General features: G+C 41.1%; 11 protein-coding genes and 2 long non-coding RNA genes across 17 annotated transcripts; 6 read left to right on the plus strand and 7 right to left on the minus strand.

Annotated features, from left to right (window-relative positions):
- Positions 1-11738: 11738 nt before the first annotated feature.
- On the minus strand, positions 11739-21570 carry LOC113142854 (up-regulator of cell proliferation-like). Its single transcript, XM_026328179.1, has 3 exons — positions 21474-21570; positions 21194-21379; positions 11739-16440 (listed from the first exon to the last, which is right to left on the minus strand). The coding sequence occupies exons 1-3, from the start codon at positions 21490-21492 to the stop codon at positions 11765-11767; spliced, it is 4881 nt and encodes a 1626-aa protein (XP_026183964.1). The 5' UTR covers positions 21493-21570; the 3' UTR covers positions 11739-11764.
- A 6746-nt stretch (positions 21571-28316) lies between these two features.
- Positions 28317-38995, minus strand: LOC113142864 (up-regulator of cell proliferation-like). Its single transcript, XM_026328191.2, has 3 exons — positions 38927-38995; positions 36240-36425; positions 28317-32989 (listed from the first exon to the last, which is right to left on the minus strand). The coding sequence occupies exons 2-3, from the start codon at positions 36256-36258 to the stop codon at positions 28317-28319; spliced, it is 4692 nt and encodes a 1563-aa protein (XP_026183976.1). The 5' UTR covers positions 36259-36425; positions 38927-38995.
- A 7807-nt stretch (positions 38996-46802) lies between these two features.
- pop7 (POP7 homolog, ribonuclease P/MRP subunit) lies at positions 46803-48623 on the plus strand. The gene is made up of 2 exons (XM_026292371.2): positions 46803-46938; positions 47395-48623. Exon 2 carries the CDS (start codon positions 47457-47459, stop codon positions 47910-47912), a length of 456 nt encoding a protein of 151 aa, XP_026148156.1. The 5' UTR covers positions 46803-46938; positions 47395-47456; the 3' UTR covers positions 47913-48623.
- Positions 48624-48726: 103 nt separating this feature from the next.
- On the minus strand, positions 48727-55614 carry epoa (erythropoietin a). 2 transcript variants are annotated; one of them, XM_026292351.2, is made up of 5 exons: positions 55536-55614; positions 51394-51524; positions 51177-51263; positions 50809-50973; positions 48727-50343 (listed from the first exon to the last, which is right to left on the minus strand). In XM_026292351.2, exons 1-5 carry the CDS (start codon positions 55612-55614, stop codon positions 50191-50193), a joined length of 615 nt encoding a protein of 204 aa, XP_026148136.1. In that variant the 3' UTR covers positions 48727-50190. The 2 variants fall into 2 exon arrangements, with proteins under 2 accessions (XP_026148136.1, XP_026148142.1); XM_026292357.2 differs by having other exon boundaries at positions 55086-55578.
- LOC113121682 (uncharacterized) lies at positions 55356-61316 on the plus strand. 2 transcript variants are annotated; one of them, XR_003294778.2, is made up of 5 exons: positions 55356-55658; positions 58593-58911; positions 59069-59116; positions 59324-59512; positions 61021-61316. It is a non-coding gene; the product is annotated as an uncharacterized LOC113121682 (long non-coding RNA). The 2 variants fall into 2 exon arrangements; XR_003294777.2 differs by having other exon boundaries at positions 58593-59116.
- A 294-nt stretch (positions 61317-61610) lies between these two features.
- LOC113124342 (zona pellucida sperm-binding protein 3-like) lies at positions 61611-63800 on the minus strand. The gene is made up of 8 exons (XM_026297040.1): positions 63492-63800; positions 63214-63341; positions 62960-63063; positions 62653-62830; positions 62268-62396; positions 62080-62160; positions 61819-61937; positions 61611-61721 (listed from the first exon to the last, which is right to left on the minus strand). Exons 1-8 carry the CDS (start codon positions 63798-63800, stop codon positions 61636-61638), a joined length of 1134 nt encoding a protein of 377 aa, XP_026152825.1. The 3' UTR covers positions 61611-61635.
- A 444-nt stretch (positions 63801-64244) lies between these two features.
- On the plus strand, positions 64245-65219 carry ufsp1 (UFM1-specific peptidase 1). The gene has a single exon (XM_026292340.1). The coding sequence runs from the start codon at positions 64282-64284 to the stop codon at positions 65026-65028; it is 747 nt and encodes a 248-aa protein (XP_026148125.1). The 5' UTR covers positions 64245-64281; the 3' UTR covers positions 65029-65219.
- Positions 65220-67267: 2048 nt separating this feature from the next.
- LOC113121641 (endonuclease domain-containing 1 protein) lies at positions 67268-68630 on the minus strand. The gene is made up of 2 exons (XM_026292320.2): positions 68304-68630; positions 67268-67855 (listed from the first exon to the last, which is right to left on the minus strand). The coding sequence occupies exons 1-2, from the start codon at positions 68628-68630 to the stop codon at positions 67274-67276; spliced, it is 909 nt and encodes a 302-aa protein (XP_026148105.1). The 3' UTR covers positions 67268-67273.
- An 898-nt stretch (positions 68631-69528) lies between these two features.
- On the minus strand, positions 69529-70828 carry LOC113121646 (endonuclease domain-containing 1 protein-like). The gene is made up of 2 exons (XM_026292330.2): positions 70387-70828; positions 69529-70185 (listed from the first exon to the last, which is right to left on the minus strand). The coding sequence occupies exons 1-2, from the start codon at positions 70678-70680 to the stop codon at positions 69595-69597; spliced, it is 885 nt and encodes a 294-aa protein (XP_026148115.1). The 5' UTR covers positions 70681-70828; the 3' UTR covers positions 69529-69594.
- A 1402-nt stretch (positions 70829-72230) lies between these two features.
- LOC113124372 (endonuclease domain-containing 1 protein-like) lies at positions 72231-73639 on the minus strand. Its single transcript, XM_026297106.1, has 2 exons — positions 73358-73639; positions 72231-72854 (listed from the first exon to the last, which is right to left on the minus strand). Exons 1-2 carry the CDS (start codon positions 73637-73639, stop codon positions 72231-72233), a joined length of 906 nt encoding a protein of 301 aa, XP_026152891.1.
- Positions 73640-75180: 1541 nt separating this feature from the next.
- gigyf1a (GRB10 interacting GYF protein 1a) lies at positions 75181-94355 on the plus strand. Of its 3 annotated transcripts, none has more exons than XM_026298651.1 (25): positions 75181-75403; positions 79118-79747; positions 79852-79915; positions 82280-82409; positions 82681-82776; positions 82916-83033; positions 83710-83818; positions 84194-84393; positions 85084-85337; positions 85418-85538; positions 85699-85881; positions 86922-87076; positions 87220-87388; positions 87541-87764; positions 88186-88286; positions 88433-88533; positions 88651-88724; positions 88856-88993; positions 89078-89293; positions 89419-89639; positions 89774-89931; positions 90124-90287; positions 90948-90992; positions 91543-91687; positions 92465-94355. In XM_026298651.1, the coding sequence occupies exons 3-25, from the start codon at positions 79881-79883 to the stop codon at positions 92530-92532; spliced, it is 3225 nt and encodes a 1074-aa protein (XP_026154436.1). In that variant the 5' UTR covers positions 75181-75403; positions 79118-79747; positions 79852-79880; the 3' UTR covers positions 92533-94355. The 3 variants fall into 3 exon arrangements, with proteins under 3 accessions (XP_026154436.1, XP_026154438.1, XP_026154437.1); XM_026298653.1 differs by having other exon boundaries at positions 87541-87707; XM_026298652.1 differs by having other exon boundaries at positions 85108-85337.
- Positions 94356-94531: 176 nt separating this feature from the next.
- On the plus strand, positions 94532-97904 carry LOC113125470 (uncharacterized). Its single transcript, XR_003295159.1, has 2 exons — positions 94532-95680; positions 95859-97904. It is a non-coding gene; the product is annotated as an uncharacterized LOC113125470 (long non-coding RNA).
- A 654-nt stretch (positions 97905-98558) lies between these two features.
- wrap53 (WD repeat containing, antisense to TP53) lies at positions 98559-108842 on the plus strand. The gene is made up of 11 exons (XM_026298647.1): positions 98559-98758; positions 99148-99587; positions 99759-99924; positions 100746-100841; positions 101129-101237; positions 102574-102662; positions 104810-105033; positions 106125-106336; positions 106464-106567; positions 106666-106809; positions 107180-108842. The coding sequence occupies exons 2-11, from the start codon at positions 99323-99325 to the stop codon at positions 107391-107393; spliced, it is 1623 nt and encodes a 540-aa protein (XP_026154432.1). The 5' UTR covers positions 98559-98758; positions 99148-99322; the 3' UTR covers positions 107394-108842.
- The last annotated feature ends 4202 nt before the right edge of the window (positions 108843-113044 follow it).

Raw genomic sequence — 113044 nt, forward strand, 5'->3', positions numbered from 1 at the left:
ACATTTTACAGTCTTTTCTTATCCATAAGTCTTTTTCATTTTGAGGTGCACCATCTTGCATGTCTTTAAGTATCTGCTCATCAAGATGTTCAACTGTGACAGTGGCTTGCAGAGGCAGTGATTTATGGGCTGCCTGTTTCGCTGCCTTATCAGCTCTGTGATTTCCAATGGAAATAGTGTCTGTCCCTCCTGTGTGGGCAGCACACTTACAAATTGCTACCTTCTTAGGCAGCTGTACAGCATCAAGAAGTTGTAAAATAAAGTCTTTGTGTGTGATGGGCTTGCCAGATGATGTAATCATTCCTCTGTTCTTCCACTGCTGAGCAAACACATGTACGGTTGAAAATCCATAATTGCTGTCAGTGTAGATATTAACTACTTTTCCTTTTCCTAATTTACATGCTTCAGTTAGAGCAATCAGTTCTGCAGCTTGAGCTGATAAGTGTGATGGTAGAGGTTCAGCTTTAAGTACTGCTTTAAGTGTGACAACGGCATAACCTGTAGAATTAGAACCGTCCGGATTTTTCTTACTAGATCCGTCTACAAACATTGTCATTTCAGCATCTTTATAAGGTGTGTCAGTTAAATCAGCCCTGGGCAACACTCTGTTCTCAGTTTCAGCAACACAGTCGTGTGGGTCCCCATCCTCGGCTGTAGGCATTAGTGTAGCAGGATTGAGGGTTGTACATCGTTCAATAGTGAGATGTGGTTGCGAAAGCAATGTAGTCATGCAGGACAGATGTCTGGCTGGTGACATGTATGCTAATCTTGTTTTGCAACAACAGGACAGAGACTGCATGTGGAACCTTTAGTGTCAGAGGATGGAACAACACAATACTTGCTGAAGCCTGGACTGTCATGGAGGCTGCAATAACAGCTTGAATACATACAGGCTTTGCTCTTGCTATTGGGTCCAATTGGGTGGAATAATAAGCAATAGGCCTGTTTTTGTCCCCATAAGGCTGAGTCAACACTGAAGTCATGTGACCGTTTTTACAATCAACAGTTTGCATAAAACATTTTTCATAGTTAGGCAGTCCTAAAACAGAGGTGCTGGTCAGGGTCTTTTTAAGACCATCAAAGGCTTTTTCTGCAATTTCAGTCATTTTAAGTAGCCATAGGTGTGTCAAATCAATTTCAATAATGGACAAAACAACTCTGAATAGTTTGGTATCCATGCTCTGCAGAGGTTTGTCATACCTAGGAAAAACATCATCTGTCTTTTAGGTTGTAGTTTTGGTGCTTTAAGTATAGCTTCTTTTCTGTCTGAGTCTAGAGCTCTCCCTTGCTGTGAAAGGTCGTGACCTAGGTATCTAACTTTTTTTTTTTACAACTAGTTTGCTCTTACTCACTCTGTGTCTCTGTTTTGCTAGAAACTTAAGCAGAGCTATGGTGTTTGTTTTGCATTGTTCTTGTGTTTCAGAGCATATCAAAATTTAATTTACATACAAATATGTATTTGACTTGTGGCAGGGGGTGAAAACTTAGCTAAGTTAGCAGACATTACTTGGGAAAAGATGGTAGGAGACTCACAATAACCCTGTGGAATCCGCGTCCAAGTTCATCTTTTTCCCGAAAACTCAAATGCAAATCAGAATTGTCATTGTTTGTCAACTTCAAAAGAGAAAAATGCATTTGCCACATCAATGACAGTGAACCACTTTGAGCTGGACTTGACGTCATTCAGCAGGGTGTGTGAGTCTGGTACCAGTGGAGCTCTAGGTATCACTGCTCTATTTACAGCTTGTAAATCCTGCACCATCCTCCAGCCGGTGGATGGGGCAGACTTTTTAACAGGAAACAGAGGTGTATTGCATGGTGAATCTGGACACTCTCTGATAATGCCTGCTTTGAGTAATGAGTCAAATACTGGTTTAATACCTTCTACAGCCTCAGGTTTTAGTGGATATTGTCTTTGAAAAGGCCTGAAGGTTCCTTTTGGTGTTATTTTAACTGGTTCTACTCCTTTGATCTTCCCTACATCTGCTGCTCCTGTAGACCATAAATATGAAGGAATTTCCTTTAATTGATCTTCTTCCTCTGTTGTTAGAGTGAACACTTCTACTCATTCTTTACACTTAGATGTTTAGCTTTTGTTGTGATTGTACACCAGTTCAACTTTTTGCTATATGTGTCTACAGTGCGGTTGTAGAAAACATGAGGGTCACCTGGAACTGGCTCCCAGGCGGTCCCCACCTCTTCAGCCCTGGTTACAAATGCTCCTAAATCTTTCCACTCAGAAGTTGAAAGTTTAGCAAGTGAAATGTGTGGGCTCACCCACAATTTGAACAGTTTCTCTTCCTCAGGTTGTAGTCTGCATGCTGCTGCTACATGTTTTACTAAAATGTGTTCTTTTGTAGTCAGTCTGAGTTTGTCTGGTGGATTACTAAGAACTGACCTACAAGCTCCTGTGTCACACAGGAATTTTATTTTAACTCCTTGCACCAACAATGTCACTTTAGGTTTTTCTTCATACAGCATGAGTTCAGTTACTCCTTCTAAGCTCAAAATCTTAGCTTCAGTCAGATGTGTGTCTCGTATCTCTTTATTCTGTTCAGTGTGTGTATTTTGCATCTGACCTTTTTTGCTGTCTAGTCATGCAGAGTATCCTGCTCCTCCCTCCTGGTGTTCAGGGTGTGTCTTTCTCTGTGGTCAGCTCTTAGCCCAGTGTCTTGCTTTTCCACAGACGTAGCAGTAGTCATGATTAACTATCTGCTGTCTGCCAGGTCTCCGGCCACGACCTCGTCCCCACCCCCTGCCCCGGCCATCAAGCCATAGCTTCTCTCCCTGAAAATAACACTCAGAAACCATTTCATTATCATAGTTAGTGAAAAACATTTCAGCTGTTTTTCTAACTTTCTTTTGTGATTTTTCTCTTTGTTGGAGAACAGTGGCCATATGCACAGCATAATTCTTCATCTCTGTTAGGACACAATGTTGCCAACCAATCTGATGCTTTCGAATAAATCCTGAAATGTCAGGTTGGAACCCATTAAAGAAGGCATTTCTTAACTGCGGTGCATAAGGCCCATCCCCCTTTTCTGCAGCACTTTCACGTACCAATACTCCACTGTGTGTTAAACATCTTTTAGTCTGTTAAAATAAGCCAGCAGTCCCTCACTATCTTCAGCATAAGGAGGTTGAGGCTGAGGCACGGGATCAGAAGGAGCTGTGGGAGGAAATATTGCTCCACCGACAGCACCCTCTTCTCCCTGGGCGTACGGAGGAAGCTGAGCCGGTGGTGGATTATTAGGATGAGGAGGTGGTCTACAGCATGATATTGTTTGTTCATCTGTAAATTCAACAGTTTGCCCTAAATACAATGTTGGTGAAGAGGCTTTTACCTGTTTTTCTATTTGCTTCTGTCTCTTTTCTCCTTCCTTTCTCTCTCTCCCTCTCTGTCCACTCTAACTTTCTTTAACCACTTTAAACTTTAACCATATCTTCTGCTGCAAACAGCCCTTCTTTTCTCTGATCCTTCTGATTTCCCTTAGTCTTACTTTCTATGTCCTTCACTCACTTTCTACAGCCTTCACAGTTTAACTTCCCCAAAAACCATATTTATTTTTCCATTTTTCTAATTTTTCTATATTTTTTAGGATCCTTTTGATGCATCAATTTTGAGTGTCACCGGTGACTAGTTCTTCTAATTTAGTGTTCTTATTACCCATTTTATTATTTTATTTTATTTTCTTATATATTCAGTTACTATTTGTTTTTACTCACTGCTATTTATTATTATAATTATTGTAGGCCTACACTTATTATTTTAACAGGCTCCTTACTCCCCCCTTTTTTGCTTTTTAAATTATTTTAATTACTGTTATTGCTTAGTTACTGATCTGATTGGAGGAGATGGAGCAGCTGTTTAACTCTCTTAATGTCACATTAATTATCTCTATGGTTTTTATTTTCTTTCCATGGTACCAATATTCTGTTTTGTTATGCTCAAAAGCACTATCGACGCGCACCGGGGCTCCTTTTTGTTCCGGGTCCCCCAGAGACCACGGGGTAGTTTACTTTGGGTCTCCCACAGAACACGGGTTCATCCCGAGTTTCTGATTTCCTGAAAGCCCTGCTCGGTTTTACCCGAACATGTTTGACCCAGTGTCCCGTAGGCCGCACAAGTTTCAGTTTTGTTTGAATTTCAGCACTCAAGTCAAGTCAATGATATTTTTAGTCAGTGATCCGTTTTGTAATCACCAACCCCTCAGCCCGATATGAGACCGCAATTCCCTGAGACTCTACTCAGCTTGCGTGACCCGAAGGACCCAGGACCACCCGGGGCTCCCAGAGAGCCAGAAACTTCCAGGGACACCGCACCGGTTTTGTTCGGGCTCTAATTCCCTGAGACTCCACTCAGGGGACGGTTTTGTTCGAATTAGACCCACTGAGGCTCCACTCAGTTTAACCAAATTAAATTTTTCTTACCTTACAGGAGTCCGTCTCTGGTCTCTCCTTTAAAGTTCAATTGCGTCACTCCTCTCCCCTCACAGCAGATCCTAGCCTCTCAATGCTCCAAACCGTTCCCTTATGGGACCGGGGCGGAGGGCTTTCAGTCAGGAGTCTTAAGACTCCCCCGTGCACGGTTTTTAGGTCAAAACCTGGAAGGAAGAGGAGATATTGCAATCCCGGACGAGCCCCCAAGTTGTTAGGTAAATTCTTTTAACAAATAGACTCAGAGGACGAACTTCTGTAAGATTATATAGAAGTTTTACTTGCAAGGAGTAACAGTCACACAGCACCTTGGTACAGCATGAGGATCACTGGCCCTTAGCTGGGCAGCACATCATTTTAATACTATGATACAAACAGTCATGTGATAGAAGAAGAAAGAGGAGGCAGTTTCCCATGAAACTGCAAAACATTTGGGTTTCGATACTAAGTGTCTTATCAGAAAGTGAAGGTCAGAACAGACTGACCTTAGGAAGAGACAAGAGGTAACAGGCCCTACTCAAAAGTGTTTTTGACTTACATTAAAGTAAAGCAGATTAATAAACTTGAGGGTAACATTTTAATTTCTCTAACAATGTTGAATATGGAAAATCCCTTAGGGAAACATATACAACTGATGTGTTGAGTGTCAAACAGGAGGGAATGTTAGGATCAAAAGTCTAAATTGTTTATCATAGAATTTACTCACTGCTATAAGTAAATGTACATGTGATCTTGTTGAGTAATTGAACTTTTGACTGCTTTGAATGTTAACAGCTCAACACATGTCAGTTGTGCATATGTTGAAAGAATGTATGCGTTTAGGAAGTGAAACAGACCCGCTCTGGGGGCAAGGAACTTGTGACACCAAGTGCCCCCTGGTTGAACTTCATGAATCTATAGGGACAAAAGCCAGTTTCCTTGTTTCTAAAGCGAACGTGATATATGTTAAAGGTCTTCTGTGCAACTATTGTGTAACCTTGTTTGCTATAAATAAAGAAGTCTGTGTGAAGCTCGGGGCTGCAGCCACAAACCCAAGAAGAGACGTCTTCTTGCAGCCACGAGCTGATCCCAGCCTGAAAAGATGCAACGTGTCTCTTGTTAAATGTTTGAGTAGAACCAACATCATATACAGCAGGTCAGACAGTTTTTCTCGAGACAGGTTATCAAGGTTCATTCGCATCCATTTCAGGAAATAACATCTCTCTGTTCCTGGCCTTGATATAGCACTGATGAAGCATGACATTGCCTTTGACATGTCATAAGAGTTCTGTTGTTTCCGAAGTTCTTTTTTCTTTTCCTGAAGATCACTTTTGTACATTTCTATGTTTTGAGACCCAACTTTTCGAAGACGAAACTCCTCCTTCTCTAAACTTGTCAGTTCCTTCCATATTTGGCCTTGCAGGGGAAGCTGTGCTTCTTTGTAATTTGGGATGTCTTGAATTTCTGCAGTGATGGTATCTGCATTTTTTTTGGCAGCCTGGCACTGTGGACAATCCTCATCAACTGAGATTCCCAGTTCATGGGCAATGTCAACCATCAGCTCTATTTTCATCTTCATCTTTGTGTTCTTGACTACATTATTGACTGTTTCCCTCAATTTTTTGACAAACTCTGCATCATTTATCCCCTTGTTTTTCAAAATAATGTTGCTGTTAGTCAAGCCCAACTTGGTTGCTACTTTTCTGAATGCATCTCTTCTGAAGCTCTTACTCTCAGGGTTGCTCACCAAGAAGATCTGTGCCTTGTGGTGCTGGTTAATAAGCAGTTCACTCTGAGTCCAAATTGTCAAAGAACACAAAAACTGTTGCAGATGTCAGACACAAAAAATAAAATTGTGTTTCAAATGAAGCAACATCCCCACGAAGGTTAGCTACAGCTACTGGCTCACTAAAAATATCAATGTTTTTGTTTCCACAAGGAAGATACCAAGTAATTTCAACCAGTCCATTGGAAATTCTTCTTGGACTGTCACCACCCTGCATGTTACAGTGAACAAAGGTGTCATGGTACTGCTGAGAACTGCTCAGAAGCTTATTGAGGATCTCTGACTTGGACAGGGAGCACTCACCCAGTCTCACAAAAGATATCATTGGAAGATCAGAGAGAACAATTCTGTCTTCAATGAAGCCTTTGGATTCTGAGAGTGACTGAGGTCTGTACTTCTTAACAATGTCTCTCATGGCCCACAGCATGTACAATGTTGTACTAATAATAAAGCAACTATATTTTTTCACTCCCATGTTAATAAGAGTATTAAAACCTGTACCTTTCAGAATGCATTAAAAAGAAATAGTAATTTAGAATTTCAAATTTGCCCCATTTGAAAACTATTTTATTTAACACAAAATAACTGTGGCATTAATAAAGTAATGTCATTAATAATGGCAAGTAATGAAGTCATGGAGGTGCAGTGTGAAAAAAATGCTTAAAATCGGGATCTGATCAGCTAATATTCAAAAACCTTAGCTACAAACAAAATAGCTAGCAGTAGTATTTTTTCTTCATATCATTAAATAGACAAGTCTTTGATAAACCTGCTGAGGTAGAACAAAGTGTGAAGCGTTGGATCTCAGAATTTTTCCCGACTTGAATAATTTCATGTTCCAAATTATTTTAATCACTATTTTATCAATTCGGTCATATGATGTGGAAGTAGCACAAATCTCAGTTTCCTGTTGTTTTCAAAAATAATGTGGCCTTGCAGGGGAAGCTGTGCTTCTTTGTAATTTGGGATGTCTTGAATTTCTGCAGTGATGGTATCTGCATTTTCCTTGGCAGCCTGGCACTGTGGACAGTCCTCATCAACTGAGATTCCCAGTTCATCGGCAATGTCAGCCATCAGCTCTAGATTTGTTTCAATCAGTTTTGATCGTACAAATTAGAGCAATATATCATTCGAATCTGTAAAGGGTCTAGTTTTATTTGTATACATTCATAACAACAAAACGTTGTGCTTTTGTCTCTGTCATCTCTCTTCACAGACACGTAAATTAAACAACCTGAATCTCAGCGAATACTTGCCTCATAAATATGAGAATTATACGCCCCTGAGAAATGACATAAAATGTCAAGCTTATTATACAATTTACTCACTTTTTCTGTGTGTTTTGATGATGGCACGTTATGTAGGTGAAGAAGCGCTTCGTAAGGTTCCGTACAGCGATGAAGAGTTAACTTTGTCCTCAGAGGAAAAACGCGACTCAGATGATGAGCGTTTGGATCTGCATTGTATTGCAGTAATTCCCTCTCAGCCACATTCCTGACTGAAAGGCTCATTGTGCAGGTCTTTGTTTTTGTCTCAGGTAAATCACATGATTATTCGTGATCAGACACACCTTCCTGCATATGTCTTTTCAACTCAAAAAAAAGTGTCTTAGAAAATTTAAGGCAGTGTATTCTTTTGAGTGAACAAAATGACTTTCACATCATTTTGAAGCAAACACTAGGCTACAAGATGCATTTCCTGAAAGTCTTTGTTACAGAAAGGTAAGATGAATTAATAATGGCCATTTTTAAATATGACTGTGTGACGGTCCGAGCAGGAAGATACAGGATGCAGATTGTACTTTCGAAAACGAAGGGGATATATTCAGCCTTTAAAAAAATTATACAAATACAAAAAATGATCAATTACCAACTAAAGAACTCTAAAAGAGGTCAACAAAGGCTAACCCAACTCAAGAAAGATATTAACTAAACATCTTAACAGAGAGCAAACTAACAAACCAAAAATGACCCAACCCAAACTGACACACAGGGGAACATATATACTGGCTAGCCAAACCAATACACAACACACAGGGGGATAATACAAGACAACTACTAAATAATTTACAAATAAACTCTAAACAAACAATTTCCCAACTAACTTAATTCCTATAAATAAAGAAACAAAATTGACATAACAAATAATATTCCAAAGTAACTATATAAGTCAAATTAAACATCTCCCTTATTGACCTCCCCCTGCTCCTGGGGCAGGCGTTGGTATAGTCCAATTGAGGCAGAAAGTATTTCAATCTCCCCGAGGCTTCAGTCCAATCTTTTTCTCCAAATGGCCGACACCCCAGGATACACATAACGATAAGTAATTAATTCATGGGATGGCCAAAGCTGGGGCCATCACAGACTGATTTTGTCGTCATGTCCACGACCCTTTTATTCTCAACAGACATCTCTCTTTTTTTTTCATAATCCTTTTCAGGAAAGTGCTTGTTGTATGATGATGAGCAGATCCTTGAGATTGTCCATGGAGGTGAGATTGACTGTATATGGTCCCATTTCTTGTTCACAACTTGCCAGGGTTGCATTACCTTTGGAACGTCCATTCTAATCAGAATTTCAATGTCGGCATCAATGTTGTGGATTTTGATTCCACTGAGATAAGGCCATTTTTCTAGGTCATGGTGAGTACGTAGATTTTCTTTGGAAATAGGAATTTTGCTTTGGGTGTACACTCAGGATCAAGGTAAGTATAAAGTTAAGCATATATTCCTCCATAAGTTAACATAAATATCTTAGTAAGATAAACAGCTTCAAGTTTCTTGGAGGTAACTATTTTCAGGTTCTCTTTATTCAATTTAAAATATCCATAAATGGCTCCTACGATTAGTGTGGACTGTTGTGTGTCAGAGTTGGGAAGCAGCAGAGGTACAGAAAACTGACACATAGACATTTTGAGCGCCATTTCCTGTTGGACAAAACCATCAGAAACCATAAACAGAGCAGTGATTATGTCGAGGGGGTTCAGCATATCACCTGAGTTTGGACTGTCAAGCAGGTCTGCAAAATCTAACTCTTTAATCCCACACACAGCATCACTGGTTGATTCACCTTGCGATGTACATTTCACATCCCTGGCTGTCACATTAACCATCATCAGTTTCTTCAGAAAATACCATGGAAGATCTGAATTAGACTTGGCAGGTTCATCAGTAATGGTCTTCTCATCAATCTGAAGTATTCTGCTCAGTGACAGCTTCTCCTGTAGTGCTGCTCCAACCCCAGGGTCTGCAGTTGTCTCTGTGGGCATGAAGATGATTGTGTCAATCCAATCAGTGGAGTTTTTATTCTAAAACATGGATGTAAAATTAATGAAGACATATGAATTCATGCATCCTTTATATGGTAGAATGTCTGGTATTGTGGTATAAAGATCACACCATGTCTGTACATGGTTCTGGGTTTCAGTCTAAGGTAGAAACGGCTGTTTAGAATGAAGGTAAATAAACTAGTGTGAAAGTTTAAAGGAAGTAGGAAGTTGGTTGTTGGCAAAGGCTTCAAATAGAAGTAGGTAGGAAATTTGGGCCTTTCACCCCATTCACTCCACTCCATGAGACCAGAGAGCAACTGAAGCCTGGAGATCTTAAAATCAGGCCTTTTTCCGGTTGAGAAAAAGGTGGCTTTGAATGTTTTGGTCTGAGTCACGGGGACCTGAAATGTGCAGCAAATCTTGATTCTCCTTGTTGTCAGAGCTCTTAATCTGTCTGCTGCTTTGTCTGGTAGAGCTACTTCTTATCTTTATTATTGAAGTTCCAAAATTCATAGTAAGATTAAAGTTTGTGCAAACTAGACTGGAAGTTATGGTTCCTCCTTATTTAGAGATCCTGTGTCTTTTTTACTTGTACATGTCCAAGTCATGAGAAATGTAATGAAGAAAAAATAAATATTAACATTCCCAAAACAGATTATTTTATAATAAATAATGTAAATAGATAAGGTTTCAGTTTACCATAGAGTTTATGCTACAGTAGATCTGATCTGGGAAACATTACAAGATATTACCACTACCCGGTCGGCCTACTCCCATCTCCGTAACATAAACCGCATCCGTTCTTCACTCACCATCGATAGCACGGCCATACTCGTTAATGCCTTTGTCACCTCTCGTTTGGATTACTGTAACTCACTCCTCACTGGTCTACCTCTCAAATCACTTCATAAACTTCAACTTGTCCAGAACTCTGCTGCCCGAATCATCACCAGAACTCCATTCTCACATCATATTACCCCTGTCCTTAAACAACTTCACTGGCTCCCTGTGTCCTTCTGTATAAACTATAAAATCCTCCTTCTCACCTACAAAGCCCTCCACTCTATTGCCCCACCATACATCACTGATCTACTTCATATCTATTCTCCGCCTCGTACTCTCCGCTCCTCCAGTTCCACTCTCCTCTGCACCCCTACAGTGCGCCTGGCCACCATGGGCACTAGATCCTTCAGCCACACTGCGGCCCGCCTTTGGAACATTCTCCCTCATCGCATCCGGTCGTCTCCGGACTTATCAACTTTTAAATCATCACTCAAAACGTATCTGTTCCGTATAGCATTTTCCACCTAACTCTCTTAACTTCTCAAAGCAGCCCGTGATGTTCTACCACCCTCCGCCTATTTCATATTGTCTCATATTGTTTCATATTTGTTGTTCTGTCATCTGGGTTTCTGTGTTTCAATTTGCTATTGCTGTACATCGCCCACTTCCTGGATTCTCTGCACTTTTGCCTTTACATTCTGGCCCTCTGTTTATGCATTGTTGTTATTGTTGTTTTAATGCACTCTATGTATTTCCTGCTGTATGCTTCCTTTTTCTCTCTGTAAGGTGACCTTGAGAGTTTGAAAGGCGCCATGAAATAAAATGTATTATTATTATTATTATTAATAACCAGTCTGCAGGTTGTTTTCTCTTTATTAGGTCAGTTAACAGTACAGACAACACCACATACAGTGAATGATCTTCATTTACATAAATATTGAAAATAAACACCAGCATTATTGAACTGAATAAGAACAGATATAATTTAATTTAGAGCTAAGACCATCTCATATTATAGTCAGTGAGAAAAACTGTCTGTCATGCATTTGACATGATACATATTTCACAAACATTGTAAATTCAGAGCAAGCAATCATGTTGAACTAGACTTTTAATGACCATCTATATCTTCTAAGTTATATATCATCTTATAAAACTAAATAAAATCAAAATATCCACATGGAAAGAATGTACATGCTGAAAGAATATTATTCTCACTGGATGAAAAATGAAATGACACTTTGAGACATTTTTTCTGCCTATGTTGTGTACATCTATACTGTATATATATTTATTTATTTTTGGCAAAGTCTTTGTTCAACCTTGTTATCACATATTTTCAGTTGTAGTAATAGTAGATATCTAGAGTAATTTACATAGTTACTGTGATTCTCTTGTATTTCCCTATATGCCATAGTGGTAAAAAAAAAAAAACAGTATGTTCCTATATGCTATATGCTAGAGGAGAGTGTTCCTCCGTCCACGTTAAAAGCAAAGGGAGGAGGAATATTGTCACTTCATGAAAAATGACACTTTGAGACTCTCTTCTGCCTGCTTAGGTTGGATACTCTTCCAAGTGTGAGGAATCTCAGCAGGCTTTGCAGTGTATTCTTTGGCAAATTGATCATTGAACTTTGTCATCACATATTTCCAGTAGTCTGATGCTTCTAGACTTACATCTGAAACAATTTTCCAGTCTGGGAAAATTTCTCTGTAACGCTTGTAAGGATGCCATTTATCATTTGTTGCTTCGCAACGAAAACGTGCATCACTGTTCACAGAGGATGAGCATATGTCAGTGACAAGTTTTTCTGTCTTGTCCCATCGGTATCTACCCAGACCCTCAGGTCGGTGTAGCGAAGCCTGATGTTCTTCATGGTTTGTTCCTCCTGCATCACAAGGTGCTTTGCAGAATGGACACTGTTTACCACATCCAATCAGTCTGTTAAACAGCTCAGTCTGAGGCTTCAGGTGAAGTTTATTTAGTTTTGTCCAGATGCCTGATTCTTTAAACTGCTCTTTCAGAGCTTGTCCCATCTCACTGAGAGACACTGTGAGCCAGTGAGCAAACTGTTCTGGGTCAGCAGTGTTCAGGATCATGAAGGCACCAAGAGCATCCTGGGAAATGACCAGTTTATCACCAAGTTCCTTGCAGATATTTTCAACAAATGTCTTCAGACTGCTGCTATTTTTCATTTTGGCCTTTTTGATGGCATCATTTATGCTGCTGATACTTGACTGAAGATGTTGATCCTCAAATTCAGACATTTTAGATCCATCTGAGAAGTGATTCACTATTTGGTCAAGAATCCACTTTTTCACATACTCCTCATATGAGGAAATATAGCTCACATACTTTCCAAAGTCTTCCTGTAAAAGCAAATCCTGTAAAATTGAAAACTGCAAGGACATTCGTGTGCTGAACTGTTCTTGTTTGGTCAACATTTCATCAGTGACACTAGGACCCAGGAGATGGTTGACAAAGTCTTCAACTGCAGGTTTCAGACATTGGTTGGTGAACTCTTCTGCCTTCTTTTGGCACTGGTCTCGTTCATGGAACACATCTTTAAAATCAGCACGAAACTTCTCCTTGTTTTTCATCAGACATCTGTAAGGATCATTCACCTGGAGGAAATCTTCATGCATCTTCTGGAAGTGTCTGGCTGCCGCTCCACAGATGTGCTGTTTTAGAGAAACTTCAAACTGTGTGCCTGTGTTAAGATCCTGGTTGTTTTGCAGCCTCTCATCAATCATGTGTAGGATCTCCTGGATGTAGGTTTCATGGTAATTGGTTTTTCTTTCCTGTTTTTCAGTCACAGACTGTGTGCAAGCATCTATGATGCTGTCAGCCAAATTTTGCACAGCCATTGTGTAATCTTGAAGGTTAAAGAACTTCCTTATCGTACGTTTAAAGTTTCCTTCAGCTGTATATCTGAAAGGCTCCAGTCCACAATCACGCAGGTTTTTATCATTTAACAATTCAGATGCATGACTTCCCTTATGTGACAGGTTCATTCTCAGGTAATAGGACACACTGGCGAAAACGTCTGTTGCCTTCTGTGCAGAAAAAGAAAGTTTCTTCAGTGTTTCATTCCACATCTTTTCAAATTCTTTGTCCAGTTCGTCGTCTGTCATCTGGACATTTCTCTTCCGACATTCATCAATCAGTGCACACACTGCCTTCTCAATTTCTTTTGTGTGATTCTGCTTGATTCTATCAACTTCTGTCTGTCCCCGTCTGATGTCAGCTGCTGCTTCCAGCTGCTGAAACACTGAGCTCTTCATTTCTTTTCCAAGGCTTTTTGCACTGTTTTCAAAGTCGGCTTTGTATCTTTCTACCAGACAGACATGACCTTCTGTTTGTGTGAAGTACTGTGTCAGATTATCAAGAAGCTTTGTCTCCCCATTAGACAGGACTTTACAGGCCTCAGTTTTCAAATCCATGAGAAGTTTTCTGATGTCAGATGTTTGAGATGTTGCAGCAGCTGTACCGAAATTTGAAATCCTTGTTTCAGCATTTGTAACCCATGTGTACATGTTTTTCTTGAATTCCCATTCCCATTTGTTGAACTCTGTGCACAGCCTCATGTATGCATCAGCCACTAGGCTGTTTCTGAAGCTGAAGATGAAGTTTTCATGTTTTACTGCCCTCCACAGGCTGGTCATCCACTCTGTAAAGTCCAAGATTTTATTAGCAGATGATTTACAGCTTCCCAGTAGTTGGATGATGTTTTTCTTGAACTCATATACAGCCTCACTGTAACCTGCATTGACTGGTGCCATTGGTGGGTTTCCATTCCAGAGTCCAGGAACGTACCAGTTGCCGGTGTCTGGACCATACTCCATTACATCAGTGAAGCTCTTGTACTCGTCTTTCTTTTCCATTTTGGCTGCAGCCTGGGTCATCTCATTTAGATGCTGAAACAGTATTTTCCTGTCTCTTGAGTTCTTCTCATGGGCTGAAACATCAGACACATTCTGGTGGACAAACTGACATTTGGGTTTCTTGCCCACCTCTTTCATCCTGAGAAAAGCATGCACAACTATTTGGAGAATGTCCTTCATTTCTGTTGAGTTCTCCATTGCAATGTTGATAATGGTGATATCACTCAGCCCCACAACAAGTGTTGCTAGCTCATTGTCGTGCTCATAACTGTCATCCAGCTGTGCCAGTTCTGGTGACTTTAAGCCCTCAGTGTCAATGATCACCATGAAGTCACAGTTGAGAACTTTTTTAACATCTTCATTGATTCTGAGCAGCAACATAAAAGCACCTCGAGTACATCGACCACTGCTGACTGCAAACTGCACTCCAAACATGGTGTTAAGGAGTGTGGACTTTCCTGTGCTCTGAACTCCAAGAACTGTGACTACCAGGATCTTGTTCTGTGGAGACACCAAGTCACTGAGCTGAGCGAGGACGTCACTGGCCCATCTGAGAGGTATGTTGGATGCATCTCCATCTACCAGCTCAAGAGGAAATCCATCACGCAGTAACTCTGCACACAGTTTGGGCAGATGCTTCAGTTGTTGACGTGATTGGGATTTTTCTGGAAGGGAAAGCGAAGCTTCATAGATTTGACCCATTTCACGGAAGAAGTGTTCAGTCCCCAGTGAGCTGTTGGAAAGTTGTTTGTCAATGTCTTTAATCTCCTCTTTCTTCTCAGAGTCCTTGCATTTCTTTTTGTACTGCTCTCTGAGGTCAGACAGTTTTTCTCGAGACAGGTTATCAAGGTTCATTCGCATCCATTTCAGGAAATAACATCTCTCTGTTCCTGGCCTTGATATAGCACTGATGAAACATGACATTGCTGTTGAAATGTCATAAGAGTTCTGTTGTTTCCGAAGTTCTTTTTTCTTTTCCTGAAGATCACTTTTGTACATTTCTATGTTTTGAGACCCAACTTTTCGAAGACGAAACTCCTCCTTCTCTAAACTTGTCAGTTCCTTCCATATTTGGCCTTGCAGGGGAAGCTGTGCTTCTTTGTAATTTGGGATGTCTTGAATTTCTGCAGTGATGGCATCTGCATTTTTCTTGGCATCCTGGCACTGTGGACAATCCTCATCAACCGAGATTCCCAGTTCATGAGCAATGTCAGCCATCTGCTCTATTTTCATCTTCATCTTTGAGTTCTTGACTACGTTACTGACTGTTTCCCTCAATTTTTTGACAAACTCTGCATCATTTATCCCCTTGTTTTTCAAAATAATGTTGCTGTTAGTCAAGCCCAACTTGGTTGCTACTTTTCTGAATGCATCTCGTCTGAAGCTCTTACTCTCAGGGTTGCTCACCAAGAAGATCTGTGCCTTGTGCTGCTGGTTAATAAGCAGTTCACTGTCAGAGTCCAAATTGTCAGAGAACACAAAAACTGCTGCAGATGTCAGACACAAAAAAGAAAATTGTGTTTCGAATGAAGCAACATCCCCACGAAGGTTAGCTACAGCTACTGGCTCACTAAAAATATCAATGTTTTTGTTTCCACAAGGAAGATACCAAGTAATTTCAACCAGTCCACTGGAAATTCTTCTTGGACTGTCACCACCCTGCATGTTACAGTGAACAAAGGTGTCATGGTACTGCTGAGAACTGCTCAGAAGCTTATTGAGGATCTCTGACTTGGACAGGGTGCACTCACCCAGTCTCACAAAAGATATCATTGGAAGATCAGAGAGAACAATTCTGTCTTCAATGAAGCCTTTGGATTCTGAGAGTGACTGAGGTCTGTACTTCTTAACAATGTCTCTCATGGCCCACAGCATGAGTGTGGACTGTTGTGTGTCAGAGTTGGGAAGCAGCAGAGGTACAGAAAACTGACACATAGACATTTTGAGCGCCATTTCCTGTCGGACAAAACCATCAGAAACCAGAAACAGAGCAGTGATTATGTCGAGGGGGTTCAGCACATCACCTGAGTTTGGACTGTCAAACAGGTTATCAAAATCTAACTTGTCAACACCATGTGCAGAGTCGCTGGTTGATTCACCTTGTGATGTACATTTCACATCCCTGGTTGTCACATTAACCATCATCAGTTTCTTCAGAAAATACCATGGAAGATCTGAATTAGACTTGGCAGGTTCATCAGTAATGGTCTTCTCATCAATCTGAAGTATTCTGCTCAGTGACAGCTTCTCTCTGTAGTGCTGCTCCAACCCCAGATCCTCCAACAGGCTCTGCAGTTGTGTCTCTGTGGGCATGAAGATGATTGTTACTTCAAATGGACAACATAAATTCACACACATATATACATACAGTGGGTACGGAAAGTATTCAGACCCCTTTAAATTTTTCACTCTTTGTGTCATTGCAGCCATTTGCCCAAATCAAAAAAGTTCATTTTATTTCTCATTAATGTACACTCAGCACCCCATCTTGACAGAAGAAAAAATTTTTGCAAATTTATTAAAAAGAAAAACTGAAATATCACATGGTCATAAGTATTCAGACCCTTTGCAGTGACACTCATATTTAACTCACATGCTGTCCATTTCTTCTGATCCTCCTTGAGATGGTTCTGCTCCTTCATTGGAGTCCAGCTGTGTTTAATTAAACTGATTGGACTTGATTAGGAAAGGCACACACCTGTCTATATAAGACCTTACAGCTCACAGTGCATGTCAGAGCAAATGAGAATCATGAGGTCGAAGGAACTGCCCAAGGAGCTCAGAGACAGAATTGTGGCAAGGCACAGATCTGGCCAAGGTTACAAAAGAATTTCTGCAGCACTCAAGGTTCCTAAGAGCACAGTGGCCTCCATAATCCTCAAATGGAAAAAGTTTGGGACGACCAGAACTCTTCCTAGACCTGGCCGTCCAGCCAACCTGAGCAATGGTGGGAGAAGAGTCTTGGTGAGAGAGGTAAAGAAGAACCCAAAGATCACTGTGGCTGAACTCCAGAGATGCAGTAGGGAGATGGGAGAAAGTTCCACAAAGTCAACTATCACTGCAGCCCTCCACCAGTCGGGGCTCTTCCAGAGATATCCTGGAAGAAAACCTCTTCCAGAGTGCTCAGGACCTCAGACTGGGCCGAAGGTTCACCTTTCAACAGGACAGTGAACCTAAGCACACAGCTAAAATAACAAAGGAGTGGCTTCGGAACAACTCTGTGACCGTTCTTGACTGGCCCAGCCAGAGTCCTGACCTAAACCCAATTGAGCATCTCTGGAGAGACCTGAAAATGGCTGTCCACCAACGTTCACCATCCAACCTGACAGAACTGGAGAGGATCTGCAAGGAAGAATGGCAGAGGATCCCCAAATCCAGGTGTGAAAAACTTGTTGCATCATTCCCAAGAAGACTCATGGTTGTACTAGCTCAAAAGGGTGCTTCTACTCAATACTGAGCACAGGGTCTGAATACTTATGACCATGTGATATTTCAGTTTTTCTTTTTTAATAAATTTGCAAAAATTTCTACATTTCTGTTTTTTTCTGTCAAGATGGGGTGCTGAGTGTACATTAATGAGAAATAAAATGAACTTTTTTGATTTTGGCAAATGGCTGCAATGACACAAAGAGTGAAAAATTTAAAGGGGGTCTGAATACTTTCCGTACCCACTGTATATATATATATATATATATATTATCCCCACTGTGACCCTCACCGAGACCAACAAGCTGATATACACCACGGCAACAGTGATCCTTGAGATGCTTGGCCACAAAATACATTCCACCACCAAGGAGCAGTACCCTGCATGGAGAAGGAGGTTAGAGGCAAAAATAAGGGCAACACGAAGAGAAGTTAGCCAACTGTCAGAACTGCAGAGAAGGGGGATGAAGTTGGGTAAGAAATACAGCAGGCTGTCCATACCTGAGGCCCTGGAGACTGCCAAACAATGACTCACAGCCCTGGCCACACACCTGAAGAGGTACACCAGAGAAATAGAAGCGCGGAGAATAAACAGGATGTTCTCCACCGAACCATCCAAGGTGTACTCTCAGTGGGAGGGCAGTAACACGAGGGCCGACCCACCAAGGCTGGAGACTGAACGATACTGGAAAAACATATGGGAGAGGGAGGCATCGCATAACACCAATGCCCAGTGGTTGGCAGACCTGAGAGCAGACCACAGCAACCTCCCTGAACAGGAACCAGTAACCATCGCAACGGCAGATATCCGAGAAAGGGTCTCAAACATGAAGAGCTGGACAGCATCGGGGCCTGACATGATCCACACCTACTGGCTAAAGAAGCTAACTGCCCTCCATGAGCGCCTGGCAGCTCAAATGAACCAGCTGCTAATGGATGGGACCCACCCAGAGTGGCTAACTGAAGGCAGGCAGTCCTGATCCTGAAGGACCCCCAAAAGGGAGCAGTCCCATCCAACTACCGTCCGATAACCTGCCTCTGCACAACATGGAAGCTCCTGTCGGGCATCATAGCGGCTAAGATGAGTAGGCACATGGCTCAATACATGAGCGGGGCCCAGAAAGGAATGGGTAAGGACACCAGGGGAGCAAAACACCAACTACTGGTGGATAAAGCAGTCGCTCGAGACTGTAAGACCAGGCAGACCAACCTGTGCACCGCCTGGATTGACTACAAGAAAGCCTACGACTCAATGCCTCACACATGGATCCTGGAATTCCTGGAACTGTACAACATGAATAGGACCCTAAGAACCTTCATAAGGAACTCGATGGGACTGTGGAAAACAACCCTAGTAGCCAACCTCAAGCCGATAGCACAAGTCTCCATCAAGTGCGGCATCTACCAAGGAGATGCTCTGTCCCCGCTGCTGTTCTGCATAGGCCTGAACCCCCTCAGCCGGATCATCACTAAGACTGGCTTCGGATACCGACTGCGAAATGGGGCAACCATCAGCCACCTCCTGTACATGGATGACATCAAGCTGTATGCCAGGACTGAGCGAGACATCGACTCACTGATTCACACCACCGGGATATACAGCAACGACATTGGAATGTCATTCGGACTGGACAAGTGTGGTCGAATGATAACAAAGAGAGGGAAGGTTGTCAGGACCGAAGGAGTTGAACTCCCAGAAGGCAGCATAACGGATGTTGAGGGCAACTACAAGTACCTTGGAATCCCACAGGCAAATGGGAACCAGGAAGAAGCCGCAAGGAAAGCAGCCACAGCCAAATACCTACAGAGAGTAAGGCAAGTCCTAAGAAGTCAGCTAAATGGGAAGAACAAGGTCCAAGCCATCAACACCTACGCCCTGCCGGTCATCAGATACCACGCTGGCATAATAAGCTGGCCAAAAGAGGACATAGAAGCCACTGATGTCAAGACAAGGAAGCTCTTCACAATGCATGGAGGACTTCACCCCATATCCAGCATCCTGAGACTGTACGCTAAGAGGAAGGAAGGAGGCCGGGGACTGGTGAGCGTCAGAGCCACCATCCAAGATGAAACAACCAAGATCCATGAGTACATCAGGAAGATGGCCCCAAGCGATGGAATACTTAGTGAATACCTCAGGCAACAGAAGCCCGATGCAGAGGAAGAAGAGCAAGAACCATCATGGCAGGACAAACCCCTGCACGGCATGTACCACCGACAGATACAAGAAGTGGCTGATATCGAAAAGTCCTACTGGTGGCTGGAAAAAGCTGGACTGAAAGACAGCACAGAGGCACTGATCGTAGCAGCACAAGAACAGGCCCTGAGCACAAGATCGATAGAGGCCGGGATCTACCACACCAGGCAGGACCCCAGGTGCAGGCTGTGCAAAGATGCCCTGAGACAATCCAGCACATAACAGCAGGTTGTAAGATGCTAGCAGGCAGAGCATACATGGAACGCCATAAGCAAGTGGCCGGCATAGTGTACAGGAACATCTGTGCCGAGTATGGGCTGGAGGTCCCAAGGTCAAAATGGGACACACCTCCAAAGGTGAGGGAGAATGACCGAGCTAAGATCCTGTGGGACTTCCAGATACAGACCGACAAACAGGTGATGGCTAACCAACCGGACATAGTAGTGGTGGACAAACAACAGAAGAAAGCCGTAGTGGTAGATGTAGCAATCCCAAGTGACAGCAACATCAGAAAGAAGGAACACGAGAAGCTGGAGAAATACCAAGGGCTTAAAGAAGAGCTAGAAAAGATGTGGAAGGTGAAGGCAACAGTGGTCCCCGTGGTAATCGGCACCCTCGGGGCCGTGACCCCCAAACTGGGAGAGTGGCTCCAACAGATCCCAGGAACAACATCAGAGATCTCAGTCCAGAAGAGCGCAAGTGCTAGGAACAGCTAAGATACTGCGAAGAACCCTCAAACTCCCAGGCCTCTGGTAGAGGACCCGAGATTGAGGAAGACACACACCACCCATAGGGGTGAGACAGGAAATTTTTTTTTATTTATATGTCTAATGTGAATAAAATGATCTTGTCCTTATCAAATTCAAAAGCAAATAGTTGGGGGCTTCACCAGCAGGTTCAGCATTGGACTCAAATACAGTTTTCAGCAAACAGCATGTAGAAATGTGTCAGCACTTTGAGTGGAGACTGCTGCGCTAAAATGTTTATTCACCTTACCTAAATACATTAATTATATCTGCCCCTTTAATGCCTATTTTGAATTGTCATTAACATTAATGAATTAATTGAATTGGCTAACATAACATTATAGTACAGTCAGGACGGTTGACAAGGGTACATTTGATGATATGATATATTTTCATTGATAATTTTTTATAGTTTTTATTTTTGCAGTGGTATCACTTTAAAATGTACATCAGTGCTAACTCTATAGTACTGAAAAGACTTTATCAAGAAAAATATCTCTATTCACCTCTGTCTGCAGATTCAGGGGTCTAAACATCCTCTTAATCAAGTTTTTTGTATTTTAAATTGAAGTTTGTGTTTGCATTAGTACATTGTATTTCGATTATGTATTCTTATTCTTCCCTACCACTTTACAGACTTAGTTCAGCTGACTGTTGTGATTTATTGCTTCATTTTCTATAACTTACTTGAATGTGTAGCTGCCATGTCAGGTGTGTTTGTACTTTGATTCTTCAGTTCATCAGAAACTTTCTGCCCCTCCCTGGAAATGGTCACAGTGTAGTTCTCCACTTCACCAGCAGGAGTGTCCAAATGCAGAGACACTGACTCACTGCTGACATTAGAGACTTTGATCCTCCCAGGACAGCAGGGAACTGTGGAAATAATAATAATATGCTGATGATCATAGTGCTTTAATTAAAGTTACCTACATACACACTGTACATCAATTAGTGTCTTTCTGCTGACCTCTGTCAAGTTCATCCATCACTGCTGTTGGAGGGTCTGTTGTTTCCTCACAGTAAAGATCAATGCATATATCTTCATCACCAATTTCCTTGATAAATGATAAACATATGATGCAATGTAATGAATTAACTTATATAGGAGAGTGTTTCCATTTTATTTTTCTGCCTCTTTAGCAGATGGACAAAATATTTACCTCCACTGTGGTTAGTCAGTCATCCCACACTTCTCCTGATTATTGAAACAGCTTCTCACTGAAGGTAAAGAGACACGACTCTTCATTCCACCAAATAATTAAATATCCTGTATTATATTATTATTATTGTTATTATTATAGCTATATTTCTAACTTAGAGAGCCAAAGCACATTTTGTAAAAAACATGTCTGCTATTTCACTATAACACATAATATGCAGTACTGATCTTATTGTATTATTTCCTAAACAGCTGAATGAATGTAGCTTACTGAAGTGATATTCACCACAATAGTGAGTGAATATATTAGTGTCCCCAACTAAATTCAAGAATATATCATAAATGATCTGTTGCAATATAAAAAATACATTAAAGGAAAAAAGACAAAAACAGTGGAAAGACTAAAACAATTCCTGGGCCTGGTCCAGACACTGTATTAGGTTTAAATAAGAGTTTACAGTCGGATTTCTAAAAGCTCTGCAGCATCACATTAATCTTCACATAACAGTCAATCAATCACATACTAGATGAAATGACAGACAAAACAACGGTATATATAACTCACCTCTGTAGATGAGATTTGCTCTGCTCAGATGTGAAGTGCTGCTGCAGATGAAGCCCAGTGCAGCCCCTTTTATTCTGCTGGATGATGCTTTCTTTTTTTTTAAGGATCATGTGATTTCTCAGAAACCTGCTGCTTCCAGTACAGACATAATAAAACCCACCTCAGATTATTCAGCACCAGAAGCTGTTTCTCTGCAGTGCAGCAGAATTAAAACAGTGTGATCTTAACACTGATGCCATGAGAATCACACACTGTTGATGAAACATTTCCCCACAAAATTAAACACTGACATTTGATTCAAATTAAATCCATTTGCTCATTATCTGAGATACTCAAATCCAACATTTACCAAAGGTCTTAGTGAACAAAAGGTAAATATGTGCTGCACAGTTATATTTTCATACCTTGTCTGCAACAATAAATTGACAGGAAATATCACCTGGATTTATTTATGATTGGATGTTTTAGGACTCATTTAAAAACCAAAACAAAGATAAAAATAAAATTCTCCAATTAGTTGTGAAAGATTGTATTACTTTTGAAGTAACTGCATCATAATTGATGCTTAATGATCAGTGACACAAACCTTTGCAGGTAATGTGCACTCTATTTATGTATATAAAGTTGTATGTAAAAGTTTGGGGACCCCAGGTGAACTTTTCTTGTAATATTTGTTCTAATGGAAAAATTATATATATTATTAAATATAGATATTCAGTAATTGTGGCCTGTACAAAAAATGTGCACAGCTGACCAAGTCAGTACTTTAACCATTATGTACTGATCAGGATGTTTTCATCCAACAAGGCTCATTTTTCACTTGTAATTTGACCAAAACTTTCACTGTATTTCACAAAATGAAATAAGTTTTGGTGACAAACCTTAATTTGACATAAATTTTGGAAATATGATTTAGAAATTTTCAATAACACACCGTGGGCAAATTCACTACCCTTTCGTTATGTTCAGGATGAATTTTAAAAAATCCCAGGATTTTAAAATCATGGAATAATTTTTTTTAACATTTAGTAGTTTTAATCAGAACTGAAGTTGATTAACATCCATTGCTGTCAGGCAACAGATTTATGCAAAAAAAAGTTGAACAAAAATATTTATCTGATATATTTTTCCAGCAGTTTATTTTAGTGGATGTTTTCATCCACATAAGCATAACGACAGGCTAGTGAATTGAACAGTGCACAAGGGTTAAACTTCAACTAAATTCTCATTCCAAGTTTCTGAGACTCCTTTATTACATGCACATGGGAAGCTGTACATGAGTACAACCTTTAAAGAATAAATCAATGAACAGGTACCCACTGTATATGGGTATGTTGTAGCCTCCCACATCCCACTATCAAAGTCCCTGAAAGTGGAGGAGTAACCAACAGGCATTCATTCACATAATGAAACACTTCAGTGTAATCTTTTGAGTTTTGTCAGCAGTTTGCAAACATTTTTGTAGCCATCTAAATATGGATTTTTTTTTTTCACCCACCCTTACTTCCAGATCATCTGGGATTTTTTTAGATTGCCTCCTTTAAGATCTACCCACACTTTCAGTTCCATGTTCCAGTTCAAGTCAGACTGTGAGGGGCTCTGAAGTCAACCCTGAACTCTGAGTTGATTAATCCTGAGATGAGTTTTCGGTTGCAGAACAGGCGATCACTTAATTCAACTGATGATTAATTCAGATGATTAACCGTGTGCATGGGTGCTATAAAAAAATCAAACAATGACAGATACAATTCATCATGGCGGAGAATAACACTCTTCACACAAGTGGAATTCGAAATTCTTTGGCATTTCTATGCACAACTGCATTTTCCAAAAAAAAAGCAACACAGCTGCAGTGGTTTGATATCATAGCCATAGATATCTGCTGAAATACATTGCCCTCTGCTGGTCACACAGTGTAGTCAGGCAGAAACATATTCTCCACTCAGTGCTATGAACGATGGAGCAGCACTCGATGTGGACATGTGCTATTAATGTCTTCACTGTGCATGAGAGTAAATCAGAGAGAGTAAATACTGAACAGTGATTCTGACAGCGCCAACAGCTATGTCCCAATTAAGGGCCTGCATCCCACAAAGATCTACAAAGATGCAGCCTTCATAGTCTACATAGGCCGATGGTTGGGCTGAGCCGAAATGAGACAGTCTAGTCGGCGTTGCCAGATCTCATGAGAGAAACAACCAGGCCTATGAAAACAAGCCCAAAATAAGTGACTGCAGCCTCACACGAGCCTAAGCCCAAAACAAGCGTCATTCATCACAAACAAGCTTCAGTACAAATTACTAGAAGAGGAAGTGCTAGACTTAACTCAAATCAAATTACAGACTGTTGTTCAAAGTACAAGTACAAACCTCTGAAACAAAAATATACTGAATCCACATATTTATTACTGCTTTTTAGTGAAAGTGACTTATATGGCCAAGTATGGTGACCCATACTCGGAATTTGTGCTCTGCATTTAACCCACCCAAGTGCACACACACACAGCAGTGAACATACACTCACGTCGGGCACACACACTCGGAGCAGTGGGCAGCCAATGCTGCGGCGCCCGGGAAGCGGTTGGGGGTGTGGTGCCTTGCTCAAGGGTCTCACCTCAGTCGTGGTATTGAGGGTGGACAGGGTAATGGCTATTCACTCTGCCACCAACAATTCCTACCAGACCTGAGACTTGCAATTTTCAGTTTACAAGTCCGACTCCCTAGCCATTAGGCCACGACTGCCCCCAAGTGATCTTTGAACAAATCCTTCTTTTTTCTCTGCATTTCCCCGCATATCTTCATTTCAGTATTTGTCTGCCTCACTTTAGCCAAGTAACCAGAAGACAACAGACCGACCTACTCTTCCTCTGATTGGCTGGTGCAGGAGCGGGCGGGAAATGTGTGGGCATTAGTTTAGTAAATTAATAGTGTTAAGTTACGTAAGCTAATTGTATTTTCACGTTGACCGACTCACCGCTAGTACCCACCAGATTCAGCACTTGTGTTCGGCATATTCGCTTTTTGTCACCGGCGCACAAAGAAAGTTCGGCTGTATTGAGGCGCAAAGCCTAAAGCAGATGAAACCTTTGTTTCCTGGGTAAAGAGTGCACCAACTCGGTGGAACGTTGACGACCCTGAAAGAACAAACTGGTTACGAGCTGAAGTGTGCCTTTCTGTGGATCAACTGCTTACCTCACTTGGACTCCTGGTTGCAACTGAAGTCACAGGCTAAACACATATTTTAGCGTGAAGTGCAGTAACCAGTAAGAAAAACGAGCCTCCAGCTATTAGGCCAAAGGAGAAGACTTGTACAGTATGTTCTTCTGCAGTGTTGGTGATGAGCCACATAGCTCAAGCCAAACTAAGGTCACCTTCAAACTGAAAACTTTCTCCTGCTTTGTGATAAGACCGTTTTGTGGAATGCCTGTAAGGAATTCAAGTTGTCTTGAGAAGCAGGTGTTACAGTGAATCCAGGACAAATAGCCTTGTTGGAGGTGTGGGTAAGTCTAAGCAGCGAAGGAGAAGGAAATGGCTCCAGTCAGTGTGTAAGTTTATATACATTTAGTATGCATCAGAATATAGTTAGTTACATGGTGCATAGTCTCTTATCGCACTTTTAACAGTAGTCTACAGATGGAAAGTGATGAGTGTTAAATTCATTCAGGTGCAGTCCAATGGACTAAAAGCATCTGGCAGCAGCTCAAAGTGAAATATACAAACAGTTAAGACCTACTGTATAGGCTGAATATTTGAACCTCATTTGTTTTAAGCATATTTAAAATGTTAAGGAAATAAACATTTTTCCCTGCTTTTATTTCAACATGCAGTGGCTTTCATTCCAAGCACAAAATCAGATGATTCGACTACTGCACCTTGGTAAATGATACCACTTGCACATCACAAGGTGCTGTAGACAGGTAGTATGCATATTGTAAAAAGACAAAGTGTCTCTAGATACTTTTAAGCGTTTCCTTATAGATTAAAACAGTGAAACCAGCAAATTGCAATATCTGTCTCAAACTATTTCTAACTTTCATTGTTCCAAAACACTTTACACTGTTAACTCCGTTATCCATCCATGTGTTAAGGACTCGTTGGTTTCCTCATCAGTTACCTGTGAGAAATGTCTCCAGTTCTTCAGCTAGAAGACGAACTGCCAGCTTTGATAGTCCCAGTAAGTCTGCTTGTAGAAAAGTAAACAAAAAGTGTGCACACTCACTTGGCAATAAAGCTCATTCTGATTCTGATTCTGAAAAAGGCTTGGCTTCTGAAACTGGCTGTGTGATGGCACATTGACTGCTTGCTTACATACTTACCTACATTGCAAATGTTTCATTCATAACTGAGTAAAACAGTACATCAGAAAGAGTTAAGACATCTGTCACAGGCAAGTATTGAATATAATCACCCCAGTACAGACTGTCCTGTTTGTAATCTACCTTCAGGAGCTATGACTGAAGAATGCACACTAACCAGACTTTCCTATGGCTGCAATTATTATTCCATTACAATATCCTCAAATTAGTCAAAGACAAAAAGACATACTTTCGTACTACCAAAGAGACTCACTTGGTCTGTTTTATCACTGCTGGATCCCAACAAAATCAGCTGCATAAGAAAGATTGGGCCAGTTATGTTCAACAGGCTGTGTGCAGTCCCATGGATCCTAATCATTTTCTGACAGTCACAGCAGCATGAATGGTGTTCTCCTGTTACACTGGTCTTCAAATTGTTGATAAAGGAGTAGAAAGATTTGGTGTACATTTAGATCGGACCACTTTTTCTTAAGCCGCCAGTGTTGGGCAAGTTATTAACAAAATGTAATATGTTTTATATTATTAGTTACTTTGATTTGAAAGTATCTAATGTAGTCACATTACAATATTATTGTCTCTGAATTGTAATTTGTGTTAGTTTTGAGTTACTTTCACTAAAATACCTACAGAAGTATGACTAGGCAGTAGCTTATTCATCTATTATATATCCAGTGGATGTTGTGCCATTTCTCCATGTAGAGTTCACTTGGTGTTGCCAAGTGAAATAGACTATTTTACCTGCAGAATTTTTTCTCTGATGTTGTGTGTCTTGCAATGTTGGTGACTCCTTCTTGTTAGGATTGCATTACTGAGATTGTAACAGGTATAACATTGCCTAAATGGTATCAGTAATGTGATATGTTACAGCAATAAAATAATGTATCGCTGTAATGGCATTACTTTTGTAATGCGTTACTCCCAACACTGTAAGCCACAGACATAATGTGTCCTATCTTTTAAAATTCATTTTAAGATTTTACAGTTTTTTAACTCTTAAAATGACCTGGCTCCTTCCTACCTCCGAGATCTTTTACATTATTGTAGCCATGAGAGACACCTCAGATCATCTGGCCAATCACTGTTCAAGGCTCCACAATCTGGATGCAAGCGCTGGGGCTATTGTGCCTTTACCATTATTGTTCCTAGACTGTGGAACTAAATTCCTCTAGACAATCGAGTTATCTCCAGTCTTACACTTAAGTCAACTTTTTTTTTTTTTTTAATTTCCTAATAGGCTTCTTTTTATTTTACGTGTTTTTTTTTTTTTTTGTTGTTGTTGTTTTGTTTTTTTACTTGAGCTAAATGTTATTTTATTCTGCTGCAGCTCTGTTTTTGATTTAATTCTCTTTATTCAAACAGAGATCAGAAGGGTATACATACTGACGCCACATATGCAAGGAGTAGACTGTAATTCCTTTGAATGTGTAAAAATGATAATCATCAGAACAATTCATTGAAATAAAAACAAATATAATAAAATGCTGAGCTCCGAACATCACATATTATAGTAAATGAGATGAAAAACAGCTTTCTGTCATGTTTCTTATACATTGATATATATGCTGAAAAATCTTTTAAAACATCAAAAATGTAAATATTTTCTCATTTAACAGAAACAGACATTCAAACATAAGAGTAAATAATCATGTTGATTTAGATGTTTTACTGACTATCTGTTCCTATTTGTGATTTTCCTCTATATCATAAAAATTAATATAAAATCAAGGAGGAGGATGTCCACACTGGAAACGAAAGATGAATATTGTTATTTTCACTTCATGGAAAATGACACTTTGAGACTCTCTTCTGCCTGCTTGCATTGAATATTTTTCCACTCTTTAGGAATCTCAGCAGGTTTTGCATTGTATTCTTTGGCAAAGCGATTGTTGAACTTTGTCATCACATATTTCCAGTAGCTTGATGCCCGAACACTTACATCTGAAACAATTTTCCAGTCTGGGAAAATTTCCCTGTAACGCTTGTAAGGGTAACTTTTATATTCTGTAGCTTCACAGCTAAAATTTACGTCACTGTTTACAGAGGATGAGCATATGTCAGTGGCAAGTTTTCCTGTTGTGGTCCATTGGTATCCACCCAAACCATTTGGCCGGTGTAGTGAAACATGATGTTCTTCATGGTTTGTTCCTCCTGCATCACAAGGTGCTTTGCAGAATGGACACTGTTTACCACATCCAATCAGTCTGTTAAACAGCTCAGTCTGAGGCTTCAGGTGAAGTTTATTTAGTTTTGTCCAGATGCCTGATTTTTTAAACTGCTCTTTCAGAGCTTGTCCCATCTCACTGAGAGACACTGTGAGCCAGTGAGCAAACTGTTCTGGGTCAGCAGTGTTCAGGATCATGAAGGCACCAAGTGCATCCTGGGAAATGACCAGTTTATCACCAAGTTCCTTGCAGATATTTTCAACAAATGTCTTCAGACTGCTGCTATTTTTCATTTTGGCCTTTTTGATGGCATCATTTATGCTGCTGATACTTGACTGAAGATGTTGATCCTCAAATTCAGACATTTTAGATCCATCTGAGAAGTGTTTCTCTATTTGCTGATGAATCCACTTTTTCACATATTCCTCATATGAGGAAATGTAGCTCACATACTTTTCAAATTTACCCTGTGAAAGCAAATCCTGTAAAATTGAATATTCTAAGTCCATCCGTGTGCTGAACTGCTGTGTTGTCAGCATTTCACCAATGACGTCATGACCCAGGAAACGATTGACAAAGTTTTCAACTGCAGGTTTCAGACATTGGTTGGTGAACTCTTCTGCCTTCTTTTGGCACTGGTCTCGTTCATGGAACACATCTTTAAAATCAGCACGAAACTTCTCCTTGTTTTTCATCAGACATCTGTAAGGATCATTCACCTGGAGGAAATCTTCATGCATCTTCTGGAAGTGTCTGGCTGCAGCTCCACAGATGTGCTGTTTTAGAGAAACTTCAAACTCTGTGGCTGTCTTAAGGTCCCGGTTGTTTTGCAGCCTCTCATCAATCATGTGTAGGATCTCCTGGATGTAGGTTTCATGGTAATTGGTTTTTCTTAAAGGTTTTTCAGTCACAAACTGTGTGCAGGCATCTATGATGCTGTCAGACAGTTTTTCTACTGCCTTTAAGTGATCTGGACGGTTAAGCCATTTAATTATTTTGGCTTTAAATTTTTTTTCAGCTGTAAATTTAAAAGGCTCCAGACCACAATCACGCAGGTTTTTATCATTTAACAATTCAGATGCATGACTTCCCTTATGTGACAGGTTAATTCTCAGGTAATAGGACACACTGGCGAAAACATCTGTTGCCTTCTGTTCAGAAAAAGAAAGTTTCTTCAGTGTTTCATTCCACATCTTTTCAAATTCTTTGTCCAGTTCGTCGTCTGTCATCTGGACATTTCTCTTCCGACATTCATCAATCAGTGCACACACTGCCTTCTCTATTTCTTTTGTGTGATCTTGCTTGATTCTATCAACTTCTGTCTGTCCCCGTCTGATGTCAGCTGCTGCTTCCAGCTGATGAGACACTGAGCTCTTCATTTCTTTTCCAAGGCTTTTTGCACTGTTTTCAAAGTCGGCTTTGTATCTTTCTACCAGACAGACATGACCTTCTGTTTGTGTGAAGTACTGTGTCAGATTATCAAGAAGCTTTGTCTCCCCATTAGACAGAACTAAACAGGCCTCAGTTTTCAAATCCATGAGAAGTTCTTTGATGTCAGATGTTTCAGATGTTGCAGCAGCTGTACCGAAATTTGAAATCCTTGTTTCAGCATTTGTAACCCATGTGTACATGTCTTTCTTGAATTCCCATTCCCATTTGTTGAACTCTGTGCACAGCCTCATGTATGCATCAGCCACTAGGCTGTTTCTGAAGCTGAAGATGAAGTTTTCATGTTTTACTGCCCTCCACAGGCTGGTCATCCACTCTGTAAAGTCCAAGATTTTATTAGCAGATGATTCACAGCTTCCCAGTAGTTGGATGATGTTTTTCTTGAACTCATATACAGCCTCACTGTAACCTGCATTCACTGGTGCCATTGGTGGGTTTCCATTCCAGAGTCCAGGAACGTACCAGTTCCCTGTGTCTGGACTATACTCCATTACATCAGTGAAGCTCTTGTACTCGTCTTTCTTTTCCATTTTGGCTGCAGCCTGGGTCATCTCATTTAGCTGCTGAAACAGTATTTTCCTGTCTCTTAAGTTCTTCTCATGGGCTGAAACATCAGACACATTCTGGTGGACAAACTGACATTTGGGCTTCTTGCCCACCTCTTTCATCCTGAGAAAAGCATGTACAACTATTTGGAGAATGTCCTTCATTTCTGTGGAGTTCTCCATTGCAATGTTGATAATGGTGATATCACTCAGCCCCACAACAAGTGTTGCTAGCTCATTGTCGTGCTCATGACTGTCATCCAGCTGTGCCAGTTCTGGTGACTTTAAGCCCTCAGTGTCAATGATCACCATGAAGTCACAGTTGAGAACTTTTTTAACATCTTCATTGATTCTGAGCAGCAACATAAAAGCACCTCGAGTACATCGACCACTGCTGACTGCAAACTGCACTCCAAACATGGTGTTAAGGAGAGTGGACTTTCCTGTGCTCTGAACTCCAAGAACTGTGACTACCAGGATCTTGTTCTGTGGAGACACCAAGTCACTGAGCTGAGCGAGGACGTCACTGGCCCATCTGAGAGGTATGTTGGATGCATCTCCATCTACCAGCTCAAGAGGAAATCCATCACGCAGTAACTCTGCACACAGTTTGGGCAGATGCTTCAGTTGTTGACGTGATTGGGATGTTTCTGGAAGGGAAAGCGAAGCTTCATAGATTTGACCCATTTCACGGAAGAAGTGTTCAGTCCCCAGTGAGCTGTTGGAAAGTTGTTTGTCAATGTCTTTAATCTCCTCTTTCTTCTCAGAGTCCTTGCATTTCCTTTTGTACTGCTCTCTGAGGTCAGACAGTTTTTCTCGAGACAGGTTATCAAGGTTCATTCGCATCCATTTCAGGAAATAACATCTCTCTGTTCCTGGCCTTGATATAGCACTGATGAAGCATGACATTGCCTTTGACATGTCATAAGAGTTCTGTTGTTTCCGAAGTTCTTTTTTCTTTTCCTGAAGATCACTTTTGTACATTTCTATGTTTTGAGACCCAACTTTTCGAAGACGAAACTCCTCCTTCTCTAAACTTGTCAGTTCCTTCCATATTTGGCCTTGCAGGGGAAGCTGTGCTTCTTTGTAATTTGGGATGTCTTGAATTTCTGCAGTGATGGTATCTGCATTTTTCTTAGCAGCCTTGCACTGTGGACAATCCTCATCAACTGAGATTCCCAGTTCATGGGCAATTTCAGCCATCTGCTCTATTTTCATCTTCATCTTTGAGTTCTCAACTATGTTACTGACTGTTTCCCTCAATTTTTTGACAAACTCTGCATCATTTATCCCCTTGTTTTTCAAAACAATGTTGCTCTTAGTCAAGCCCAACTTGGTTGCTACATTTCTGAATGCATCTCGTCTGAAGCTCTTACTCTCAGGGTTGCTCACCAAGAAGATCTGTGCCTTGTGGTGCTGGTTGATAAGCAGTTCACTCTCAGAGTCCAAATTGTCAAAGAACACAAAAACTGCTGCAGATGTCAGACACAAAAAAGAAAATTGTGTTTCAAATGAAGCAACATCCCCACGAAGGTTAGCTACAGCTACTGGCTCACTGAAAATATCAATGTTTTTGTTTCCACAAGGAGGATACCAAGTAATTTCAACCAGTCCACTGGAAATTCTTCTTGGACTGTCACCACCCTGCATGTTACAGTGAACAAAGGTGTCATGGTACTGCTGAGAACTGCTCAGAAGCTTATTGAGGATCTCTGACTTGGACAGGGAGCACTCACCCAGTCTCACAAAAGATATCATTGGAAGATCAGAGAGAACAATTCTGTCTTCAATGAAGCCTTTGGATTCTGAGAGTGACTGAGGTCTGTACTTCTTAACAATGTCTCTCATGGCCCACAGCATGAGTGTGGACTGTTGTGTGTCAGAGTTGGGAAGCAGCAGAGGTACAGAAAACTGACACATAGACATTTTGAGTGCCATTTCCTGTCGGACAAAACCATCAGAAACCAGAAACAGAGCAGTGATTATGTCGAGGGGGTTCAGCACATCACCTGAGTTTGGACTGTCAAACAGGTCTGCAAAATCTAACTTGTCAACACCATGTGCAGAGTCGCTGGTTGATTCACCTTGTGATGTACATTTCACATCCCTGGCTGTCACATTAACCATCATCAGTTTCTTCAGAAAATACCATGGAAGATCTGAATTAGACTTGGCAGGTTCATCAGTAATGGTCTTCTCATCAATCTGAAGTATTCTGCTCAGTGACAGCTTCTCTCTGTAGTGCTGCTCCAACCCCAGATCCTCCAGCAGGCTCTGCAGTTGTGTCTCTGTGGGCATGAAGATGATTGTTACTTCAAATAGACAAACATAAATTTATGCATATACAGTGGGTACGGAAAGTATTCAGACCCCTTTAAATTTTTCACTCTTTGTGTCATTGCAGCCATTTGCCAAAATCAAAAAAGTTCATTTTATTTCTCATGAATGTACATTCAGCACCCCATCTTGACAGAAAAAAACAGAAATGTAGAAATTTTTGCAAATTTATTACAAAAGAAAAACTGAAATATCACATGGTCATAAGTATTCAGACCCTGTGCTCAGTATTGAGTAGAAGCACCCTTTTGAGCTAGTACAGCCATGAGTCTTCTTGGGAATGATGCAACAAGTTTTTCACACCTGGATTTGGGGATCCTCTGCCATTCTTCCTTGCAGATCCTCTCCAGTTCTGTCAGGTTGGATGGTGAACGTTGGTGGACAGCCATTTTCAGGTCTCTCCAGAGATGCTCAATTGGGGTTAGGTCAGGACTCTGGCTGGGCCAGTCAAGAACGGTCACAGAGTTGTTCCGAAGCCACTCCTTTGTTATTTTAGCTGTGTGCTTAGGGTCATTGTCCTGTTGAAAGGTGAACCTTCGGCCCAGTCTGAGGTCCTGAGCATTCTGGAAGAGGTTTTCTTCCAGGATATCGCTGTACTTGGCCACATTCATCTTTCCTTCAGTTGCAACCAGTCGTCCTGTCCCTGCAGCTGAAAAACACCCCCACAACATGATGCTCCCACCACCATGTTTCACTGTAGGGATTGTATTGGGCAGGTGATGAGCAGTGCCTGGTTTTCTCCACACATACCGCTTAGAATTAACGCCAAAAAGTTCAATCTTGGTCTCATCAGACCAGAGAATCTTATTTCTCATAGTCTGGGAGTCCTTCATGTGTTTTTTGGCAAACTCTATGTGGGCTTTCATGTGTCTTGCACTGAGGAAAGGCTTCCGTCAGGCCACTCTGCCATAAAGCCCCGACGGGTGGAGGCTGCAGTGATAGTTGACTTTGTGGAACTTTCTCCCATCTCCCTACTGCATCTCTGGAGCTCAGCCACAGTGATCTTTGGGTTCTTCTTTACCTCTCTCACCAAGGCTCTTCTCCCACGATTGCTCAGTTTGGCTGGACAGCCAGGTCTAGGAAGAGTTCTGGTCGTCCCAAACTTTTTCCATTTGAGGATTATGGAGGCCACTGTGCTCTTAGGAACCTTGAGTGCTGCAGAAATTCTTTTGTAACCTTGGCCAGATCTGTGCCTTGCCACAGTTCTGTCTCTGAGCTCCTTGGGCAGTTCCTTCGACCTCATGATTCTCATTTGCTCTGACATGCACTGTGAGCTGTAAGGTCTTATATAGACAGGTGTGTGCTTTTCCTAATCAAGTCCAATCAGTTTAATTAAACACAGCTGGACTCCAATGAAGGAGCAGAACCATCTCAAGAAGGATCAGAAGAAATGGACAACATGTGAGTTAAATATGAGTGTCACTGCAAAGGGTCTGAATACTTATGACCATGTGATATTTCAGTTTTTCTTTTGTAATAAATTTGCAAAAATTTCTACATTTCTGTTTTTTTCTGTCAAGATGGGGTGCTGAGTGTACATTAATGAGAAATAAAATGAACTTTTTTGATTTTGGCAAATGGCTGCAATGACACAAAGAGTGAAAAATTTAAAGGGGTCTGAATACTTTCCGTACCCACTGTATGTTGAAAAGTCTGAGAATGTGGCACAAAGCAGTGATGGACTGGTGACCTGTCCAGGGTGTACCCCTGCCTTTCACCAAAAGAGATCCAGTAGATCCACATGACCCTATAAGCGGGTATAGATAATGGATGGATGGATGTTATTGATGGCAAGTATTCTTACTAAAGTTCTACTGTTCTGTTGTGTTGTAATTTAAAATATATATGATCAACATTTTTGTCAATTATGTAATGTATGTAAATTGTGTAAATGTAGTTTAGTAAGGAACAAAAGGTTTGCATTAGTTAAACATTGATTGATAACAGTCATTTTCATTGGTTAGAGCATGTTCATTGTTATTTTGCCTCAGTATGTATTGCATGGTGTTTTTGGATTTGTCAGTTATCAACATTACAACAATAAAACAGAGCTAAACTAGTTCATACTGTAAACGGTGCCACTGTGTTGTGGGACCCAAGAGTAAAACCTAAAAAGATGGTAGATGTTTAAATATCTGAAGCAATGTGTCAAAGAGAAGTTAGAGAATAATTCTTATCTTCATTATCTCCATGTTTGTTCACTCCAGCAGACTTTATCAAGTGTCTTTTGTATATCATACTACTGTGTTTATAAATGAGATAGAACATATGTTAAGGACATTTTTCAGTGTAAATAAATTGATATTCCTGTTGGAGTTAGCATTACACTTCCTCAATTGTCTTTTGTTGTTTGTTTTCTTTGACAGGTTAATTTCTCAGACAAACCCTGTAGCAAACAGTAGATTTCAGGTGGCCTAAATGTTTAAAATTGCAACTACCTAATCACAAATCAGTAGGCTGCATGTAAAAACATCCTGCATAATTTAATACTTATCATTTAATAACAACGTTAATTTAGTTTTAACATAACTCAAATACTATTGCATAAAATTTTAATAAAATAGAAAGAATAAAAAGAAGGTAAGAAGACAAATCTTTTACAGTAATATAACTTATAGAAAAAAAAAACTTGCTACCTTGATTGGTCAAGCTCACAGTTAGAGTTAACCAATCAGACACAGGGTCAGGGGCGAGTCATAGTAGATGCAGGTGTGGGACCCACCTTGATGATAGGACTGAAGGTTTGCATTTCAATTTAAAACAAAAGGGTGTGGTGACAGATTGAGACTGAGATTAATTTTGGGTTGCAAATTGTTTTAATCACTATTTTATCAATTTTGTAATGCAACTGAACAAACCCCAGTTGCTTTTGATTTTCAAAATGTATGTTACTACTACAATGTAACTACTTTGAATTTTAAGGGAAATCCCTGAGTCTAATATGAACAAAATGATCTTGTCCTTTTCAAGCCAGATGGGGCCTTCATCAGCAGGTTCAGCATTAGACTCAAGTTCAAATATAATTTTCAGCAAACAGCAGCATGTAGAAATGTGTTATCACTTTGAGCTGAGACTGCCGTGCTAAAATGTTCATTCGGGTTACCTAAATACATTTATTATCTCTGCCCTTTAATGCCCATTTGCAAAGTCCATTAATGTGGAAAACCCCTGTGATTTATTGCTTCATTTTCTATAACTTACTTAAATGTGTAGCTGCCATGTCAGGTGTGTCTATACTTTGATTCTTCAGTTCATCAGAAACTTTCTCCCCCTCCCTGGAAATGGTCACAGTGTAGTTCTCCACTTCACCAGCAGGAGTGTCCAAATGCAAAGACACTGACTCACTGCTGACATTAGAGACTTTGATCCTCCCAGGACAGCAGGGAACTGTGGAAATAATAATAATATGCTGATGATCATAATGCTTTAATTAAAGTTACCTACATACACACTGTACATCAATTAGTGTCTTTCTGCTGACCTCTGTCAAGTTCATCCATCACTGCTGTTGGAGGGTCTGTTGTTTCCTCACAGTAAAGATCAATACATATATCTTCATCACCAATTTTCTTTATAAATGATAAAAAATATGATGCAATATAATGAATTAACTTATATAGGAGAGTGTTTCCATTTTATTTTTCTGCCTTTTTAGCAGATGGACAAAATATTTACCTCCATTGTGGTTAGTCAGTCATCCCACACTTCTCCTGATTATTGAAACAGCTTCTCACTGAAGGTTCATTCAACTCCTTATTTAAATATCCTACCAATCAACGCCATGTTCTGAACGAAATGTTCTGTAGGGCTGCAAAGAATCATTGATGAATTCGATTACAAAAAAATGCTCGAAACTTGTTTAATTACTATCAGTTGCGTTATTGCACCTGCTACGCATAGGGATCATTGTTCCACACGGACCGTAATCACTGTCGCACAATGCATTTCCGTATCAAATGTTGGCACTTACGGCAGAGAGCGAAACCGTCCGTAAAAGGCAGAAAATGTCCCAATTTTTTGGGATCGTTTCAAACTTTAAAAAGATGACAACACGGTGTAGTGCGTGTATTGTACAGTAGAACTGGCAAACTACAACAGCACTTCATCAATGCTTCAGCATCTGAACAGAAAGCATCCGGCTGTGAACCAGACCGGTGTCCTGTCGAGCCGACACAAGGTAACGTCATTTTAAGGTAACATGTTGTTTCCACAATAGTATTATTGTTTAAAAATGCAGAAGTCAGTTTTATCCGATTACTCGAGTAATCACTGAAATACTCGGTAGAATACTCGATTCCAAAAATGATCGATATGTGCAGCCCTAATATTTTGCTAATCAATGTGCTGAAATGACAAACCTGCAGTTACATCCTCCCACCCCCGAAACTGCTGCAATGTTCTCACACCATAACAATAACACTTGTTAGATCATCTACTTAATCATTCAGTAAAACTTTCTTACAAAGACAAGGTTCTTAACAAGGTAATGGGTAATAAGACAGGACCACTAGAACTACCAAATTATTTTATAACAGATAATAATGTAATAAAAAATTTGGATATAGTGGTTAATGAATTTAATTCATTTTTTTAGAAATATAGGACCTCACTTAGCAAATAAAATTACAAGTAAACAGGGATATTTGAATGAAGGTTGGAAAGGGGAGAATAAGGTAATGCAATCAATGTTTCTATCGGAGGTGGATGAAAAAGAGATACTGTCTGTGGTGCAAAAATTAAAAAGCAAGACATCAACTGATAGTGATGTATTGATATGAAAATTATAAAAATGACTATAGATTTTATAATTAGACCCCTATGTTATGTTTTCAATCTTTCATTTAAAACAGGTACTTTCCTAGATGGTATGAAAACTGCTAAAGTTATTCCATTTCTCAAAACAGGTGATAAACATTGTTTTAATAACTACAGGCCAGTATCATTGCTTTCTCAATTCTCTAAAATCTTAGAAAAGTTGTTTGTTAAAAAATTTAATTGTTTTGTTGAAAAAAATGTATTATTAAATGACAGTCAATATGGTTTTCAGTCAAATTGATCTTCAGCCTTGCCAGTAATGAAAATAATAGAAGATATTTCAACGGCGATTGATGAAAAGAAATATGCAATAGGAGTCTTTATTGATTTAAAGAAGGCATTTGATACTGTGGATCATTCTATTTTAATTTCAAAGTTATATTCATTTGGTATAAGAGGAGTGGCCCTAAATTGGTTGACCAGTTACTTACATAAAAGACAACAATATGTACAGTTTGCGGGCCATACCTCAAAATGCATGGGTATTGAATGTGGAGTCCCACAAGGATCAATCTTGGGTCCGATTCTTTTCATCTTATATATAAATGATATCTGTGAAGTTTCAAATCTATTGAAACTTGTTTTATTTGCAGATGATACAACTTTTTTTTTGTTCAGGAAATAATTTAACACATTTAACAGAAGATGTTGAAAATGAAATGGTTAAACTTAAATACTGGTTTCACAAAAATAAGCTTTCATTGAATTTATTTATTATGAAACTATGGTTATAGAAGCTGAATGAACGCTAACTACAGAAAAAGTAAAAATCACCACAGTAATGTCTGTTGTTTTCTTTACTGTCTCCAACTAAATTCAAGAATACATCATAAATGATCCTTTGCACCTGGTGATATGTTATAGAGAATTTCAAATCAGCCGAAACAGCTGAAAAATTGACCATTTGTGAAATAATTTTTGTTGATTATTTGCATAAGAATGAAGTTGATTGGTCAATAAAATGCATTAAAGAAATACATATACTGTTGTTCATCCAGTTTTTCAGGACATGCCCATCAGTATAAGTCACATAACAGAACAAATGACAGACAAAACAACAGTATATAACTCACCTCTGTAGATGAGATTTGCCCATGGAACTACTGCTCTGCTCAGATGTGAAGTGCTGCTGCAGATGAAGCCCAGTGCAGCCCCTTTTATTCTGCTGGGTTATGATACTTTCACTTATGGTTTAACCTCTTAAGCCATAGGGTGCTGAAAGGTGTGGGTTGACTAAACAGACAACCCACACTAGACCCTTAACAGGTCTGTCAGGTTTACCAGGTTAAGGTGTGTTACTCAGTAAAGTGCTGCTTCCAAAAACCCACCTCAGATTATTTAGCACCAGAAGTTGTTTCTCTGCAGTGCAGCAGAATTAAAACAGTGTGATCTTAACACTGATGCCATGAGAATCACACACTGTTGATGAAACATTTCCCCACAAAATTAAACACTGACATTTGATTCAAATTAAATCCTTTTGCTCATTATCTGAGATACTCAAATCCAACATTTACCAAAGATCTTAGTGAACAAAAGGTAAATATGTGCTGCACAGTTATATTTTCATACCTTGTCTGCAACAATAATATAATATCACCTGGATTTATTTATGTTTGGATGTTTTAGGACTCATTTAAAAACCAAACTTAGACTGGGGGCAGCAAATTAGCGTCACTGTAAATGCTAAATCTGATGTACTGCCTGGAAATACAGTCTTTCTGTATTTTCTTTCTGCTAATTAAAAACATATTAAAAATAAAATTAGTGCTACAAAAAATCATTACTTTTCTAGAAAGTTAATCAAAATTAATAATTAATTATTAAAATTAAACCTGCAAAATACATACTTTGTATATGCACCTGTATGCAAAAGTTTGTGAACCCCAGGTGAACTTTTATTTAAATGTTAATACATTGTTTGTTCTAATGCAAAAAAAAAAAATTGTGGCAAGTACAAAAATGTGCACAGCTCACCAAGTTGGTACTTTAATCTTCAACTAAAGTCTCATTCCAAGTTTCTGACACTCCTTCAACCAGTCTTTGTGTTGTAGCCATGTTAATCATGTTAGACTTTGAAAAAGGTCAGTTAGTGGGATGTAGGGGAACACCCCACCACCACCACCACGCTCTGGCAGTTCCAAGAGGTTTTACAGACACATACAGTGGGTACGGAAAGTATTCAGACCCCTTTAAATTTTTCACTCTTTGTGTCATTGCAGCCATTTGCCAAAATCAAAAAAGTTCATTTTATTTCTCATTAATGTACACTCAGCACCCCATCTTGACAGAAAAAAACAGAAATGTAGAAATTTTTGCAAATTTATTAAAAAAGAAAAACTGAAATATCACATGGTCATAAGTATTCAGACCCTGTGCTCAGTATTGAGTAGAAGCACCCTTTTGAGCTAGTACAGCCATGAGACTTCCTGGGAATGATGCAACAAGTGTTTCACACCTGGATTTGGGGATCCTCTGCCGTTCTTCCTTGCAGATCCTCTCCAGTTCTGTCAGGTTGGATGGTGAACGTTGGTGGACAGCCATTTTCAGGTCTCTCCAGAGATGCTCAATTGGGTTTAGGTCAGGGCTCAGGCTGGGCCAGTCAAGAACGGTCACAGAGTTGTTCCGAAGCCACTCCTTTGTTATTTTAGCTGTGTGCTTAGGGTCATTGTCCTGTTGAAAGGTGAACCTTCGGCCCAGTCTGAGGTCCTGAGCACTCTGGAAGACGTTTTCTTCCAGGATATCTCTGTACTTGGCCGCATTCATCTTTCCTTCAATTGCAACCAGTTGTCCTGTCCCTGCAGCTGAAAAACACCCCCTCAACATGATGCTCCCACCACCATGTTTCACTGTAGGGATTGTATTGGGCAGGTGATGAGCAGTGCCTGGTTTTCTCCACACATACCGCTTAGAATTAACGCCAAAAAGTTCAATCTTGGTCTCATCAGACCAGAGAATCTTATTTCTCATAGTCTGGGAGTCCTTCATGTGTTTTTTGGCAAACTCTATGCAGGCTTTCATGTATCTTGCACTGAGGAGAGGCTTCCGTCGGGCCACTCTGCCATAAAGCCCCGACTGGTGGAGGGCTGCAGTGATAGTTGACTTTGTGGAACTTTCTCCCATCTCCCTACTGCATCTCTGGAGCTCAGCCACAGTGATCTTAGGGTTCTTCTTTACCTCTCTCACCAAGGCTCTTCTCCCACGATTGCTCAGTTTGGCTGGACGGCCAGGTCTAGGAAGAGTTCTGGTTGTCCCAAACTTTTTCCATTTGAGGATTATGGAGGCCACTGTGCTCTTAGGAACCTTGAGTGATGCAGAAATTCTTTTGTAACCTTGGCCAGATCTGTGCCTTGCCACAATTCTGTCTCTGAGCTCCTTGGGCAGTTCCTTCGACCTCATGATTCTCATTTGCTCTGACATGCACTGTGAGCTGTAAGATCTTATATAGACAGGTGTGTGCCTTTCCTAATCAAGTCCAATCAGTTTAATTAAACACAGCTGGACTCCAATGAAGGAGCAGAACCATCTCAAGGAGGATCAGAAGAAATGGACAGCATGTGAGTTAAATATGAGTGTCACTGCAAAGGGTCTGAATACTTATGACCATGTGATATTTCAGTTTTTCTTTTTTAATAAATTTGCAAAAATTTCTACATTTCTGTTTTTTTCTGTCAAGATGGGGTGCTGAGTGTACATTAATGAGAAATAAAATGAACTTTTTTGATTTTGGCAAATGGCTGCAATGACACAAAGAGTGAAAAATTTAAAGGGGTCTGAATACTTTCCGTACCCACTGTATATCTACATCTTTTTGCTGCCAAACTGTCAGGTATTCAATCGCATGACAGCTTCTGAATGAGTTCTGCATTAATGCTGATGACAGCAAAGCCGTTTAGATATGTAGTAGTGGTGTAGTCTAAGGGTATGTGTGTACTGAATACACTGGAGACCTCATGCTTTGAATGTTTTGGTCTGGGTCACTGGGACCTGAACTGTGCAAAGTCTTGATTCCCCTTGTTGTCAGAACTGCTAATCTGTCTGCTGCTTTGTGCTGGTTTGTTTGGTGAGCTACTTCATTTCTTTTGTCTGTTATTGAAGTTCCACAGTTCATAGTAAGATTAAAGTTAGTGCAAACTAGACTGAGAGTTACATCATCATTTGGCTGTGGCGCTACAGTGTCTTCAGGTGAGCAGTGTACAGAGGAGAACAAGCTTTAAAGAGTCTAGTTTTGACATAAGATGAGCACATGCTAAACTTGTGAGCCAGCATATTCGCTTGTCCATATAATTTGCACTGTTGCCTGTACATGTCCCTGTCATCTGAGAGGTCACTGGTAACATAATGACCAAGGTATTTAATCTCATGTGGGTCATTAAGAGCACTTCTTTTAAGCACCTTAGATAAGGAGCTGGCCAGGGCTATGGGCTGATAGTTGTCCATACTGTTAAGTTTACCTGCTTTATCTTTAATCGCTGGTATCAATAAAGTTGCTAAGAGAGACTCTGGTAAAATACCATGTACCATTGACCTAAAGCTCATGACCATAGATGAGAGTAGGAACGTAGATTGACCGGTAAATAGAGAGCTTCGACATTCAGCTCAGCTTCCTTGTCCCTAGAGCCAGTTTCAGCCTCCAGGGATCCGGTCATCGAAGTCCTCACCCTTGACACTGCCCAATTCACAAAGCACCGGCCGCTCATGGATCCTGCTGCGAGTGGTGGGCCCACAGAAGGGCGGCCCCACCTTGCCTTTTCGGGCCCCAGCTTCACCATATCAGGCAATGTCACAGTTCTCGTTTTCTTCTTCCTCATAAGGTACTATTGAACCGCCCTTAGCCTGGTCCGTCACCTAGGACCTGTTTGCCTTGGGAGACCCTACTAGGAGCATATAGCCCCTGACAACATAGCTCCTAAGATCATTCGGACACTCAAACCCCTCCACCACGATAAGGTGGCGGTTCAGGGAGGGGGGGATTTCTTTGTAATACATGTAAAGGTGACTTTTATATTTCATAGCTTCGAAGCGAATTTCTACATCACTTTTCACAGAGGATGAGCATATAGTGTTATGTTTTCCTGTCATGGGCCGCTGGCATCTACCCACACACCATTTGGTCGATGTAGTGAAACAAGATGATGCTTGTGGGGCATTCATTAAACCTGTATACAGTGTAACCTCAACATATAAATGAGATGAGTTCCAAGTTAGTACAAGTATCTACCTTAGTACTGTATGTTATTCAGCAGTAGATATGCGTTTGTGTATAACTTGTAGTTGAAGCAAATGTAAACTGCGTGATTTGATAGTAATCTCCGTGGTAGTACATGTAATAAATCACAGTTTTAAAAAAATAGCCTCAGGGGGTCCTGTAAATATTGGGGGCACACAGGCTGCTTGTGTGATGAGCAGGATTGATGAGGAAAGAGAGAGTCTTGGATTCAGTCACAGTGGTTTCACTTGGTGACAGCAAGAAAAGACAATGGAGTTCAGATTTTAATCACGGCTCCAATTATGTTAAACATAACCGGGTCTACCACATTCAAGTTAACAGATCAGATGAAAGGTCAGGCTGTGATGACTTGACTTGTTCCACAAAGGTAACTATTCACTGAGTGTTTTCACATCACAGATGAAAATCATGATCAGAAAGAGAAACAAAGGTGAATATGTGAGAAATGGTACAGTACAGTATATGTTGTTTTTGGGGGGGCAGGCTATGAAACCACTTGTCTGGATTGTCCATCTTGATTCGAAACATTGTTTGTCATGTTACAAGTTTCTGTTAGACGGGCCTTAGATGCAAATCATGTTCAGAAAGAGAAACAAAGGAAAACAATACCATCAATTATTGTGAATTTTGCTTTTTGAAGCACATCTGATTAGGGTTGTGCATTTTTAATTTTAAAATTATGACAAACAGTTTTTTACTTAGGTTTCTATCTTTCATATTTTGTATATTTATTGGCATTGAGAGTTTTTATGTTAGACATTTTTTCATATCCCACTTTAGGAACAGACCTGTCCCACATTAAGAAATGCAAATTGCCTCAGACAACTTGGCACTAAGAGTACTAATATGTCAACCAACCTGAGTCTGACCAGGACACATCTTCGGGGATTTTGGAACAGTACTTGTTGTGGGTTCAGTGCCTTGGCTTTGTATTGTAATATATTGTAGAAGCCTGAAATGCAAAATATGTCCCACATTAGGGTTTTTTAATTTGTTCTATTCCATGCTGCCAAAAAAACTCGTAACTTTTTGTTGCTTCATTGCATGTAAATTTTGAAACGCCTCCAACACAGCTTTGAATGGAACAAGCACAGGGCAGGCTGCATCTGATGCACTGATACATTTTGAAATGAATGCATTACTTTTCAAGGAACTACATCAGAATTAATAATTAAACTAAAATACTGTGTACTGTATACTACTGTGTACTAGATAGATAGATAGATAGATAGATAGATAGATAGATAGATAGATAGATGTATATTCAACAGTATGCAAAGGAGAGGGGAGTATGTATTCATACACATAATGAAAATCAAGATGTCATTGAATGTCCTTATGTTTTATCATCCACACTTCCAAGAGGTTTTACAGACACATATATCTACATCTTTTTGCTGCCAAACTGTCAGGTATTCAATCGCATGACAGCTTCTGAATGAGTTCTGCATTAATGCTGATGACAGCAAAGCCATTTAGATATGTAGTAGTGGTGTAGTCTAAGGGTATGTGTGTACTGAATACACTGGAGACCTCATGCTTTGAATGTTTTGGTCTGGGTCACTGGGACCTGAACTGTGCAAAGTCTTGATTCCCCTTGTTGTCAGAACTGCTAATCTGTCTGCTGCTTTGTGCTGGTTTGTTTGGTGAGCTACTTCATTTCTTTTGTCTGTTATTGAAGTTCCACAGTTCATAGTAAGATTAAAGTTAGTGCAAACTAGACTGAGAGTTACAGTTCCTTAGTATAGGGAGAAGAAGGTCGTGGGTCGTGGGTTCGCATCCCGGCCTTTCTGTGTGGAGTTTGCATGTTCTCCCTGTGCTTGCGTGGGTTTACTCCAGGTACTCTGGTTTCCCCCCACAGTCCAAAAACATGCATGTCAGGTTGATTGGTGACTCTAAAATTGCCCGTAGGAGTGAGTGTGAGTGTGTGAGGTTGTCTGTCTTTGTGTGTCTATATGTGGCCCTGTGATGGACTGGTGACCTGTCCAGGGTGTACCCCTGCCTTCCACCCGAGAGAGAGCTGGGATAGGCTCCAGCAGATCCCCGTGACCCTGAGCCAGGAAAAGCGGGTATAGAAGATGGATGGATGGATGGATGTTTCTTTTTTGTGTAGAATTTCAAGACTTGAGAAATAAGATAAGAAAAATTAAACTTACATTTTCAACATGTAAATCCCAAATAGATGAGGTGATTATATTTCTGTTTACTATAGAATTTATGACAGATTTTACGCTACAATTCTGATCTGGGAAACATTATGTTACAAGACATTCATAACCAGTCTGCTGATTGTTTTCCCTTTAGTGAGTCAGCTGTGAGTATGACTGTATTCATTACACATATGTAGGCTGAATAATCTTTATTATACATTAAAAATAGAAATATCACATATTTTACAGAAGCAAACTTTGAATCTTCAGAGTAAACAGTCTTTTCAAGTTAAACTGTTTACATTGACTATCTGTTCATATTTGTGATTTTCTTCTATATCATAAAAATCATTCCCATCAGCCACATAGCGGAACAAATCACATCCCAGTCAACAGCATGTAATTTACCTCTGTGGAAGAGACTTGGCCTTATGCTCTCTGACTAAACCCTGCTCTCTGCCCTTGTCTCCATCACTGTCCTCCTCTCTCCTTCTCTGTGCTGTCAACGAAATAGCAAACGTAACATCCAGTCACAGAATCTATAACCTACTGAGCCTTATGAATTGATCCAAATCAATTTCTAACATTATTCTAATGGAATATTAGGTTGACCTCACTTTCTCATCTGAACCTGCTTGTTTTCTTTGAAAAAACAATAGACAGATATTGTGTAACACAGTTACACCTTTATGTCTATTGTGAACATATAACTGAGTTTTCCTTCATTTGTGAATGAAGAAGAATAATTGCAGTGCTGTATAATACTGCACACTGCTCCATAGCACGGACACTAAAATAATAAAGTGCATCAGTTACCTGGGGAGTGCACAGCTAAGTCAGCTAACGTTGGTTGGAGCTGTAACACACACTTTCTAAGGCACAGTAATAACAACCCAGTGTTCACACACAGAACAGGCAGCAGCTGAATTTAAAATCCACAGTAACCTTCATCATCTACACTGTTTCTACCTCCTTGTCAGATTATAAAACATGTTCACAAAATGAACATGTTCACAAAATCTGACATTAGTTAACAATAGGCCTAATGATTGATCAATGCTGTAATTTTTAGGGGTGCTGAGATGAAAGTTAGGTGGTGCCTGAGCACCCATTTAAAGGGTCTTCCTAAAGTATCCCACTGCAGACCGCACCATTTATTTCTCTGGGTGAATCCACTCTGGGATCGTCCCATGAAAGACACACGTGCTGCAGGAAACCAGGGGTGACGTCTTAACAACATGGTTAATTACACGATTTCCCCAAGAAATCAAACATCAATGTGAACGACAAGGTTACACTTTCAATATGTGCTCATCATTTCACATGCAAGTACAAACATATCGAATGAATAGTTATTTGTTTGTTTTTGGTCATGAAACACAAAATAGCAGAGCGGTGACATTTAAGATATAACAACGATTCATTACAGCTAAACTCATCCGACTAAATAGTTGTACTGGAAAAGCTGATACAACAACAGCGGATGTTATATTTAGCTGTAATTAAAGCGTGGACAAACAGCGGAGGAGATTGTTGCTGACAGACACGTGACCCGGCGGGCTGGAGAAACGTTAGTACTTCCGGGGCGCACAGAGGCAACATCCTGTTTGGATGAGACAAGTGTCGCTGCTCCGGGACAACATGCATCCCACTCGGTAAAACCGTAAAATAAGGCGAAGGGGTCAGTGAAACCTGTCCTGTGACGGTAAGTCTGCTCACCGTAGATTACACGGCTAACTAGCTTAGCTGACCTAGTGCTAGCACGTTAGCCAGGGTTGACATTATTAGCCTGAATATTGATGTAGCGAGCAGTGTTTCTCAGCTAGTTCCTCCTCCTCTGTCACTGAGCAGCAGGATGATGCTAACTACCGTCAGCTAGGGTCTAGTTTATGGTGCATCATCACATGAAGTGTTGTCCCAGTGGTATTAGTTTGCTCTGTTAGTTAGTTAGCTAATATTAGCCTGTGTTTATTTATAAAGTCATATAATAACATACTTTTTCCATCTAGCTAATAACAGTAAGTTAGTGTCGTTTTCTTCATGTGATAATATAATATTATACATGTCAGTGTCTTGTGAAAATCATTACTGGAAGGTACATTGATCTTATGTCATTTTACCACATTTCTATAGATTCTGATATTTAACTTTGTTTCCTCAGTGTCATCAGTTGGGCCCAGCTGCAGACTAAACATATATATCCACGAACAGACCGAGAGAAACATGACCGAGCCACGCAATCCAGGGATATCCTCCATCCCTCAGGCAGCCCCAGTGCACACTGACTCCACCCCTCCTGCTGTAGAAATGGACCCAGTAGAGTACACCCTGAGGAAACGCCTCCCCCGGAAACTCCCAAAGAGACGGAACGACGTCTACGTCAACATGAAGACTGATTTCCGGGCTCAGCTGGCACGCTGTCAGAAGCTTCTGGAAGGTGGGGGTCACAGGGAGATCTGTGTCCATGGCCTCGGCCTGGCCATCAACAGGGCCATCAACATTGCCCTTCAGCTGCAGGCCAGCAGCCAGGGGGCACTACAGCTGGCAGCAAACACCTCCACAGTGGAGCTTGTGGACGACCTGGAACCTGAAGATCCTGATGAGGCCGGGGAGCCCATGACACGTACACGCAACAACTCAGCTATTCACATTAAGGTCTTCTACCCAGACCCACAGTAATCTCACTAATAGTCTTCTAGTCCTATTTGTTCCCTCGTAGACGACAAATGACTTTGTTGTCTGCTGGGACAGTGTGTGTGGAGACAGCAGCAGGGGACTGCAGAACAGAGCACAGAACATGCAGTGTGTTTATCAGTAAATGTGACTACATTTATCATGCTCCTTTGTTATGTAGTTTGTCATTTGCAGATTATTAGTCATTCTTTTTTCATTATGCTTGTCCTGAAGCAGCTGCTGTGTTAAACCTCAAATGTAATTCAACTCTTGTTGACAAGTTTGTGCCAAATGTAAATGTACAGATGTATTTTTTATTTAAAGAGTCTGTGCAAGTGTTTATAATTTCATTGTTTGAAGATACTAATAAATAGAAAAACTTTTAAACAAGGCCAGAAATCCTAAGTTTATTTTTAAGCGGACGTTGTTATAGTGAATGCCCATTAGATGTCAGTAGTGAGCCACTCAGCATGTCAGGATGTTATCCCTCAGCTACCTAACTTCTATGGCACCATGTCACAACAGTGTATTCTCAAAAAATGTTTATAGTGTGGGTTCAGCACAAGGTCAGAGAGACTGTTGGAGTCTATTTAAAATTGGTTTAATATTGTTGAACTCCTGGTTGTGTTTGTTTTGTTCAAAATGGATGTGGTGGCCAGTTTTCTTGAAGACTTGTATTTTGATTTCTGTCCAAAAATAAAATTTGCTGGAACGTCAGTATCCCGACTGAATCGAGGACAAGAAAGTTTGACCAGGATGTATTAAGTAATGCGTGTGATGCAGTTTGTGTTCAGCAACTGCACTGGAGAAACATGCTTGTTAAGTTTACTGACCTGAGCGAGGCAGATAATGAATGAAATGTACAAACTTCTGCTTGTTGTGTTTCCATGTGTCCTTTCTTTATCCAAGAATAATATTTTTGTATTTAAATAGCAAATTATACGGTGATGGGACAAAACAACACAACAGGAAAGAAAACATGTACAAACATCCTTAAAAAACATCTTGCACTTGCACAACAAGATATAAAAATACGGAAAAAAACAAGGAAGAACACTTAACTGGTTTAAAATAATTGAACTTCCATTTTGGAGAAAGCCTCCAGTTCCCAGGACTAACTGATTGTCCGCCGGGCTGACTGATGACGAACAATAGAGGGAGGGAGCAGACTCTTAGCATCAGATTCTGGAAAACTATTTTGCAATTACAGCCTCACGGGATGTTAATTGTGAAAGCCAAACAGCAATTTTCCGCACAGTCTGGACATCAGTGTGTTGAGATGGGTTGAGTGTTAGAAAGAAACAAACAAAAAAAAAAACATAGATAATGACAAAACAACTTCACAGTTCTCATGTAACTCCCCCCAAAATCCTTTTCCTCGCTGACCCTCATGCTCCTTTGTTCGCTGTAACTGACCAACTTTATAGTCCTTGGAAGGTACATGCAGTGTGAAAACTAACAGTCAGATACATACAATCTTTATAAAAAGGAACGTGTCATTGCAAATGGCACGGCTTTGCAAATGTGCTCACTGTTACGAATGAGAACTTGGCAAAAAGGGCCCAACTACATTTTTACAGTAAAAAAATACAAAGACTGGAAATTAAAGGTAGAAAATCTATATAAATAGTAGTGACACAGCTTTTAAAAATATATTAAAATATTCATTGAAAAAAAGAGACTAATGTTTCTGTGAGGCATAGCTGAAAAATGTTCAAGGCATGTAGGGTGAGGCCTCATACATTTTTTTTTACTGGAAATAGCCGCCCTGTCACAACCTCACAGTCCTTCGATTTCCAGGGGCAATCAATATTTTCTAGGTGTTACACTCCACGATACACTCTAAAGAGGTGAGTGTAGGGGTCAAACGTACTGAAAACCCACGCACATGCACACTAATACGTGCAGTTTGAAACTTGTAGTCTGAACTCACTCACACACACACACACACACACACACACACACACACAGACGTTCATCCACACAAAAAGTGCTAGAGAGTGCCAGTAGAACAGCTATTGGTGCAGGGCTTCCCAAAGGCCTCCTTTGGTCAGAGTGTGCCTCACCATGTCCATGTGTCACATCTGCAGTCATCTCCTATGCATTCAAAGCCTAGCTGGGACTGTGTTTTCTTATCTGCCTCCTCTCCTTAAGTGAGGATGGCTGTGTCTTTCGCTTTTCCACACCGCTTCCAGCAGCCAACGTGCAGCTCAACAGTGTCAGGTCCCTCTTCTCGCCTTTGGAAACACAAATTAGCTTTGCCTGGAGTAGGGAGATCAGTTCATCAGCTGACATCTTGCTGACAAGCTTGTGCATCCAAAAGAAGAAGGCGAACTTTGCCTCGAAGGAAGTTGACATGAACTTGAAGCAAGTCTGTTGCTGATGACACCCTCCATGTTCCCTCAAGTCCTGCTGCATTTCCTGGTGGAATATAGTCCTAAAGGCAAACACAAAGAAATGGTGGAATTTTTTCAATTCCTAGTACTACATCCTCTCCTGCTGGAGTATGTCAACCCACAGAAATGTGCTTTTAGTTAGTAAGTGTCATGCATTTCCAGTCATCTGCACAACCCCACTATAGAAATCTTATCTTTTCATGGAAAGTCTTAAAATACCCGTACAGCAGCCATGTCTCGGTTTTGACCAAATCAACAGTCTTTCATAAGTCTTTCTTTGTTTTGGGGTTTTATGGGTCTAAGCACTGTTAACTCTTCTGTTTACAATGATGGCACTTTCAGTGACCCTTGAACCTGGACACAAACTTTTGTGCACTGAATCATTTCAAAGACTGTTGTCTAAGAACAAGCTTGTACAGTGGCTTTACTGCATCTGTTAGCATTATGTCACTGTGATACTACACGTCTGCCGTTTTTTTTTCTGCATTTGAACTTTTGTTTCTCACCTGGATGTTGAGGCTCCGGAGCACAGCATTGATGCTGAGCAGGTTTCTGATGGTGTTGTCTATGTGGCCGTGCAGCGCTGTGTTGGTGACCGATGTTCGTAACAAACCGAGGGCCTGCTGTAAAAGCCATAAGCCAGACTGCACTTCCTGGGCTTGTTCCAATGCCTTCCCAAAAAAGGAGGAAGAGGGCAAGAACGTTATGAAAGAATTAAGGATCAGTAATAATTCTGATCTACAGCTACTAAATAACAAACGTTATAGGTCCACCAAAAACCTAAGTTGTAGCACATAAAATGTCATCATATATTGGACACCGCTTAAACCTGTTGCTAGGTGTGTAAACAATTTCTCGCTGTTCAGTTACTTACATTTTTCTTCTCCCAGACATCAAAGTCGACTCTGGTTTGTGGGACATTGACGGACTCTGACAGGCTGCATCCTTCTCTACATGACTTCTAAGAAAACAAGAGATCATTTTTGTAAATGTTGAGTATGGCTAAATCCAGGACCAGGAATTCAGGTGTATCTCTTCCACAAGCGTCTCCTGTTCTTAGGTCTCCCTGCCTGCATACATTTTTCTCTCACCATAGCAACTTCTGCGTCTCGTGCTTCCTTAATGAAATGGTTCAGGACCCTCAGGTCACAGATTGGCCTAAGTGGGGATGGTAGGCCTGGCCGGGTCCACTCCAAGACTATCAACAGTAAGGCAAGCAGTCCTGTCATGACAGATACAACAGATACACAAATACAGTCACTCCAAGATTACTGAGCATTAAAACACAATGAGAATGAGAGAAGTGGAAGTGAAATTTAAAGGAAGCAACAACAAATTTGTGACATAGGGCTGATATTTAAACTTTGGTCTCATTAGTTCAGTGGATGCTACTGTAACATCTAGGGTGTTTTTTTGGTTTTTTTTTCCCTTGAGGAACATGGGTCTGGCACCCTGTCCTACAAACTCTTGTTCAGTGACTTTTTATTGTGGTTTTGCAGATGATTAAATGTGTAAGAGATGCCTTCAGAGTTTAAAGTATTGTATTTTTTTAAGCATCCTCTCACATTGAGCAAAGCAAACACTCCACCAGGAGGTAATATTTGGGCTTTTCTATGGCCTGTCATTCTTGATACAGTCTCCAATGGGCCCTGGATTTTCCCTCCAGCTCTGCCCTGCACACCTGACTCCTGTTTCCTTGATGCCCAGTGGCTGCCACACCCACAACACCTGTCTCCATTTTCCTGATTTTCTGATAGACTGTGTGTTGTGTTCATCACAGCATGTGTGCTTCGAAGCCTCCGCTTCTGTGTTCTTGCTGTCTTCCTTAAGTTAACATGTTTGGTTTTGGATTCAAATTTGTTTGGACTCTACTTTTTTGGACTCTTGCCTACGCCCTCAGACTTATTGCTCGATTCAGACTGTCTGTGATGTCCACCTGAACTCTGACTGCTCCTGCTTGATTTTTGTCACCACTAATCACAGTAAGTCTCTTTTATTCCTATTTCAGTGTAAATATGCTGAGAGACTTTACCTGCCGGCCTTCCTCAGACCCTTTCTGCCTGATGTTGATAAACTACTAATGACAGATAGATGGATACAGTGGATGGATGAATAGGGAGCCATTGGGACACGGGGGAATTCTTTTGATTCTTTTTTTTTTCTAGTATAAAAATGTTGAGTGTGAACAAAGAAACTAATCAATTTATTAAGTGCTAAGCTATATTTTTTCACATCAAAAGTTTGAGGCCTTTAAGATTATACGAACAACTGTTTTTTGTATGTCACTTACTCTATACTCACCACAAAATATCTATAACAGCAAATATAAATGTTGCAGACCTTCCTAATCATGCAATTTTGTTTTGATTTCAGAACAGTGCCTTTTCAAGTTGCTAGGTATACACTTACTGATTGCATTTGTTAATCATCATTTGTTGCTGTTGTCTGCATACATAGCTTTTCAAGGCTTGGTTTTTCAATTTGACAGTACAATAAAACATACAGTAAACTTTTGACAAATGTGCTAATGCATAAATTTTGCAGGGGAACTGATGCACTTAAAGTTGCGTCATGTAAAATAAACATGATTCAGCAACTTTAAGTCTCATTCTTTGAGTTTCATTCTTGTCTACAAAACCTAAAAAACCATGTGATTGCATATGATCAGGAACCTGCAGATATCATGACAATGCAGAAATGACTATGCCTGTTTAACCCTTATTACGTCTAACATCCCTTGAATGCACAGCACTCTTTGAACTCCAGGGATAAATTCGGCTTCTCCTGTTGTGGATCATGTGGGCATCTAGCCTCATTTCTCTTTGGCACATGCTGAATGTGCTCTTTCACAGCAGCCTTTATGGGTGACGCAAAACAATGATAAAAATATACTGATGTTGAAAACAGGGCAGATACAGGCTGGGCTGAGCAATCTCCTAGATAGCACAAATTGAACTGACCTGCCAAAAGTTCCACGTTTCTTACCACTGAGTAATAATAAGAAAATATTAGTAGTAGTCATTAGTAGTGCTCCTTTAAGAGGTCAAGAATATCACCAGCCTCCATGCCCCGATAACACTGTCATTGACAGTCTGACTGTCATTGACATGTACGATCAGTGTGTGTCTTTTAAACAGCACATCTGACTCACACCACCCCCATGTTTCACAGAAACCTCCAGTAAACTTTGTACGTACATAGTGGTAGTGGTGCACATTGTCCCACAGCTTCACGAGTTACCAATTGCTCCATGCACATTACTAACAGCACTGTAGCCTTCTTGTTCCTCTGAGCAAGCACTAATATTCTCTGCAGCCCACTAAGTATGAACACACACCAGTACACACATGGCATCATCAGGTGCGTGATATTCACTAGTACTTATGGATGTGCATTTTTAGAGTTATGGTTCCTATCACTGAAAATTATTATTTACTTATGATGAATACTAGATTGGAAAAATGAAATAACTCTACTACTGCTGGAGTTCTGGAGTTCTGGAGTCCTGGAGTCCTGGAGATCTTTCTGTGCTGCTGCTAAAGAGCACGAAGAGCAGACACTTTGTTAAATGTGAATGTGTGACTCAAGTTGAGGATTATTGGTGACCTTTTCACCTCCGCCATTGCCTACGTGAGAATGCATCAAGCTAAACTACGCATGCACACGCGCCCTCTCTACATTCTCACCATGGTGGTGGAATGTGCAGTTCAGGTCTGTGGCCAGACTAAAAGTTAACAGCTTTGTCTGCCAACATTAGCTGCCAAAACCGGGGTGCTATCTTAAAGTGGAAGCAGTGGTCCACAAGTGGCAGTGCTATGGATAAATACCAGGCTCCACTCCAGATATGTGACAAATGCTTTGCAAAGGTAGCCAGATGCTCACGTGAGAAGATGCAATTGACATGTGCCATTTTAATCAACTAATCTGGTGCACAGGAAGAATTCAGCTAGTGAAGCCATAGTCTGTGTGGCACTAATGGTTAAATGGCAAAGAGGATAAAGATGAGCTATTTAAAGTACATCTCAGTAATGACGTGGTTGCTTTTAAATGCTTTTTGTGACCTCTCTATTTTGAATGGGTCTTCCCCATGACAAAGTGCAGAGTTGTAAATAAGCAGCTATCAGATGACACAGGTGTGACATAATTTCCTGTTCGGCTCCAGTGGAATTCTTTAAAGTTGTCGGCCTTTGATAACCTTTTGCTCTTTTCTGCTGACTTAAGTATGTGACGACTGTGCCAAAAAACTGCAGTTTCAGCTTTTGAATATGATCCCCTCTACTTTTCAGCCTGCTGTGTCATGCTAGAGAAGAATGACTGGAGACTATTTTCCCATTGAACAAGACAGAAATACATGCATATCATCAATACTCAGCAATTTCCCAGAAGACCACTTTATCAACAGTGTCTTACAGTAAAGGGTAAAACTAGACTTTTAACAAGACTGAGCGCCAAAGCTGCAGCTACAGATTTAGGTTCATTTATTAAGCTAAATTAAGCTGAATAACAACAACCCAGTAGCATCCAGAAATATGTTTCAGAAACATGCAGAACAAAGAGTTTGGAACAAATCAGGGGACCTTCAAATGGGCAGTAGTCCTGAGTAGACCTCCAGAGAGTCCTTAATAATCTCAAAATTCAACATTCAGCCATAAACCGTCTAAATACTGAATGATACATGCAAAGTGATGAATGTGGTCTAAAATCCTGAGCATACAGACCGCTGCAGCAGGATAACGCACGCAAAGCAACGCGGCGGACTGCATAATGTAACATGCGCTCTTACCTCTACTCGTTTTCTGCAACATTCGCAAACAGGTGCGGCATCTTTTAAAAACATCGTGAAAGCATTAAACACACGCACAGACTTCACGGCTCAAGTTAAAGGCACCAGTCAAACCCAATAAGTCCAGCACAGAACCAAGTGCGCTGGCCCCGGCGCTAGTCCGACTGGCATGTGGGTCCGCGTCTAAAAGACCTGTGCTGCTGCTGAGAGTAGTCACCTACCACACTTTCTCACCGCCGTGCTTTGGCAAAACCTTTTATTTACCTCCCCAAAGGATATAGCGATAACGTGATAGTCCGCAAGGACAAGGACGCGCCTTTTACGCACCGCGGTGAGCGATTAAACATCAACCCATGCATGCAGATCCTCTTTGCGTAAAGCTTGAAAATAGGCTAACTACTAAAGCCGGCGTACAGAGGAAAAAATCACGAAGGCATGTCCGTAACTCACTGGGAAACTCCATCGCGGCGTCCGCATAGCCCCTCACAGGGTCCTCGTGGCTTGGCACATGGGTCCGTCTATTGCCCATTAATTGGAAACGAAGCTCTTTTGTGGATCTCCTGCACTTATCCGGTAGGTGTTTCTAAAAACTGATGCTGTTTGATTTTTTTATTGATGACTTTGAAAATAAAGTTGCATTGTTTCTATGATGACAATCTAAACTACCTCCTCCCTTAAGGCAAAAATGTTTTCTTTCATTGTTATCCAAATAATAGGCTATCCCTGTTTATAAAACATTTGGCCTAAAAAGTAAATAATGCCTCAAAAAAGCTGTGCGGAGACTTCCCATTCATTGTTTCGATGATTTGCAGAAACAGTCATTAAAGTAGTATATTGTAAAAAAAAAAAAAACGACAGTGTAAACGTTGATCCATCTAAAACGAGTAATTGTTTTTAAAAAGGTTGCGTTTTTTTCGTTTTTGATTTTTCAAAAATAATTTTATTTTAAGCCCAAGCTTAAACAACACATGCCAGGGCGCGTTCAGTGACCACAGTGGACAAACCGAAGTTCGTGTGTTTTTCTAAATATTTGAAACACGGCTTTGAGATCGAAATAGTTTATTTACTGAATCTGTGGCAAATACAAGAAAATATAGGTTTCGTGAGTGTGCACACCCGTGAGATGCCACCCGGCCACTCCAGTGAGTTTGACGTGACGCGTGGGTATAACTTTAAACACACCAATCCCTCCTCTCCCACAGTGACACATACACTCAAATGTTTACAGTAGGTGATCATTCAAAACGTCCACCTGCACGTCCCCGACAGGCATGCGTGCCAAAGCCGTTGGAAGCTATTCATTTTAGGGTAAAACAAGAGTTAAGAGCACTGGCCCTCATACAGAAAGTGGCTGTAGGCTGTACATTTAATGCTAATCTGATCTGGTCAATCCACCACTCTTATGATACAGACATTTCAAATGGTTCTATATTGGTGTGCTGCTCCAAAAAGATAAATCCGCTCAGGCAGATGAGGGCAGCAGAAAGACAAAACTAAAGGTGAGACAACACAGTGACACAGAGGAGTAAAGAGGAGTGAAACAGGAGAGTATAGGAAGTGAAGTCAGAGCAGTTGGACACTGGGGTGTTGGAGGTCTCCCAAATGCCTGGAATAGTCTCTACAGGCATCATCAGGGCAATAAACAGCTGGTTTGAATGGTTGACAGTGAGACAAGACGTATGTAGGGCAAAAGTTATCAGGTATGTTAACAAAGGGATGAGGGCAATAATGGGACATTTTATACCATGAATACTTCCTAAAGTGCATGTGGTACCCTCTGATTATTATCTGTTTAAGTTCAGAGACTCATTGAAGCATTGAAGCAGGAAGCAGGAGGCTCACCACCTGACTAATGACACTATGTTGGCTTTTACTTTAATCTGTCACCTTTCTTTATATATTTAACCTTGAAGATAAACGTGTCCTGTGTACTTTCCGAGGCCTCTTCTCTGTATTTATTCTGTCCCTGGGCCTGCATGCGGTATGAATAATTATAGTACGCAAAGTTTATCAAAAGAAAAACAAACTAGTAGATAAAGATTCCCTAAATTTACTGTTTTCCAGTTGGTATTTCCTGCTGTGTTAAACACCAGCTGTGCAGACTTTAATTGGGAAGGTGTGAAACAAATGTAGGTAAAGAGAAAACAGTTAGGTTTTATTACCACAGCTCCTCAGTGTGTGAAAGGTCCCCGTCGTAAAGGAGTAATTAGTTAAGCATTTGAAGAGCCCTTTGAAGACACTTGAGTACACCTGGACAATTATTGAGGACTGTTAGAACAGATTCAGAAGGCCAGTTCTGTAAAGTTAAACCTTTGAGAAGCATTTGCCTGTTTTAACCTTTGGAAGATATTCCAACCTTTCCACATATATATATACATATATATATATATACATAATGTAATGTAATATCATGTGAGATACCTTGGGTATCATGTTCCAGGTATGGCAATAGCAATGGTTTATTTGTCATCAATAAAATGAATTATCTGCAAGAGGAACAGTCTTTCCAGGTAATGTGATATCCAAACAGGAATACTAGTCACACATGTTGAAAATTTTTATATAGCAGTTCTATTCTCTGTACTTTAAGAGGGCGTATTTATGTCCCATGTCCTCACCCTGATCCTTGATGGCCCCTCTGGAGCCAGAGTAAAGGAAATATACTGAAATTTCCTGGAAGTACCTTCTGTGTGTCATAGAGGAGGGGGGATCTTCCAGAGGCTAAAGGAGGCTTTTCCATCAGACAGGAAGTAAAAGGATGTTTGCATATGCATTATCAGGAACCAGCATGCAATTCCAGGTGTCTCACTGAAAAACTAAGAGTATTTTAGATGGTAAAATACAGACAATTACTGAAAATATTTGAATTGAAAAGAAAATTGATCAATAACAGTATAATGGCTCGTGTATGTATTTGTAATGTTTATTTACATTACTCTATAAGCAGGAGTCAGGAAGGAATCTCTATCTATCTATCTTAAATAAATGAAAATATTTAATGAGTGAGGATAATCCTGCGCATTTTTATCTCTGCTTCTGATATGAGTCAGCTTTAATACTACATGGTTACCGCAGCACTAAGCGACAAACAATGTTGATAGATTGTTACACTGTTTGCTCAAAGGGCTGTTTGCTTATGTCTGAGCCAACATGAGAGAGAAAGGGGAGAGGGAGACAAGGTACGTGCTGCAAGCCATGCTTCATGACCAGGGCAGGGGATTGGGGTGGGAGGTGAGGGATGTGTGGGGAGTGCGGGGGCAGGGGAGTCCAGTCACACTGACTCCTGGGTTGGAATGGGACACGGTTGTTGAATTTAGGCTCATTTAAAAGAGGAGCGGTGGCGTAAACCTGTGTCTCACTTACACTTGTTAATAAACAAAGACCACCGGGGGATGATGCACACAACAAGCAGCAAGGGAGAGGCAATACTGTATTATATAGAAGACAGTGAAAGTGCACAGCTGTTACGTTGGAGTGTGTATTTTTGTCTATTGCTTTCTCATCCAGGGTTTGGGCTCAGAGCCAGCTAGGTCTACTCCTCTGGCGCGACACAAGACAGGAAGCTGACATAAAAGAATGGGGGGACCGACTGTGAGGGACACAGGAGCCAAGGCAGGAGCCAAGACGGTATCCACTGACGAGGTCGGAAGTTATTGTTTCAACTTACAGGCATCGATGGTGACAGGAATCCTATCACCCTATTGACGTTATCCCCCTTATATTGTGATCCCCTGGTGATGGCCAGATGTGTGGAGAGCATTCCAGGACAGGAACCACATCACTGGAGTCTCCCTCTGATCAAATGTTCTCATTGCTGATCCTGAATGTACATGAAGTACTTCAGTGTGTGCATGCTTATGAAATGTACAGCCATAGGAAGCAGAGTTGAAACATGAATTCAACCTGTGTCTTATTTTGCAGCCAACAAAATACCATTTGTTTTTTTATTTTCAAACCCACCTTTGTTTCTCTTGCTGCATCAGGTCCAGCAACTGCTTGGCTGCACTGTGAAGGAAGAAACTACCAATAAGGTACATTATTTCTCACCATACTAATCTCTTACTGTACTAATCATTCTGACAGCAGAAATGATCCTAATAGAACGGAGAGTCCTGGTTTCTGTTTGCTTATGTCTGAGCCATCATAGATGTTTCAATTGGAACCACACACTGATCTGATCGAAGTGTTGATGCTTTATGTTCCTTTCATTTGATCACTTTAAATTGTGTTTTGTGTAGGAATTGCTAAGCAACCTGGTATCAGACATGTATCAGTTGCTCAACAAAACTGCTGGGACCTCTGCCCAGAAAAGGGGACATGGTGGACTGCTTTTGAAGCAAGACCTCAGCCTAGTGGAGCCAAGTAAACACCTGAGAGTCGAGTGACCCCAGTACCAGCAACGCACTATGTTGGAGCCAGGATGTCATGTGAGTTGTTTGTGTCATATTAGGCAAAGTTTGAATAGGACTGGACTGTCTAGGAAGAGATTTCCAGATCCCTTTTCAAAATGCACAGGCAAACTATCAGTCCACCCACCACGTGACATCAACCACTCTTAAAGTGTGAGCATCACTACTGTTAAGTTACACCTGACAGACACTTTTTAATGAAATGGGTAGCATCTTAAAATCTTCAAAAATCGCCTTAGACTTTTTGCTTCTAGATGTGCCATAATCCAAATGACAGATATTTCATGGACCTCACTGACAGGTGTGAGGAGGTGAATGGATCATGACTACCTGTTCAGTCACAGTCATTCCTGGGTGAAGGATTTATTACGTCTGTACAATGTGCAGGTTACTGGTAGATGGTTAGGCTCACGTCCTTAGTGCCATTTTAGCTAAGATGAGGCACATATTTCACCAAGAACCTGATCTTTCCCAAAACCTGCTCATTTGCTGTGAGCATCCAAGCAAACAGCAGACCATAAAAAGTTCATCCAGCTCCACTCTGTACATGCAACTACTCTATTGAAGCAGAGGATACTTTAGGAATGAAACGTGTTGCCCTGCGACAAACAGATAATGTCTGTATGGGCCTTTAATAATAGAGGTGGACCATAGTGTTGGACTGGTTCCCCCCCTGTGTTCAGAGGCACCAAAATAAGGCCAGACAACAAACAGAACATTATGTGAGGGGCCATGTCACAACCAACACTTGCATCACACACTCCAGTGTTAACATATAAGTCAGAATATTTGCTATAATAGGCCATGAAAACACAACCCACATCACTGAGGGAGAAGATAAACTTGGCCAGTGCTTTAAATCTGATTGACCATTAACCAACCACTCACAGGAAGCACAGTTACTATACTACTGAATCTGAAAGGCTAAAATTAAAATAGATGTAGCTGTATATCCAATAATTCAAAAGCAATACACACTATCCCAGTGTCAAATTCAAAGGACAACATTATACAACAAAGTCTAACAGCACAGACGTTAAAGTACCTTGGCAGTTTCAGCTTTTCCTTCCACAAATTTTTATCCCTGAGTGTTTCTATTGCAGGCAGGGAATGTATAGCACATGGCTACTTAGCTGCCCCATTATTACCTCAGCATCTGTTTATTCTAGTATGATTGTTGCCTCAGAGATATTTTAGGTTCCATTGTAGTTCAACATCATCAATTTTCATAGCTGAATGAAAAACTACCCATTCTTCATTCATAATGAGGCTATTATTGGTCTATTTCAGATGAGACACATTTGTAAACAGGATTTCTGTCAGAGAGACGTTTAGAAATACTACCAGTAACCAAGACAACGAAAGCTTGTGCTGTAATCGATGTACCTTCACAACATGTTTATAAATCAATACTTTGTAGCAGAAATGACCATATCACTAAAAACCTTGTTATGTATGTTTCTTCTTGGGGGGGGAAGTATAACATCCTGAAAATACGCATGACTGACTGATCTGTTTTGGTTTAGGAGCATCCTCAGCCATAACAGGAACAACAACTGGCTCACTGCGCTGACATACAGCATGGAAGTGTGTAACTACATGCAGATACAGGTCAGCCAGTTTGCAGAGTGATACTGAGGTTTTCAGAAAACATTGTGGAGTATCTTTATACTGGTGTTGTGGGATGACAAACCTGTATTTTCAGGAGGAACTAACCCTTCTCCATTCATAACTTTATTTACTTCCATTACTCGGTTTAGACTGTGTTAGTTTCATCTCTCCCGCCAATATATTTCCTGTCTGAAGTCAGCCGCGGTGCATAGTGGAGGTTTTCTGATGGATATAGTAAAATATAAAATATTGCTGCAAAGACCTCCTTGGTTCAAAGTAATAAAAAATAAATCCCACATGCCACATGTATGGTCTTTAATTGGGTTATGTATTTGCCTCAAAGTAATAACTGCAGTCAGTGATTACTATTGATGGCTTCCAACTATACATTTCTCCAATGGGTTTGAGTCCACGTTTTGTGCTGAGTCATGAAAAACAGTAAGTGGTGAATGCTTTATCATGAACTTTTCCTGTTTTTGGTCTTGACAGTTCCTGTATACGCCGACTTGTAAAGCTGGAAACATTTGTCTTTAGTGATGGACTGGATGGCCTGTCCAGTCGGAGTGTGGCAGGGTATGAATTGGCCCGACCGCTGAGTTCACCTCGAGCTTCTCTTCTGTGAAAAGACCATTCACAAATCAGTCAGTGATGCTAGTCATTTAAGTTCATGTCATCATTCGCACTGAGCACAACAGATAAAAATGACCTCTAACCTCTATCTAGTTGAGTTGCATATCCACTCTGTCCTTTTTTCTCCTCTTCAGACTGATGAGAGCAGTCGTCAGTGTCGCAGCATTCACACAGAGCATCGTGTCCCTCTGTGGCACGCCAGCTGAATAACACAGAAACCTACACCTCAGCTGTGATGCCCCAGCTAATAAAATACACTTTACATCAGTCCATGCCACAGTCTGAAAAGCCAAAAACATGAAGTGATTTACAACTGAAGGTCTCCGAAGGTTTGACAGCCTAACCTGGATGTGGGTTGGTGGAAGAAGCAGGCTTTGTTGAGATAACTGTTTGCATTTTGTTTCAGAGTAGCTCTAAGGTGGCAGCTGATGAACATCTAGAAGAAAACCAAAGTAAAATCACAAGAAATGACAAAAACAGCACCACCCTTTGTATTAAAAAGATGACTCCAATGTCAATGATCATCCAGAACGTAATCAACCAGCTAGTGGCTGTTGTTACCGGAGTCCAGAAGGCTTTAACACTGAAGCACAGTCTGTTATCTTGCTCCCTTGAGAGGAACTTAGACGACGACCATGACAACACACTGTCCATATGGCATCTGTAATGGAGAAGCAACACATGCTGGAATGCTTCCATGAGCTGCATCAAAATTTAGACACAATGAGGCCAAATCAGCTTCCCTTCCAGTGTTGTCGGATAAATGTTAAAAGACTGAACTTGGCTCTGAGGAAGTTACATGTGAATTTTTTGCTGCATTTTACAATAATCTGCTGTTGTGATGTGGGTTTTATGTACTGACCTACCCACAAATGAGTATTAGTTTGAGTGACTATCAGACAGAAGGAAGGGCTGACCCATGCTTAGTGATGAACTTGTAGCTGGGCTCGGAGAGAGGGTCAGGATTCAGTGTAGCAACGCAGTAATCGACATATAAAATGAGAGGAGGTTCTAGTGGGCCCTCCACACGAGCCTCCAGAAACACTGCTTCCCCCCGCTGGTACACCGAGGAACTACGCAGAGAGCTGCAGCCATCTGCTCAACAGCAAACACATATTTTTATCTTCTCAGTTCCATATGAATTCCAGATAGCAATAAATATTGCGACATGTCAAAGAAATGTTCCAAGGACATAGTTTCGATTAAATGAGATAATGCTTTCACCAGCCATGGTACGAAGGGAGAAGTGCAGGAGGCCAAAGACGCTGATAGTGGATGTCATGGGAAGCCAGGTTGGGGTTAATGGTTCTCCATTCACTGTCTGCTTTCTGTGTGCACACAGAGATAAGGCACATGTTCTACACTTACAGTCATCTACAACTCTTTGTGTCTAGAAATTATGATGATGACATTCCAATCAAGAAAAAAAAAATGGTTTGATTTTGTAGCTACACACTCAAATAGTGATGTGGCCTCACCTCTTGTAATAACATTCAACAGGTATGACGGTGGTTGACCCTCTATCTGTCACACTGCCAGTAGAAGTAGGAGCCACAGGAGAAGACAGTAGCAGCTGGTTGAAATACACAAGCCACTCACCATGAACCTGGACAGCAGCAAACACAGCAAACACTTCGTGGGTAACTCGAGGTGCTGTTTTACATTATCAGACTGCATGAGGGCAGTAATGATTGTGTGATCAGTGTCATTTGAGGATGAAGCTTCATGTCTGGCGTGTTGCTGTTATTTGCCTTACTCTAGACTCAGTGCCACATTCCCGTAGACCTGCGGAGACGCGCATTTTGGCTCCAGACACGGGTCCTCTTGGTTTACAGGAGCTCTGCTGGTCTGCTCCGAGCTGCAGATACTCGGATCTGAACGGGATGTGTCTGTCCTCGAAAAACCTTCGCTTTGCGGTCACGCTCATTTCCACTTCTCCGCATTTAAGTTCGAGTCCGGTGCTTTCCTCGAATCCTACATGGCTGTCATCAGCAGAACAAGCACACACAGAAAGCAAAAAGATGAAAACAGAGAGGGATTCTGTATATTTTACCAGGTTGGCCATTGTTTCTCTCTCACACGGAAACCTGGGAATGGATGAATTAGCGCAATTATAGCAGGTGTGTGCAGGTTTCCTGAGGCCTACTTGTTCGCGCTGGTCCTGTGTTCAGTCTGGAAACACTGCAGCGTTATAATATCATGTTGACCCCATGACATAAACAAAACATTATATATACCCTACTACAAAATCCCTAAAACTGTTTCTTAAAGCGAAATTTCCCACAGCTTTAGTCCAATAAATGACTCTAATTCAATTTGCGTTTTTCCAAGATAAAAATGATTGTTTTTAAATTAATGTTTTAAAGTCGTGATTTTATTTGCAAACTAAAATCGACAAGTTATATTTGTAGGAATGAAAAGTCATCGACGGCGGAACGATGATAAGGTGGAACTGAAATATTATCGCAAGTGCACCGAGGGTCTGTTATTGCAGTTACACTAAGCGACGGTGTGACTGCGGATGTTTAGTGTGAGGCAAACTGAAAATGGATGAGAGAGCTGCAGCAGCAGGGTGTGAGCAGGTCGACTGGGGAGGAAGTGAACCTGGAGAACGGATAATTATGAAGAAGACCAAAGCTTTGTCAAACAACGTCCATGTTGGTCTTCCTAGTCCACTTCCAGATCCAGTCAACTGTTCGCTGATAAAAGGAGACTATCGCTACTTCCATTATGGCTGTGATGGACAGGATGACAGAGGCTGGGGATGTGGGTACCGTACCGTTCAGACCATGGCTTCTTGGCTTTGCTGTAACTGGACTCCACAGCAGAACAAAACCAGGTCCCCACCGAGCCTCCAGGAAATCCAGCAAGCCCTGGTCACAATGGGCGACAAGCCAGCCTCGTTTTCAGGCTCCAGGGAGTGGATAGGAACATTTGAGGCCTCCCTGGTCCTTGATTATTTCTATGATGTCCCCTGTAAGTTGGTACATATTAGAGGAGGAGGGGCAGAGCTGGAGCATGTGGCAGTGCAAGAACTCCATCAGCACTTTGAGAAGCAGGGATCTCCGGTCATGATGGGAGGGGACAGGGACAACTCCTCTAAGGGGATATTAGGAGTGTGCACTGGGGACAAGGGGAGCTACTTACTAGTCGTTGACCCTCACTACTGTGGGTGTCAGCTGGAGAACACAGAGCTGCAGAGGCGAGGGTGGGTGGCTTGGAAAAGGGTTTCGTCTCTGGACCAGTCTTCATTTTATAATCTGTGTATGCCTCAGACTGCCAAACAGGAATGACAGCAGTGTCTAGTGCTGTGTGATTATTTGGGTGGATGGTCTACATGTAGATTCTCATGTAGATGCTTATCTGGTGGCATGTTGGGACAGACAGCCACTGTTGGGTGTTGTGTATGTTTTAAAGGGAGCTGTTCTATGCTGTGGATGAAATCAATAATAACAAAGTATTTAAAGTAATGTGGTAAAACAAACTGAACTGATTTGTTCTTTATTCAAACATTGTTTTATTGAGAGTTACAGTGGATATAAAAAGTCTACACACCCCTGTTCAAATGCCAGGTTTTCGTGATGTAAAAAAATTACATCAAGATAAATAATTTCACAACTTTTTCCACCTTTCATGTGACCTATAACCTGTACAATGTAATTGAAAAACAAACAGAAATCTTTTAGGAAGGTGAAATAAAAATAAACAACTGAGATAATGTGGTTGCATAAGTGTGCACACCCTTTTATAACTGGGGATGTGGCTGTGTCCAGATTTAACCAATTACATTCAAACTCATGTTAAACTGGAGTCAGCACACACCTGTCACCAATTAAAGTGCCTCTGATCAACCCCAAATAAAGTTCAGCTGTTCTAGTAGGCTTTTTCTGACATTTTTGTAGCCACATCTTCCAGCACAAGCCATGGTCCGCAGAGAGCTTCCAAAGCATCAGAGGGGATCTCATTATTCAAAGATATCGGTCAGGTGAAGGCCACAAAAGAATTTCCAAGCAATTAAATATACCATGGAACACAGAGAAGCCGTCATCATCAAGTGGAGAAAATATGGCACAACAGTGACATTACCAAGAACAGGACGTCCGTCCAAAGTTGATGATAAGACGAGAAGAAAACTAGTCAGGGAGGCTGCCAAGAGGCCAACAGCAACACTGAAGGAGCTGCAGGAATTTCTGGCAAGTACTGGCTGTGTAGTACATGTGACAACAATCTCCCGTCTTCTTCATATGTCTGGGCTATGGGGTAGGGTGGCAAGACGGAAGCCTTATCTTACAAAGAAAAACATCCAAGCCCGGCTTAATTTTGCAAAAAGACATCTGAACTCTCCCAAACGCATGTGGGAAAATGTGTTATGGTCTGATGAGACCAAGGTTGAACTTTTTGGACATAATTCCAAAAGGTATATTTGGCGCAAAAACAGCACTGCACATCACCAAAATAACACCATACCTACAGTGAAGCATGGTGGTGGCAGCATCATGCTTTGGGGCTGTTTTTCTTCAGCTGGAACTGGGGCCTTGGTCAGGGTGGAGGGAATTATGAACAGTTCCAAATACCAGTCAGTGTTGGCACAAAACCTTCGACCTTCTGTTAGAAAGCTTAAGATGAAGAGGAACTTCATCTTTCAGCATGACAACGATCCAAAGCACACGTCTAAATCAACAAAAGAATGGCTTCACTGGAATAAGATTGAGGCTTTGGAATGGTCCAGCCAGAGTCCAGACCTGAATCCCATCGAACATCTGTGGGGTGATCTGAAGAGGGCTGTGCACAGGAGATGCCCTCGCAATCTGTCAGATTTGGAGCGGTTTTGCAAAGAAGAGTGGGCAAATATTGCCACATCAAGATGTGCCACGCTGATAGGCTCCTACCCAAAAAGACTGAGTGCTGTAATAAAATCCAAAGGTGCTGCAACAAAGTATTAGTTTAAGGGTGTGCATATTTATGCAACCAGGTTATTTTAGGTTTTTTATTTTATATTTTTCCCCTTTTAAAGGTTTGTTTGTTTTTCAATTACATTGTACAGGTTATAGGTCACATTAAAGGTGGAAAAAGTTTTGGAATTATTTATCTTGCTGTCATTTTTTTACATCACGAAAATCTGGCATTTGAACAGGGGTGTGTAGACTTTTTATATCCACTGTATGTGGAAATTATGGTTATTCTTTTTTTTTTTTCAAGAATATATTGACCATTTTTTTTGTTTTTGACTGCTTGTTTTGAGAAAAACAGTTTTTTAGATGGACATGATTTGGATTTTTGACTTTTTTAAAAAACATTTTCCAGAGAGAATAATGTGAAGTAATCAGTACTGAAAATAATCCCTAGACATTTGGGCTAATGAGACAGACTTCAATCAATTCCCTGTTTTATTGTTTACAATATATATTTTGAGAACACATCTTGGTTTCATTTATATTTTGAGATGCATGAAGCCCAAATCTTTCTACAGTGTGAAATACTTTTCTGACATCCTTTAAACTTGGAATATTCACAGCGGAAACACCAAGTTTATCGATCTTAGCTATCTGGCACACAGTCGTTATAGAAAATTTGAAAGTTCTTGTCGACGTCCATCCTCCCTTTGAGGAACTTCTCCAGGTTCTTGAGAGGAACCTCCAGCATATTGTTGCTGACACGATCATTCAGCCCATAAGCTCCAAACACTGGGAATTTATAGCGCACAAAGTACGGTGCATTTTGGTCAAACTCCGTGCAGCAGTAGGCTGACCACATATACTCAGGTACAGCCACCCGGTCCAGGTTGTTGCGACGGATCATCTGGCCAGAGGTTATGACTCCAGTGACCACAAAGCCTTTACCACGACAGTAGTTGTTAAGGCGTTTGCGGATGAGTTCCTGGTATTCCGCCCAGGGACCCAAGCTAAACTCCCTTATCTGGGGTACCACGTTTGTTAATGTGTAGGTGGAGGCTTTGTCTAGAGGGTCAGCCTGGTGCTCGTCAGGATTTAGTTGGCCACGTTCGTACTTGACCACATCGGCATAATCCTCCAGGACTGCCTGGGTGTCCTCAAAGTTCATATGCATATTTACAGATTGGGGAAAGGGCTCCATGTTGCTGCTGCTCTTTTCTGAGGCCAACTGTAGAGGGAGAGAGAATAGTGCTGAAAATTTAGATGATAGATTTGTAACTTCTGAAAACCTAAGACAGACAAAATATACGTCACATTCAAACAATTTACCGCATTTGGAAAAAAACATTTGCAAGTGATACATTTGCATAACTACGTGCTAAAGCATAAATGGTAAAGGCAACAATTCTATACCACTGAAAGCTAATAAAATATCTTAATCTTTGTGGCCTAAAATAACAATACATTTGCCCTAGCTCTCTAAACTGGTTTATATTTATTTGTATTCAGTGTCTAAAGACCTAATGAATGCTTGAAGGCATACAAATGTAAAAGTACAGAACAATTTCAACTAGAAATTTTCCTCTATCTGTATACACAGGCAAAGCACACTGAAAACAGGTGCAATAAATCTAAATGAACATTTGGACTTAGATGAAGTTGGACAAGACACTCACCTGGGGTTCAAACATCCAAGGGAAATCCACTTTCTTCTCCCCATCAGACTTCTTGAACACATAGGCAGAATAGATGGGGATGTGTTTGTCAGAGTCGTACAGGGTAATATAGCGCGGTTTATTCTCATAGTGCTGACAGATCTTCTTAAAGGAGTTGGTGAGGTACCCTCGAGGTGGAGTTCCCATGTACAGAGAGTCCTTACAGCGTTCCACATGGTTAAAGTCCCCGACCACTCTGGCCTGGGCCCCCTGTAGCAGCACACAGCTCAGCAGAGTGAACACAGCAGCCAGGGGAAAGGCACAGTTTGTAGATGTCAATGTCATCATGGTAGCTCTGTAGTCCTTTTAGATCTCTTCAGTCTTTCTCACACAGCAGTGCAACTCCACTATTGTCTAACAAGTTCAGCCTCTGTTCCAGCTCTATCAGGCTCATCATTTCCTATACTTCAAGAAAACTGTTCTCCCATTGTAAAATATTTTACATATATTCAAAGTGCTACAAGTGTCATAGCAGCAATTCAAAAGTGACAGGTGTTATCAATATTTGAGAGCATTTTATCACTGTGAACTGGAGAGAAAGGAAAAGACAGACTTAATATGCTGATGAAAACTGAGCTCTTTGCTCAGTATCTTTGTTTCAGATTTTTTTTTCCTTATTTATTTTGTGTGTGTGTTGAAATCGAGTTTAAAAGAGTAAGTGTGATGCTAAAATGAAAAAAGTAAAAAATGAATGAAGAATTTACGCTACTAAACTTGTAAAAGAAAACCTGATGTATAAAGTTTATAACTTCTTTCAACCCTCTAAAATCCACTCATCACCCAGTTTAAGCATTATAGATCTACAGTCTGCACATCCCAAGTACTACACCTTATAACCTTTAAGATATGAAAATTTGATTAACTTGAGTAAGAACAATTATACTGCCGGCTCTATGATAAACTATATATTCTTTTATATAGGCCAGTAGGAAAATGATCAAATGTGTGGGCTCAGTACCCCAGGAGGCTTTAAAACACTTTAAAGCACATAACTGTGCTACTTTTCAGAATAATAAGATGAATAGTATAGGAATATTACTGAATCCATCAAAATAAAACTTCATTACGCATTTAATTAACACTTACCAAAAATTCATTAATGCATGTTCATGTAGTGTTTTCATGTTCAGGAGGAAAAGCACAGTGTAAATAATACAATTACTCATGACTGAATTCAATGCAGAATTCAACTATTAAGAAAGAAGAAACAGAACCTGACCAAGTTAAGTCAAAATTGGACATAGTTAGGTCATTAATTGATTTTATTGGATGCTCGTGGGACACAGTCATTTACAAAGATCTGAAAGTTCTGCTTTACAAAGGATGTCTTTTTAAGGAATTCCTCGAGCATTTTGAGAGAGGTTTCCATCACCTTGTTGTTCTTCTCATTGAGGCCATAGTGACCAAAAGAAGGGAACTTATAGCGCTCATTGTAAGGCACATTATGGTCATAGTCAACACAGCAGTAAGCTGACCACAAGTAGGTGGGCACTGCGACGCGGTTGATGTTTTGCCGGCGGATCATCTTCCCTGAGGTGGTGATGCCTGTGACGATGTAAGCTGTTCCGTGGCAGTAATTGTTAAGCCTTTGGCGGATGATGTGCTCCTGTTTGTTCCAGACTTGAATGTTGAACTCAGGCACCACAGGCACGACATTAGTGAGGGTGTAAGTGGAGGCCTTGTCATCAGGCTCATTCTGATGCTCGTCAGGGTTGAGGGTACCGCGTTCATAAAGGATTGCATTTGCATAATCATCTAGAACAGCTTGATTGTCTTCAGAATTGAAGGGCGTGTAACCACGTGGAAAGGGCTGCATCTCATCTGTAGCAGAGGATGTAGATAGCTGTGTAGGCAAACAGACAAAGTCAGTGCACATGGGAGGATAAGGAGAAAACAGAAGAATGCGATTACACAACATTTATATGATCAGTAGCTTTTGCAAGAATTTTAACATGATTTCAGTAGAGAAATAGATATTGTAGCATGCTGTTCATGTTAAAAATCCTTTGTACCCCTTTGTGTCAAACCTTCTGGTATTCTTTACCTGAGGCTCATACATCCAAGGCACATCCACACATTTTAGGCCATCCGAACGTTTGAAGGTGTAGGCAGAGTAGACAGGTATGCGGTCCACAATGTTGTACAGCGTCACGTAGCGTGGCTTCCTGTGGTACCGCTGACAAATGAACCGGAGGGAGTCAAGAGCCAATCCTGTCGGTGGTGTTCCCATGTAGAGGAATTTTCTGCACTCTGGCGATAGCTCTTTTTCCACTCTACCTCTTACTGCTGATGTCATTATGTTCACTAGCAGGAAAGTCATCTGCACCCATAATGCCATAGTCAGGAGGTCACTCTGACGAGAAGTCACAGCCGTTAAATATAGGTCTGGTATGCTTCTGTAAGCTGTTACAAATGTTTGAATGTGTCTCTATGTCTGTCCGTGGAGCTCAGTAAAACAGCTAACAGGTTTCATTCTGCCCTCTGTAATCAGGAGTAAGTATGCAAAACTGTGCTAGAGGAAGAGTCAGTAGCAAAGACGTGTCGCTACACTTTATCCACCCATATGTTCCCAAATGCACAAAACTTTATGTACAACTCCAGTCGGACTGGATTTAAATATTTCCCTCATTACGAACGTGATATAGCTTCAATAAAGTGGTGGGATGAGTAGTGTAGGATATACTAATATAATTAAGAAATATATTTATATATGTAAGGAGCCAATATATATGTAGTATATTTATATTTGGATTTTGATAACAGGAAATTAAAGATGAATATAGGAACATTTTTGTCAATGTGCCAATGTGGAAAACTTTTGACCCATACAAGGGCCTATGACAGGAAACACTGGAGACCAAGAGAAAACCTAAATGATGAGCAAATACTTACTTTGCATTTAAGCCTCTGTGATTATCAGTTCCTCTTATGACTCTTATGACTTGGTTATTCACATCACTGTGTCGTGTGGGCATCAAAACAAAAAACGGGTCAGCAGTTAGGGGCAGCCAATCAGCTAGCAGTGTCACTGTATAGTCTGACTTGTAATTAACATTAATCCAGTATTTACGTATAGTGTGTGCTGCCTTAGCAGTAATTACTGGGCTGTAACTAAATATTTTACACACATGGCAGCTTAAGCTGTACATTGATATAGATGACTCAGGCTAAGGACACAAGAATCAGAGACCATGAGATAACAATTTGTGGGGAATATATGTCTTTTTATGGATGTAATAAAACTCTTAAAAATTGTATATTGTCATTGATATAAAAATATTTTATTTACAATAGTTTACTAAAGAATTTTTTTAAAAAGCATCTACAGTAAGTTAAGTTTTAAATAAACATCCTGTTTTGGAATTGACAATCTAACTCATTGTACTAATTTCAACACAATGTGTACAAAGGGGCAGAGTAGAGACAGAAAGGATTTTCCTATAATGTATGTTATTGCCACTGATCCTCCTATGAAATTCAGAATAGTGGCTAATCCAAAGTGAGCCACAGAATTAGCCTGTCTTTGATACTAAAGTGAAGATATCTCAGGCTCTTCCCATCAGGCTCTGCTGCTTTTATTTTCATTATTCTTCATATAATCTGTCTCTTGTAAGTCCCCTAACGTTATGGAACTGTGATGCTTAATTACTAAGATACCCATTTAATGTGCAATTACATCTTGTTTCCTTAGGTGGTTGTAATTGGTCATTTGTGCTGTGGGGCATGAAATGGCTCTTTCCCTCCTAAATATAATTCCAACCAATTGTCTTCTGAAACAATTGAAGCCCTGACGACTTAACACTCTTTCTAATAAAGTTTATTTTAATTAGTTCACAAGTTTTATTGTAGGCTTTATTCATGATTGTGCATCCAGTTCAAAATGTCCCATCATACTGAAACACTGGTTAGGTCTCTTCTCTTCTTCTTGAAAGGGTTTTCTGACACACAGTCTTTGTAGAAAATAGAGATGTCACTGTCTATGTCTGTCTTGCTCTTCAGGAAGCTCTGCAGCGTCTTCAGAGGGACCTCCACCACCCTGTGGCCAGCCAGCTCATTCAGTGCATATCCTGCATAAGTTGGGAACATAAACCTCACCTCATACGGTGAATTACGGTCAAACCGCGGGCAGCAGTACGCCAGCCATAAGTGTTTTGGGATCACAAGGCGGTCCCTGTTATCTCGCTGGATGGTCGCCCCAGAAATGGTCACCCCTGTCACCATGAAAGATTTACCATGGCAGAAGTTGTTGAGGCGTCGGCGGATGATGTCCAAGTATGGGTACCAGGAGGTGTCCAGAAAGTCTGTGATTAATGGGACGACATTGGTTAAGGTATAAGTAGAGGATTTGTCATCTGGCTCTGCTTGGTGCAAGTCAGGATTCAGTGGTCCTCGTCTGTACTCAATAGCATCTGTGTAGTCGTCCAACACAGCCTGGCTGTCTTCAATCAGAGGGGAAGTGTCTTGAGTAAAGGGGAGTGTTTTCATGTTGCCACTCTCATTATCAGAAACCAACTGACAGGATAAGTAGAGGAAGAAAATGTAGAATTAATAATTTGAAAGTGATTTTAGCCCGAAGGTCATGACAGAACATTAAAGGCAATGCAGAACAATTAATTCTACAACTGCTGAGTATTTAAAATCAGTAATGTCTTTCAGGAAAACATCATAACCTCAGTAACTTCATTTATTCATGTGCTGGAGATATTTGAAATACTTCTTTTTAAAGCTAATGTGATGTGTGTTTGACACATCTTTGGGGGGTAATTCACATGACTCAGGTGGTGGTTGCTGATTATTTGTCCTAAGTTCAGTACAGGCTTAACTGAATTCCAAATTTCCTCACTGACAAAAAAAGTAAGTGCTAAAACGAAAGTTTCAAAATTTTCATGCATTAGTAAAGTCTCTTTACAACTTAGTGGGTTATGTCATCAATATTATAAAGTGAAAAAAAAACACCTTGTCTTTGACTGAACTGTAACAGCTGAGCCAAAAAAAAGTAGTACTACGTTTTGTACCTGAGGCTCATACATCCAGGGTGTGTCCATCCTCCTCTTCCCATCAGACTTCTTAAAGACGTAAGCTGAGTAGAGGGGGAGGCGGCGACTGCTATCATACAATGTGGCGTAGCGCAGTTTGTCTGCATACTTCTGGCAGATCCTTTTCAGGCTGGCTCCTCTGATCCCTGCAGGTGGTGTTTGCATGTAGAAAAAATGGCTGCAGTCTTTGAAGCTGCCTGACACAGTGGCACGCACCATCAGCAAGGAAAGGGATAGGACGCAGGTGCAGAACAGATGCATCCTCACACAGTTGGATCAGATGGAAAAATAATAGGAAAGCAGATTATATTCTTTTCATATGTCTGACATGTCCTGTCACACACTAAAATGTACGGATTGCACATGGTGGGGAGGAACACTCATGCCGTCCTGTATTAATGTTGCTGTCATAGTTGCTCTCTGGTAAAGTAAAAACTGTAGGACAGAGGCTTAGTATGCAAAGCATCGGCAGCTGAGAGCAGCCTTATTGGCTAGATAGTTATCTGCTCCTACAATGCCTTTGCAGCCAAACATCCCTACATATGTTCTATCATAGCTCTGTTGTCTCATAATACACAGGTGGACACTTCTTCCTTCAAGTTTATGTACTGTGTGTATTACTTCCTGTCATGGACCTTTGAACTGTATGATTCTGTATGTGGACCAAATGTGTAGACATGAACTGTATAAAATCACAAAGATCCCTTTATATCACTTATGTATTGTACAACATGTCAGCTGATCACAGGCAAAGACCTGCACTGTGTACTATATATCTGACCAGATGGTTGCCAAACACACCCAAATAGGATGTAAAAATTAATGAGATACAAAGTTGGTTCCTTCTGCAGCCACATTGTGCTTTTTGCAGGAAACATAGACGTTTACTGCAGAGATAAATATATCTGAATTTACAGATATTAAACCAAATGTTTGTAATTGTTATTATTAGAGGCATCAGTATATAGTATAATATAACTGTTGCCTCACAGCAAGAAGGTTCCTGGTTTGAAACCCATCAGGGGCCTTTCTGTGTGGAGTTTGCATGTTCTTCCTGTGCTTGTGTGGGTTTTCTCCAGGTACTCTGGTTTCCTCCCACAGTCCAAAAACATGTATGTCAGGTTGATTGGTGACTCTAAATTGCCCATAGGAGTGAGTGTGAGTGTGTGAGGTTGTTTGTCTCTATGTGGCCCTGTGATGGACTGGTGACCTGTCCAGGGTGGACCCCTGCCTTTCACCCAAAGAGAGCTGGGATAGGCTCCAGCAGATCCCTGTGACCCTGGTTAAGGAATAAGCAGGTATAGATAATGGATGGATGCAGTAATATCGTATAGTGACACGTTTACTCGACAGCGTCCTCTGCTGGACAAAGCCGGTATTACCCGCCATTAACATACTGCACATGCTCAGTTCGCTAGTCCCTTCACCATGCCCTGCTAGTCATTCAGCTCACTTTTAAGGGTATTAATAGCAAATAGGTTAAAATGTGTGGTTATGCATTCAAAGCATGTAGCTACTGACTGCAGACTGTATGAAAACTATTTCGCGGGGAGTTGATTTCCTTATTCTGTGAGTACACGCAGCAGCCTGGTGCTCGCAGGTCCGACGTACGCCTTTAATTCAATCTCACGCTGAAACTGCCTCGACTGCTCCCTGAGTAATTAGACCGGTCCGGTTGAAAACGGCGTGGCAAAGTGCAGCACATATCGGAGAGTCGAGGCTGGTAAATAGGGGTGTGTTTGTCCTGCTACAACATTGGCCAGCCGCTTGTCAATGTCCAGTCACGTGGTATCCAGCGGACGGCCATGTTTCCGAAACACAAACAAGAAGAGCAGCAGACACACACTGATACGCAGCAGCGACCGTTGGAGGAGAGGGGAGATACAATAAATAATACACGACTTTCTCAAAGTACGACTCTGTCGAATGAATACGTTTACAGTGTTTGAAGAGACCAATGCATGCGACATATTGGCCGTAGACACATCGTGCAGATAACCAGTCTGGTAGCTAAAGACAGTGAAGGTAAGCCGTGGTTCCTCTTTGCAGCTGAGCTAGCTGGCTAACAGAGCTAGCAGGCTAGCGTCGGCTCCTGCAGCTCGAACTGTTTACATGTATCTGTGGTGGGGAAAGGGCTTTCAGTAAGTCATTTCACTGCTCCAGCTGTGCGCTTTGTTTTCCGTCAGCGTGTTTGTCTTGTTTACAGCGCATTAGCCGTAGCTAGTCACCAACACTGGGGTAGAGTTGGTCGTCCGCACATTGGCGGAGCAGGCCGGGGAGTCTGACTCCAACACTCCGCCCCCTCCGCCATCATATCTGGTGTCATTTGAACCGACGAGGCCTGTACGATCAACGCTTTCTTTACGCTGCGCTCAGGCTAGCCAACAATCTCTGTTAGGCAGTAAAGCACCACATTAAATGCTCTTGTACCGACTGATTCGTCTTCCGTTTCCACAACATGGACATTTGTGTAACTGGCTTTAGAAACGTAATGTTGTAGCCGAGGCTCCGCTAATGTCAGCCCGAGCTGTTTTGTGTATATGTTAGCCATCTTTACGACCAGACAGTGTAGCTTTGTTCACTTTGGTGAAGTTACTAGCAGCTTTGGTACACATTTACAGTGTGCATTGAATCCCGCCACGGTTTGATAGCATTTGCAAATATTTAAATGAATAATAATTTTCATATTCTGCAAGCAGGGTTATCCCTGCTTGACCTCACTAGAGTTTTCTTAATGCTAAGATTGACGCTAAAGATGCAGCTATATGCTTTTCCTGTTGAGGTTTGCAGGCTTGTAATCTAATAAATCAAAACCAACCACAGGATGTTTAGATATGTTTAAGTTTCTTAGTTGTTGTTATCTTCCACTGTTAAAATGATCTCACCATAATTGTCATTATAAAAAACGCAGAAATAAGTGCCTAAATAAATGCATCCAAACGTTAAATGTGTTCTTAGTTTCCTTTAAATTGACCTTTAAATAATAGTCCTTGTTATCCTTTAAAGTCAAAGGGTTTACTCAACACCAAACATTACTTTGAATAGGATTACCAGTATTGAAATGTTCTCAGATGTTTGAGACATTTTCATTAATAGACTTAGAGAGATCATCAGTTGTGGTAACCTGAGGTGTGATGGAAACAATTCAATCCCTTCATGAGGACCCTTTCCCCAAATTTCTAACCATGAGAGTTGTCATTAAATTACTACGGAGTGTGACATGGCTTCAGGTCATATCGATGCAGCTGTTTATTTTATTAAATATCCTTATAAGTTTCTAGAAAGTAGACTATTGAGGTACTCAACTGGTCATGTTAGTGGATTTTCCATTAAATACCTAATACCAACTCATTTTGTCTTTCCCAGTAAGACAAAATGAGTTGCAGAATTTTATTTTTTTTTTAAATTGTAACACAAATCTTACTACATTAACAAAGTTAAGACATGGAAGACCAAAACAGACACAGGACCTTTTCAAAGGAGCATAAGAGTATAAGTGTTTGTAATGTACAAGAGGCTTCCATGTGTTGTGTGGGTGTGTTCAACCTTGTTCAGTCAGAAAATAAATGAGTATACAATGCAAAGATAAAGAATGTATAAAGGGCAGGCAGCAAACCATGAGTAGTGTGGGTGAGAGCAGCAAAAAATAAAGACTGGGCCCCCCCTGTACCACCAGCATTGGATGAGAACAGGTCACTGTCAGGGAGTTGTGGATTGGAGTTGCAGACACTGGCAGTAAACAGCAAAATCCACAAGTATTATCAGTAAAGGTATTAGGTTTGTCTTAAACAGGCAATACTTTTATCGTTAAAGTTTTTTTTTTTTGTTTGTTTTTTAAGAGAACCTGCAAAATGCTGCTATAACATGACATTAGTGAGTGCCCAGTTTGCTTAGAACGCTAATTTTACTGTTGCAACATGCAGAGGGCCTTCTGGTTATTCTGTGTGTGGTGCGATAAGAGACCACTAACTGTATTGTTGTAGGGTTGGGTGATATGGACAGAAATGTATCTTTGGACTTTCTAGATTTTTGGGTGTATTGACATTTTACATGTACATTTCTGTTATATGTGTCATTGAGAATTATGTATTTATGGGTTCAGTCGGTGTTTGTTTTTGTAGAAATTTTCCCCAGACTTCTTCACATGCACAAAACTGTTATTCAGCATGAGGAAGTTAAATCAGAAGTAACATGGTACTTGGCTGGTGTGATACGTGTCCATTTGTAGGTTGGACAGTTAGTTATTGTTTTCTAATCCTAAAGTTTGAAGTGCCTGGGACTACTTATTGGTTGCATTTCTCAAAATGGAAATAATGTTAAAATCTGTTAATAAAATTAATGTATGTAATTTATCTTACTGCCACCAGGGGGCCAAGGCATTGATTACAGTACCTAGAAGTTCTCACTACCTCGCTTAGCTAGCTTATGTTTCTCAAGGAGCATTTTAATCAGCGTAAAATAATTCTTTTATCGGCAGATCCTGTGAGACTTTGATTGTGTGGTGGTGGCTCAAACTCATGAGAGACATAGGTGATAATGGTGAAATCCTTAATACCTGAAAAAATACCAGAATGAAGGTATGACCTTAAGGAGTTCTGGTAATTTTCAGTAAAAATGTACACAATGGTTTACTGTGGCTAGAAAACTGTAATAGAACAGTTTAAATGGTTGACCATAAACAATTCTCTGTGGTCCATTACCGTATCAGCCATTCCTGAGTAAGAGAATATTGCATTCACTTCTGTGGTGGTACAGCTGTTAAAATATGATGGTACCATATTATTTACGTCACCATTTGTCTTAAGGTCAAAGAGTTCGGATGCATATGTACATATGTTTTGTTTGCCAGTTCTATGATTCATTTTTAGTTGAGACTGTTGAGTTTGTAGTGTTAGATAGTTGCTCTTTTTGTTCTTGCATTAGACTGATGTCGAGCACATTGTAAAATAAATATTAAACTGATACTCATAAGTCCAACAGAACTCTGTAATAATCTAATGCAAGAAGGTGCTGGGAAAACATGATATCAGTGGGGTTGAATATGATACCACATCTCCTCCAGCAGCTGTGTTAAATCACCTCTTCAGTTTAGTGAGTTGAGGTGGTGTTGGTCTAGCGGTTTAGTACAAGAGAGTAAGTGGAAAATTAACAGTCTTTATGATGGTAAAAAGTAGGAAATAAGGTGTGTGTTATTATTTAAAGACGTTGGCATGACTTTCACTGGTAACTGATGTCATATGTCATGACAGTAAAAATCTATAAATGTAGAAATACAAAGATGCACTGTTAATACCATAGGGGTGTCACATGCATCTGTCAGCATTAATTGTTTAAATCTATTTGCTTGCATTTTTTTTTTTGGTTTCCATGACATTTTCATGAGCTATCCCAGCTGCATGGTTTCAAAGCTGCTGGATCACAACATTACTGAAATAGACTGAAATAAAAATCTCCTGTGAGCAGCAGAAACTTTGGGTCATGTTTGAGCACTAGACTACAAACAACTTGCCATTTCATGTATTCACTGAACAGCTACCAGTGTTATTCTCTCAGTTCAGTGTGACTGTATCTTTCACACTGCATAAACAGTGTGTACGGCTATCTAGCAGAAAAATCAAATTACAATTCCTTTGCTATCAAATGTAGTTCATTTAACGTGTGCACTAACATATTTTTCCTTTTGTTCGTTTCCTTGGTCCCATTTCTCAAATTTTTTTTTTTTTTTTTTTCCCCCCCCAGTGGTGCAAAGGGTGGAGGACAGGAAATAAAGGAGTTACCTGGAGGGTCTCCGTCAATCCACTTTTCAGTGGAGCGAGAGAGAAAAGGCACGGAGGGAGAGAGAGAAAGGAGAAGAGGAGTGCGAGTCGCGTCTGCTCTTGGCAGCTGTTCCAGCAGCCTGTTTCATCGTTTTGGCTGTTATTTTGTTCCTGCGTTACCTTTTTTGATGAATCACTTCATATTTTTAACTTTAATGTGAGACATAACTGCTGTATTAAAAAAAAGAAAAAGAAAAAAAAAGAAGATATTACTAGCAAGAGTGTTTTATTTTGTTCCATTGTCGATTTCCAAGGTTCTTTTTGTTTCCTTTTTTATGTTTAACAACCTTTTTCGGCTGTGAGTAGCAGGAGCTTCCATTCTCCAAACTATCGTCAAACCTCCTTCCTTACGTAGTTAGGACCTTATAACCTGGTATTCCTCAAGCACCTGAAACTGGCAGCTATTCTCTTCTTCAGTGTGTCTGTGTGTTTGGGGAGCTCTGTGACCACAGCTTAAGCACCACTCAGCCTTCTAGTCACCTAAGCCTAACTAAAGCCAGCCAGCTCTAGCCTGGTCCAGCCCAGTCCAGCCTGCTCCGATCATCTGGACAGGGTAAGACAACTGTCAGTGCATCTATTTAATATTTTATTTTAACAAGATATGTTTTTTTTTTTTTCCTTGCAAAAACTAAAACCGCTGATTGTTTCTCTTCTCAGATACTCTGTTCTGTGTGGACGTGAGGAATATGACTGCTGAGACTCTTAACTTCGGCCCAGAATGGTAACTGATCTGATGGCTTTTTAGTTTTCGTTTTTAGATGGCGTTTCAGTATTTTACCGAATGCACAAAAATGATGTCCTGAAAACATAAAACTTAGGATCACTCATTAATTTGGCAACACTGAAAATTTTAAGACTTAACACAAAGTTAAATTGCTCTCATTCAGAGTTTCTCCTTTTGACCTAACCACCTGGTCTTCATCAGGTCACTCAGTTGCCATAGAACTGTGGCTTTTCAAACTTCCTATTGCACATTTTTGGGATTTTCTGTGTTGGTTTAGAACAATCTTGGCTTGGATCTGGACATTGTGCTATTATATCGAGTTGGCAAATAGCCTTCTTGAATGTGGTCTTTGTTTTATAACAATTTGCCCATTTTATGAGATAATTTGTAATATGGGTATCACATTCAGAATCAACCTTTGCACATCAGTTTCATCTATACCAAATGTAATGGACATATTGCTCATATTTGTGAATAAGAATTGAGTTGTCATTTCCCAGAGTCAGTTGGTAACTTTTTTGGTAGTGATTGCGAGTTTTGAGCAAAATCACCAAATATTTGCTCATGCCAGCTGATCATTTGTACTTCCCTTTGCCTTAAATCATAGTGTAAACAATATTTTTAGGTGTTTGACTGAAGCTATTTGAAAATGTCGACTTGGGCTCTACGAAATGCTGTACTTTTTCCAACTTTATTAACCAAGAAAATACTTACCAGGTTAAACAATTCTGGAAACAAGCCTTAGTTGCAACAGTTTTTTGGACTAAGAATCACTGTCCTTACACCCAGCCATCAAAAGAGAAATTTGTAATAGTAAATCACTGCAACTATCTACATGGAAGTAACATTAATGGTCTAAAGTTCAGTGTGTTGGCGCATGAAAATTAGTTGTGGCTTTAAAAACAGTTTTCTTTTGCTTCACTAACTGGCAGAACAGTTTAACCTGAAGTTAAAATGTAGACATTGCAGCAGTGTCCATTTGTGTCTGTACCTCTGCTGTTTCTCCTTCTCCGCAGTGAATGTTTGTGTAGCGATTAAGGGGGGGTAGTCTCCAGTTTGGTAGCTCTCCATCTCTAACGGCCTGTGACTGCTGTGTGCATTCTTGGTGCAGTGCCAGCCTCGCCGAATATTTCTCTCTTTACACATCTGCAGCTGCTTTCCTCTCAGTGGCCCTTCGAGCCCACTCTTATCCTTCTACCCTTTTAATATAGCTGTATAGCACTCAGTTCGTGTGCTCCCTACATGCATCCGTCTGGCCAGCATGTTTACAAGACCTTTAAAGCCTGTTAGCATGACAAAAATATTTAGACCATTTGAGGTTTTGTTGGCAGTAGAGTCGGCAAGTATGTTAGTCATCGTGGTAGAATTCAAAGTGAAAACACGCTGTCCCGCATTTAGATTTGTAGTCTGTTTAACTCTTTCACACAAGAGTGTGAACATTATAGATTTAAGTGTGAAATATTTTAGATTGTACGTTTATCCTTTTATGTAGAGAATATATTTGGTGAAGTCAAGTACAAATGAAGCGGATACAAATATGCGAAAAGTATCCCACCCCCTGGCCTATTTCCTCAGCTCTTTTCTTATTATGCGTATTAGTGGGTGCACCGCTTATTTTTACCCTCTTTGATACGCCACATGCTGCCAGCTGGTCTTTCATGATGCCTTCCTTTTACCTTTTACACATCTATTGACTTGCATATGGTTTTGATGTGAAGCTATGAGTCAATGACACTCTTTGTAGAGGCATGTGAATAGAGCCATTGTTAAACAGCAGGCATTGGAAACTGGCCTGCTAGTAATAGCTTTTTAAAATGAAATTTTGAGATTGGAAAGCTAATATATCATCTGTGTTGAGCCAAGTGTATTCGGGGGGACCTGTGTAGGAAGATGGGTGATTTGTTACAGAACATTTAGTAAATACTTTTTTCCCTTCTGCAAGATGGATGCCATAAGATATATTTCTTTATTTCAGATTACTGGGAATTCTATCACAGTTTCACAATAATGCTTTCTTTTTTTGTACTTTGTGCCAAGAGGGGAATTTACATCACATTATTAATATCCCTACACTGTATTTCAGCTCAAGTTGAGCTAAAATGCTGCAAATGTAGTTTCAAGGTTCGGTCTGTAATCGTGGAATAGCATATTTCTATTGAAACAGTGCCCTGAGCAGCAGCTTTGTTTACTAGTTTTAATTGATTTTGGTTTATTTGTGGAGGAATGTAGTCATTCACACTATTCTCTGAAGTTGCTAAAACAGAAAACATTACATCCATGTCCTGCCTTCCACTTTGTAATTTGTATTATTGTCTGTGAAAATGCAATATCCTAATGATTCCTGAACTCTTTGTCACACAGGCTCCGTGCACTGTCCAGTGGGGGGAGTGTAACTTCCCCCCCTCCTTCCCCCGCCATGCCAAAGTACAAGCTGGCCGAGTACCGCTACGGCCGAGAGGAGATGTTAGCACTTTATATCAAAGACAACAAGGTTGGTGGGAAAACTTCAGTTTCTCGCAGGACTGTATGAATCATGGAATAAGAGAAATAAGCTTTAGTGTTCTTGCATGGTTGAGGATGTCATTGGTTCTAATGGTGATCCAGCACTTGCATGTATGTTTCTTTTAAAGTTGATATTTACTTGCCTCATTGTGGGTATTGATTAAAAAATTAGTAACTGTTACTTGGTTGAATATTATGTGAAGTCACGGTTTTAAAAGATGTTTTTCATGTGTTAAAGCACCTGTTGTTATTGGTTTTAGGTCCCAGAGGACATGCAGGATAAGGAGTTTGCTGCTATTCTGCAAGATGAGCCCATGCAGCCACTGGCACTAGTGCCTCTCACTGAGGAGGAGCAGGTCTGCCACAAACATATGCTCACAAATACACTGATACCTGCCAATGCAGAAGCGAGTGGTTCTGTTGGTTAAGAGATGTGGCTGTGAGTTCACATTCCTTACATTCTTCCCTTTTGCTCTTTCCATTCTCTCTCTGTAGAGGAACTTCTCCATGTCTGTGAATAGTGTGGCGGTGCTGAGGCTCATGGGAAAAGGGGTGGGAGGGGCTGCCCCAGCTGGTGTGGTCCGAGGACGAGGGGCCACACGAGGCGGTCGAGGTAAAAACTGAAGGCCAAAAAAAGAGCCATTAGAAGAGAAACAGCAGCAAACAAAGTACAGCATTGATTCAATCTAAGTGCACTCACAATAAATCCACAACCACATGCACTAAAACAAAGTCCAACAGTAACATAAATGCCGCCCAAAGGCCATGGTGGACACTACAGTGGCTGTTATCCAGGGAAAGAAAACAGTTTATTCAAGCCAGGCACTCAACTGTTTATTTCCCTGTTTTTCGTTGACCATCTTGATGCAGCACACGTCATCTTGGCCTGTCTAAATAGTCCTGCTTTTGTCCAGCCACACCTGTCCAAAACCACTAGGCTCATGCGCTCACCTTGTGCACACACAGCACTTTGTGCACATGAATAGCCAAGGTAAACACTAGCTGTCCAGTGCAGGACAACCAAGGAAACAACTAAATAGGATGATGCTGTGTGGGTTTCATAATGTGTTTTGTGTGTATGTGTGAGACTGTGGGCAGCTTGAAGGAAATACAGACTAATTCATTAGTGGTTCTAGACATTTTATTTTATAAAAGTACTTTGTAAGTAGTTCATTAGACTTCAGAGCACATTAGGCTATTGAAAGTGAGCAAAACAGGGTCAGAGGGCTGTTAAATGCTCACATTCAGATGATATTAAATATACACTGTCTGTACTGTCTTATAATCAGGACGAGGTCGTGGTGAAGGTGGATTCTACCAAAGAAGTATTGAAGATGCGGAGGTGGGTTTCGGCCGCAACGTCCGGGAGATACACCGCAGCCAGAGCTGGGATGACCGGTATGAAAACCCAGCACACACAACCTAAAATGCAGGCAATGTCAAATAATTTATGGCTCCAGGGCACGGTAAAAATCTTCACTGCTGTCATCCAGCGCAATCAACTCTATAATCTGCTCTGGTAGTTTTGTAGCTTTTGCTCCTATGCAGGAGGCTTTTGTGCTTAAACTGAACTTAACTATGGGTTGGATCCCTGCATTAGTTTTTCTACATGGGGCTGGATACAATACACAGACTGGTATCAGGTCATGATAAGATGCATGTTTTAGCTGGATACGTTTCTCTGGGATAAAAACAACTTGGTGTTTTGAGATTGTTTTCTCCTGTTTATCACTTAATTGATATAAGTTCTCTGCATTTCCTCCCTTTCCTCAGGGGTGAGCGCCGATTTGAGAAGCCACTGCGGCGGGAGGTGGGACGTCCTGGCTTTGAAGAGTCAGGAGGTCCCGGGGGTCCAGGGAGGAAGGAGTACACAAGGGCTGACAGCGATAACTGGCGCACCCTTCGGGAGGAGCAAGAGGAGGATGAGGGGGAACCAGGCAACAACTGGAGACTTGCTGGACCCCGCAGGGATGGTATGATGAATACAAACATTATCTGTAGCACTGCCTCAAAACCCTGTTTATTTTAAAAATGAAAGCTTTTTATAATGCATGACTGACACGCACGCATTGCACATTTTGTTAATGATTTTATTCATTGGACCAGAGTTAACTGTTGTTTTAATCTTTATATGGCTGCACTTCTTAGTGCGCTATCAAAACGAGCCTAATAACAATTCATACATTAAATTCACTTTATTTCTATCAGTAAACAACTTTTTTTTTTTCATCCAGCTGACTGGCTATAAGCCTATGTTAGACCTGGAGTACATTAGGAAATAAATGATCTGTGTAAACTGACCTGTTGGATTCTGTATGTAATTAGTAAAAGGTCCAACTTGAACAGCAGCTTTAGTGACATCTAGTGGTGGTTGAAGCAGGGTGGCGCTGTGAGGCTCCCAGAGTTTCTAAAGACCACTAGTTTGAGGTTTAAGAGGCTGCATGACCTTCTACAAACAAGATGGTTAAACTCACTTTTAACTTTAACTTTTAAGGTGAGCATATCCCAAGAGTTAACAACATAACTGCAACTTGGCAATCTGCTTCTCTTATGAAGTCTCATTTCTGCAGTTGGGACCTGCTCTGTTTTCGCAATATTTTGATGACTATTCTGATAACTGCTTTTGAGAGAATATTCACCAGACAGTGATTCACCATCGACAGTGGTCGATGTTTTCTCTCTGTCAGATGGTGGCCCTCGCTCAGCAGGCTGGCGGGACCATGGTGGTCCAGGTGAAAGTCGTCGGAGGAAATTTGAGTTTGACTTCCGGGACGCTGAGGGTCACGGAGGTGGCCGCCGACACGGAGGCAATGAGGGACTAGAGGATGATAGAGATGGCCTGCCTGAGTGGTGTACAGATGAGGAGGATGGGGAGATGGGCACTTTTGACTCCTCTGGTGCTTTCATGCCTATGAAGGTTTGTGTTTATTTAGTTATTTTATTTTGGTTGCATTGACATTTTCATGATATCGGTCTCTCCTGATTGTCCTCTTTTAGAAGGGCGGTAAGGAGACAATCCTGGAGGAGGAGCTGGAGTTTAAGGGGATAGAAGAGGAGGAAGAGGAGGAGAGCTTTGCTGACCCAGACAGGAACAGTGGTGATGCAGACAAAGACAAGGGTGAGGAAAAACCCTAATATCTATTGATCTGATCATTTTGAATCAATGTGCATCTTGTTCTTAGCTTGTCACTCGCCAAGGAGGAATTTATTTTTTTCCCATCATTTTATTTTACTTTTTGTTTTAATGTTTTTTTCCTCTTATTTCTGTCTTGTCACAGAGAGTAAAGAAGCCGGGTCTGCAGTTGATGGTGAGGCAAAGCCAGCATCACCCTCCTCTTCTCCTCCGACACACTGTACCCCTCCATCCCTGGAGCCCCAACCCAGCAATGCAGGCTCATTGGTGGATAGCAGTCAGCTGAACAGCAGTCACCCTGTCAAGGCCAACAGCATGCCTGCTGAAGGTATGTCTGCTTCAAAATCTCCTTAACTAAATAAAGTATTTTGTGCTACTGACAACAAAAAGATTCGGTCAGTCATAGTATTTCTCATGTGCCTGTTTATAGATTTAGGTAGATTTATGTTTTGTCTGAGATACTGAACATCTAACTGCATACGTTATTACCCTTAGTAGTCCCACAATGGGGAAATTCCATTACCACCCAAAGTGCACGCACACAGCAGTGCACGCACACACACACAGCAGTGCACGCACACACACACAGCAGTGCACGCACACACACACAGCAGTGCACGCACACACACAGCAGTGCACGCACACACACAGCAGTGCACACACACCCGGAGCAGTGGGCAGCCAGCGCTGCAGCGCCCGGGGAGCAGTTGGGGGTCCGATGCCTTGCTCAAAGGTCTCACCTCAATCATGGTATTGAAGGTGGACAGGGTGCTGGCTAATTGAAGGTGTCCGACTACATCAAGTGCTAAATGCAAATATCAGTTTCTTTTGTCAACCTTTCTGCCATGTAGGGGTTTTCTATGTAAAACGGCCACTGACAACCATTACAATCGATTAGCCACTGAGAAATAATTATTTGCTAGACAGAACCTACAGTAGATGTTAATTTGAGAAACTCTGTATGTGAATAAATTGTTCTTTCACTATCAAATCAACATATGTTTCCTGAAATTACTGATCCCAATTTAAAGCTTACAGTCTTCTCCTCACTCTGTTACTTTAGAACTCTTGACCTGTTAAATTTAGTCCTTTTAGTGGGTAGCACTATGTCTGTGTACGCGTGTGGGTGTTGGTGTGAGGAAATTCACCCATGTTGATATTTTGGTTTGATATACAATATGTTTAGCCCCAGTCATTTAATATCTTGTTTACTGAACCCACTGTTCCTGTCATATCAGATACAAAGTCAGTGGCTTTGTATCTGATACAACCCCCCCCCACACGCATCCAGCATTACTATCCCATAAATAGATATACTAAAAATAGGTCCCATTGTTTTACAAATGTTTCTTTTTGTTTTTGTGTCAGATGTGGCTCCGGTAGGAGGCTCCAAGCCCCAGCTGAGTCCCAGCGCCCCCACCTCCTCCAGTCTGCCTCCCCCACCCCCTTCCTCTGCTGCTGCTCTCCTCCCTCCATCTGGAGGAGACACTGAGGACGATGAAGGCATGAAGCACCTGCAGCAGGTTGGAACAACAGGAAATGCTTTTTAAGCTGCTGCCTCACAAATATCTATATACCTAATAACATTTTTCTGATGAGTTTTCTAGATGTTTTAAGTTGATTAAACAATGAACCCATGCGTGTACATATGTGCACATTCATGTAGGAGGCAGAGAAGATGGTGGCATCACTGCAAGACACATCTTTAGAAGAGGAGTGTTTCACCCAGGCTCTGCAGCAGCAGCAGGAGAGCAGGAACACAGCAGCCGCTCTGCCCCTGACTCATGAGGCTGCCATGAAGTGGTTCTACAAGGACCCACAGGGAGAGATCCAGGGTACAGTCATACCCTAGAATTTATATACCGTGTATAAACCATAGAGTTAAGTTTATTCCTGGGCTGGATTATAGTAATCTGTTGTCTGAACTAAGTTGATTGAGGTACAGAAAGCCAAGAACTTCTGTCACTCTATTCCTGTCCACCACCAGGTCCGTTCACCACAGTGGAGATGTGCGAATGGTTCCAGGCTGGCTATTTCACCATGACCCTGCTGGTGAAGCGGGGTTGCGACGAGGGCTTCCAGCCCCTGGGCGACGTCATCAAGATGTGGGGCCGTGTGCCCTTTGCCCCGGGTCCCTCTCCGCCGCCCCTGCTGGTGAGACAGCCACCACCAACGCAGCGCCCGCAGCCCACCCGGGGGCCCGCCGGGACTGTGAGTCAGAGCTCAGCCAACATAGATGATGGGGAGGGGAAGATGCTCAGAAGAGGGAAAATTGATCGAGATAGGTTACAGCAATAGAAAATGCAAATTAATTTCAAAATAAGTTTAAATTAAAAGACAACATGAGGTATTGTTTCTGAGTTAACCACACTTCATATGACACAAAACATGCTTTTGTATTTTGTTCAGCAGATCTCTGTATTCAGAGGGAAGTGTTTGCAGACTAGTTTCTGGTGTCTGTGGTTACAAATAATTGTCAGTTCTGTGTTTAAATTAAATGGTGGTGTGTTAATGCCATTGAAAAACATACCTCAAGCAAAGTTGTATAGACTTAACAAGCTTTGTGTGGGTAACTGGTATCCTGAGATTAAGCATGCATTGTACTGACTGGTGTTCTTGTTCTACTTTTCAGGGAAACCTGGACCAGGAGCGCCTGAAAAAGCAACAGGAGATGGCAGCAGCAGCTCTTTATCAACAGCTCCAACAGCAGCAGCTGTTCCAGCTCATTAACAGGTGGGTCTGTCGGTAGTTGTACTTTCTACTTGGTGTCCTTTTGTAATGTAGATGAATATGATCTTAGTTTGCTGTTTTACATAGGAAGAAGTGGTTGGCTATTGACCCAGATTTCCATGTTGGGTTTTGCTGCTTATGTATTGCAGGTGCAGTGAGCAGGGTATGATGCCTTCGATGAATAGGTCGATGTCAGTGCCAGATACAGGGTCCATGTGGGACATGCATACCTCAGCTTCACAGCCATCAGGTACTTTCTACACTGCAGCTGGTTGTCCATATACACACATTTAGATTTGCAGTGAAAATACATCAGCAGGAGGTGTATCTTGTGTGGCAATAATAATCAAGTTTCATTTCTCTGCAGGCGGTGAAGCCAGTCTTTGGGACATAACAATGAATCCTTCTACTCAGGGTCCAACTCTCGAACAGCTTCAAAAGGTGGGCAAAGTCATCAGCATGTCAGTGTAGAATACAAAATTAGAAAAATTTCAACTAAAACATGTATTTTTATTGCTGGTGAAACAAAAGTTGGCAGTGCGTCTGTTATTGTTTTGCTATTTCACCTTCAGCTCCAGCAGGAGAGACGAGACGCTGAACTCAGGGCGAAGCGTGAGGAGGAGGAGCAGCGTAAGCGGAGGGAGGAGAAGAGGAGGCAACAGGAGGAGCAGAAGAGGAGGGAGGAGGAGGAGCTCTTCAGGCGCAAGCAGGTGAGACATGCTTTTCAGTGGCTTTGCTCCCTCACTAATCAATGAGCATTACAGCTACTAAGGCTTGACTGTCTCTTCCTGTAGTGCCGTCAGCAGCAGGAACTGATCATGAAGCTGCTGCAGCAGGCCCCTCAGCAGCAGGGTCCTGGGGCAGGTGGCTCAAGCTGGAGTGGGGCTTCCTCCTCTGGGCTTACAAAGGGAGGAAAGCCCCCAGCTCTGGCACTACTGGAAATGCAGCAGGAGACAGAGAGGCTTCTGAAGCAACAGCAGCAGCAGAGAGCCCAACAGCAGAGAGACCGCGTGAGTTTCAATTACGTAATTGTGTGGTTTCATACTGAGATAATTTTAGCATGTTGTGGGAAATGGATATAGAAAATTGCATATTGTCAGTTGTAATAATGCCTGTTTTATTTCTCTGTTTCCAGCACTCAGGCATGTCGATTGGGAGCTCCTCAATGGGGGGGCAGTGGGCGGACAGTGTTGGTATGTGGGGCGGGCCTAGTGGCATGGACAGTAAGAGTGGCAGTGGAGGCTCTTCAGGCAGCATGGGCATGTGGGACGAGGCTGTGAAGAACCAGGCTAGCCTGCGTGGCAACAGCAACAACAACATGGGCTTGAAAAACAGTCGCAGCAGCCCATCTCTCAGGCATGTAACATTAAATGAACTAAAAAGGAATGCTGGACTAAAAATACTGCTGCAGATAATGTTGCAGATTTAATTTATGTCTTTCAGTGGTGCACTATAATTAATATGTTTTTATTCTTGAATGACTTCTGCAGCGATCAGTACATGATGCGTCGTAAGCGTACAGAGGAGGAGGAGAAGCTACTGAAGCTGCTGCAGGGTATGAAGCCTCAGGATGGCTTCACCACCTGGTGTGAACAGATGCTGCATGCTCTCAACACCTCTGCCAACAACTCCTCCTCCTCTCTGGATGGTAGGCTGCTCAGTCTTTATTTTTTAAACAGTGTTAAGGGAGCGGAGAGCTCAACCCCTCCTTGAGAAGTCAGTTGCTATGTGTTAAAATGGCACATCATTTAATAATTATTTGTGTATTTAAAATGGAATGAACTGCAGCCTCTGTTTTCACAACTGTGGCACTGCTAAACATTTTGATTGTCTTCTTTAGTTGCCACAATTGTGGCATATCTGAAGGAGGTGGAGTCTCCCTATGCAGTGCTGGACTTCATCCGGTCCTACCTAGGGGACACAGTGGAAGCCAAAGAGTTTGCCAAACAGTTTCTGGAGCGACGTGCCAAACAGAAAGCCAACCAACAGAGACAGCAGCAGCAGGTGGGTCTGAGCTCAAAAGGTTTTTAAGTTAACAATACAACCCCCTGAGGTCAGAGCTAAAAAAAAAAAAAAACAAGTACAGTCACTGACTTTAGTACAGACTTCATTCTGTTCATGTGAAGCAAGGAAGGTCTTCACCTTGATCGCTGCTGTCAGAGCCCAGTGATTAAATTTCATACATTATAGGAGATGAAAAGTTACACCATTGAATAAAGATATGGTGCTGTAACTTATATATTTATAGGTGCAGTTATTAAGCTTTTGCGAAAGTTTAAGAAATTTGTTTGGATCCACCAAAAAATTAGGAAAGGAACAAATGCTCCAAGCTGTTGTCTGCGTTCTTATCAGTTCTCATTCACTGCCCAAACACATAGTTTCCATAATCTATTCCCAAAGATATAAATTATTAAATTGACATAAAAGCAAATGTGCCATGCTGTAACACTTATAGTATTTTAAGTAACTGCAAACTGACTTTAAGTACTTTGTGTGCTTTTTTTTTTTTTGTGGTGTTTAATTTACACACTTAGTGGGTTAGGGTTAGTGACTGTTAACTCAGCTTATGATACTGATTAAAAAAATAATGCTAATGAGCTTAGAATGAGTTTGTGGTTATAGTGAAACTTGTATACATTCCTGTGCTCTTCTTTATTCTACCAGTTATCAAAAGAAGTGGCTGGATTGAACATGAACTTCCCCCTGCAGGTAAACCCAAGTCTGTATACTCTGCATATTAATATTTATCTGTTTTCGACAGAGATCCCATTCTACTACTATGAGGTTAACTCTTCATTGCAATGGGTTTTCTTATTTACACTAAACCAAACAATGCCAATAGAATGTCAATCCATTTTTAGACAGATGTCAGCATCCCAGTAGTAGGGGCATAAAGTTTCATATGAATTCCAGTGTAACATGGGAAATACAACACAAACCAGTGATGCTCTCAATACAATGGCACACTAACAATTTATTGTCATGCTTTTGCAAGTCTTGGACAATAATACCCTTAAAGCGGGAGCATAAATAGACCTAATCATGGACTTAAAGGTGTCTTTGTCTCCTGTTTATATTTTATTTCTAACAGCAGCTGCTAATACAAGGAATGTTCCACAGTGCTTGACATAAATCTTCCTTGCCTAGAAGAAAACAAAGCTGTGTTAATTTGACTGTGTTAATATGGGCAGACAGTTGTTCAGCCTCCATAATTCATCCCTCCTTACTAATTTTTTTTTTTTTTTTTCCTCCTTTAAAGGATTCAATGCGAGGTATGAATCCAAGCACCCTGCAATCCATGTTTCAAGCTAACCACATGGGCAAGGCTGGTCTCTATGACAACCAGGGGGGAAAGATGAAGAAGAAAGTGCCCATGATGCTGCACTCTGACCCGAGCATCTTAGGTACATGACCTCACCAACATATCGTACCTCTTTCCTTTGACTTCATTTATCTGTAACTCATAAGTAAATCTCAGAATCAATAAAAGACTAACTTAGAATAAATACAATGCAATATACAATATTCAAACTGCCAGCAAATACACAGACTTTGGTCACAAAACAAGCTCAAATGGAATCTGTCATTGTCCCAGTCAAGTGAAAAAGTGCTGCTTTGTGAGGCAGCAGCAGAAAGTATTAGATCTTCCTGATAACTTGTTTGAACCCACTCCAGGTGGTGAGTTTGCTGTGTTGTAGAGTAGGTTTGTGTCTGAAGTTAATTTATATACCTGTGAGCTGTTTGGAGTGTAAACACAGGGATAGGATGTGACTCACTTCTGAACTAGGTGGAAACACGGGGTCAAGTAAATCTGTCATATATATGCAGCCTTGCCATTTAGGTTTTAAAAATCACTGGGGGAAAGAAAGCAGTCTGCATGCTGAATTCTACAAATCTTTATACTTACGAAACAACATATTTTCTCTACCCGGTTTAGATCTTTGGACATAAATAAAAGTAAACCTTATTTATGGCTCGTGATGATTTACTTCTTCCAGAACTGTAGGGCTAGTGAAATGAGACAATCAGACTCAGTTGCTGAACTGCATCCTCATTCCCCTGCCTATACAGTCTTAAGCAAGCTCTTTAAACTCCCCCATGCCCCATCCCCCTCTGATCTTACTCTGCTCTCTCCCTCTCTTCCCTCTGTCCTCCTTGCCCCTCCCTCTTCCTCCCTGCAGGGTACTCATTCCACAACACGGGCGAGTGTCTGAGCCTGAATGAGATGGAGATGGTGGAGGATTACTGATGTGACGCAGCGCAGCAGCAATAGCTACCTGAGGCCTTCTGTCTTTTAATCAGACAAACCTGATGACGAATGTGCACTGCTGGGGGAACCAGGGGGGTGGGATTAGGAAGGGAGCGAGCATGATGGGAGGTGCAGTGTGGAGGTGCCTGGTTCTGCACCTCCCACTCTTTCCTCCCCTCTGGAGAGAAAAAAGGGCTCCCTGTTGCACCAGTTGATCACTTGAGCAGGGGAGAGGGGGGTGAAGTTAAAAGGAAGATGGGTATCCTCTGGCACTCAAAAGATTAAGCACCTTATACTGAACTAATGCACTTTATTGAGATGGGATTTGAACTTTTTTGTTTTTCATGTGTGTGTTTGGCATCAGTGCACATATGGTGTGTGTGTATATACACATTATCCATGTGCATGTGCGTTGGAACTGGAATGGGGTGGTGAAACAGTGGGGGTGAATGGTCAGGCTGTTAAGTTTTCAAAGTCAGGGGGACCTTTAGTTGAAACCTTATCAGAGAACAAATCCTTTCTCGAAAGACAAACACTGTTGATATTTCTCTTGTTTAGCATTTTTTTTACGTTTATATAAAAAGTAAAGCTATTGAAAAATGGATTATAAAAAACTTGAAGATTTGCACTTGCCTAAAAAAAGAAAACAAAAACAACAAAAAACAAATGGGGTTAGTGATAGAAGTGAATATTTTTGTGAATGTGTATGAATGACTGAGTGACTGTTGTGTGATGGTTGGTTTGTGTTAGTAATATACCAGTCTGCACAATGTTTGTTTTTTTTTTTTTTTCCTTTTGTTGCTTACCAAGATGTATGAAACATAAGAGGCCATTTTGTCTTTTTTTCTTCAAATGGTAATTTTGTATTCTCATGTTTAGAGAGCATGTATATGTGTCCCTTCTCCATATAGGGACTTGATCTATGTTTTGAGAGTGAGTGAGTGAATGAATGAATGAGAGAGAGGGCAACTGCACAACACATCCTTTCTCTCACCAGCTCTACATCCCCAGATAGACAGAATAGAAAGGCATACATTTGTAAATGTCAGCTTTGCGCTCATCACATGATGACCACCACTAGTTTCTTTCCCTTAGCTCCTCTGCTGTCTGTTGACTTGCAAGGACCAGCAGACAGGGCAAATCATGAGGGACATTGCTGTGTGCATCTGAATGAGAGTGTGTGTGTGTGTGTTTTAATTTACTGTTCATAGAAAGACTACAGGTACTTATTTTGAATACATGTGCTTTTTTTTTTTTTTTGTATGTGTATGAATGCACATTTGTGCCTAAGAACTTGGATAGGGTGCGTGGCCATTGAGACATTAACTCTTTTTTCAGAGTGAGTGTGATGTGTGTCAGTGCTCAGCACAGTGTATGTAAAGTACGTAAGTTTATATCGTAACTATTTCTAGTTCAGTCTAGGGGTGATCCATCAGAGGGTTAATCCAGTCTGTTTCCTGGGGTGTGATCACGTTGCCTTTTGTCAGCTCTCGAACTTGTGAATGAAAGGTGTCGAGTTTCTGACTCTGGAGAAAAAAAAAAAAAATACAGCATCTTAATGTGCAAGTGCACAGAACGGTGCATGAAATGTTAGCATATTGTGTTACCTATTCGTTGTTGCAGTTTGATAATGACGAGTTTTCTTTTTTAATGAAAAATATATATATAAATATATACATTATATACAAAGTTTAAAAAGTATTTGGACTAAGATAACGAGCACTTGGGGCTGCTATTTTTGTTGTGTGTGTGTGTGTGGTTTTTTTTTTTTCCCTTAATTTGTTTTTCATTTTTGTTTATCGCCATGTGAAGTGTGTGTATTATTTTTTCTTAAGAAAATATTGAATGTATTCCAAAAAAAAAAAAAAAAGACAAGGAACCCGTGCTGATACCAGATATTTTTTTTTTTCCTCAGAAGATTTCAAAAATGGAAACAAAATACAAAAAAGCTTCAAAGAGTTTAGCAAGGTCTTTTTTTTTTTTTTTTTTTTTTTTTTTATTTACACAGAGGAGAAGGAAAAAAAAACTCTTGATGGATACAGTTGAACACACTGCCTCTACAATCCTGGTCATACAAATAGTGATTTCAAAGAAAGGACTCTTTCTATTCCATACTGGAGCTTTGGTTGTTTACAAACCACATGGATATCTGTGGGTGTTTTTTTTTTTTTTTTTTTTTTTTTTTTAATTTTACATTGTTTTTTTGTTTGTTTGTTTGTTTTTTTCCTTCTTTGTTCCCACGGAGAACGGGTGGGGTTTGCAAGTGCGCTTCTGCGTTATGGACATTGAGTGGTGTTGGTTTTTCGTTTTGGAGGAAGAGTGGCAGGCATCACAAAAACATGGACAAGATCCCGTGGCTGGACCCTTGCGTGGTCACGGATCCTGAGACATGATGATCAAGTATGGAGTGGAGATGCGAAAATCAAGGATTGGCTCTGTTTTGTGGAGAACAGCGTGCAGGGCTAAATAACCATAGAGGGGACTGAGAGGGCGATATGAGTACACCTGTTTAGTGCACTTGTCTTCACCTCAACCCTCATAAGCACTCACACCCTGCCCTCACCAACTCACCTATGCACTTTTGTTCATTCAAGCTGTGAGGTACCATTTTGGGGATGGGAGCACAATTACAACAGGAGGATCGCTACGACTTTGACAAAGTCACTGAAAAGATATTCCCAAACTGAAATATGAGACTGGAGAAGCACGGCTTTTCCCACCTCCTGTATATACCATATTTTTGTATTACCTTTCAACGTAGAAAGAAATTTTGCAAATCGATGAAGGAAAATTCATGAGACATTGACTACATGGAGCGAATGTTCTTCAAGAAAACCAATGTTTTTGAAAATAGTTTGAGATGGACTCACTGTAAGTTTTCCATTGTTTGCCAGTAACCCCAACATAATGGAGGGTGGAAGGGGCAGCCACATGGACATGGAGATGTTGGACATGCTGCAAATGGCTCCAAGACTGATAGTTACTTAGCAAAATGGATGTTGCACCAAGAGTGTTTGATCAACATGCACAGTAAAGAGGCAGACATGGGTTAGAAGAGCTGTTGGCATGGATGTTCCAGTTCCTGTCTGAACCCGATGACTGCCTAGAGATCTTTAGAGTGACTACGAGAGGAATATTCTCGGCATTGGTATGATGTTTTTGCCTAATTTGCTTCTTTGCTTGTTTTTGCTATTTATGCATTATTTAATTCAATCTATTTAGTTCAGGTTAACCTTGTGGCAATGTTTGTTTTGCTTTTTTTAACAGGATTGTTTGGACAGTCTGGTGATGATAGTCTTGTGCTCTTTGTTTTTGTCTTCTCACAGGTGTCTGACTGTGCTTTATTTGCTGCCCTCTACTAGGAGGATCTAATCTGCAGTCGGCCCATGAACCGGTTAAACCTGCCCTTTTAAACTTAAACCCTAAGAAACCTTTCTGTCTTGGAAGGGGCAGGTCATTGGCATTATCAGTTGGACAGTTACCAGATGAAGTTACAGGTTTATTGACCATGGATCCCATCTGTGTTGGAAGTGTTAGGTTTGGGATTTGATCAGGCGCTCTCCAGCAATGAAGAGGATGAAGAGGCACGAATTGCCCAGATGTTATTGTCCGCCTTGGCCTGAAACTCTCGGGTGGTATTGGAGGTCTTCTAACCAGCAGGACAGAAAACCTGCCCTCCTGCCCCCACATCATAGACAGAGAGCAGAGTTGGGTTTCGGTGGATATGGGTGAATTACATCTAAGCCACCAGAAATCCCAACAGATGTGGAACTGGACAAACTGAAAGAATTGTACAAAAAGACTTTGACAAATGACAAAACAACACAGCTACATGTCACATAGATTTTAGAGTCCAAAGGAGTGGCAGACACTACATGCACACCTGCAGCTAAAGAAACGTACACTCAGTTACATTGGTTCTCTGATGGAACAATGTCTGCACACAACAGGGCTACATAAACACATCAAATTACACAAAACCCATACAGACACACAAACATCAATGCTCATCAGTATAAACGCTGAGCTTTGTAAATAGTGTAAAAGTTTGTGTTCTGATTTTTCTCATAGTGGGCTTTGCTTTATTTTTCTGTTCAACATGCCTTAAATTGTATAGTTCAGTCTAAAATGGCTAAAATGTTCTTATGAACTTAAGTTGGATACCACCTCATTGACTGTCCTCCAAACTTAAAGAAAAGCTTTCTGTAAGACTCTTCTGTTGGCTAACAGAACTGTCTGTTCTGTATTAACCTGATAAATGTACATCTGATCACCTTGAAAGTTACTCTTTAGCTACAGAATAGAGCGATGCAGTGGTGTTTGATTAATCTAATTTTGCCGGTGGTTGGCTTTTGTTGCCCTTTTGGTTTCCTTAAGATGAAGAGTGGATTTGTTCAGATCTGTTCTGTTTAGATTATTGCTGAAGGTGCAGGCTTAAAAAGGGCTGAAGTCTGTACTGTCTGGAGCTGAGCTGTCTGGATGAGATGTAACAGAATTGGCTCAAAACAGTTTTGCTGTTGCATGGTAATTATTGTTGGACACGCTGCTGTAGGAGAAACTGAACCAGCGCAACCAGGCCATCCTCAAATTTCAGATGCAATTTGGGGCTTTTTGGGTCCGTTTTAACACCGTGGGAGACTTAAGTGTTTTGGATTCAACTAGGTACTTTTTTACAGTTTTGAGAATATGACCCAGGCTTATGTAGGTCTGATTGTTAAAGCAAGCTTACATGATTTGTAACATTTGTGGGTTTTGACACTAACTTTGAGGTCGGTCACAGCTTGACCCAGATTGGCTCTTCCCTGCTTGTGCACCTGGTGGTGGTGCTGACCATCTCTGATGTCATTGAATACATAAATAATCGACCAGTCAGAAGTGTGTTATCAGAAAGGACATTTATGTCCCAAATTTGGAAAGCATCTTGTTTCATGTATGCATGTCTCTTTGAATATGAAGTATTAATGCTTTTAGTCACCCAATACATTTTTGTATCTTCAAAAACCAAACAATATACAGTTTTTAATCAAAATTGGAAATGATATCCATTTAATAACCATCAGCCTGGATACACTTGTATTCGCTAAGGTTTTGGTGGAGAGTCACCTGCCATAGTGGGCTCCAGTATAACTGTTACTGAATTAATATTAAATGATTTCTAAGATTAAAATGGTTCTCATCAGAACAGAGAAATCTACTTTAATATGAGTCTCTTATTAGAGGATGTCTTTAAGAATACATATGTTTTGATTTTTAAATGATACTGTGTGCTGTTAATTGTTGGTCACCCAGTCTGTCTGTAAACCATAGCTGTTTGCAGTTTATTTTACTGAAATACAGATGATTTTATGATTCGATAAACTGCAATATTGTGTTGTCAAAACGCCCTGGATGTTTGGTTGCAGATCCTGTCGCAGACCGTCCCCTGACAGTGTGAAGTTGATCATCTGGTTCATTGTAGCTCTAGTAACTGCAGTTCAACAATATGGGCTTAAAGGATGTAATGCAAGTTATCCCCCAGTCAGCTCAGCTCCTTTACTAAATATGTCTTTGTGTGTTGTTAAGATAACAACATACGTGTAAATGAAAGTGTTTAGGAAAAGAACAACTGAAAAGACGTGTAAATAGTTTGGCTTTTGTTTGTTTGAAGAACAAAATAAATACTAAATAAATAGCATTTAGCAGTGATTGACCCAGTGTTGTTTATTTCATGTTGTCATACTCCCTGAAGTGTGTGTGTGTGTGTGTGTGTGTGTGTGTGTGTGCACGTCTTTCTATGGTTGTGTGGACACGTTTTATATAATACCATTCTTATGAGGACATTTTGCTAAACTTTTTTTGAGGGTTAAGACTTGGTTTTAGGGTTATAGTTACAATTAGGCTTAGGTTATGGTGTAGGGTCTAGGGAATCCATTACGTCTGTGTCCCCACAACTATAGCAAGACGTGTGCGTGTGTGTTCACAGACCTATCTGACGAGCTGAGCCACCGCAGTACATCTCCACGTTACCAGCACCATTCTCGCGATAGTTTAAAACACATGGCCGCTCGCAGTGTTTACAACTTCTCGTAATGAGCTGGTGAAGTACCGAAGTGAAAGGACGCGGTATTGTTTTTTTTAAGGGTACCCATACGACGCGACTTTAGGTGAGGCTTTGACCCGGTCGAGGAGGAACTTGTTTATAGCCAAACTGCGAGCAGGACCAAAGGCCAGGCAGACCACAACTCAGGTATGTAGCATCAGGCTGCTAGCCTAAGCTAATGCTAACGTGAGTAGCCTCTGTTGTGGACGGCGTATTAGAGGAAATTAAAGCTTTTTACCTTCTTTCCTATGGTCCTTCAATCTAAATAACGACAACAGGGCGTGCGGGACGTAAAACGTGTAAGTATGTGATGCAGTTTGTGCCTCTCGAGCGTTAACTAAGTAATGTTATCAATGCTAGTCTCCAGCGGTGGGCACGTCACGACCAGCCACAGGTGTTTGCTCGAGCAACTGGGTGTCATTTATTCAGCCCTACTAGCTAGAATGGTCATGTTTACTTCTCTTACTTGGCGAATATGTTTGGCTTTCTTTCTTTTTACGTTATAACGCTGTTTGCCCGTCTTGCTGGGTTTCTAGGATAGTGGGTGCTGTGATGTCCTCGACCCCCAACAGACTCAACCACCCACACTGCAGGAAGAAGCACTATCCTAGTAGCACTTACCTCACCCACGTCTGACAGCCCACCACCAGACACAAGGCACTTGGGTTCCAGGTAGAGGACTTGACAGAAGAGACTGATACACAAAGAGGGATGTCTGACTCGGCTGGAGGTGCTGAAAGCGGGGGTATGGCAGGCGCAGGGCAGGATGCAGAAGCGGATAACGAGCCTCCTCAACAGGCTCCACCTTTACCTGAAAGTGACAGCTTGGAGGAAGGGGCGCCTCCAGCTGCCAAGCAGCCCAAGATGAGCGAGGAAGATCAGAAGCTGGGACAAACAACAGAGGATGTCAAGATGCATGGGGAAACACCAGCACAGGGTGGCTTGCAGCAGGAATACTCAGTCCTTCCAGCACAAAGTAGAGTACCTGTTTCCACTGGGCTGCATGCTATGAGTTAAATAAAAGTAACAGGAAAATCGTTTTAGTTTGAGTTAAGATTTTGGATGTCTGTCAGACGCTGTGATTCACGATCACCTTGCGGATTAATCAGTTAACCTGTACAACTGTACTCTTTGATGCTTGCAACAGGAGAATCACTACAAGGTGAGGAAGAGGTGCCGGTCGGCGCGGCAGGTGAAGAAGAATGCCATCAGAACGGAAATGGAGGTTATGATGCTACCTTAGAGGGAGGAGAGACAAAACCACAGGAGCACAACGCTAACGGATCTGCAGACAGCCTCAGTGAAGGGCAGCAGTAAGTGGAGGGAGAAGACACTTAACTTCAGTGTCCACATAACTTGGCTTAAAGATGCAGTAGGCAAATGAACAAGTGAGCTATTTTGAGCTAGATGTTATGAGGGGTTGGTGATATTATTCAGCGACTATGAAGACTAGCTAAACACATATATTGTTAAAGTCACTTTGCTGAATGTCCTGAAGAGCAGGAGGTTTTGGTAATTGCCTAAAATTAAAAAAAATACATCTAGGTCTAATAAAGTATCAATAATGCATCAATAAGTGTCAACAAAGAAGTTAATTTGGCCAGCTATTCACTAATGACAAGAAATAAATTAGTTTTTATATATATTGATGCAGACCTGTCCAGGGTGTACTCCTGCCTTCCACCCGAGAGAGAGCTGGGATAGGCTCCAGCAGATCCCCGTGACCCTGATTCAGGAAAAAGCGGGTATAGAAAATGGATGGATGGATATATATTGATGTAATCAGCAATTATATGAAATGAACAAACAAGGGAAACACGTAAAGAATACTCTTAATCTGAAACAACTAGTTTTCGTTGGGAGTGTTAGGGTTTGTGTTAATGTTGCTTTTCTTCTCTAAAATCTATAGTGGCGCTTTTGTTGTAGTGAGTCAGCAAATGACTCTATAGCATTAACTGATAACAAATGTTATGATTTTTGTTTTGGTTGTATGTCTTTGTGTTTGGTTCAGATGTCTCATACTAAAAAGATAGATAATTGCATTTGTCATTACACCAGATGAGTGTTTTGTGTGATTTATTTACTCAGCTGTTTTAACTTCAACAACCTGTGTTTTTCTCTTTCCCACCTCCAGACTTGCCTTAGATTTTACCCAGAACCCCCAGATGCTCACAGGTTCCTGGACTGAATACTCTACCCTCCCAGAGAATTACCTTAAAGGATGCAAATGGTAATCACATCTAACATTAACATAAGTCAGAAGTACAACATAGTTGAGATATTGAAAGTGTTCAATGTAAATGTTTATTGTGAGCCGTTTTCTAGATAACGCTATTATTATGAGGACTGTATTTTACATTTGATGCCCACTGGCAACAGGGGAATCGCTTCCCTCAGTGTTTTATCTGTTCTTCTTACTGCAGGATCGACATGGAGCAAAGCTGAGAGCATGCTGTTATCATTTTGCCACTGTTAATACAACATCCTTTTGTTCTCACACTCACTCTCCTAACTCAGGGCCCCTGATGGTTCCTGTATCTTGACCAACAGTGCAGACAATGTACTCCGTGTGTACAACCTTCCCCCAGAGATTTACAGCTACAACTGGGACTTGCTTCCTGAGATGGTGAGCACAGATCACTTGATCACAGAAGGCGTATTGCTCATGTTTAGGGTGTTTATTTTAAATTTATGTTGATGTTACTTCTATAATATTGGTGTTTTGGGGAAAATATTTTGGTGTCAGTATAGTAACACCTGTGATGCATTGGTTCCATGTTGTAGTTCTTCCTGTCATTACTTTCTGTTTGTCCCACTGTAGTAAAACTACAAACTCAAACGAACTTGGAACCTGTAACATCTGCAAACTTTGTCTTCCATAAGTGGTTCTTTCCGTTAATTTCATCTGTCTAATGTGGGGAAATGCAGATTTCACACTAGACTGAAACCTGTCACACAGCCAAGATTCGAAGCCAGCTACACTATGTGCAAAAAAATGCTGAAATGAGGAATTCTGGGCAGTGGAGTCACATGAGAAGTCAGAAAAACACAAAGCCCCAGTTAAAGCCTCCACATTAAAGCCTGCCATAAAGCAATATTCTTCTGTAATAACATCATGGGTATCATCGAGGCCTGTCATGACCCACTCTGCATCAGGTCCTGCAACAGTCAGCGACCATGTTTGGGTCTACAGCAACATTAAAAAAAGTAGCTGCCGATTTTCCACACTCAAGAATTTCCTACAAATTTGTTAATATTCAATATGAATATTCAACTGATTTTTCATCATAACCTCTATACCAATAGAGGTATGAAATAAATGTTAAGGTGCATTTAGGGTGGTCTAATTAGAGTCTTTAATCTCTTAATTTTAACTTAATGAAACCTGCATAGACAGTGACTTACTTTTAATTTGTTCCCATTCAACTTTTTTACTCACGATATTACAGCATTAAAATCTCAGACATTATTTGTGGTCTGATTTATGGGATTTTGACATGAGAAGAAGCAATCCAGTTTGTTGCTACTGAACATGATCTCTGTATGTTGTGCCACCAACCATGAAAACACAAGGTTTCAGTCAGTGCAAGAATGCAGCAGAAAATGCATTACTGAAGATTGAACAGTCAGAATATAATGGGCATGTTGTCTTGCAGGTTTTAGGAAATACCAAGTGGCTAATACATTTCTAATTTTTATTACAAGCTTGCAGATGAGGATCACTGAACAAAAATAATTGAAATTTAATCCATTTCCTCCATTACAGAGAAAACACAAAGTACAACATTCTGGTACAAAATTTGCTATGGATTGTTGTATTTCTCACATTGTGCCCCTGGAAGATTTTACCAAAAGGAAGAATGTATGATAGTGTCTTCTAGCCAGCTGTTCCAGCATGTTCACCAAAGGCGCCCACTGATCAGTTGACATGCTGCGTCTCAATATGTCATTTTCTGTGACAGAGTCCAGTGCTGAGGATGGCTGAGGGAGACACCATCTATGACTACTGCTGGTACCCCAAAATGAACTCTCTGGACCCAGACACGTGCTTGTGAGTTGAACGTGATCTTTGCCAGGCTACTCCCTAAGCATCAGCTCTTACCAGGTGAATAGATGAGACATTTAAAGTTCACTTTGAAGGTCAGCCTGCCAGGTGGTGAAGGATTTGTACACAGAGGAGGTACCATGTTGTTGATGGAGGCTGCTCTCTGTCAGTGATTGGTGTTTTTAATCTAGATCTTAGACAGTTGGATTGGAGCATCGTGTGTGTGTGTGTGTGTGTGTGTGTGTGTGTGTGTGTGTGTGTGTGTGTGTGTGTGTGTGTGTGTGTGTGTGTGAGAGATTTTCGATGTACTTGAGCCTCTCTAATAGACAATAATAGATGATGTTGTATGCTTGTGACTCATTCTTTGATCCCTGTGGTATTTGCGCTCATTGCGGGAACCGGCTGCCAGCGTGGAGAGAAGCTGTAAAAGCTTTCTGATGTCTCTCATTATGACTGAAGAGTTGGCCTTCGTCTTGTCTGCCTCTGCCTCCGTTTCAATGCGCTTGGCTGTTTGAGGCCCACAGTGCTTTTCAGCATGATTCAGCCCACTAACAGCACTCCTGAGCCCAGACAACATCTTAGGGCCTCATGATTCTCTGACTTGGGGCTTTTCTTTTCATCTTGTTCTGCTTTTTTACCATGTGTGTGTAGAGGCGCGCACTCCTGCGTTATGGTAATTATGACATGACAGTGTGTTTGTGCGTGCGCTGTGAAGCAGAGCCAACACCGCCCAGCCGTCACCATGGAGAATTTAGATTGTCTCTGGCAAGAGAGGTAGGACTGTGCTAATGAGCCGAGGTCAAGTTGCCAACAGTTTTCACTGTGTACACCCGCAGCTCCCATCATCCTCTAGTCATAGCCTCCACCCTCCGACAGACTCCTGATCAAAGCCCAGTGTTGGCACTGCTCCACCTGAACACCAGACAGCTTTCAGTGAAGAGGGGTCAGGAGCTGGACGTCCAAAGATGAGAGTTGTGTAAACAGCAAAACCATCAACAAATGGCTCTTGTGGACAATAAACCACTTGAGAAGGCTGCGTGTGTCTGCCAAAGCTGAGCAAAGACCTGCCTGTCATGAGGCTCAGGATGCCAGTAGGAGCTGACAGCACATACTCTCCTCTTCAGATCACTGCCACATATTAGAGAGGAGCTCCTGCAGGGCACAGCCGGGTGGTCGGTCAGACTCAGTGTAGATTGTAAAAGACCTGCAACAGCCAGATAAAAGGTTATGGTTGCAATTATTAAATACAACAACAAACTTTTTTGTAGCACCTTTCTGTTTCATTCCTCCACCCCCTCTTTTTCACATCCCCCATTTAGTTTCTTGTTCCTCCTCCTGCGCTCCTTGAACTCTTCATCTGCCAAAAACCGTGTGTTGTTGATGCCCCTCCTGTAGAGAGGGAATAAGTGCCCCTGTTATGCCTCGCTAAAGTTGAACTGAGTTCTAGGCATTGCTCCAAGCTAGCAGCAGTCTAGCATTATAATTGGGCATTTCCCTGCTCTGAAATAAAGCTGGGGCTCAGAGGGACCATAACAGAACACGGCAGCAGCGGTAGGGGCTAATTTCCTTTGTCTAATTGAGCCACAGTGATGTTTCGGAATTTGTTCAGCGCCCAATAATTAGAGTTAAAAAGGCATGGCTCAGTCTTTGGCCCTGATTTGAATCAATAAGAATGTGCTGCGGTCTTGTCTTCATAATGAGGCATAGCACAAAGCTTTGTGTTTGTTTTAATGCATTTATATATTTGGTTGAATGTGATGCAGAAGAGGTTAAAAACATACATAATGGTCATACATAATGTATAGTTTAAAAGAATCTCAGCAGCCTGTTAAATGAGTTTTGTGTTCTCTGATGTTTATCTCTGTTTCATTCCACTCATTCCCGTTTCACCTTTATAGACAAATAATGATTTTCACAGCACAATGAACATGTTTTTATGTGTTGAAACTCTAAACAGAGTCATCTGTCAATTTCTAGCTATAAAATTAAAAACTGCCCACTGGGACAATGAACATTGACTGCATTAAGTATTCTGATTCTCTAACCCTTCTTTAGTGAATTCGCTCCCCGACTTTGTGCTCTCTGTTGTCTCTCAGTCCTTTTCCCATAAGTAACTCATTGTTTTTATCTGACCTCTCACTCCTCTTCCACAGTCTAGCCAGCAGTAGCCGTGACAACCCGGTCCATGTATGGGATGCATTTTACGGGGAGGTGCGAGCCAGTTTCCGAGCCTACAACCACCTGGATGAGCTGACAGCAGCTCACTCCCTCTGCTTCTCACCGGACGGCACGCAGCTTTATTGTGGCTTTGACAAAACAGTCAGAGTCTTTTACACCGACCGTCCTGGAAGAGACTGTGAGGACCGGCCCACTGTAGGTCAGTTATCCACCGGTCTCAGCCAGTTTCAGCTTAAAGCATCATTCTGGTTTTGTGTGATTTAGCTAATTAACTAATCACAGTATCAGAGGGCAGCCTTAAAGACTTTTTTTATTGTGGTCGCCTGACATCAAATGGATAGCTGTTTAATCAACTTCTCTCTAATAATGTTAAATGCTTCTGAAGATTCAAGTGCATAAAGATGGAATTTATAACAGTAATTGTTATTAATTGGTTCATATATAGAGTTAAGACTATTTGAATATGTCCTATCTGGAAGCAGAGACTGACTGAAAACTTTCCCTGTTCAAGGATGCTCCAAACTCTTAGCGTAAAAAATCATTTACAAGAAGAAACAGCACATAAACGGGGACATTGAGAAAAGGATAATGTGAAGTCAGCTGTTTCTTGTATTCAGTAAGTTGCTGTTTGACAGCAGAGTTTTTATTATGCACTTCTCAAAACAAAGGCAACTCGCTGTTTACTGGGATAAAATTCTTATCTCTGTCACACTTAAGACAAGTTTTTGTAACATAGTGAAGTGAACTGAGTGTTTTCTGGCACCTAATGTGCTGAAGCATTATTAACCTCCAAAATAATCTTTGGAATTGTCATCAGCTGCTAACACCTGCACTGAGTTTTTGGTTTCATTTATTTTATATGCTGACAACTCTACATCCTGTTCTGAATGATCATTGGTGGCTCTGGTTTTTGTCTTTCTAGTTCCATCAGCTCTGTTCGATAACTGATAATTCAGAAAAATATGGTTTAGCTTAAAAACAGGTTATGTGATACATGTAAGGACTGGGCCAAACCCTTGCTTCTGCTTTTGTGGACCCAGAACGTGCTGTAAGCCTTAAGTGTGGGAGAGAGGATGATTTGGAAAAAAGTAAATCATAAAAAGAAACAGATGATCCAAATGTGAGTTTATGTGTGGATTGGTGAGAAATATTTTCCTCTTAGAGATGTTGTCAACAAAGTAAGAGCAGCCAGAGAGTCAGCTTTGAGTAGACGTGATGGGAAACTGTCTCTTGTGAACCTTTTAAATTCTGAAAGTCTTGCCAAATGCCACTTTCTTGTTGTCCCTGCAGTGAAGAAACAGGGCCAAAGTGGCATCATCTCCTGCTTTGGCTTCAGTCCTTGCCTGTCTGTTTATGCCTGTGGCTCTTACTCTCGCTGTGCTGGCCTCTACTCCTGCCAAGATGGCACCCTGCTGGCTCTGCTGCCGACCCGCCACCACGGAGGCCTCACCCATCTGCTCTTCTCCCCTGACGGCAACTACCTGTACACCGGTGGGCGCAAGGTAAACACCTGCATACACACACGTGCACAGAGCAGCATTCAGAGAAAAGACTCCTTATGAGCGTGCATCAGTGTGTCAACTTTTTATACCTGCTGGGCTGTGTTGCTCTCATGAACTGTGTCTGTAGGATCCAGAAATCCTGTGCTGGGACCTAAGAGAGCCAGGCAAAGTTGTGTTTTCACTGAAGAGGAACGTGGCCACTAACCAGCGCATCTACTTCGACTTGGACCTGTAAGTTTATTCACTCAGATAGGTATCTGAGCTTAAACTGTGACAAAGTGACAGTTCTTCCTTTATTGTCCACTGGTGTGTGTTTGTTTTATACATAGGTCAGGCAGGTACCTGTTGAGTGGCGACACAGAGGGAGTGGTGTCAGTGTGGGACACCCAGACAGCTCCCCCTGATGGTGATGAGAAGCTACTACAACCTCAGCTCAGGTTCCAGGCCCACTGGGACTGCACCAATGGCATCAGGTGTGATTGTTAAAACTGTCAAACCCACTGAGTCCTGCAGTAGATTACAGTTTCAGCTTGAGAAATAATAGGACAAATGAAACATTTGATTAATTGATTCACAAAACTTTAACTTACTGCCATCCCCACTTTTGTCTGAAAGAGTTAAACGATCTTATTGGCATTACTGGCATTGTACAAATACACTGAAGCCTCTCCATTAAAATGTCACAAGGCATTATATACAGTACAACAACAGAAAAAGTTCATCACCCCAACAGCAACTATACAAAACAGTACAGTGGAGAAAGGACTCTTGCTGTAGCATTTTCATTTCCTGATGTTTGTCCATTTCCTCTGTGTTCCCCTCTGGTCCTGCATCTTTCCACAGTATTCATCCCTTCATGCCATTGTTAGCGACCTCCAGTGGCCAGCGTCAGTTCCCGGGGCCTGGCGACAGTGAGGGCGACTCGTCCTCTGACGGTGAAGGAGCTGAAGCTGTTGTGTCACAGCAGGAGATTCGACAAGACAACACCCTGACTCTGTGGTGGGCTGGACCACTTGGCCGAGCTGCAGAGGGGAGCCAGGAACAGAACACAGCGTAGGTAGAAGCCTGGAGCTGTTAGTTTAGTCAGCTGATGCAAGCTGAGCTAGACCATGTGATGTTTACTTTGGTAATGTTTGGCGTGGATAAAAAACTAATTATTGAGTCTGGCAGATTTTTTTTTTTTTTTTTTACTATACTATAGACATAAAAACATTTCTGGATCAGTTTTTATCAGCTGGTTTACTCAAACATCATACATTTAAAGTAAAAAATAATTTTCTGAAATTCAACCTTAGCATATCGTGCAAGTTTACAGCATTCATGAATTCAGTACTGTTCATAGTTAAAATGGATTGTGAAACATTGCGCATAAGGTCAGTACAGAAGAGATTTTCAGGATTTTGCGTTTGAAGACTTTATTGTTCTAAAGCCAGTTTGATAAAAAGGGAGTGAAGTTTCATGCCAAGACTGTGGTCAGTCCCAACAGGAAGGATGTTGCATAAGAAGTGGGTTGGGTCTCATATTACCCAATTTTGTCATTGAAATAAAGACAAGTTAATTTTCTTATTCCAGTCAAGATCAAATATAATAAATCTCATTTTAACCTTTTTGATAATTTCCTTTTGTTATAATGGGGAATCCTGCCTGAATGGGGTCAGTGAAACATTGACTATAATAAAAAGCAGCCTAGTGTGTATCTTCTCACACCTCTGACCTGAGTTGTATCTGTGGGGAGGGTTTGTTTACATGTGTGGCTGTAATGCTGCCCTAGAGATTTCTACCTGCTATAGTTACAGTAAGTGCCATTTGTTATTGAGCTTTGCTTTTGTAAACTGATGAGATCTTGTTTTGTTTTGTTTTTTTTTTTTTAAACTACTGGACGCACCAAGCTGTTGTGTCGCTCTGTGCATGCCCACAAAATGTATATTTTTGTAAAGCCATGATGTTAATTCTAATTTTTGAATGTATACCCAGTAAGCGAGTGACTTGATTACTGTAACCTCATAAAAAAATTTGTGAAAGTCTTTTATTAGTGGTTGCACCTGGAAAATCTGATGTTTAGTAATTTTTTCTACAAACTGTGCTCAAATTGCATTTGTATCTGTGTGAGTGGTGATGTAGCAGCACAAAACACATTGTAGTTGGATAATTGCAGTAATAATGTGCTGTGCAGTGATTTGCTCAATGCTTATGTCGCCATCAGTGGCTTTGCTGTACGTTTGTTTTGCAGGTTGATCGGAGGCTCAGCACGCTCCAACCAAAGCCCTGTATCTTTTAACACCGAAATCTATTCATTTTGATGCTTCTGCTGGTTCAGGTTCCCCTTTCAAAAAGTAAAGATTTTGCTGAGCAATAATAACCCTGTGGAGCTATTATTACAAACTGCTACAGAAATGTATGCTCCACCATGAAGCATTAGACTGTAGATAGATGGCTGTGTCTGCAACAGGTGGCTGTCTGGTGCTTGTATTCAAGCTGGAGTGAATTAAAAGTGTATCTGTTCGCAGTTTTTACTCATTTCTGTGCTTTCTGTTAAAGTCGGTTCAGAGTTGGATGCCCTGTAATAAATCCCTGATGAATGCAAAATGATGTTACACTTGAGTCAAGAGGCAGCTCTTAAAAGCTATAGGGAGTATTGGCTTTCACTTACGAGATGGAAACTATTCATAGCTTTCACCTTTCCCACACACTTTTTGTATGAATGCACACACTCTTGCATTGGATTGTATGAAACCACAGGGGTACGCCGAGCAGAGAGCCAAGTTGGAGAGCTGCGCTGTTGTGTTGTGTGGGTTGCTTAGCAACCATCTCCGCCTTGGGAGAGGAAAGTAGGTAGAAAGATGACAAGAAAGAAAATTGGGGGCAGACAAAAAAAAAAAAAAATCCCAAACAAGAGTAATAAATAATGGAGTGGTGTAGTGATTGCTGCTTGTTTGTCTGCTGGTCTGGACTCCTCTCAGCCTCAGCCATGAGTTTGTTAGTGTGTGAGAGATGAGTGAGGTGTAGATTCTTATCACTTTTGGGTGGCTGCGCTTGCTCATTAGCGGCAGAAAGTGCTTACGAGCTGATGTGTTGCCAAATGTTCATGTCGTGTATTTTCATATGAACTGAGACGGATTCAGAAGTGATGTCAGATGAAACGGGGTGCATTTAAAATGTCAGGCAAAGGGTCTGAACACAGAAAACTGTTAAAACTAAAAAGCTGCTCTAATAAAACTTTTAATAGTGGTAAAAATAAGATGTGTAATTTGAAAGGTTCACTGGCTGTAACAAATCCACAGAGTATTATCACCCAATGATACAGTTCCCCTCAGCTCTGCAGAGCTCATCAGCATCTTTTAGCTCATTGTTTTAAATTGGGAACTGGCAACCTCACTGTTTTGTTTCCCTCTTACTGTTTCTAGCAGCATGAGGCACCTGTTTTCAGCAAACATGCTCAGATAAACCTGCTGTTCACTAACCTGCCCAGCACCAAATCACAGACAGACCAAGTTAGCACTTAAATGGAGAATATACCACAGCTGAAACCTACCAGATAAAAAACACAGATGTGTGTTTACTTCGGGCGTTAGTGGAGAGCTAAAAGGAGTGTGTGTGTGTCTGGTGACTAGTGACATGACTCCAAATGAATACTAATGCTGCTCCGTGTCTGCTGAATGTGCAGTTAGTCAGCTGTTAAAGCGTCGTATCACCTGACAGTGCTGTTTGGTGTTTGTTGCACTTCCCCCTGTTGGCCATATAGATACAGATATAAATGGACTGATTGATAGATTTGCGATATAGATACAGCTTTAATGTTCGACTGAAAATACAGATACACAAGTGAACATATTTTTTCTTGTCATTTTGGGGGGCATGCTGGTGTAGATTTATACCAGCGTATTGACATTTAGGTTATCCATTATCACCCCAGTGATGTTTTCTCTGAGCACTCTGATTTACCTCTGGCCAAGTGATAGCACAGCGTTTATGGGTAGCTGCAAGTTTTTCTCCTATCAGATTTGCTGCCTTAAGTCTAACCACTATTTTACAGCCCACTATTATTTTACAATTTATTCTTTTTGGGGGGTTCGATCTCGTGACAAATGTGAAAATGTGACAAACCACGTTATGGTTCCAGCTGTATCTAGCAAACCTAGATAGGAAGCTTCTTTTCCCATTGTCAAAATATTTCCCTGCTTGGCTAAAACTACAAATTGCATATGAGAGATTATAATTTAAGTATTAAAGTTTTCAGACCCACTATCTAATGATTCTTCAGAGGCATATCTACCCAACAGTGAATTTCTAGAGGAAACACAGAACATTTGCCATCAGATTCCTAATATATATATGTATAGAAATGTTGTCTGAGCTGCCTTGTTAAAGCCATGACAGCCAACCCTTACTGTCTCGCAGATGACAGCGAAGCCTTTATCTTCATCCCAAGGTGGCAGCAGTGCAGTCTTTCCACTTGTGCAGTTAATGAGCCGATCCACATCAAGTGTGGGGTGTTTCCGTGTTCTGTGCCTCCATTTACGTTGCATTCTGAGTGAGTCTCCATGGCCTTGCATAAGTGCTTTCCATTAGACAGGCACACACGCACACACACACACAAACTTCACAGTCCCAGCGCTCATCACCAGAGGTTGTGCAGAATAGTAAGTAATGGGATCTTGATATTAAGAAAGACATTTGAAAACAATTATTCAAATGGCTGTCTGCCTGTTGAATCTCCTAATCCTGCATTGAAGCACTCAAGCAAACACTCAGCGTTGTGACCCCGGCTGAATTAGCATGGTGGAAAAGAAGAGCTCGCACGGCTCTGAAGCTGCAGACGCTAAAATGTCTAGACTGCTCTCTGGTTTGTCACTCTCCTGCTGCCTTTGAAAGGAAAAAGCTTTTTAGAACGTGAAGCTGAGGGAACAGATTTCCTGTAGCTTTAAGAGGTTGTCATACATGGCATTTCAGCAAAATGTCAAAAGGACGGCTCTTTTATCTCAGAGAGACTTTGAATGTATTTGGCAGGCGCTTAGCACAGGGCTTCTCTCTGACCTGACTCTGACACACCAGTGCAGTAGAGTTGTTACATCCAGTTTTCCACAGACCTAAAAGATTATGTGCCCTATATAAACACCTGCCACCTTATTTTGTTCACCTCTCAGTTTACAGCTGAGGATTTAAAAATAGGTGTCACTATAATTAAGTGTAAAGTATGCAAACAGACCTCAGTGGAACAAAATCACCAAACCAAAAACAATATGCAGGAAGGACTTTCTGTGATCTTCCATATTGAGTCCATACTTCTTAGATTTATATTGTTTATGATCAAATATCTGAAAATCTGTTGTGTTTAGTGGCAGTTAGAAAATATGAGCTAATGCAGAGGAGTTTGATTTTGTAAAGACCAACAGGTTACATGTTTTTCCTCCGTGCAGCTGATCAGTGGCTCCTTCTGTTAACACTAGTTAGAACAGGAGCAAAATCCCCAAATATTACTTGTCTTCATGAATGTGACTCAAAAGTGAAAGACGGTATTGATCAGTAGCAGGATGTCATTTTCACATCGCCACGTTTTCTGCTCATTACAGACAGACCAGTCTGAACTTCAGATGACTTGAGGTTTTCTTCAGAAAGCCTGAATCTTTTGGGGATATTTTTATAAATCCCAACCAGCCCATTTCATCAGCCGCCAAAATAGCCGCCTTCCTATGAATACATCCCATTTCCATTCCAAAAGGCTGCAGCGGTGATTGACACATCGTTGTTCTCTGGTTTACATTAGATGTGAAAATAATTGGCACCTGTACTCCCTCACATGTTCTGAAGCCAGGAAAAAGCACAGCACCAGAGATTTCTTTTCACCCTGGAGTCTGATCCTCTTCTATTCACTCCAGATGTGTTGTGCACACATGGATATTTATCTGAACTAGCTGGGAAGATTAATACAGTAGAAATGTGGCATATTGTCATATTCTACTGTTACTGATATGGAGCTCTGCATTGATCTTTCTCTTGTGCATATATAAACACTAATATGATACCGGCTTTCGATGTGCGCTTGCATGTGTGCCTCTTACATCCCTCTGCCCTTCACCTCATTCTCTCCCAATCTCCTCTTCCTGCTCTCCACACATTCCCTCTGGCGGTCTCTGTAGCTAGTTATCATGAGGGTGAGCCTATTGAAGTACATTAAACATCCAGAATCCCAGCCGGCCCTGACAGATTGGATGTGATCTTGGCGGTTTAGTGTGTGCGATGCCCAGGGAGAGTAATTGCTTGCGTAATTGCACTCTGGGGAAAGGTAGAGCAGCAGGGCCTAAATTCATCCTTCTCCATGCCTGCTGGCTGCGTGGACAACTCCTCTCCCAGCGTCTGTCCATTCTCTACAGCTCTCCCTAACCACCCTGCTTCGTTCCCCTCTTCCACAGCGGCTGGATGAGCGGTATGAGCGGTGGGCCAGGTCAGAGAGGATGAGGAGGCACCATGTTGATCAAATAAAAAGGGAGATAGAGAGGAGGAGATGAAGACACCCAGGGGATATACAGTAAAGGCCAAGCTACTAGAAGATTTGTGTGTGTGTGTGTGTGTGTGTGTGTGTGTGTGTGTGTGTGTGTGTGTGTGTGTGTGTGTGTGTGTGTGTGTGTCTCTGCAGGAGGTAAGTTGTGGGTGGACCCCACCCCTCCACTGGAGCCAGCTAAACCTGACAGGTATTCCACATTTCTGTTA

This window comes from Mastacembelus armatus, chromosome 18 (genome assembly GCF_900324485.2).
Source record: "Mastacembelus armatus chromosome 18, fMasArm1.2, whole genome shotgun sequence".
Lineage (NCBI taxonomy): Eukaryota > Metazoa > Chordata > Actinopteri > Synbranchiformes > Mastacembelidae > Mastacembelus > Mastacembelus armatus.

What these genes read in the sequence shown, in the direction of transcription:
- LOC113142854 (XM_026328179.1), bottom strand. An exon ending in CATGGCAGCTACACATTCAA is followed by an intron (nt 16,441 to 21,193) that starts GTAAGTTATAGA and finishes TCATGCCCACAG; the next exon opens with AGACACAACTGCAGAGCCTG.
- pop7 (XM_026292371.2), top strand. Translation starts at nt 47,457, where the DNA reads ATGACCGAGCCACGCAATCCAGGGATATCCTCCATCCCTCAGGCAGCC.
- epoa (XM_026292351.2), bottom strand. Translation starts at nt 55,614, where the DNA reads ATGGGCAATAGACGGACCCATGTGCCAAGCCACGAGGACCCTGTGAGG. An exon ending in GAGACGCAGAAGTTGCTATG is followed by an intron (nt 51,264 to 51,393) that starts GTGAGAGAAAAA and finishes TTGTTTTCTTAG; the next exon opens with AAGTCATGTAGAGAAGGATG. An exon ending in TCCGGAGCCTCAACATCCAG is followed by an intron (nt 50,344 to 50,808) that starts GTGAGAAACAAA and finishes GTTTGCCTTTAG; the next exon opens with GACTATATTCCACCAGGAAA.
- LOC113124342 (XM_026297040.1), bottom strand. Translation starts at nt 63,800, where the DNA reads ATGGCCAACCTGGTAAAATATACAGAATCCCTCTCTGTTTTCATCTTT. An exon ending in AATGTGGCACTGAGTCTAGA is followed by an intron (nt 63,342 to 63,491) that starts GTAAGGCAAATA and finishes GCTGCTGTCCAG; the next exon opens with GTTCATGGTGAGTGGCTTGT. An exon ending in TTCCACCAACCCACATCCAG is followed by an intron (nt 61,938 to 62,079) that starts GTTAGGCTGTCA and finishes TGTGTTATTCAG; the next exon opens with CTGGCGTGCCACAGAGGGAC.
- ufsp1 (XM_026292340.1), top strand. Translation starts at nt 64,282, where the DNA reads ATGGATGAGAGAGCTGCAGCAGCAGGGTGTGAGCAGGTCGACTGGGGA.
- LOC113121641 (XM_026292320.2), bottom strand. Translation starts at nt 68,630, where the DNA reads ATGATGACATTGACATCTACAAACTGTGCCTTTCCCCTGGCTGCTGTG. An exon ending in CTTGGATGTTTGAACCCCAG is followed by an intron (nt 67,856 to 68,303) that starts GTGAGTGTCTTG and finishes CTCCCTCTACAG; the next exon opens with TTGGCCTCAGAAAAGAGCAG.
- LOC113121646 (XM_026292330.2), bottom strand. Translation starts at nt 70,680, where the DNA reads ATGGCATTATGGGTGCAGATGACTTTCCTGCTAGTGAACATAATGACA. An exon ending in CTTGGATGTATGAGCCTCAG is followed by an intron (nt 70,186 to 70,386) that starts GTAAAGAATACC and finishes TTGCCTACACAG; the next exon opens with CTATCTACATCCTCTGCTAC.
- LOC113124372 (XM_026297106.1), bottom strand. Translation starts at nt 73,639, where the DNA reads ATGCATCTGTTCTGCACCTGCGTCCTATCCCTTTCCTTGCTGATGGTG. An exon ending in CCTGGATGTATGAGCCTCAG is followed by an intron (nt 72,855 to 73,357) that starts GTACAAAACGTA and finishes TTATCCTGTCAG; the next exon opens with TTGGTTTCTGATAATGAGAG.
- gigyf1a (XM_026298651.1), top strand. Translation starts at nt 79,881, where the DNA reads ATGACTGCTGAGACTCTTAACTTCGGCCCAGAATG. An exon ending in GGCCACACGAGGCGGTCGAG is followed by an intron (nt 83,034 to 83,709) that starts GTAAAAACTGAA and finishes TCTTATAATCAG; the next exon opens with GACGAGGTCGTGGTGAAGGT. An exon ending in AGCCAGAGCTGGGATGACCG is followed by an intron (nt 83,819 to 84,193) that starts GTATGAAAACCC and finishes CCCTTTCCTCAG; the next exon opens with GGGTGAGCGCCGATTTGAGA.
- wrap53 (XM_026298647.1), top strand. Translation starts at nt 99,323, where the DNA reads ATGTCTGACTCGGCTGGAGGTGCTGAAAGCGGGGGTATGGCAGGCGCA. An exon ending in TACCTTAAAGGATGCAAATG is followed by an intron (nt 100,842 to 101,128) that starts GTAATCACATCT and finishes CTCCTAACTCAG; the next exon opens with GGCCCCTGATGGTTCCTGTA. An exon ending in GGGACTTGCTTCCTGAGATG is followed by an intron (nt 101,238 to 102,573) that starts GTGAGCACAGAT and finishes TTTCTGTGACAG; the next exon opens with AGTCCAGTGCTGAGGATGGC.